General features: G+C 42.8%; 4 protein-coding genes across 5 annotated transcripts; 2 read left to right on the forward strand and 2 right to left on the reverse strand.

Annotated features, from left to right (window-relative positions):
• Nucleotides 1–365: 365 nt before the first annotated feature.
• On the forward strand, nt 366–44,460 carry slc4a3 (solute carrier family 4 member 3). 2 transcript variants are annotated; one of them, XM_076746209.1, is made up of 23 exons: nt 366–518; nt 7,283–7,696; nt 14,106–14,280; nt 15,311–15,561; nt 15,660–15,847; nt 17,764–17,990; nt 27,795–27,940; nt 28,389–28,569; nt 28,716–28,851; nt 33,642–33,825; nt 34,608–34,713; nt 35,232–35,416; nt 35,891–36,110; nt 36,850–37,065; nt 37,153–37,301; nt 37,415–37,609; nt 37,692–37,883; nt 38,239–38,328; nt 38,408–38,574; nt 38,671–38,924; nt 39,815–39,984; nt 41,486–41,659; nt 42,708–44,460. In XM_076746209.1, the coding sequence occupies exons 2-23, from the start codon at nt 7,643–7,645 to the stop codon at nt 42,783–42,785; spliced, it is 3,738 nt and encodes a 1,245-aa protein (XP_076602324.1). In that variant the 5' UTR covers nt 366–518; nt 7,283–7,642; the 3' UTR covers nt 42,786–44,460. The 2 variants fall into 2 exon arrangements, with proteins under 2 accessions (XP_076602324.1, XP_076602325.1); XM_076746210.1 differs by lacking the exons at nt 366–518; nt 7,283–7,696; nt 14,106–14,280; ... (1 more) ...; nt 15,660–15,847; nt 17,764–17,990 and adding an exon at nt 23,158–23,534.
• A 4,375-nt stretch (nt 44,461–48,835) lies between these two features.
• On the reverse strand, nt 48,836–53,054 carry LOC143330049 (receptor activity-modifying protein 1). Its single transcript, XM_076746211.1, has 4 exons — nt 52,936–53,054; nt 52,046–52,091; nt 51,459–51,597; nt 48,836–49,219 (listed from the first exon to the last, which is right to left on the reverse strand). The coding sequence occupies exons 2-4, from the start codon at nt 52,089–52,091 to the stop codon at nt 48,961–48,963; spliced, it is 444 nt and encodes a 147-aa protein (XP_076602326.1). The 5' UTR covers nt 52,936–53,054; the 3' UTR covers nt 48,836–48,960.
• Nucleotides 53,055–62,004: 8,950 nt separating this feature from the next.
• Nucleotides 62,005–79,669, forward strand: igfbp2b (insulin-like growth factor binding protein 2b). The gene is made up of 5 exons (XM_076747087.1): nt 62,005–62,365; nt 70,548–70,559; nt 71,186–71,337; nt 75,492–75,632; nt 79,511–79,669. Exons 1-5 carry the CDS (start codon nt 62,005–62,007, stop codon nt 79,667–79,669), a joined length of 825 nt encoding a protein of 274 aa, XP_076603202.1.
• Nucleotides 79,670–87,503: 7,834 nt separating this feature from the next.
• igfbp5b (insulin-like growth factor binding protein 5b) lies at nt 87,504–100,397 on the reverse strand. Its single transcript, XM_076747225.1, has 4 exons — nt 99,270–100,397; nt 90,684–90,892; nt 90,349–90,468; nt 87,504–89,851 (listed from the first exon to the last, which is right to left on the reverse strand). The coding sequence occupies exons 1-4, from the start codon at nt 99,601–99,603 to the stop codon at nt 89,717–89,719; spliced, it is 798 nt and encodes a 265-aa protein (XP_076603340.1). The 5' UTR covers nt 99,604–100,397; the 3' UTR covers nt 87,504–89,716.
• Between the last annotated feature and the right edge of the window lie 43,782 nt (nt 100,398–144,179).

Raw genomic sequence — 144,179 nt, forward strand, 5'->3', positions numbered from 1 at the left:
TTCATCATGATTCAACCTGCTTTACACACACACACACACACACACACACACACACACACACACACACACACACAGCATTGAATAGAGATGCATGCACCAGTAATCCTGTTTTGGTTTTCCTGTTGCAAATACTACTAAGACTTGTACACTTCTTGCATTACTAGTACTACTGGGCTACTACCACCACTACGACTGATACTATTACTAATAATAATCCTCATGATGATGATGATGATGAAGGCTGGTGGTTTAATACTGCACCCACCTTCCTTCCTGAGACAAAGCACCCCCTGTTTGGACAGCATGTTGTTGTTCATCCATCAGCGCCTTCAGAGAGGCAGGTTGTCCTCCACAGTCACGTGGTCATCGGAGCCGAGCATCCTTCGCAGATCCAGCAGGCTGCGCGGCGTGTCTTCACTACGTTACGGCATGGACCAGAATCGCTGCTGCTGCCGTGTATAGTCAGCAGTATCCTTTGCTCCTCGCTTTTCCACCTGGACTGCTCTCTGAAATCGCAGGTAAGGCGACGATCGCGGTGGTTAGACACGCAAACGTTGACGCGTTGACTTTTGAGTGGGCAACTACGCACTGGCATCAAAAGGATGCTGAGTCGCTGTTTGGGTACTTGCTGTGCAACAAAGAGCAGCATGTGCCTGAGCTGAGGGGTTGTAGCATTGACGCTGATGCTCAAACTGAGACATGCAGCCGTGTTAGGGGATGCTTTGGAGTGTGTCCCGGCAGGGACGGAGCTGTCTGTGGGTGCAGGGCTGCGGAGACGTCTTCATTGTGTGCAGGTGGAGCAGCACCGCTCCGGAGGCGGTGGCTCCTCGGTTGTAGTATATTAATAGTGCGCTGCGGTGTTTCTCCTCTACAACAGGACGAGCTTTGACTTCTTGCTCGGTGGAAAGATGAGAGGCTCTGTAGGTCATCTGTGAGCATGTGAGAGAGTGTGAGATTCAAGTTCAAACAGGAGCTGGAGGTGGATAAGGTCACATAGTAATGACTCAGCAACAATCGGCTGCTGGGGAGTAAAGTAATGGTGCTGCACGGGATTTCCACAAATTGAAGGCTTGAAGCAGCTGGTTGGCTGGCTGTGCACACCTGACACCTCTCAGCTTCACTGTTTTAGAAATAAGACGTTTCAGCATTGAGTGCAGGTACTGATTATTGTCCCACTTAATGTCTGAACAAGAAGAGGCAGAGAGTGGGAGGCTGTGCAAACTGAGGTATGTCCTCCTTTCCGGAGATTTGATCCCATCTCTATTTCCTATTTTCTATTGAACAATAACGTTGCTCATTTTACATAACACAAAATGAGTCACTTATCTTGAAGCTTAATGATTGAGTTAAAGGGTAAATTCACCCTAATTGCACAATATATTCTAAACACCTGTGTCTCATCATGCAGATGTAGCAGTTTTTAATTGTTCAGGTCTTCAGTTTGTCTACAGTCATGCTAGCAGCCGTGCTTTGAGCTAGATGCTAATGTCATGCTAACATGCTAACACAATGACAATGCTAACATACTGCTACTTTATATAAATACCTCAGTAGCAAACATAATTACTTAGATTACTTGTTATTTTCTTTTGTTAACCTATATTACAAATATTCTATGTTTAATTAACGCAGGTAGAGAAAGAAAAATAGATTTGGGTTTTTGTAGCCTCCAGTTTCAGGTGTAGTTTTGTGGACAAAGTTTGAAGTGTTGCTCTCTTTGTTCCGCCCCTCCTCCACTCTGATTGGACGGCTTGGTAAAATGACCACAGTTTTTTTTACCGAAAGTTGGAACATTTTTCATCTCAACCTGAAGAAAATGTCTAACGCCCAGCCCTCGTTTGGTGACTAGCTTACGAACTGCAGCCACTGCTACAAGCTAACATGTTCTGCACCAGCTGCTCTGCTGAACACGCTAACCTGATATCAGCCGTCCATCAAACTTCAGGAAGACAACGACCAAGCTGACCCGTGAATGTCAAAGTAACAGAGAATTACTGGGATTGGTAACTGTGACGTCATGATTGAATGTTTAGCATAGCGTAGCCCTGATCAAACCAAACTCCATTCAGAAAACAGACGTTTTAAAAGTTGTTTGCTTGTCATCTTGCCAGCAGACCTGACAAAGCATGAATTCATACTTTTAACAATTCAGCATCATGATGTAGTTATATCGGCATCCTTTTGATCTGTATTTTGCAATTATACATAAAAAAGTTTATCTTGGGTTCAGATTGCTGTCGTTGCTGTTGTTCCTGTGTGGGCCAAATCAACATCAGTACTGTACACACATTCAGGACCGTACATCCATACTTCAGCGTAACTAGGACGTATTTTTTGGAAAGACATTGCTTGTTGAATTTTTATAAATGTTATGTTTTTAGTGCTGTGAGCGCCTCTAATGGAGGTCCATTCACCTCGGTTGTACTGGTGTGCAGGCAGAAATCTGGAGACAGATAAATCAAAGCAAGGACAAAACTAGTACAAGGCTGAACAGCAAGTATGATTTAATGCTACAATAAAGGTGAGACTACATTTATCTTGTGTCTTCTATATTCTTGTGTATATTCTGTGTTTGCTTTAAAAAACATTGGACTGATTCCACTCCTTTGTTTACCTCTGTTGTCTTACAGTACTGAGTAGTGATAGTGAAACAAACATTTTTGCTTATTGCCTTCGTGCTTCGGCTGTGGCCTGCAACATCATAGCATTGAAGTTTCTTGCCTTTGTAGAACTGTTGGTCACTCTCTCTCTGAGTTTGCTGCCCACTTGTCTTTAAATATAGATCTGTACATCAGGAAATAGCTCATGGCTGCGTCTGGAGTGGCTTGATCTGGGCTGGAGTGTGGGGAGTGGTTGTCACTGGGCAAAGATCGGTGAATGATGACTCTGCTGGTGGCCTCGGACTCTCAGGCCAACAGGAGGGCAGAATACTCTGACTGCATGCTGTTTTTTAGGAGACAGCAAACATGGCCTGCACAGATGACGTTTTGGCACTGCTCCCTGTTGGTTGATTAAAGCGGTGCAGATATGTGAGGCTGCGTTTAGTGCTGAGTAACGTCGGTGGTGCCAGAGTATTATGTGTGGTTTAACAGGTTAACTGTGGTTTGCAGTAGCTCGTGATCTTACACTCTCCCTCTGCACTGTATGCGAAGTGTCCCTGTTCTTCAGCATGTACTGTGAAGCTCTGCAAGATGTCTCTGCACTGATGCCAAGGCTAATTCTTATTCAGTTTGTGATCAAAGTTAATCACTCCCTGGTTCCTTCACTGCCATATTAATTAAAATCTTGTAAGGATCAGGATGAAACATTGCATAATTGCAAACAGTTGAGAGGTGATGAGCCGCAGACTCATTAATTGGCACATTTAATGGTCATTTTGTACATAAAGATGATTCAAATTTAAGTTGAAATACTCGATATTTTTAATGCATCAGGTGCTTAACATGTTCTGTTTAATCATAGAAAATGTCCAGAGTAGACCATTATGCATTAGGATCAACATCGAAAATACAGGTTTAAAGCAGGAATACCAGTAAAGTCTACTGAGCTGAAGATTAATGCTGCTGCTCACTGATGCCTGTCATTCATTAATGCTTTTGACTCTTCCTCTCTGCTGATTGAATCCCTGCAGCCATCAGGAGACCGCAGGGCAGATCTGAGTTTGGCGTAGTCCAGTTTGTAAAGTGCTGCACCAAAGTGCGGTGCCAAAACAGGCTCAGCGATCGACTGTGGTTACCTTGATTGAATGATGTGCAACAAACAGAGGCTCAGAGCGCTCTCCTCGTCTCCTCTTTCCTCCGTCTCGCAGGAGTCTTTGCTCTCATTCCAAAGTGTCTGGCAGAAGCGGCATCCATTTAATTCTTAAAACGCATTTTGGCTTCTGATATGATGCAACAGAACTATGGCTGCGGTCATCTCTGTTCAGCTTCACTGAGTGAGTCAAGATGTTGATTTATCTTAACAAACTTTGCAAAGTTTGCTCCGAATAGTCACGTAAACAGGTTTATCATTGAGAATGGTGGACGCATTCATGTTAGTATATTAAGAAACTATTGTTCAGTGAGAGATGTAAACGTTTAAATCCAGTTAAATACAACCTTTTTAACCACTAAAGCAAACAAACCAAACAGATTTAAGTTGAATAGTCGACTAATTGTCCATTTATTTAAAATATTTCTTGGTTCCAGCTTCTCATTTATGAGGATTTGCTGATTTTGTTTCTCTTATTTGATAATAAACTACATTTATTTTGGTTTTTGACTGACGACAAAACAAGACCTTGGGTGATATTACCCTGGACTTCTCCTCACATTTTATAGACCAGTAATGAATGAATTGCATCAAAATAATCATTAATTGCAGCCCTAAAACTTCAGTTTGCGAGCAAAACTATAACAATATTTTATGCATTTCTTGTGCAGTAAATGGAAAGTCAAGTAGCAGTAAAGTACAAGTGTGTGAGTAAATGTACTTTTACTTTCTAGTCACATTCTTTAGCCATTAGTCATTCATGTCATCATATGTAGTGTTATTACTCACTCATTATTCGTATTTTATATTTTCATGACATAACCATTCTCTTATCAGTGACGTCTCTCTGAGTTGGTTGACATTGAGGGTCAGGTGATGAGCGTGTTTGCCCTCTCGTCCACACGGCCGATCATTCGGACTACTGTTTCTGTCCGGCCCTGAAACATGCGGTTGATTATTTGAAGGGGGTCTGTTCTCAGTCGTCCTCGTCGCTGTATCGCAGCACCGTCGTTCACCAGCTTTGCTTTCTTTTTTTTCGTGGGTCCCAGCACTATCGATGTCTGTCACTTCTGTGCCGTGTGTCAGCGCTGGCTTCACACATTCAAAGGCCGAGCCGTTCAGAGCTCTCTCATTACACAGCTGGGATGAAGGGGGTGGGACATTTGATAGTGCTGCCGCAGCGAGTTCGGTGGCGGTGGGCCGGGGCGGGAGCAGGGTCAGCTTTGGCCAGAGTGAAAACACACGCCACCGGTGGCCAATCAGGATGACACACCGGCCCTTCAGACACAGCTGAAGGTAGGAAGGAACATGTGCAGGGGGTTTATGTCCCCATAGCACATTTCAACAGCACAGATAATATTGATCGAGCTCTGTGGATCCACGGGCTCAGGCTCGTATGCATGCTGATTATTGATAATTACATATTATCCATCAAGCTATTAAGATCATTCTGCACAGTTCGAAACTACAAATGCTTATTTGTTTGATGCATTAATGGACTGAATAATAAGAAAACACTCTGCTTTCCTCTGCAACTTAATCAAGAATGCGCACACAGACGTGCTGTTGTTGCATGTCCAGCTGTCTCTTGGCTACAGTCGTGTTTATGCACTTAACAGAAATATCATGAAATCATGCACAACAGCTGGACTTTGACTCCCTGGATTTAAAAACCTGCTTTTCATAAAAAAAACCCTAAAAGATTTCAGGTGTTGATGATTGAAAAACACCCTTGCAGGTCGTTCTTGGAGACGCAGCACAGCATAATGAAAAGCTAAAAACTGCTCGAGAGATAACCCCAAACTGTTCTGTGTACTCACATCAACAGCATACTTGTATTTGTGCAGCGCCTTGTGCATAATGTGAGCCATGAGCCAGCTGTGAAAGTCTCAGAGGGAGCGAATGAGTCAGCTGAATAAAACTGTGACAGATGTAGAGCCTCTTATTGTGACAGTGGGGAAACAGCAGCTCCAAACTGGGTGGCTCACTGGGGAATCATCAGCAATATTCCCTCAATTCCCATGACTTCCTTTTGTCCACAGCGTCCAATTGTCACATAATGTGTGCTTAATTAGGTCTAATATTTTCTCATGGCATGCACTGTTCTGACTCAGTCATCAGCCTTATAAAAGCCTTACACACACACACACACACACACACACACACACAGTCATAATTCATGAAATAACACTGCTGTTCACTTCATACTGGTCGATTATTACTTGACCACAAGTGATACAGTTAACAGACAATACAACAGTATGAATAGTACAAAGAGTAGTGCCTGCGCCCGTCTGTGAGGAGCAGGCATTGCTGGCATTAATCCTTGCAAACTGACTGAATGCTGAGTGACGAGATCTTCACTGGAAGTTGTGGGAAATGGCGATTGTCTTGCTTGCCCTCTTCCACACTGCCCAGAATAATTACAGACCAACAATCCTCGGCATGTTTGCGTGAATGAGAGGAACCTGTTCTCCACCACGTTAAAACCAAAATAATCAGCGGCGTCTATTTTGGTGTCATCGGGATAACTGAGCGGACCCAAGGTGCCTTCTCTTGTTTGTTTACGTGCGTTTGTGCTACTGTGGTTCTCAAATCAGACTAAGTGAGAATTAAGAGTTCAGTAACGCCTGCAGCAGGATGTGTTGCTGGACAGTAAAGGTTGAGGTAAATGTTATGTGCTGTGTTTATGGTCTGGTTAGGTTTAGGCACCAAAAACCCTTGATTACAGTTAGCAAAGGTTTTGGCTTGAAATACCCGATGTTACCACAAACACGCCTCAAACAGTCGCCTGCTGCTCGCAGTCGTCTCGCCTAGCTGCCACCACCGACTCCTCCTGATGGGAAACTCAGCTCAGATCAGAACTACGTCGCCTTGATTCCTGTTGTAGAAACATGTGCATGATAGATATGAAATCTGTGGTTTGCAGAAACGGACGATGTTAACATTTTATTCTGGGAAAGCTCACTGATTTGCTGTCTGCTGAGCTCGGGAGTCAGTTCCCGTCACGATGACAGGGGTCACAAATAATACGCTTGAGAATGTAATGTGGCAAAATAAGAGTTATTCAGATGAGCTTTCACCTTTACTCCACTGACAGACGCACGGAGAGAGCGGGAGTGACATGGGTGTAACCACAGCGGCCTCACTTTGAGACGGGAGCTCTGTCACCATGGCAGCTCATAAAAACACCACAGGGATCATAAGAAATTAATTTTTAAAAAACACAATTACCATCATTTGGGTGGGAAGCAGCAATGAAATGCTGTGATTATATCAGGTTAGATGCTTGATTGGTGATATAAGGTCCGATAACGGCGACACGACGCGCTGATTAACGGTTTTTATTGCTGAAACTTCACGCAGAGCTGCTTAATGGGAACACAATCGTTCACTTTGAGTTTATTGGATGTGTTTCAAGCTGTGTGTGGCTGGGTGTGTGTTTCAGGGATCATTTACATATGGCAGCTGTGTATTGACAGTCGTCTGCGTGTTGCTAACATCAGACTTCCTCCTGTCCGCTCTCTTGCAGGTTATGCCACCCCAAAGGCTTCCTGGATCCCCAACCGTGAAAGAGAAAGGCTGATCCCCGTCCTCCCCCAGGTTCCTGCTGCTCTGCACCTCATCTATCCTCCTTCCCTCTCCTGCTTATTCCCCTCTCCCAACAGTGCTAACCCCACCCGACTCCCCCCGCCTGACCCTGCCACCCCGTCAGCCTTTACCTCTAGGACTGTTCGTCCGGTCACATCTTCCCTCATAAATCCTTCCCCACAGCAGCGTCAGACCCTCTCTCTCTGCTTAGTTTTATTCCAGCCACACTAGCCGTCTTTTCTGCAGGCCCTTGTCCTCGTCGTAGAGCTGCTCTTCACCTACTGGCTGCACGCCGGGCCCCATGGCTACAGGAGGTCATGCCCCAGAGATAGATGTGTTGATCAACCTACAACAGGTGAGGATTACTTTAAAAAGTCTTGTGTAGCTCTAATATCCACTTTTCTTGAACTAAATTTCTTTCAGCACTCAAAGCACAAACGTCTCTTTTGTTTAATCCGGAGCCTTTGCGCTCTGCGTGGGGGAGATCCTGTTGCCTTTTAGCCGTGCAGCCCGGTGCTGTGAATGGCATAACCCTGTGAAAAAGCCAGCAGCTTTCAGTTTGATTTGAATTGCTTTAATTAGACCCGAGAGCTCTTCCAAGCAGCCGAGTGATTAAGAACCGTCCTGGGGCTGGAAAGGTAGCGTGGACTCCTGCAGTTCGGCTCTCTGCATGTGTGTGTGTGTGTGTGTGGTGATTTTCTGGAGAAAATGCATTGAGGACTTCACAAAATGGGAATATAGTCTTGGTGTAGTTGTGTGTTCATGTGTGCATGTTTAAAAGGATAAATTGGCCTTTATTGGGAAGGCACTTGTTCTTTTTCTTGTTGAGAGTTCGGTGTGGAGATCTGTGTCAGATCTGTGTGTTAATTATATGGTGATTTGCTTAGTTTAACATAAAGACTGGAAACAGCAAAGAAAAATTCCTCCTCCCAACATCTCCAAATATGACTAATTAACGCTTTGGTTTCTCATTTGTTTGTGTTGGTTTTGCACTTTTTAGGGGAGTCAAGTGCTGCAGTGTTTTCTTGGCTTCTATCCTCTCAGGGTCTGTTCTCAGGAATGAAGTTTGCGGGTTGTTGTTTTCCATCAGGAACGCCTTGATGGAATTTCTTTAAATTGGGCACAAGGATCCACGTAAACTCAAGGATGAAAAAAATTGGTCATTGAATGTCAAAGCATGCGGTGTCGGTCAGCTTTAGAGATGCTGAGAAGAATGTTTCTGAACTGTGCAGAGAGCTAGGCTAGCGGTTGGCCCTGCTTCCATTCTTTATGCTAAGCTAAGCTAATCACCTTCAGCTCCATTCCTAACATACACACGAGAGTGTTATCAATCTTCTTGTCTCACTCTTTGTTAGAAAACAACTATTCCTTAAACAGAAATTCAAGAAAAATAGAAGGAAATGGTTATTCGGTCCCACCTCTGACAGAAAACAGATCGTACTTTTTGAGATTTGGACTGCATTCACTGCTGAATGCAAGAAAACAGATGAGGTCTGTCCTTTTCAAATGGCAGCGCTGGATTACACTGTGACACAGACTTAAATGAAGTGAAGGACGCTCAGTTTGGAAAGCGACGGCCGTCTCAAGGATGAACAAATGGAAATATTATGATCTATATGAAATAATGGACTGCTGAGGAGTGGAAGAGGTTCGACTGCGGGATAAAAACTGGTCTGTGCCAAATATCTGAAGAAAATCTGGACAGCGAGTGTGTAGGAGACGTTACTATGTCAGCCCGTGCAATGAAGTCATGCCCAGTGAGCCACTGAAGGAGTCCTTTGTAGCTGCAGCAGGGACAGCAATGCTGGCAGCGTGGCTGCAAGCTTGAAACCGAAAAGTGAGAAAAAAGGACTTCATAAGCTTGTTTGACAGAAAGCTATGAAAAATGCTTTGTGTCTCATTCCTTAGCTGCAAAATATCTTAACACCCATTTCACATTTTCATACCAATCAGCTGCCAAAGAGCTTGTTTATTATGGGCCAGTGAGCAGCACAGTGGATCTGGTAAAATGCGTATGCTGAAACACAAGATATGTTTCCCAAATCGTCCCAATCTTCTCAGCTGGATGTGCGACTTCAAAACGAAGCGTTTGGCTGTTTGCTCTCTCGCCCTCAGGCCAGTGCTGCCCTTTCAGACAGCTTGTGTATGATGAACGTCAAAAACAAAGGGCCCGTTTCACTTCTTTCAAATGGCACTTTTCATATTGTTGCAATTCTGTGAAAAAGACAGCTTGAACTCAAGCTCTGCTTAATTTGTGTGACCGCTGACATTTATTGACAGCGAGGAATTCAGATGTCCCAGATGTTGCAAAACAGTTTAATAAAAGGCTGAAATACGGCCACGGTTTGGCAGAGCAGGCTGAGCGGATTGTGCAACGCTGCTAATAAACTTAGCTTAGTTTATTTATTTTTTTGCACAAAACACAATAAACCCATAATGCATTAAATGAGCAAAAAGATCTTGATTGCTGCCAAGAGTTTAAAGAACAGAGTTTCCTCATACAATATTATGAGTATCTGGAGTGAAAGGAGCACTGAAATGTCTTCCCTCGAACGTCTCAACCCGGGGATGAGTCACACACGGCTCTGTGGAAAATACTCCCGTCCTTCATAACAGAATGTTTTCTAGCTGTTATTCAAGTGAAGCAGATTAGCCTGTGTTCTCAGGGAGAAGCAGCTCTGCCAGCTAAGTAGGTGATGTGTTAATATGCGCAGTGGGGACCAGATCCACAGTGTGCGGAGCATATTGTGACACTGATTTGAAGGAAATAATGGGCCGAGTGCTCGGCTACATATGTGGACCCTTCAATTCTCTACCCTCAATTACTTGTGCACTCTGTACTTAAAACACACACACACACACACACACACACACACACACACACACACACACACCATCCATAGAGACAGAGCTGCTTCTTTGCACCATTGCCTGCTTTAGTTGATTGATGGCACTCTGAACTGTAACTGACTTACCGTTTTTTTAAGGTGGTTTGGTGTGAGGGTATGTGTGTGTGTGTGTGTGTGTGTGTGTGTGTGTGTGTGTGTGTGTGTGTATACGGAGGATGTGAATGCAGCCTCCTCTGGCCCAGCTGAGTCTTGGTTGCCACAGAAACGTCACCAGCTGCTGTCGACTTGCGTCAGCTGCAGTTTTTGAAGAGATCCGCTCATGGGCGTTGCTGGTTTTGCTCGTCTGATTTGGTCGTTAAGACGGTTTTGACTTTAAATGATGGCGTTCAGTGGAGCTCAGTGCACTGCAGAGACCTTTTTGACCACTAGTAGTGCTGTGGAGCAATGTTGTTTTTTTTGCTTGATGGTGCACAGGGGCTACAGGTGGTTGTAATGCATCAAGAAACACAGTGTTTGTGTATTTGATGCATGTTTTATCTGCTTGCATGTTGCATGTATTTACAGATGCTCTCTATGTGTGGAATCAGGATGCATGACCTCTCAGTTCACACCTTCAAATATAAAGCAGGTACAGGGACTCAAATGACATCAAAAAAGCCAAATATGAGAGGACTGAATAAACAGTTAGTCTGATGAATTTGTTTAATAATGTGATTATTACATTGAAAGTTTAGCTTCAGGCCTCTGCTGAGTCTGACTTCTCTTTACTGCTGCTGCTGCTGCTTGATAGTGGCAGATTAGAAGGAGGCGACAGAAATAATTGTGTTAAATATTTTAGTGCATGTAAGTGATTGGACCATATCTATTGGAAAATCACTCTCAGTAATAAGGAAAGCGTTTTTGCTCTGTAACATCAGCTGCACAGTGAAAAGAAAAGCCAAACACTGATGCTGATATTTATGTTAGTTGTGATTTGTTTGTCTGGGACGCGTGCCAGCTCCTTCAATCAAAGAGGCCGAGATGAAGGGATGAAGGGAGTGGGAAGCGGCTTGAACGGTGCTAAATAAAAAGAGCAGGAAGCAGCAGAAAGCAGGATGATCTGCAGAGGAAAAACAAACTGATTGCACATTTTTATCTGCATGAATGTGAAAAAGTGAGGTGATCAGTGAAGAGTGTGTTTCATATCTTGAAGTGGTTTCCTGGTGCTGTTTGCCAACCTGAAGGTCCCGTTTACCTGCCTGAAGAACAACAAACATACAGCGCCGCTCACAGCATGGGCTGTAGCTCTGAACTGTGGCTCAGCATAAACACAGAGGCCGTGCTTTGATTTGAAGATATTCCAGCTGTTACATTCACTCATTCATCGTGGCAGCATGGCGTCCAGCTGTCCCAGGATGACACCTGGATTCAGCTGGTGTCCGTAACTTTCTCACCTTTATTAAAGGATGCTGATCCACTTTTCATGGCTGCACCTGCAGTTATGTTACTGCAGAGTAATAATAATACTAATGATAATAACTCACAGGCTGCTTCCCTCTACTTCTTTACATAAACTGCATGTTTAGTTAGCATCTTTTAAGTTGCTGATGTGTTAGCATGCAGACACCGAGCAACATTAGCATTGATTTGGGGTTGTGTTTCCGGCCATCTGATTGTTCCACTATCTGGTGTAAGCTACCTAAAGTCAGACCTAGACCTCGTAGCTGTTATCCTAACCCACCTTTGGCTCTTCACCTAATGTCTTGGACAGAAATAACTGGAGTGTGCCTTCACTCCAGAGGCTTTTCCTGAGCACTAATGTGAGGGTATTTGATCCTGACAAACAAAGGAAACACATCACACACACACACACACACACACACACACACACACACACAGCCTCCTGCGTATTAGTCAGCAGCTGATGAATATTTCAATGCTCCTCTCTGGCTCAGCATTCCATTAAATATGAAATATTAATGCCGCAGGAGAAGTTGGGCAGTTCATGAAAAAAGGTTAGCGTGTTTTTAAGTGAGCGGCGTCTTGGCTCACATGACCAGGCTGGTTTAATGGAAGCCCCCCCCCCCATACTTCATGTATCAGATATCATTGTGTTTGATGTGGATGGTAACCCACAGTGTTAACACTCACAGCAAACAGGCTGAGATGAGATGAGAGCTCTTACCCAGAATTCATTATAACAATATTAATATTTGGAGATTTCATCTCCGCGTTGGCAACACAGCCGACTGAAAAGGAGTGATTTCAGGGGTCCAGTGGGTTTACACGTCAGAGCATCCCCTCTGTTGATTTTTCCCAATTATTTGATTGATCAATAATGTCAGAAAATAGTGACAGTTTGCCATCAGAGTCCAAGGTGACATCCAGTGCCTTGTTTTATCCTACCAGTTGAAAAACCTAAAAAACACAGCTGATATTCATATTGGAGGAGCAGAAACAAGTGATTTTTGGCATTCGACAGATTCAGGTTACCTGACGCACATTCCTGCCAACGGGTTGGTGCTGTTCTGCTGATGATGTTGTTAATGTGCCAAGCGATACGCTAATAAACAGGGAAAACATTGTCAGTTTCGGTTCATTGGCTTTTCAATTGGTTTTCCATTACTGTGTCAACAAAATGAAAATGCACAGAGTGGCTTTAAAAACACAACACGATTCTGTCGCTGTGTAACAATGGATGCAGAGATCCAGTGTACCCAAACACTAATTACAGGGTCTGATTTTAACATTATTTCTCTTCTGTGTGCTGACCGTAATATCTCAGATTACCATTGGGGCCCACTGTTGGTAAAATGTACTGCATCTGAAATCACTGTACTCCATTGTCTGTCATCCAAATCCCATTCGCGTAGTGCCTCCACCACCTGGGCTGGGTTTGCCCTCCTCCTGTGGCCCTCCACCCTGACTGACTTCAAAGCTGACATGAAAGAGTTTTCAGTCATTGGCACCAATGGAGCTTGAGCAAAGCAAAATCAGGTTTAGAGAAAGTCGCTTTACTGTAATATCTGCCTCAGTGGAGAGTATTATTCCTCCTGCTTTACAAAAGGACTGTTAAATGATAAACAGTGCTTACCAGAGGAAGGTAAGGAGGGGTGGATGGTGGAGGAGAGGCTGAAATTAGACCAGATTGGTCCGCGGGAATCTAGAGCACTTTAAGTAATGAACAAAATTAAGCCGGCCGTCCAGTGAAAACAAGGCTTTTACAGCTCGCTCAATTTAAAATTCTCCTTTTATTCTCCGTCTGGCTTCGTCTGCCTCGGCCTTGTGTAGGTAGGTAGCTCGGATCATTAAACGTATCCTGTCCCTTCATCCCGCTGGTAATTAGGAAGTAATGGAGCCTTGGCCCAGAGAAATCTGAGACCACAGAACAGTAGCCAGAGCGCTCATGGTGCCAGCGCCAATCTGAGGCCCAGGAAGCGGCCTGTCCCGGTGATTTTGACCTATCAGAGGAACCAGCGGGCTCCGGCGGGACCCTCCCTCCGGCCTCCACTGTCTCCAGGGGTTGTCTTGTGCATTAGTTCTCTGCTGCTTAGCACTCTGTTGTATTGATTTGATGTCCTCTACATGTGAAGTGGAGGATGTACAGACACTATGAGCCTGTTGTGCTGAAACAGAATTATTTGAGGTTTCTCCTATCGTGAATACAAAGTAAAACACAGGGTTTGGGGTCAGCTGCGGTGTGCTGGCCGCATTGTTTTATTTCTAATCCACAAAGTACAGTGTTAACTTCTTTGTGCAGCAGAGTGCATGCAACACAGTCATATCACGGCGAATATGATTCATCCTGAACTGGAATGATCGCGACAGGACAGCGCATGTATGACGACATCAACGTCTTTCCGCCCTCTGCTTCATACTTTGTCCATGTTCAAGCTTTCAGGTGAAAGTCTCCTCTTTCCCTCCGTCCTGCTCCAGGTGAAGGTGGACGAGGAAGATGAGGAAGGATCAGCGGAGGAACAGGAGGAGGAAGAGGAGCAGGAGAGCTGGGAGAAAGCGCTGTCTGTGGAGCGCTTTGGAGACATCATCAGTGACTCTGCCTCCACCAGCGGAGACAGGATGGGCCGACACTACACCGAGAAAGACTTCGAATGTAAGCGAAGCCACCGTGTGCGGTGTACTAGTACTGTGTACACGTCATACCTGCAGTTACACGTGTCACTCATAAGCTGTTCAGATCAGTGGAGAGTATTGATCCACACAAAAAGCAAGCACTCATGTCAGGTCATGTTTTAATAACGTAATTATTCTATTGAATAGTCTTAATGTGTTCCTTATTTTAAAGCTTGTTCCGAGCTGAATTTTAGCTGTAACACACATTATTTTATAATACTGTAATCCAGTTAAACATAAACGAGCTTACGCGTATAAATACACATAGAAAATCTGATCCTGTCTATCATAGTTTGACTTTTGTTGTGTTATGAGATCAGATTCAGAGCAGGGCACCAGATTGCGTGCATGTGAGTATATCTGTGGATTAGTATTAGGGAGATTAGCAGATGCTCTGCTGGGAGATGATAGTGGCTGAGATTAGATAGAGCTGCTTTCTTTGGATGTTTATTAAACAGTGCATATCTCCATTATTGCATTCATTAAAACCTGAAGCTTTTGTTTGTGTTGTGTCTTTCAAGTGTTTAATAGGGAATTACTGGGAGAGAGAGAGCATCTCCTCTGAGAGCAGCGCCAGTTTTTCCCTTTGCATGTTTTATTTAATGCAATCAAAAGCCTGCAGCCAAGAAACAGTATTTGTTCCTATGAGATGGTTTGTAGTTAAAACTCTGTTTATTCTGTTTATTTATTGTGCTGTAGCTGTGCAAATTCTGTGATTTCAAAGTTAGTGTTAGTCTTTGATTTAATGCACACGGTGACACAAATACTTCTGTGTTGCAGCTCAGATTGCACAGATTAATTGCACAGTTTGGGGAAGTGTTGGTCATATTTTGAGAAGCATTTCAAACAAGCTGAAATGTGTAGAGTTAGCTCAGAATGCTAAACACCGCTGATGATGCTGCTCTCATCAGGAGAGCTCAAGACTGATCATTGTCGATTTAGTTTCATATCAAACCATCAAATCACACCGTGATGCACTTTGATTTTATCCCTCACTGTCTTTAACACAGATCACAGACACACGTTTCACCATACGCACCACCCCTTATCCACCCACCTGCCCCTGCCCCAGCGTTTACGCAAGAGGGTGCACAGCACGGACAGACGGCGCAAAAAGAAACGGAAGAAAAAAAAGACCTCCCTGCCGCCCTCTGACGTCACGCCCACCATCCACGAGGTAGACGAGGAAGAGGCGGAGTCGGAGACAGACGGACAGGGCGTGGCTGCCACACCCACAGACCCACCTGACATCCAACCACAGGTAAAATAAGATTGACCTCTGCAGCGTAAAGATAAGTGCATGCAGTGCTGAGCCATCTGAGGTTCCTCCCCTCTCACTGATCTTCCTCTTCCTCTCAGTTTAGTTTGGGGAGCCAAGAGGACTTGGAGGACCCTCTCCCGCTCACCACCTTCCACACGGAAAACGAAGAACACCCGTCGTCGAGGAAAGCCGCGTGCACTCTGACAAAGGGGGAGACTCATAATGGGGGAATTGCTGTTCTCGGACAGAACGAGGAGGCGGACGGAGAGGAAGCTGCTTGCAGCAGGTGGGCCATTACATTATGGGTTTATATCTGAGTAGTGGTATATGCAGGTACAGAAGAAAAGATGTTTTTTTGGTTCACAGCAATATTATTTTATCAGCATTTTTTATGTTAGCAAATCAAATTCCTGTATATAATATCAGCTGACTCTGCAGTTCGTCCCACCTCCGCTGAGCCTTCCTCGATGAAGCATCTTTCAGCTACTTCAGCTATTTCCGCTTGGATTCGGTGGAACTCAAACCGCAGCTAAAAGGAGAGTGAACACTGGACTTGGACGCCTGTCAGGTCACTCGAAACATGACTCGAGATGAATGTTAATGTTGCTGTGTGTCTGCTGGATGTATAAATAGACAACGATTTTCTCAGACGTTTGCCAAAAGAACTTTATAAGATGATTTGTCAGTGTGTTTACAGCTGCTGTCCTGGCGTGTGTAAAAAAAAAGGTTCATTTTATTATAAATGCCTGTGAAAAGGCCGCGTGCTGAAGCCTACACAGGACGCCTGCAAACATAACGTCAATATTTTATCTTCAGTCAATCAAATCAAATCGTGATGCTAACATGTTAGCTCACAGTTGCTCCACGCTCAGCGGACACGGAGTAACATCAGCATTCATTTGCAGTTGTCTCTCCAAATTCATCTCCTTTTAGCTCCGTTTTGGTTTCCACCAGCTCCGTCTGTCAGTCGTCTGTCTCTTCAGCTGCTGAATGCTCCGCTGTGCTCACCGGCTCGCCGTGCCTGTCTGCCGCGTGATGCAGGGTGGGCGGCGTACGGCAGGCTCATCACAGCTGCCCGTAAATGAGGTTCATTAGAGGGCTGAGATTTAAGTGAAGCTGTGGGTGATAAAATTAAACCAATCATCTTGAAGGGGAACTGCAGAGTTCGTTCTCTGTGCGTTCATCACTGTGAGCACATCACACGCTGCCTTTTGATCCGCTGTGGCTGATGACATAAAAATATTGATTTTACAGCTTTTACGGTTGTTTGTAGTCACTTTATACATCCGTCTCACTAGGGAGGCTTTACTGGTGATGTCAAATGAAAAGCAGTAGCACGCTGCTATGGTTACCTAAAGTTTAATATGCCTTGTGGGCTGGTTTACTGTAGACCGGTTTAACAGCGATTCAGCGGCCTCCTGGAAACGAGAGTTTTGTTGGCCCTGGTGTAAGAGAGGAACACAAAGCTGGGATGAAGATGAACTGATTCGTATTCAGAGCTTTATTTTGCATTCTAAATTTGGACCTGACCCCCCCCCCCGGCATCAAATATATCTATTTAACACTTTAAACAAAGCAGGCTCTTGTCTAAGCAGCGCTGATCAGAATAGAGCTGATATGAGCACAGAGATGTTTCTGCTCTAATTGCATGCAGACGCTCGGGTGTATGCCTCTGACCATCATACACATCAAGACTAATAACCCATATGTGCAGTTCTTAAGGCTGTGATGGTTCACTAAATATCACTGAAGATGACCCATCTGGGTCGCAAACGTGCAGAACAAAAATATGGTTCATTATTAATGTTGTTTTTTTTTTCATTATTATTAAATGACGTGCAGAGTTTTCACGTCAGCGGCCCTCTGGTGACTCTGCTGTTAGCATAAAAGCACATCATCACGTCTGTGCGAGGCGGGATTGTGTCGCTGCGTTTGAGCGACTGCGGCCGAGGATGACTCAGAGGGTTGCTGAGGAGGTCCTGGTGTGCTGCTGTGTTGTGAAGCCCTCTGCTGGTCAGGAGACGGCAGTGCAGCCAAGAGGCACAACACAGAGCATCTCAGTTTGAGCCTTTTATCTGTATTCTAACAATTTTAACATCTGAATTTCAGCACTTTGGCTGACTTTATTTCCTGGTGTCATATGATGTGGAGCTCATCATGCAAACGTTTGAAAATCTTTATGCTATCCTTCCTTTTTGTCAGCACTCCTCCAGGATCAGATCCCTCGAGTTCAACCACGACCCGCGGCTGGTTCCGCAGGAAGCCCGTCCACCATCGTCTGGCGGCCGCCCAGCGGAGCAACTACGACCTGCGGGAGCGCATCTGCATCGGCAGCATGACCGCCCTGGAGACGGCCGTCTACCAGCAGGTGCCCACCGACGAGGCGGAGGCCCAGATGCTGGCCAGCGCTGATCTGGACGACATGAAAAGTAAGTGAGATAGAACTGAAGGCTTTTGGGTGACGGCGGCTCTGATTGTGTTGTACAACGTAGTCACCAAACAGTATTTAAACAATATTGCTTGTTTCATTTTTGACCTATTAGGACAGCTCAGTGATCATTATTCTTGGTCTTCGTATGTTGTTTGGGAGATTTTGCCTTCACCAATCAGTAGTGAGTGATGTTAGTGTAAGCTAGGAGCAGTTATCTTACAAACACTTATACAGAGTTCAAAGTTGTTGTGTCTCTAAGTTGACGTGTCCAGCTGTGTCAATCTCAGCCACGCCACATTTTTAACAGCCATTTTTCTCCCACTGGTTTGGACTGGACACAAAAACGTTCTCGATCCCACCTACAAAGCTCTGATTGGCTCGGCCGTTTTTCCAACCAGGAAACAGCAGCCATTTTTTAAATGTTGAAAAAGATCTGCAGAAATGTGGGCAGTGGTCTGGAATCAGGTAGCCTCAAAGTCTCATTGGTCACCTCAGGTTCGCACACGCAGGTAGATGACTAGCTAACACACCAACACAAGTGTTCTTCGCAAGCTACAGTGGGCTCAACAAAGGTGTTATTTTCAGGCATGTACAGTAGTTTCTTCCTTCTGCAGGGCTGTAAATTTGAACCAGCTGCTCTCTTGTGGTGTATTTTGTCCCACTGAGTGATTAATAGGCTGAAAAGATGGAAAACTACCTTCATATTTTCTGTATCTACTGAGGAGTGAAATCCTCGCAGCAGGCGAATGGGAGATGACTTCCTCTGATGCTAAATGTGTCTTCTTAGATGACTCATGTTTACTTTTCACCCACAGCAGCATTGTGGGGGGAATCTTTGTGAGCGTGGTTGTTATATATGAACCAGTGACGGTGATCTACCAGATCTCCATCAGACCTCCATGGCAGCACCTGATGTGTTTATGATATAACCAGCAGCTCATGTTTTCAGCCTGTGTATGAAGGCTGGTGAGTATTCTCCCAGAAAGCCAAATATTAGTAAGGTTGAAGGTATTGGATAAAATTAGTAAATGCCTGTGAAGAAAGAGGATGATTGGATGATTTTTTAGCTGCACCAGCACTCTGATCTGAACATAAACGGACATGACTTCAGACTCTTGGCTCTGTGCATCTGGAGATACATCGTCAGCATTTGTTCCACCTGACGAAGAGACCTTTATACCATCCTGTTGATCTTATCTGACTGTTGTATTGTGGACGACACACTCAGCTGCTGCCTTGATTGCAGTGTACATGTTCAGTCAGAGGCCTGTTTTGCTCTCACAGCATGTCAGAATATCGATTTTAAGCAGTAAAATATGTCCAGAAATAACATGCTTTCATCCGAACGGATTTTCACCTGAATTTTGACTTCAAGGCTTCATAACTGCAGCACCCTCTAGTGGCAGTGAGGAGTACTGCTACACAGTCATCCAGTCAGCCCATAAAACACATTAGTAGTTCAAAGAGAGCATATGTGGACATTGTAACTTCTTCTTTGTCTTTCTGTCTGACCCTCCTCTGGGACATGTGTCCATAAAGTTTCAAACAGCATACATATCAAACGCCTCCTGCACACAAATGTTTCTAACCACAGAAAGCATATTTTTGCTGTTTACGCAGTATTTTACTAATTTTTATGTCTTTAAACTGGGAACAATCATTTTTGATGCGCATGATTTAAAAATCTTATTGTTATTGTTCCCACTTCTTTGAAAAACTGGTCTCCCTGGAAAGTCTATTAAACAGTTATTGACTCCGTTGCTGCGCTGGTGATGACCATTGACAGGTTTTCTTACTGCTGCCAATGACGTGGCTCCACTATGGGCGGCCCACACTTTCTGTCTGATGAAAACAACCCACACGGCTCCTGCCCCCCCACCCTCCACCCCCCCACTCACACACACAGTGTTGAAAAGACTGTAATCTTCTAACAGAATAGCACAAAGGATGGAGGGCAGAGAGATTACAGCATGTACTCAAATGCATCAAAACAATGACTTACCTCCCATTTCATTCTGAAACCCGCTGAAGTTCAGAATGTTTATGAGGAAATTAGGAACAATTAGGGGAGAAAATAACATTTAGCTCATATCCTCATCTCCTTTTCACAGAAACAGATTCTTCACATAAACTCCACTGCTGGCAGACTCCATCTTACCAAATGGCCGCCCTAAGTATTATTACAGGGTAGAGACCGTAACTGTTGATCTGCCGGGGGGAAACAAAAACAGATAAATGACCCCCCCACACCCCGTCCCCGCAGGCCAGAGTGAAACACAATGGAAATATTTGAACTTTTACAATCATTTTTAAAATAATTACCTCTCAGTTGCTTGTGGAAAATATGGTCAGTTTGAAGGATAAACGCAGAGGATACAGAATCTGCTTTTCTACTTCAGTATCCTCACATGACTCAAAGTTTAGAGGAGCTGCTGGACGTACCTGGCCACAGCAAATTAATAGCGCAGAAAATAACCTAAAATAGCATAGTTCACTTCACTTTAAATGGTCCAACACAACAAAAAAAAATGTGCTGTGTGGGAAAAAGGAACACAGTGTTCAGAAGTCAGAGTGAGGCTGCAGGTTTTCTGTGCGTCCACAGGCTCATGTGTGCAGGGTTCATGCTGTCCAGTGTGTTCTTAGATTCCTGATTCCCAAAGAACACAAATAAAAACAGAATGCAATCATCTGCAAACAAACTGTGTTACTGAATCAATATAGTAACATCATGTGTTCACAAAGTGGTGAAGACTGAGCCTTTCCAGGATGCCCCTTTCATACCCCCAACCATGATCCTCTCACCTGTTACCAATGAACCCGTTTACCTGTGGAATCTTCCAAACAGATGTTTTTGGAGCGTTCCACATCTTTCCCAGTCTTTGAAACATGTCGCTGCATCAGATTCAGAATAAGCAGATATTTACAAAAATCAATGAAGCTGATGAGCTCAAACATTAAATATGTTCCTTTATGTTTTATACAGCGTCCAAACTCTTTTGGAATCAGGCTTGTAACTAAATAAATGGAGTCTCTGTGACCTCCAGAGCAGCAGCCACTATCCTCTGTCGTTAGTTGCACTGAAAATACATTCCCAAGCACACAGTGGGAGATAAAAAGAGAAAAGAACAACAGGAGGAGAGAGAAATGGGGAAGCAAAGGCTCGTCTGGCCAGAGAAAAACTCTGTCACAGCATCTAGGGACATTAATTAACAAAGGCTGCAGTCGATTCCCCGTTAGCAGCGACCCTGCCTCTGGCCTTTCCTGCTTTAACAGAGCGGAGTGATCATTGACTGTTTAGGAGGCATCTGGAAACAGAAAACAGGGCGGCTCATCGGATTTGTGGGGAGCGATGCTCGACATTGACAGGCCATGTATATCTCCACCGTATGTCCCCCCGTTCTGTTCTGGTCATCTATCATCTGGTTGGTTTCATTGATTATTAATGTTGGCTGAAGAATTCATTCAAACAAGTTGACAGAAGAGTTTCAGCCTGTGACCGTCACCTTGTTCATCACTTTGCAGGTGGTCATATATTGGAGGAAGACCTTAATCAGTGCTGAGGGGTGGTCTGTGCTCAACTGTCAGTCTGTTAAGATTTTAAATATCATTATTTAAAGCTCAAAATCTGATTCAGAGCTGCACTGAATGGCTGTGAAGCTGACTGTGAAACTGAACGGTGTATTTGTGTAATGTAATGAGGTGTAATGCCGCAAACAGCACAATCAACCAACCTGTGACAGCTGTCTTATATGAGTGGCTCAGCAGACCAGCTGGGAGAGCTGGTGGCAATCACCCGGGCCGACAAACAGCTGCATCGTTTCATCAGATTGTTTTCATGTACAAACAAGACACATTTGAGGTTATGATCGGTAGAAATCAGCGTATGATATGTCGTACATAATTTGAATTTAAATCACAATTTGGGTCAGAAAAATCTCAGATTTTCTGCTGATTGTTAAACCTGATAATGAACTTTTTCAGCAGTTTATAAGCTGTCTTGAAGCAGGACAGGACATTTGTCTTGTCACCAATGAGTCGTGACACTTCCTGTCTGTGTAGAGAAAACATGGTCACACATTGCATTCAATCACTTTTATGCTACTTCATGAACTGAAAAAAATACAGTAAAAATGGAAGTACTACTTGATATCTGCCCTGTATGCATGCACAAACACACACATGGACACACATCCACACTAGTGAGACACGCACAGTGTTCTAGCATGCCGAGCACGTTTTACAGAAGGTCCTGCTTAGCTCACACCTGTTGTAGACGAGTCAGACCACGACACCTCAGGGGACGCATGGTTTCCATGGAGACCCAGGGACAGGAACGGTGCAGCTCGCTCTCATAATTAGCACCATGATATTTCACTGAGCAGAGTGCTGGAGCTGGTCCTTCCTAGGTGTTATTCTGTTTTTCTACTAGAACTGTTTCTCTACTCTGAGTTCTCAGCGTTTCTCTTGTGTGTGTGTCTTTTTGGTGAGTGTGTGTTTTTTCACTTCGATGCAATTCGGGTGGAGACGTCAACCTTTGGAACTTGACCTTTACCCTCCTGCACGTCAAATGGTTGGACAGTGATGGCGGCACTGCGGAAACGAAAGGCATCAACTTTTCAGCTCGGATCCACATTATGTCGGTTTTGCAACAGCCGTGAAGATCGATGGGCTGGGGGCGTTGTTAAAAAAGGGCGGCACTACCTTTCAGCTGACAGGCGGGTCTCACAGAGGAGACCATCCCTCATCAATACTTCCTTTTGGAGTTGTAGCTGAAGCTGCTACCATTTATACTTCTCTCTTCTCTCTCATTGTGGATCGGGCAGGGGGGCTTCTGCGTGAGGGTGTAGCTCCAACTTTGCATTGGATTTAAAGCAAAAGAAGGATTGAGGATCCTGAGTCTATACTTATGATTTGTATTTTTGCACAGAGAGGTGATGACTTTTCTGACTTCTTAGAAGATTTTCCTTTATTGTGTTTCTTGCTTCATACATCCTCTTTTTCAGAAGTTTGACTCTCTGAACACAGACTATTTTTTTTTCTTGATTGCCTGAGGCGAAAGACTCTTAAAACACTTGGTTTTGGAGCTGGTTTCCAGAGTTTACGCAGTGGTTCTGTTGCACATCCAGAGCAATACAGCAGACGTCGGCTAGCGGTCCCTGCAAAGACCCAGCCCCTTCAGAACTGTGACCCAGGGCGAGTAACGACGTTCAAGAGTTGGAAGCCCTGGATGAGCAGTGTGTCCAAGTGGAGAGAGGAGGATAGGAGGAGGTACCGACCGTGGAGATGACAGACATTGAGGAACAGGAGAACCAGGGGCAAGGGAGCTCTGAGAAGAAGCTTTGTGCTGACCACCACGGTCCTGACCGTCGGTCCAGTGTCCAACGAGGCTTTGGCACCCCAAAGCAACACCTACGTGAGCACCACAGCTCATTGTCCAATGTGGAGGGCTTTGAGGACTTTGAAGAGTTTGTTTTGGATTTTGATGACTATGACTTGCTTGAGTCAATCCACACTCAGCTGGGGTCTCCACTCGAGCCTGTCCGTAAGTTGTGTTTCTCTGGAGATTCGCCTATGCTCCTGTTGAGCAGCATTACACTTCTGTTCTGATGCAATCATAACACAGTGGGAAATTCACAGGGGACGAGCATTTTATTCTATTTTTACATGGATAATCAATGGATGGGAGCTCACTTGTTTCCACTCCCTGTGTAGCTCGCTGCTTGCACAGTTAATGGCAATATACAGCTCATTCATGGCCACTCACAGAGCAAAGTTGTGCATGGTATTGAGCGAATTGACATGGTGCTCGACTGCTGCTGTTTCCTGCTTTCCTATTGATCCAGTGGCACTCATTTGGTTTTGGGGTCAGCCACAGCTGGAGCGGAAAGATATTTCATTGACCAGCAGTGTTTGGTTCTGCTATTTTTATCCATGTTCAGACTTAGAAACATGGCAAATTAGTTCTGTGATGAAGACATGTACCTGCACATGTAGAAGGTGATCCGCCTGAAATAACATTTTTAAGTGCTAATTGATGGGTCCAGCTGTGGTTGACAACAGGCAGCACCAGCTGGGCTTAGGATTGTCCTGAAATTTGATTGGGGCATTACTGACTCCCAAACACTCCATCATAATGACTTTGATGATCTCTGACTTCTGCTTTAGTGCCATCATCAGGCTGACTTTTCTACTTGTTTCACCAGGGATAACCATGAAATACGTATAAAATAGAAATGGACCTTACGATCATCCTCTGCTGTACTTTGTGTTCACGACACACTACACTAAGATGGTGACTGTGGTAAATGTATCCTGCTAAACATCAGCATGCTAACATGGTTATTTTAAACATGTTAGCATGCTGATGTTAGCATTCCGCTTCACGGAGCCGCTAGCTTGACTGAGGACTCGTGCAGTGGGTCCACTCACTGTGATGTCAGCGCTGGTTTCACAGTGAAAACAATCTGTGGTTGTGGAGGAGTGAGCTCACCAGACCTCTGTGGCCCACTCCTCAACTCCAGGCTACATTAGCTGCTGCTAGCATAACACATCCAAATCTCCAACCAATCTCCACCTGCCAGTCCACCGTGGCAGCGTCACGTTTTAGGTCTGTTTCTAATGACGAGGGCAGCTGATCACAGCTGGATCGACTTCAGCAGCTGGAGAGACTTCTGATGAATTTATGTCTGCATGTGTGCTCTGTGTTAACAGTACACAGGGTTCAGTGTCAGAGCAGCAGGGTTTAGTCTTTATATCCTGTTACCTGGATAAAAACACCTGCACATGAAGAACTAGCTGCTCTCTGTATTTACACTGTGTCCTGCTCACAGGATCCATTTCTACTGGCACACTGTGTTTATATTATTTATTGTTTATTTGAATCTTTATTTAATGATATTCTGAATGTGAAATCATTATTTAATCACCCAGGAAATGACAATGGTGTCTTTTGTACACTGGAAATCATTTATTAGGGTAAACGTTTCAGGGAAATGATGTGACCCAAATCCCCAAAGCTCATCCGCCTCATGTGACTGAATGGAAATTGCTCTGACTTTAATTGTATCCATTATAAAAGCTAACGAGCCAAATAAGAGATCACGAAAAGAAAAATCTTTCTCACAAATGACGAAAGCTGTTTGTGGTCCTTTAGTTGTTCAGAGCTACAATTAACACAGATTTGGAACTCGACGGTGAATCAGAAAACAAATAAAATCTGAAACACTGGGAGTTCAACCTGTATGTACGTATGGGATCAGTTTGATCCGCTGCAGCATCCAATCAATAATTATATTATTATTATAATCTTCCATGAAGGCTCCTCTTGTGTATCCTCACTCATGGCTCCTCAGAGCAGGAATAAGAGCTTTGGGCCTGGCTGAAAGATGGCGGATCAGAGCTGCTTTCAGTGAGGGCTGAGGAGCAGCTGTCACGAAATGTCGAAAAATAATTATAAAAAACAGTTTTCCATAAACCAGTCATTGGTTTCATGTGGGAAATTGTTCTTTAAGCGTTCATCTTTTCCTCTTTCCTCTCGTCATTATCGCCCCCTGCTGGTACTGCACCTTCATACACGCGTGTGCTTTAAATGCCTCAGAGAGGCAAAATGGGACACTGACGCTGTCCTCTGGTGGATCGGCAGGTGTGTTCCACGCGTTTGTCGTGATGCTGGGCTGCTGTGTCACACTAAGAAATTTAATAAACACATTTAACATTCATAAGACATGAGGGGTGGCTTCATAATCATATTGACCTCTTATTTAGGAGCAAAGAATTTAGACAAGACATCCGTTCGATACTTAATGCACATGTTCAGAAATGATGCTTTCTGTTGAGATGTTTAGTTCAGAAATGCTCCTGATATACAAACAGCACTTACCCCTAAATTCAAAGGTTCATGGCATAATTTCTAAACCGGGTGTCTCTGTTTTTTATGAAGCCAGATCCTGTCTCGTGCACATGCTGAGTCCAGCTTTATGTATTTAACAGTTAATGTGGGCTTTAGGCTCTAAAAGGAAATGCCACTATATGTAAAAATAACGACTATAACTCAAGTGTATCTAGATTTGACATGATTTTGTTATAAATATGTTGCACATCAGATTTGTCCAACAATTGCATTTCAGCCGTGCCCCAGAGCACAAAGCAGCAGACGATCAGATACAGTACGAGGACAGCGTGGTGCCTGGTGAGCAGATCAATGGCCTAATGATTATTGATACTGAAGGATTTCATTTCTAAAATGCAGTATTATCAAAATGAGATGGTTGGTTACACAGGCATAGTTTAGCCGAGTTGTTTTGCTCGGAATAAATCTAATCTGGAACATGTGTGTCTTATCGGTGAACCGTGTGAACAATCAGGACCAGTCATGAGGCTGCTCATGTTGCCCACGTAAAGTCCCCGCGCAGAGAAAAGCCAAAGGGTTTGACTTCCAGCTCAAAAGAAGCGATAATCAAAGGTCTATGAGTGTGCCACCTGGCTCCACACTCAGAAATGTCTAATATTAAAGACAAATTGTGTGCGAGTCTGGGGAGACTTGACGTTGCCTTTTTAAGGCTGTATCTGTGATGCCTGTGATCATTCATCCGGATCAGCTGGAGCAGTTCATACAAGGGCAGCCGTCAGAGCTTTTCCCCTCAGAGACTCTGCAGAGTGAAATACAGCCTAACTTCATTTTGATTTCCATTTCTGTCCGTTTCCCCGAGGAAGGCATGACGCAGCAGAATGGAACACTTACTTTAGTCTGTGCACGCACACACACCCCACACACACGCTCTCCCTCTCACCTCCACTTTGGTTACCTCCGGCTGCTAATGCTAAAGATTAAACAAGACTGTTTATTTAGTAAGAAATGATATTCCGCCTTTGGCCAGCCTGACCGGTCAGCAGCAGGTCCAGGCTGAATGCAAATGTCAGTTTCTGAACTCAAGATCTTTACCCTTTATAACGTAAAATCTTCCATGCATGTGCAAGTAAATATTCAGACCTGGAAAGGGAAAATCCAACAGGTCCTGACACCCAAACAGCTGCTTGATGGCCAATGACTCCCACAACGCCAAATGATTTTTGGAGAGTACCAGCGACAAGCCTACCAGGCCTTCGCTGTAACAAAAGTTAGTCGTCATGTGATTAATGTTGTGAAAGGGTCACAGTTTGCTAACATTTGGATACCTTTGAAAAATACTAGACAGGAATGTACGTACACCTGATTTGCTTTTAAAATGTACAAAACTACCTTAAATGTCTTAAATGTATTTCTCAAGTTATACCTGAGTCCACACATTTCACCTTCTCCGCATAAACACACAAACTGGGCCTCAGAGTAACACATAAGTTCTGATTTTGCCAAATCATAATCATCACCTCGGATGACGTAAACACATTTCCACACAGGTGGTTTGCCTTTTCCTTTTCATTTCCCAGTTCCTTCATCCACATTAAGTGACTTCGCGCTCTTGTAGGTGGAGGGTGATGGGTGGGTCCTCGCTGAAAAGTAAAGACGGCTCATTATGCTGAACTCAATAAAATATGATTTGTGGGTCAAGGAAATTGGAAATGAAATTACATTTGAACTCAAGTGCACCTCCTCTCAAACAGTTTCCCATGGTGTACACTCACCTAAGGAAACTTAAATGCTTATATAAATTTGATTTCTCTTTTTCCAGCATGGAGCACATTCAGACAGGATGTTTTATTTGTTCAGTCCTAAAAAGAGCAGGCTGTCAGGCTGCTGCTTACAGAATGCAAGACATTGTGACTGAGCAGTGTTGACTGACGTGAAAAACTCGTGGCTGTTCAGGTCACAGATTTGAGGACAACCCCGGGGTGAGACGCCACCTGGTGAAGAAGTCGTCACGATGTCAGATGACCCGAGCGAGCAACAGTTCCACACCGCTGTGCAGCCTGAAGAAGAAGAAGAGGGCGGCAGATAAGAAGACTCATGAGGTGTGCAGCACACTCTAATCTGAATGTGGACCGCAGGGAGAATACGTTAACATGCAGGGAGTGTAAAAACACAAAGCCAGTGTCAGCATAATGATGAATTGACCACCTGGCTTCAGAAAAACAAACCCACAAATACGACATTTACATCTTATCGTATTGTTAAGTCATTATGGTCGACATGCTGTCGTACAGTTGTCTTTTTACACATTCAGCGACATTAGCATTCATTCAGTAGTGTTTCTGTCCACCTACAATTAAAGTGAGACGCAGCCTGTGCAGCCTCATCCAGAGCTAACAACTGCACCTTGATAGATGCACATTTCCCCGTTTTTCCCACTGAATGTTAACAATACTCTTCATCATATTCCAGCAGTGATAACCTGTGAAATGTTAAGCCGTGTATCCGGCGTTAGTTTTTGCTCATGTCTCTGCTCCACTTCATCTTCAGCTGTTTGTGGAGCTCAACGAGCTGATCGTGGAGAAGGACCATGAGATGCGTTGGAAGGAGCGCGCTCGCTGGATCAAGTTTGAAGAGGATGTGGAGGAGGAGACCGACCGCTGGGGCAAACCTCACGTGGCCTCGCTGTCCTTCCGCAGTTTGCTGGAGCTTCGCCGCACCATCACACAAGGTAAGCAGATCGGGCGTGCGTACAGCGAAGCAGAAGCTCCCTGCAAAGGTTCAGATACGATCCACAAGGATAAACATGACGCACAAAAAGACGCAGAGCTCATCGGCTCGTTTGGCTCCTTGTCTTCCTCCACCTCCCCTCCCTAGGTGCCATCCTTCTGGACCTCGAGCAGAACTCTCTGCCCGGCATCGCCCATCTGGTGGTGGAGACGATGATCATCTCTGATCAGATCAGAGCGGAGGACAGACCCAGTGTTCTCCGGGCTCTGCTTCTCAAACACAGGTCGGTCACCAGCCTCCTTCAAACACAACATTTTCTACAGTACAGAGTTACTTATCTAGTGTGGCATCCCAGGAGAGGCTTTAAGGGCCACATCTGTGTGTTATTTTAACAAATAATTATTTGGAATAGGCAGAAAATGAGCATTTTTTGCAGTTCTAATACAGCCAGAATTAAAAACACAGGCCTTTTTATTCCCGATTTCCAACATAAACCAAACCTTTCAGTCCCTAAAGCTGTCTGATCACCTCAGTCAGGCTCTCTTTGACTTAGCTTCACTAAAACTAGCATTAGCAAGTCTGATACCCAGTGTCATAGAGCAGACTATTCAGGAAGTATTGCAGCAGTATAAAGTGCATAAAGACGAAGTCTTGGAGAAAATGGATGAAGTGACTGAAGTTTTGCAGAAATCAAGTAGATTCTTCAGGGATCCAAGAGGCGAATGAACCGTCACGGTTAGCAAAGAATTTCAGGACAGTTAACATGTAACATGACGTTTTATTCATTACTAAATGGCAACTAGCTCCACGCTGTTTGCTAAAAAACCTGTTTTATAAAGTGTAAACATTTACTGTACATCCAGTACAATAAAGTAACGTGGAAAGTCTTTGTAAAATCATCACTCTGTGCTCTTAAAGCTGGAAAAAATCTGTGTTTTAGTCATTGTCAACAAATCTCATCTCAAAAATGTATCTTACTAACAGGCATTGTCAGTGTATCCAAAGGCTGGAATATTATTCCTCTGAGCTCCTCTGTTTTCCAAAAGCTATTAAAAATCCATCAATGAGCCACACTGCTGCTCTGGATGACGTGTGCCTTCGTTACCACGAACACACAAACATACCGTCGTTTATTTCGAGTCCATCCCACAAACACTGCTGCTGGAAATACTCACTACAGAACCAAATGTGTATTAATCCGCCGGTGGAAATAGTCCTCAGCTAATGCCCTGTGTCCACCTGTTTGAGTTACAGTCCCTAAAAACCTGCTGCTTGAGGAAACCATCCAGACTTTTTAAATACTCAAACTAAACGCAGTATTTTTGACGTACGGCTGATCGATGAGGACTTTAAGCTTTTATATGTTTGATCTGAAACCTGAACAAGATCTCCTACTGGCAGTTTTGGTGTGTGGTGTTAGTTACCATGGCAACAGATCTGGATTTAGTCTCAAACAGCCCAAATCCCATTTAATACCAAAGTTAGATGACGAACCCACCTGCTTGGTGAGACAGCGTTATCTCAGACTTAGTGGTGTATTAGCAGACCTGTCAGAGTGCGCCACTGTGGACGCTGCTTTGTGTGCCGTCTCCTCCTGATCGGGGGTTATGCGTATGGCAGCATGAAGGATAAAATCCTAGCCCTCTTCCTCTTCTCATTAATCATCATCCTGCAGTGAAGGTTACAAAAAGGCAAACTCAGGGGAACTGAAGAGGGAATTTCCAAATTGTGACATTTAACAGCACTTGGCTCATCGTCTGGTGGACTTCCCCGCGGTCGGCTCAGTTTCAGATGTCAAGACTGTGCTGGAGCTGCTCTGGGTCTGAAAGCCTCGACCGGCAGGTTGAAAGTTTGGTTCTTCTTGTGCGAGCCTTTCTTCTCTGACATATTCTGTGTCTCAATTTCTTCTGTTTTCTACACAAAAGAGTGTGCGTTTCAATCTGAGGCTCGTACCTACACACCGAGAATGAAAAGGAAAGTGTTAAAAACATAAACCTCCTCGCTTGAAACCGGCCCTTCTGACTGTTTTACTTTTCATAAAACCAGTTTCATTATGTTCCTAACATGTTTGCTTTGAGATGAGAGTGAGTTGAAACCCAGGATTTAACATGAAAGGAGACTGACTAACCACAGAGCTATTCGGGTGTCTTCCCTCCAAAGGTTTGCTGTTTCTCACCAGTTATTTTAGCCTTTGAGTTTGTGGTGCTCTGTGGTTTCTGCATGAGCAGGTTCTTTCCAGGCATTCCAGTCGATGGTGTTGATGGAAATTATTGGGTATGATGCTGCTAAACCAGCGGAAGTGTATGTGAGTAGATTTGGAGAGGGGATGGATATAATGGGACACCGCAGCTCCCTTTCAGGGGTCAGCATCTCCATTCAATAGGCATTAGCGAGCGGGACTCGCCCACTAGAAACCCTCAAAGACACAAACTGTCTCAGCTGCGTGTTCACAAAACACCAGAGGGGCCGGTTACATCAGATCCTGCACACTGCTAGCATGTGGACATAATGCATGTGACATGTCATCTCCTCTCTTCAGCACTCTCAAATGGCCCCCACCTATTGATCGGCACTTGCATTGACATGTCAGCCAAACTGACATGACACATGTGGTCAATGGAATAGGGCGCCACACATACCGGATTATGGATTTTTCACCGTTACATAATGAAAAAAAAACAAGCTAACTAAATGTCGGCTGTCACATTGAATTACCAAAAGGAAAGCAAGCCATGCCTGTCAAAATTCAGATGTTGTCATCATGCTCCAGTTTATGTATTTTTCAGGTTTTACATCAGAAATTGGATCGTTGTTCACTGAATCGTTACATCGAGCCAGATCCGTGGATCTTTACTGCCTGAACTGCCATTAAATTTGGTCTGTGAACATCAGGATGAATTGCAGCTTTTGTTGATCCAGCTTTTCATCTCATGCCCTCATGAGGTTAAATTGTCCAGCGCGTTATTTAGTGCCCAAAATACCTTAAAAACATAATAATAATTGGCAAATGTTAAACTAAGCTAATGAACGTGTAAACATCATATCTGCTAAACATCAGTCTAACATTGCCATTGTAAGTGTGTTAGCATGCTGACTTGCACCAGGGCTGCAGACTTTTAATCTCTGTTCTTTGAGCCGACATGCACACGAGTCGGTGTCAGTGCCCGCTTGCAAACACACATTGCATATACAGTCTGTCACTGAGAACAGGCCTGTTTATTAGCGGTTTTGATGCTTTTGATCGTGCCACACCTGCTTTGTTAGGAGATGGAGTTTGCCCAGATGTCACAGAATTGTCACATTATTGCGTGATGTGATCCAAACTTGCAGAACAGCTTCAAAATGGACTGCTGTTGAAAGACTTTCACTCATACCTGTTTTAGTGAACTCATCCTCATGTCTGTGGAAACAGACTCTCCAGAGCCGCTGGTCCAGCACTCTCTGTCTGGCTCCCGCTCTGTCGAGCCAGAATGGTACAGCCCGGGTTGGATAACAGTAATCTAGCCTGGATGCTCTGATCTGACACTTCTAAAGTTTGGATTAGCCCAGAAGATTATAGCAAATAATGAAAAATGCCAAACGTTGTGGTGACCGACTTCTCAGTTTTTTGCGCTCACAAAGCGACACAACAGATGAACACAAAGCCGGCCAGCGGACGTTCTTAGCAGCAGGCCGTCGTACGTTCATTCCATCTTTCACAGCCTTTCCACATAAATTCCCAGCATGTCACTGGCTGCTTCCACTGGGAAAAAACCCTCATGTCATTAGAGTCATCATCAATCTGAGATATCAGATTTACGACGTGGAAAGAAACACACTGAGGTGCTGCTAAAATTTAGCTCATCGCTTACTCAGACCACTTTAAAACTCCTCTGGAAACGTCTCGAGCACAATTCACTTCGGTGTCACACCTCGTTCTTTTGTCTCACGGCGCTGTCGTGTCCAATTTGGGCGCCGTCTTATTGGACCTCATGGGCCTAATGACTGAGGTGATGTCACCAGTGGACTGAGCAGTGATGTCATGAAGCAGTGCTAAAAACTTGGCTGGTGTGACACACTAAATAATTCTCTTTAAGAGGGGCAGAAACATGCTTACTCTCACATGCACAAAGGCGTAGCTAATAAGGCTGCACAGATTAGTCTTTGGCCCTTTCACTGATGTTCTAATGCAAATATCACATTCTGAAGACTTTCTCGGAAGAGCTTTCTAATCAGCATGAATTGAACTAGTGGTTTAGATTTGGAGGGACTTTGCTGGTGACTTTTCTAGATTCATGACCTTCGTCGCAGCTGCCTGAGGTAGAGCTCTTCGACGTGTCGATGAACAGAAGGTAGATGAGGCGAACGAGAATCACAGCTGGTCATTTCTGTCACCCAAATTATCCTGCAGCTCTCTTAATGAAAACACTTCAAAATGATGATTTTTGTGAAAGTGAAAACTGTACTGTCATCTCATCACAGTGATCGCTTAATTCACCCTCAGGCTGCAGAGGTAATAAGTAGATCCACATTCCTGTTGAGGTTTCTGATACTTGGGAGGAATATGTAGGACATAATAACCTTAAATACCTGCAATTGAAAGAAAGATTGAAACTGCCAGCATGCCAGCAGAGCGGCTTTATGGATGGTGTTCAAAATCAAATATCTAATCAATAGATTGTCGTGTAGATCATTAGTGATCCACAGTGGATATATCCTAAGGCCTCTTCATCTAGCATTTCTGTTTCAGAGTTAATTGTTGAGATATTTCTGTTCTCCTCAGGATTAATCATGTAATTTCCCTGACATTTCATCCACTGCCGTCATCACTTTAACATCTTAATTTGCACTAATCCTTAATGAGCTGCAAAGCTAATGACAGCAGACTCAGCTGTACTTTGTGCTTAGTGCTAGCTAGCAAATGTTAGCATGCTAACACGCTAAACTAAGATGTGGCCCTGGTAAACAGTTCTTGCTATTAGCATTGTCCCTGTGAGCATATTAGCACCCTGATGTTAGCATTTAGCTGCGTCCACAGACCAGCATGCCTGCAGACTGACTCATGCTTTCTTTCTTTGGCTCTTTTCTCCGCAGCCATCCGAGTGATCTGAAACATCGTTTTCACCGCCACCAGTCATCCAGCAGTCTTCACGGCACCTTCAATCACAACCACGTCCCGGACACCAATCTGCCACTGGTGGCCGAAGAGCATGACGAGCACCAGGATAACAAAGGGCCGGTGTACGACCCGAAACAAGACGTGTTCGTCAGCCTGTTTGTGAGCTTCCTTTGGCTTTTTTGTTTGTTCTTAACTCCTGATTCTTCACACTTCCTTTACTCTTTGTATCAACATGAGAAGGTGACAGAGACCTTTGACATGTGAGATCTTGGTGATGACAGACTGTTACGTAGTTGAAACAGTGCAGGCAGACAGCACAGTAAATACAATTTACCAAAGCCAAAGTAAGTGATTAACTAGTTTTGACAAGAATCCACGAGGATAATTGAACTCAGCTATCTAAATGGACCGAGATAAAAGCGACGTTGAGCTGTCTAGTTCTAGTTTATGGTTTGCATTAAGTTCTGAGAATCAGCAGTAAGCATAGATTTAAGCATGATTACACTAAATTCCTGATGTGAGGCCTGTGGCTCTCGCATTGTTCTTTGAAACGCCCCTCCATGAGGTCAGAAGTCGTGTAGGTAGTTGTTGAAGTCGGAGAAAGCAAGCCTCCCTGTGCCACATGTGTTGAATTATGCTCTTAGTCAGCTTACAGGTGCTTCTAGTTAAAGCTTCTTGATGCATTAACTGTGAAAACTTAATGTTCCCCATGGCTTAAAATGTTGGCAAATTTCAAACAGTCTATTAAAGAGATTGCGCTCAAACATAAAGAACCAGTCATCCAGTTTAAAACGAACTGCACCGGGATATTAGATTATTGTTCCTGTGCATCGCTATCCCCACAATATATGCACATTATTGGTCCCATGCTGTGTTATAGTGTCACATCACGTTGGTTGGAACAACAATGATGATATTTTTTGTTCTGTTGCTCGTCCAAGAAATCTCTCCACCCTCTGCCTCCTGAGAGCCATCCAGCTGCAGCCAGATCGATGAAACTCCTCGCCAAGATTCCCAAAGATGCTGAAGCTGTCATTGTTTTAGTTGGTAAGCTCTGGGAGTTTTGACAAAGTAGATTAGTTCGAGGACTTATGTCTTTTCTCCTGTTTTTATAGACTGCTGGGAGAGGAATCTGATTGTTATACATCCTCCATCAGGTCTTAAATACAAAAATAAAAGAATTAACTTGCATCTTGTAATGGTACCTACTTTTGAGTGTAGTCTGATCACCATGGGTCTTTATTATAGTTTGCAGTGTTAATGTAAAATCCCCCCCCCCCCCCCCCCCCCCCTCCCGTAGCTGCTCTGCTGTGACCCCTGAGGAGCTGGAAAGCTTTTACTGTAAAGCTGCATGATGTCTTGTTTTAGCAGCAAACAGCAAATTAACACCACAACTCCTGCAGATGAGAGTGAGGAGGAGATTCATTTCTGTTGAGTTGTGTGAGAGTAAACAGATGGGTGCTAATAGCTGAAGCGCAATGAAGGATTGTGTTTCCGACAGTGTCGCCTCTCATGCGGAGATGTGTAAAAGTCTAAACCTATTGTGGCTTGTTGCTTCCTGTCAGGCTGCGTCGAGTTCCTGGAGCAGCCAGCCATGGCCTTCGTCAGGCTGAGCGAGGCCGCCCTTCTGGAGTCGGTGCTGGAGGTCCCCGTCCCTGTTCGCTTTATTTTTGTCCTGCTTGGTCCCAGTCAGTCCAACGTGGACTATCACGAGATTGGGCGCTCCTTCTCCACTCTCATGTCTGACAAGGTAGATATAAACTGCCAAAGGCGTAAAACCACATTTCAGTCAGACGATTAAAGGACTGAGTCACAAAAAGCAATGAAAACAGATGAATAATGTTTGAAGAATTTGATGTAGAATTGATAGAAGTATAATATTTTGCACACAAACATTAAGAAGTGAGTATATTAAACCATACTGTTTGTTTGCTGCTGCTAATTTATGAAACAGCCCTTTTGGATGTCTTTGTGGTGCAGAAAACTTCGTGGTATTCTGCTGTTTTTGGCCATCAAAGACACCAGAGAAGATGAATAATTGATTGATTGGAGTAATTTTCTAATCACTAATTAGATGCAACTCACAGTGAAGCACCTCTAACGACTAACAGACACTCTGATACATGCGCACTTATTGCAGTCATAAATTGTAGACGACATCCTTTCAGCTTGAGTGGCCTTTCTTCAGCTTTCGGTGATGACATTCAATTGTGTTTTGTTGTAGAGTTTCCACGAGGTGGCCTATTTTGCTGACGACAGACAGGACCTCCTGAATGGTATCAATGAATTTTTGGACTGCAGCATCGTCATTCCCCCCTCAGATGTGGAGGGCAAAGACCTCCTGAAGACGGTGGCGGACTTCCAGAAGCAGATGCTGCGCAAGAGGAAGGAGAGAGAACTCAAGCGCCACCACTCCTCATCTGGAATGGAGCAGAACAACAAAGGTACTCTGTCAAGTCCCTAACGAGCTTCTCTTCCAAGACAAGTCTTCAAATGCCAGGTTTGAAGCCTCCAATTCTGCAAAACAACGTTAGTGCTGCAGCGCAAACACAGATCCCAAACGTCTGACTCCTTTTAAATCGCGGGCAGAACATTCTCTCCATTTGCATCGTTAAAAACATGCATGTGAAAAGTTTTTACAGCTACAGATTAGAAGAAAAAACAGCAAAATGTACTCTTTTTTTTTTTTTTTTTTTACATTATACTACAAAGTGTACGAAAAACTCATTGCCAAAACTTTTTTGATACAACAATTACAGATCTTACAGAGTGGTGATGAGCATGAGGATGGCATCATTCATCTCTCAGTGCTTTTTAATTATATGCATATTGTTTACAGTAGTTTCCTATAACAGCTGGGCATTGTAAACCCTGCATTTGTTGGAGACTATTTCACCATGTCAGCTGAGGATTGATACACATTTGTTGCTCTTGGGAGTATTTAAGGTGGCAGGACATTGAATGTAGGATCAACCCAATTGCGCTGCATGTGTTCATGGTGATGAAGGAACATGTCACCCAGTGTGGTTCAGGTCTTAGTTGGTTTTGCTCACAACAAGAAGATCATAGAATATTTTTGTCCTTCCTGTTTCCTTTTAGAATTTGGTGGTAGTGTTTACACAATATGTCTTTCATGTCACGAGTAGTTCCTTTATGTAATGGCGCTTGTAACAAACCCCCTAGAGGTGAGTCCGGAGGAGGAGGAGGAGGGAGACCAGGAGGTGGACCCTCTGAAGCGCTCAGGGATCCCTTTCGGAGGCCTGATCCACGACATCCGCCGCCGCTACCCACACTACGTCAGCGACTTAAAAGACGCCCTGGACATGCAGTGCATCGCCGCCGTCATCTTCATCTATTTTGCTGCGCTGTCGCCCACCATTACCTTCGGAGGCCTGCTGGGTAAACTGAAACTACAAGAAACAAGACCTTTGGAGTTGTGTTGTTTAGCTCATGCTCTGAAGATGTGTTGTTCGTTTTCACCCACAGGAGAAAAAACAGAGGGCATGATGGGAGTGACTGAGCTCATCGTGTCAACTGCAACTCTTGGAGTTATATTCTCGCTGCTTGCTGGTCAGCCGCTCCTCATCATAGGCTTCTCCGGACCTTTGCTGGTGTTTGAAGAAGCCTATTACAAGGTGCAAGAGTTTAAGTGTCACACAGTGCATCACACGCTCCAGCTCTTCTGTCACGTAATTCCCTTTCTGCTTCCCCTGAACATGTAACGACATGTCTTTGTCTTTCCTCGCAGTTCTGTCAGGCCCACAACTACGAGTACCTGACTGGTCGAGTGTGGATCGGTTTCTGGCTCATCTTCATTGTCCTGGTGATTGTGGCAGCGGAGGGCAGCTTCCTTGTTCGCTACATCTCACCTTTTACCCAGGAGATTTTTGCTTTCCTCATCTCGCTCATCTTCATCTATGAGACTTTCTCTAAGCTCATCAAGGTAACCCTTGCGATGCCTCGTGACATCAAGCCTCGACAGCCAATCAACAGGGGATAAATTGAGGCTCTCCTCTTGTTTCCAGGTGTTTCAGGAACATCCACTGATGGCAATGTACCCCAGTGACTCCACCCCAGCGACGGGGCTCCAAGATGTCTTAGACCCCATCTTCAACCAGCCCAACACTGCTCTTCTGTCTCTGGTCCTCATGATGGGCACTTTCTTTGTGGCTTTCTTCCTCAGGAAATTCAGAAACAGTCGGTTTTTAGGTGGCAAGGTACCCTGCTTTAGGACTTTTCTTTCAGCTGTGCAGCATTTAGCTCAGAGCCTGTCAACATGAGAATACTTCATTGTTTTCATGCTTTCATTCTAACCAAATCCCCTGCAGTTTCCTATTGCAAAGTGCTCTGTCTGTCTGTCCGTTCAGGACACATTTTGGACAATTAGCCGTAAAATAACACAGCAGTGTACACCTTATAAGCAGAGGCATCATTTATTCTGCCACAGTATGTGCTGATGAGTTCAGCCACACAAACATATTGCAGTAAATGAGCTGTATAAAGCTGTATTTTACAGTCAGGAAGCATGCTGAATGTTGACTTGATCTACGTTTGGTTTCTCAATATCCCCAGGCCAGAAGAATCATTGGTGACTTTGGCATCCCCATCTCAATTTTACTTTCAGTGCTTTTGGATTACCATATTACTGACACTTACACACAGGTATGTCGAATGTCACAGCAACTAAAGCTTTTATTACAGGCTCTTTGCTCAGAACTTGGTTATTTTCATTTACTTTCAGAAACTGGATGTGCCGTCGGGCTTCTCGGTCACCTCCCCTGACAAGAGAGGGTGGTTCATCAGCCCCTTTGGTGACAAGCAGCCCTTCCCCACCTGGATGATGGGAGCGTCCATTGTGCCTGCCCTTCTTGTCTTCATCCTCATTTTCATGGAAACTCAGATCACCTCGTACGTGCAGTGTGATTGTCTGCAGTGGTAATGCTCTGGGTGTAGAATCTGTGTAAGACGAAGCTTAAAAGAAGTCACACTTTTTCCTCCAATCAGATTGATAGTCAGCAAGAAGGAGCGGCGCCTGGTTAAAGGCTCGGGCTTCCACCTGGACCTCCTGCTCATCGTCGTCCTGGGCGCCATCTGTCCTCTCTTCGGCCTGCCGTGGCTCACCGCGGCCACCGTGCGCTCCGTCACTCATGTCAACGCCCTCACCGTCATGAGCAAAGCGACAGCGCCCGGCGAAAAGCCCATGATCCAGGAGGTGAAAGAGCAGAGGCTGACTGGGCTGCTCGTGGCTGTTCTTGTTGGTAAGAGGAAAGGGAAGGATGGGAGTGTGGGATGCCAGCTGATCGTTTGCTAAACCCCACCCACAAACAGTGACTATCCAATCGTAACTTGACAGGTGAAGCAACACTGATCAAGTGAGGATGGAGCTGAGTGAATAATCAATGTTTGCTTGAATGAGTATCATATAAAATCTGAATCATAATTATAAACTTAAACAAAATCATTCTCTTCAAAATAAAGAATCACATCAACGACAACGGTGCATCTGACTGAGCGAGAGAAAAGAAGGATCTGAGCTACGGACTAATTCCAGACTACTTATTCTATTTTATTATCTGACTGTTATATTTTCACAGCATAATTACGGGGCTGGAAAACATGAGCTCAAAGGTACAGAGTGGCAGAGTCTAGACATTCATGAAGAATGAATCAGCCAATGCAACATCTTAAAATAATTTCAGATTGTCCACAAATTGTCTTCAAAGTGAACCGAAAGAGTCGTATTTCCTAATGAAAATCGTTCAGCTCAGAATGCGACGTGTGACATTGTCTTCGCCCGCTGACTTGTGCTCCTCTGCCAGCAGAATCTCTTGTTTCAGTTAAGGCAGGGATCCCAAAGTCGTCTTAAGTGCGGTTTGATCCGGTTTGGGTACACGACCATAATGACTCATGGTGATTGTTGAGCTTTTGTTTGATTGAAATGCTGTTTGGATTAGGAATAAGACTTTTTGGATGAGTCCAGAGAGCGTTTCAACCAAGGCAGCCGAACAGTGAATGTCTTCCAAATAAATGGCATCGACGGTGTGTTCAGCAGGAGGGTTGTTCCCTTGTTGCATGAATAATTCTCTCCACAGTTCTTGTACATGAATATGTTTGAAAGCGTCACCTTTGACCCCTCTCTACCCATCAGGTATGTCCATAGTGATGACAGACGTGCTCCGCCTCATCCCTCTCGCTGTGCTCTTTGGCATCTTCCTGTACATGGGGGTCACCTCTCTGACAGGCATCCAACTGTACGAACGCATCACGCTCATGGTCACGCCCGCCAAGCACCACCCTGACCACATCTACGTCACCAAGGTAACACACGCAATAACACTGTTGACATGCCCTCGTCCGTTATTATTAGTGGTGAGGTGGAGAAGCCAAACCCAGCAGAGCGGCGGCTGCAGCAGAGTCCAGCCTGCAGTGTTGGTTTTCCTCTTGGTTCGATAGGGTAACCATCGTGTTCAGCATCATCCAGGTTTTTACAGCTATGTACGTCTTGGACTGCTCCGCATCCAGAAAGCTGTCATTTCTTTACCAACAGAGAGTTACAAGCAGAGGAGGGATTTCTGGCGCAATTTCATCGCCTTCCAAGATGCTTGGAGAAAGGAAAACATTGCTGGAGTTTTGACCCCAAACAGAGAGTTACCTCAACTGTTGAGGATAAACACAGTTTGGTTTCTGGCTGCTGAGTCGCTGCTGGGTTTAGCTTCTCCAGCTGATCATCAGTAATGGAAGAATACGCTTAATGTATTCTCTGATGTCAGACTTTGATTTCAATGTGTAGATCGTGTTGTTTATCGGCGTATTTTTTGTTTCACTGACCAACTGCTAAGCAACACCAGCTCAGGATGTGCCTGCACGCAAAACAGAGAATGATCAGAAATCAGGATAAGGTCTCTACATGCTGTGGTATTCACATTTCTGTTGGAGTACTTCAGCAAGTGCATTTGTGATGGATGAACTGTACTTTAAAGAAAAGCAAACACTGGGTTTTCTGTCATGCAAACAGCAAACAGTGCTTCCCCTTCAGGGTGGCTAAGGCTAACATAACACACTCAAATCTAGTAATTTTCATTTAATATTAGACAAAACCAATCTTTGACACATTAAATAGGAAAAAGAAACACTGCAGCACTCATCTAACTTTAAAACACAGGAGACAAATGAGAAGAAAGATGTAAAATGGCAGCTGATGTAGCCACAAGGAGACTAGCACAGCCAACGTGTTGGCAGATGTCACGTTAGCAATGAAGAACCAAAGAAAGAAACCTGGCCTTACACTGGAGCACAATGATCACAAACCAGGATGGAGTGCATCGATACCCAATGCATCACTACTTCAAGGATCTGGCTCGGTTGTGTTCATGCACGCAGCCATCGTTTCTCATTAAAGACAGTTTGCGTTGCGTTTGGTGAAGCAGAGAATATTCAAAAGAACATCTCTCATGATGAAATGTGTTCAGAAGCAGCCTGTTAATGATGCTTTCTTGACACTTGGCTCCTCCACACGGTTGTATAGCTGGATATTCACAGTATCTGTATCAGATTGGGTCATTCTGCTGCTGATAATACTTGTATTGAAAACACGTTCTGGGCACATGAGAAACGGGAAAGGTTTGCAGAAAGTTCACTCTCTCTTATGCTTATTTTACACAAATCATTAGATGCAGGATTTTCCACTAGATGGAGCCAAAACATCTGAGATTTTCTTGCTGTAGGGGAACAGTTTGGGATTCAGTGTTTATAATGTGTCTGCACTGTGGTCTCTGGTCTGTTGGTTTTCATCCCATTAACCACACGTGTGCTGCTTCAGGTGAAGACATGGCGTATGAACATGTTCACGCTGACGCAGCTGCTGTGCATCGTGGCTCTGTGGGTCGTGAAGTCCACCGTGGCCTCCCTGGCGTTCCCCTTCGTCCTCATCATGACGGTGCCGCTGCGCCGCCTCGTCCTCTCCAGGATTTTCGAGGAACGCGAGCTCCAGGCGGTACGTTGGGTAGCAGAGATATCCCAGGAATGCTTGAACCTTTGCCACAATTATTGTATCCCACATGGCCTCGGGATACTTATTTTACAGCAAATTTAACATTAAATGGATGTTGGCATGTTTTTATATCTGTCTAACACATGAACTACAAATGATTTCCTCTTCTGTGATCATGGACAGCTTTCTCATCCAAATATTTTCAAAACGATATGCAAATATTTCCTTTTGCTCCAGTTAAAGATTCAGGGTCCGTCCTGAAGCGGGCCTTCATGTTTTCTTGGTCAGATCCCCCAAACCCATACATGTCATCACTGTCAGATTAAAACCTCCCATTTCCAAAATGTCAACTTTTCAGGAGCTAGAATAAACCGCTTTGTTCGTAATTTGACCACCGCTGGAGTCGTGTTCATCCAAAGGTCTCATGAACCCGAGGTCCTGGAGAAACGCCTCCAAACGCTGAGTTAAATCTTGAAAATGACCTGAAGTGGAACTCCATCATGTCAGATCCTTCAGCCCTCAAACCGTCACGCTGAAATGAGCCAGATTCTGCTCTTAATATGCATTTTTTCCACATTTTCATTCTTTGCTTTATTAGCTCAAAGACTGGACAAAGACATATAACCTCTGGTATGATGGGATGCTGTTGATTTTACACTTTGGTGTTTGTATAGATTAAACAATTACGTGTTAATTAGTGATCTTGAGTTTTCTGTACTAAGCTAAGTTAGCTAGCTGCTGGCTATAGCTTTATACTTGGATCAATCTTCTCATAGAACTTTTTGGAATAGTCCTAAGCATAATATAATAAGCATATATCCCCAAAATGCCACTTCTTTTCATATTCATCAGATTTAACTGTAGTTTATCTGCTGAATTCATGTTAAAATCAAACATCTGGTACCATAGAATCCACCTTGAAGCAGACTGTGACCTTTCACTTGGTCTCATTCAACCGCACCAACCAGGTCACACGTTAAAGCGTCCTTAGTTGCCTTATTTTGACCTTTGATCAAACCTTAGATGAAAATGATTATTTGTCTTTTCACAGCTCGATTGCGACGAGGATTCTCCCAACTTCGACGAAGATGGACGAGATGAGTATAACGAGATCCACATGCTTGTGTAAATTTAAATGGGACCCAGCCGATGTGACTTCCTCCATCCTCCAGCTCTGACCAATCAGAGCAAGCCTCTTTGGAAACCCCAGTGTCTGTGGGTAGTGGTGACAAAGCGAGAGGAGCTACCGTAATGGTGTTTGTAAAATGTTCAAAGCTGTAGCTGGATAATCACTTCTTACCTTTGTTTATTCCAGTTTTTTAAAAGAGCACACCTAATCTTAGATCTCTGTGGTGGTGGTGGTGGTGTTGTGTTAAACTCCCTGAAGATGTCATTGTGTCAGACGATCAGAGAAAATAGCTCTGAGCACCCCTCCTGAAGTGGACAATGCAAATCTAGTAAAAGACTTTTTGTCCTATCTATCCCTTTAATTACTCTGCAGGTTCTGGGCATACGTGCAATGATGATGGCGACCTTAGGACAACAGTGGGCTGGGTGATTTCCATTTATTTGGGTCCTGAAAGCGGGGAAATAGGGTCAATTTACCTTCATTTCACTTCATTCAGGAAGCGGATTTTCATCAAAATGCATAACAGTCCAGGCGAATTGACCCTAAATCTCAAAGCCCTGAATTCCACTGCCGATGTAGTTTAGCTGCCGTTTTCCTTTATAGCACTGCCATCGCCTATAGGTTGCAATGATGTGCAAACAAGGAGTTAAGTAGTCCCTTTTCCTTTCTCCGCAGACTTTTAGTAATGAGCACTTTGACTGGGCAAAAGTTCACTTTTGTCGCTGCCAACCAAGCTCCCTGGCACGAGGCCCCCTCTCTAAATGTAGTCTCCCCTTGAAGCCAAAATCTCTGCAGAGACTGAGCAAGCCTCTTCAAGGGGTGTTACTGTACTTTGTTAGGTGTTTAATGCCCAACATACCAGTCCGCTGACCCCATTATTGTGACCTTGGATGTATAAGTAAATAGCTTACATGGTCTCAATCTTATTTTTCTACTTTGTTGTAACTATTTATTTTGTGAACTTTGGACTTAACGCCACGCCGGATTCCCAGCGACGTTTAGCCTCCAACTAGCTTAAACTGCTATGAGTTAGTGTAAAATAAAAAGAACAATGTGTAAATCAACACATTCAAAACAGAAAATAAGCCATTATTCGTCCGCTCTTTCATCTTCTCTGCAATATTTCCATTGCGTGGTGCATTTTTCACTGATGTCATGAATAATATAATAACACACTTGACTGGAAAAGCATAGAAACTAAGCAAACACACAAGAGCAGAAAACGCTGGGGAACAGTTGAGTGTTGGCAGAATGTATGAATGATGCATTGTACAGTAAGACTGTGAGCTTGGAATTATAATGCACCATCTGTGTTCAGAGTCGCTTTGAAATACTCAGAGATTTATTTTTCACCTCCTATATTTTCAGCCCGCTATAGAATTTTAATTACTGTTGAGCCGCGACACTTTTCAGAAACTTGTTGACACAAAAGTTCATAAGAGACTTAATTATTCAGTAACAGGTTTGAATGGCGCTCTTATTTAAGAAGAAGAGGAGGAAATCGATGGGATTTATCTACCAGGCCAGTGTGTTACTGACAAATAATCCACCCAAAATGCTTCATTTGGGGGCGTTTTATGAATGTCATGTAGACATCAGACTGAAGCCTGGTGGTTCTGAGGTGTTCTGTGTCAGCTTTCTCAAACATGATGGTTTTGTATGATAGAGTTTTGTAAAAAAAAAAAAAGAAAAAAGAAAGAAAAAAAGAAAAATTAGATATCAGCAGATGCGCTGTGACTTAATTGAAATATTTGGCATCTCTTAGGGGCAAAAAGCCCAACTGAACTCGTCCCTGATCACGTTCAAGGGCGATAGATACGTAAAGGATTCACCATTTCCTGCACTCTGACAGTTTCAGAGTAAATAGTATGCAGAATCCCTCCACCCTCTATCCCTCCACCTTTCATTGCTTCTGTGTATTTACCTCTACTGTGTATCTGCTGCAATGGATAAAGATGAGGGAATCAGTAAAGAGTATAGTCTTTATAGTTTGTTATGGCTGTTGCCATCTTAATTTTTTGGAGCCAGAAGTGACCGCGTATGGACGAGAGGGTGGAGCTGGGGAGGATACGCATTGCTACGCCTGACTAAGAACACGTCATGGTAGTGACTTGTCAGTCACAGGTAGCCTAAAGCATACCACTCTCTATGGCTTATTTTGCAGTAAATGGCACCATAAGTTACGAAATGAGCATCTTGCTGTGTTGAGGAAGACTTGAAACCAGCGATTGAGACCATAAACTCATATGGAAACTGTTTACTGAGGTAATAAATCAAGTGAGAAGAAGGGTCATTTTCTCATAAGCTGTCACACAATCCAACTTCTTTTTGCAACCGGTGGAGTCGCCCCCTCCTGGCAATTCGAGAGAATGCAGGCTTAGACCCAGAAGTGCCGTCCACTTACTATACCGTCCATGGTAAAGAGACACTGTGTGGCTGCTGAGGAGGTTTATGTAAATAGCTGTAAATAGCTTGTATTCACTGGATAATAAAGATTGCTGCTGCAGGCATATAATCAACTAAAAAAAACTCCAAATCCTAAAAAGTGAAGCACAGATCATGACAGTCTAACAGTACATAAATCTTTACTTTTTATGGTCAGCAGTATAGTTTTTGTATGCTAACCACAAGAATCAGTATATCTCGTTTCACATAGCCGTGCCCCACATTACGAGCCATGCAAGAATTCTGTCTCAGGGGAAACTGACCTTCGATCTGTAAATATTGCTTCCCAGCCTTTTAGTTTGTCGTCTCTTTTGTGTACATAAAGCGGTCAAGGCAATCCAACACTTGCAATGTAAAAATATATGGCTTACAGTCCAGGCTTTTGTGTTGTACAATGGAGAAAAGGAGGTCAAGAGAGGAGAATAATGCGTTCCGCACAGTGAAGTGACATGAAATTATAACTGTAAATTAATCCTCCATTGTTCTCTTTGCACTTGAAGCGGCAGTTTGTTGTGAGGCATACACCTGCTGTAATCTGTGTTTGATTCTGCAGCTCAAGTTAATGGCTTAGCTTTACACGAGCACTCAGTGTCATTCAAAACAGGCTGTGCTGTTAATGGACCTTTTCAGCCACATGTTTATGTTTCGGGGACTGGAAAACTGAGGGCAAACACACTGATAACTTCCTCCATTAAACTTGGCCCGACTGTGTTCATGACATTATTGAATGTAAATGTTTGGCTGACTGTGTTTTCAGGCACATTATTTTGTTTATCAGCTGATTCCAGTTTAAGGAGGTTCATTAACACCAAAGCTAGTGATAGATATTATAGGTTTAGCCGGCCCCCACAAGTAATGTTAAAGCAATAGGAAAAATCTTGTAAAATGTATTAGCATGGATACTTTCCCATGTTTAATTCAACAGCAGCTTTATTTACCTTATTTAATTTTGTTTCTATACATTCTTCTAAAAAATATATTTTGCAAAGTGTCCCTTCATGAATGTCCGAAAGCTGTTTTTCTACGAGCTTTTTCCTCCTGCTGGGAAGTTAATTCTAGTATTTTTTCATTTACATTTTTTCGTCATTTTTCTTGGCCTAAAATTTGTCAAATTTAAAAGAACCAGGTCTCAAACAAGTATTGTTATCATCCTTTAAAGTGTCCACAAAGTCCTGGACCGAGAATAAAGAGGACATGACCTCTTTGAAGCGAGCAGTCAGACTTCTTCTGCTCTCTGTCTTCAAAGTCCCACGCTCTGTGTTTTGGCAGTTTATATTCCGTTCATGTAAACTCCGGCTGAAAGCAGAACAGTCTGTTGAATTGACCAGGAGTATCATCTGATTACAAGATTTTAATTGCAACTGTCTTGTTGAAGCCCGTGAGCCAAAAATTGCTTGCGAGCTGTTTGACACTGTCAAGACCTCAGACTTCTCGACTGTCGGCTTTAATAAAGCTTGAGTTTGTTTTTTACACTTGATGAATAGTTTTGTCGCTCGTTAGCTTCCATACATAACCAGCACAGGCTAATATGCAGTTAATTATGGGAGGACACTTAGTGCAATGCTATGAGAACAAAGATTAGCTGGACACCAGATGAAGATGAAACTGGGAACAAAACATCTTAAATAAGTATTAGAATAATTGTGCATGTGTTAATTTTTTTGTTGTTGCTGAATCCAGTAGAAGTATGTATCTGCAGTGCTCGATGACCCTCGGTGGTAAAAGAGTCACATGGGTCAGCGTCCTTTGTTGTCTGAGAATACAAGTCTGCTCAACACATCCACGTGCTCCTGTTATGACAAGAACCGGTGTGTCTGAGTGTGCGTGAAGGCCGTGGCCAAGCGGGCCGGCGAGCCAGTACTTAGCATAACATCCTTTCGGTGTTTACACAAGAGAAAAAGTGGAATCAAGGGTATTATTTAAGATAATAAAAGGTGTGGTGCTGCCACTCGGTCCTGTCGGGGCGCGAAAAGTTGAAACACGCAAGATGAAAAGAAAAATAATTTTTTTGACCTTCAGAAAGTTCTGCCACGTCAATGTTCTGAGTCCACCACGGTTTGTCGCCTTATACCGCCGTGGTAGCAGGGCGGACCACCCACCCAAATCTGAGACACGGCTCTGTTATTTTTGAACCTCTTTTAATTCAACATCACTGCTTTGAGTAGAGACGTCTGGCAATCCTGGGGTTCCAGCATATGGAATTGTGTATTAGGTTTGACCATTATAGAACTATAAATCAGACGTGTGTGAAACTAGATCAACTGTAATACGGAAGGTTGTTCGCGCTGAAATTCCCTCGAGAGCAGCAGAGTTATAGTGGATAATACCTTTTGGATACTACTGTTTTTGCATACCAAAGGGTTAGCAGGATTAGTTTCCTGATTTTTTTCTTGTCGCCTATGTTGTTAATGAAATTATTTAAAATTTAATTAATCGGTTAAATAGAAATCTTTGTTGAGAGTCTTTTTCTTTTAATTCAGCGAGGTGCTCTCTTTCACATAAAATGACCTCTGATTCCTACAGCCATACCACCAGAGCGCTCATTCAAAGCCATGGTTTCCATAAAACTTCAGTATTTATCTCAAAGCGCTGTTGAAGCTGCATTAAGCAGCAACTTCAGAACAACTCACAGTAACGAGCCAAATCAATGTGTAAGGGTTAATGTGTTAATGTTACACGTCCAGCTGGAACAGAGCAACATGGGTAAACCACTGGAGTCCATTATTGTACAGTTTCTCTGTGTTGCAGAGAATCGTGGTGCACTGCTGTGTGCATTGCTGTTTGCTCGACTCTCTTCAATGCCCTCTTGTTTACTTCTTCTCTCTGCCATACCGGGCAGGTGGAGAGCTCTCAGCACAGCACAGAGCTGCAGATTTGGGTGTTGTAGCATCAATAGATCTGAAGTTGAAATTGAAAACATTGCTTAACGGAGCTTTACATCAGTCTTAATGACACACAGCCGGTATACACAACAGTCGTTCGATGTAATAATCTGAAGGCTAATGATGAATTGCAGTGTGTTTGCATTGGTAACACAGACTGACACTTAGGTCAGGAGTGGATACTTGAACAGAAGGTCCATTGCTATTGCTGTAAAGAGGTTTTCAAACAACTGTAAAACATTATTTTTTTGTCTGAAATAAATATTTATTATGTGTTTCAAATACAAACAGAATCGTTTTTTTTTGTCTTCTTAACTAATTACAATACAGATTATTCAAGTATCACATAGACCTCTGGAATGAAGTTTGAGAAACAGTGCAGTAAATTACTGTTAAGTTTTTTTTTTTTTCTCAACTCACTATAGGTGCCAGATGGGTGGGGATCACCATATATGACAAAATAATGAGTTCCAGAAAGCTGAGACATTCGCAGCAAAGAATTCAGACAGTCGAGTATAAATTTCTGTCTAGAGGATGTATGATATGCTTGATGCATGCTGATTTACAGAACCTCATGACACACCCAGCCATTGAGAGGTAGTATAGAACATTTAAAGGAAAAAATGACTACAACAATAAATGGCTTTATAGTTGTCTTGGAAGAAATATCAGTCACATGTTTCACCTTTGATATCATGCAATGTAATGTGTTCATATGAAAATGAAAAGATTTGAACATACTGAATATTACAAGAAAATATTGCCTATAACTGTAATTAATTATATCTGTGAGTACATGTATCCAATTTTCTATATATATACATATTATAAGAAAATTGCTCCTCACATCAGAGCCCCAAAGTGCTGGGCATCTCTATGTTGTAGGTGGTGAGTTTAGCACACAGAAGCGGCAGGAGGAGTGTGGCTATGATAACAGGTGCTATTAACATGATGAGAGTGGTGGGTGGGGGGTCATGGACCTGTCCACAGCCCGAAAAGTGCATGTCATGGACCTTCATGAAGACCTTGTCCACCAGAGATCCGTGACCCCGACACCAACAGGCTTTCGCCCAGTCGTCCACGCAGTGCTTCAGCTGGTTGTAGTTGCTGCAGAAGAAGAGAGCAAAGCAACAATTTGTATGAAAATGGTTCCAGAAGACCTGTGAAGTTTTGAGGTTTGACATTGATCTGTAGGCTGAGGATCAGATATGGCTAATTCTCACTTGACAGACGACTGAAGGAGGCAGTTTATGTAAAAATGGGGACACCATCCCTCAACAAAGGAGGAGGTCTACAACACCACTTATCCCTCACCGGTACTGATGACCCTGATAACAAGTTTCTACGACCAAGTCCAGCTGAGATTCAGTCCTCCTTGGATAACATTGAACAGGTTGTTGAAGTTCTATCTTCCTTGTGTAGGCAAGGTGAGACCACTGGCTGCACAGTACAAACGTTTAATTAGGGAAGGGACACCTCCTGTACCAACTTGATGTTGCAGTGGAAAGGTGATGTGGAATGGGACGCGTTGATTATTTAATCTTTGGTGATGTCAGGGCCACGTCCCAGGAACTCCCATGAGTTCCGGTGGGTCACGTCCAATGGGAAACCAGGATTCAAACTGAATCTTTTGCTTAGATTAAATTCACAAGACCTGATCATGGCGCTGTTTCATTGTTCATGCTTTCATTTTTACATGTCGGGCTCTCTTGGAACATGAAATATCAAAGCGAAAGCAGTAAGCGAGAAACATCAATATCACCATGTTAAAAATCTGAAACGGGCCACATGACAGGTCGAGGTTAATAGAAGTCATAGAAAAAAACGAAACACGTGTTTCTGCCCGAGTTTTCCAGTTGCCCAGCAGTCTCAAATAGCGTCTGTCAAAGCAAAATGATGGAATTAATAAAAAAATCTTTGGGACCCACAGAGTTAAATAAAGCACGGTTTGGAAAGTGGTGACTAATGTACTAATATGATTTAAAGTTAACTGGCTAAAAAAAGAAGAGGCTGGCATGGTCCTTTAAAGCTGCAATTTTAATATCTAAACTCAGCAGTTTTAGATGATGCAAAGTGAGCCAAAAACATCGAGCCCGAGCTTCATATAAATGGAGAAATCACCCACTGATGTTTAGGAGGCAGCTTACATTTCACTGTTAAGTTTGATATGACACGTCCTCCGGGTGGAGAAGCGACCAAAGCCTCACGAAACCGGTGTAAATCATGCCAACAGTTGTCACTACAAGATTTTAGTGTGGAAAAAATCCACTGAGATTGAATCAAGAGTGACGGCTGGAGGCTTGATCACCAAGCTGGGCTCCTTGTGATGATGGACACTCCACCCTAACACCATGTGAAGACTATGGAACCTCAGCTCCAAACCATGTTAACAGTAAAATATGGATTATTACAGCCATAATTAAAGTCTACTACAGTAGCACGGCAAGAGTGAAAGTCTCCACAAACAACTGCTGTCTGGAAATATGAACCCAGGAGCAAAAGTCTCGCACTTTTTCATCAACAGTTGAATAATTAGCTGAAACTTTGACCGGCACCAAATGTAGCCAGGAAACAGGAAAGTATCTGACTTTCCCATGACTAAAGGTCATATATCTTTACTCAAAAGACCATAAAAAAGTACGTAATGTGCCACTTTATACAGCCGTCCTCTGTTTTCACTCTCTGGACTCTTCGACGTTGAGCTCAGGGACGACTCCCTGCAACACAGGCACGCCAAGGCTCAACCAGCAACGACGTTAACACAGACTCATAGCTGGCTTATGCATTTGTAATAGCATATATTTGCTATCCAACACAAGTTATCATGTAAGTTTTTTGGCCCTGATTTTGAGACAAGCCCTCTAATATTGGCTCTCTCCCACTGGAGTCTGATCTACCTAAATGTTAGTTGAATATGTATCAGACACACTGACATAACAGCTGTGGGCTGCTTCATCACAACACGCTGAAAGGTGAGAGTTTCATCAGCTTTAAGCATTGTGGATTAATACGATTGATTTGTATCTGATACTAATTCATTAGCTGGGTTTCCACCCACTCCTTTGTCATTTTGTGCATTTCCGCTCGGCTGAGGTGGAAAAGTTGGTGCATTGATAAAAGCAAAGTACAATGGAAACAGACTTGTACCTCATAAATGATGACGTGTACGAAGCATGTGACAAACATGCACTGAAGCTTGTGGACAGTCAAATTAATACACCTAACAAACAGAGATGCCATGTTTCCATCTTATTTTCTACATTGTTTTGCACTGTTTGAGGTTTGACTCATATTACGGCTAACACTACATTTCCTAAATGATGATAAAAAGAAACATAAAATTCACCCTTTCACAGCCGGCCATGGGCACCCGTCCTGATAGCCGCTTGTCTCCAAGCTCTTGTTGAAGTCCGACAGGCAGTTATCAACATTGCTTTCAAACATGTGCCGGTCACATGGTGGAACAACAAAATTTTCAGCCTTTCCTGCAGAAAGCAGATACTTAAAATAAGTGAGAGTAACAGGCCAAATCCTCCTCAAGCCAACCAGCTAACATCACTGACGCAGACATTGTTGACTAAGGTCACCTATTTCTAACATCCTTTATGGTAATTACACCATAGAAAAGCACATGTACATACAGTATAGGTGTGCGCTGCACACCTATGTTTGGTAATTTAGAAGCGTTTTCACCAGACTGCAGAAGCTCACTGAACATGAGTGTCTTAGTGGAGATCTTGTCCACACTGTAACACCTGGAAAATCAATTCTTCTCTTTAAGAAGAAAAGAAAAACATCAGTTTCAAGGGAAGCTGATGGGTCCAACTTAATCCCACACCAGCATTACCAGTCTCTGGATGGAGTTAATTCAACTTCAAACCCACTCGATGGTTTGGTGTGTAAGTGCCTGTCTGTATTTAAATACTGGCTTACCTGTCCAGACGAAGGTAAGCACCAGCAAGTATGTAGTCAACACCATCTACTCAAAAAAGAAAAGAAGAGAAAGTGGTTTAAATGAATTAATTACTTATTATAATTCCATTATGAAGCCATTACAAACACAACACAGAGCAAAACTTAATTTTCAAAATGTTTGTGTCTCAATTTGTCATGTCTAGGCACACAGGGACACTTTCTCCAGCTGGAAAATCAATTTTCCACACTTCCTCCCCCACAGATAATGTGCAAGACAGTGCTTTGATTAAAAGCTTTCTTTCTACAGAGGTGATACAAAATCTTATAAAAATTTAGAGCAAGAAGAAGAAGAAAAGGCTCGCTCTGTGGTTCTGGATCTGCTACCTCTTAGATTTAACATCTACCCTTATATTTGCAAAGCTCTGTTAGCTTCCAGGCAGGATTTCAAACACGTCCAGCTTCACATTTTGAAAAGGAAAAACTAAGATCTGTACGGCGCAGACGTGACGGCCATCTGCTTCCTGGACATTCCCACAAATTAATGAATTTATCTCGTGGGAGGCAGACACTGAAAACAGATGTTATCAGGGAATGCAGCGAGAGGAAGGTTTTGTTTTCATTTTGTTTTTTTTTTAATATGCACACGTGTAATGTCCCTTGTATGAAACATATATACTGGAAATGCTGTGAATTCTCAAACTGGCCTGATACTGCAGTTACAGGTCCCTCTGGAAAATCAAAGACTGATAAAATTGCTTAACATAAATGGATTTTAATCTCTTTAATAACCTTAATGAAACAAAAGCATTCCCCTTAGCTGATAAATAAAATCTATGTCAACCTAAAAAAGCTTTAAAATCTTAAAATCCCAAGCTGATAAGCAAAGAGAAAACACTGTGAGCACATACCCCAGCCTTTCCTGTTTTTTTTTTTTTTTTTTTTTTTTTTTTCTCTTCCTTGTGGGTCCCTGGGAAAAGCCTTGAGTAGAACCTGTGCTGAAGATGCTTCAAATCGTTTACCAGCCAACTAGCAGATGCACAACTGGTCACAAAAAGCCTCTGTGTGATCTGGTCCAGTTTCTTATCGGTGCAACTCAGAGCTAATTGGATTGTGCAACAGCAATGGACAGCCTGCTTCCTTTCCCAGACTGGTCCCGGCTGTTCCCATGCTACCCAAAGACATTTTCCACACACAGCCCCCCAGAGACACTTGAACTGAGAGGCCTCAATGTCAGCGAGCCTGCATGGTTGTATGTCACAGATATATTTGATGTCAATGTTCATGTCTTGTGGTAATTCTTATTCGTCTTCAGGGTCAGAGGGCAGGGGTTGGTGATAAGGGGGTAGTGTGTTTTCTGCTAAGCCACTGAGCTAAAGGTGGAGAAATGCCTCGAACAGGCTGTTCTTGTGGAGCTGGCAGACACACAAACAGAAAGTCAAATATTCACAACCAGAAGCAGTTTCCAGTTCACCTGAGCCTCATGTCTGTGAGAGGCAGCCAGAACTCCGGGAGGTAACACAAACCTCAATGTTCCCCACCACGCTCACCACTACTGGCTAGAGATGCACACACTCAGATAAGAACATATACACATGCGCACAGACTTAGTTTTAATGTGTTTTGGGGAACTAAATTTCATTACATTAGCTCCTGGAGGCTAGTCTTAACATTGGCTGATACTAATCCTAAACCCTAATTAAATTAGAAACCACTGAACCGTGCTGAATGCAGCTGGAGTGAGATCAAACTGGGAGTATATGTCCCCGAACGTGGCAGAATGTGGACCCCTGGAGTGCAGAAACTCTCCCACACAGAAACCCAAACACTCTGATTGCATGACTTCTGTCAGTCGTAACACTAAAGCACAGTTTCTTGTAATAGTTGTTGCTGGAACGATAGAACTATAGACTGCATATTAACACATCCAGCAGAAACATTAGCATTCAGCTGAAGTCATCCTTCTGTCTGCAGTCCAATACTCACACTTCTCTTTGCTCTGTTTTGGTCTCCTCCTGAGGGAAATATCTGGCTCTTCATCTGCTGAATGCTCCAGTGTTGATGGCAGTTTCCCCATTGGATGCATTGTTAGGTAAAAATATCGATTAGCGCAGCCTTAAACAAAATCTGGATCAACACAACTGACTTCTGCTGTGCATGCAAGCTGACGTTTCAGAAGTAGACAAATTCTGCTCTAAAAAGTCGAATAGCTGGAGCACCACAGCGGCTGGAGCCAGGAACTCACAGACATGACTGTGGTGTCAAACCTCTTATCACACACTGACCACCGGTCAGTCCCTGCTCTGCGTGTGCAGCCACTGTGCGATAAAACAAGGCTGGACACTGCTCTCGCTGCAAGGCCGTTTGGTCCTCTGGAGTAATTACACGATAATCTGCTTCCACAGATCTGCTGCTGAGCCTGCTCCCCCGAGCACCCGACGAGTATTTCTGCGATCAAATCTACTAGAAAGGACAAATGTTCCCTCGTGTGGAAACTATTAATAAATACTGCTTTTGTTGTGTTTCGAGAGTTAGTTGGAAGAATTTTCTTTCATGAAAAACATCGTTTAACAGTCAGACCTTCACTTGGAAAAACATTTTATTTAATTGTGTGGTCTAAAAGCAGGTGATTCAACATACCTTCCATTTCCTCAACACTCAACCTCTCTCACTCATTGCATTCTTTCTTTCACACACACACACACACACACACACACACAGACACACACAGACACACACACACACACACACACACACACACACACACGCTACTGAAAACTATTTGCCCTTAAGTCAAATTGTACTTTTTTGCCAAAAAAAGGCAAGCAAGAGGAACCCTTTCTTGTACTAATCCTGCTATTTTATTAAAACTCATTCAGAGACCTTTTATTCATAATCCTACAACCTCATCAGTCTCTTGTTTGGTGCTGGATATCAGAAACCTCCCAAATATAGGCCTCCCTTTCACTCCTCTCCTTTGAATTATACTCACGACTGAGGAAAATGACTGACTGCGGAAAATGTGACCACCTTTCTGTGGTATTCCATTTGTCTCGACTAAATGACTCTTTGAAAGATGGATCTTTCAGGAGCCCCGTTAAAATATCTCTCAGCACTGCACTATCAGGTTGTTCTGCGTAATTGTAAAATTAAACGTTCCAGCATTATTGCCCATTCATTTGGAGTTGCTAAGCGACGGGTACACATAATACAACCCTAATGCATCTGTGAGTGGAGAAATACTGAGGAGTGGTCATAAGAAAACATTTCCACTTCCCTAAATTGAAGGCATAACAGTGTAAGTGACAGAGCAAACAGAGTACACAGCAGATAGACGCACGTGCTGTTTGGACAGTGCCTCTCATTTAAAGTAATGGAAAATATTTTCTCAGGTACAAACAAAGAGGCCATGCAGTGTGAACTTGATATTTGCCTTAGAGCGGAGGGCTAAAACTCAAATCCTTCTTTTGGTCTCTTTTTCCGCACAAAGCCACCAGCATTGTGCAGCATGAAGTTGTGTCATTAACAGCGTGCCTGGTTCTATGTCTGGATGATGCTCTACAGCTATAAATAAAGCAGAGGAGGACGTCTGCCATCAGGGATTAGGGTGGATCAGAAATGAATAGAACTCAAAGGGATCAATAACTCATTTTTAAACATATTCAACAAGTCTGTGGTGTGTTGATTGAACGCTCCATTCGAGAGCAAAGCAGAGCAAGGAGCTTAAGATGCTCAGTGCAATCTATGCTGTCTGCAAACCAGGAGGATGTGCAACGAGACCAACTGCTTGCGGTCACCCTCTCAGCCATCTCACCACATGCACGTATGGTGGCCTGTAATGGATAACGCAGAAAAGTAACATTGGCTAATTTAAACAGTGATCCAATAAATGCATCCAACGAACAGAACGGCTCACCAGCACGTAGGGACTGCAGAGAAATGTGTTGTGATATGCCAGTTGTTCAGTGGAACAACGTGCAGCTGCATACAGCACATGGGTGGGAAGGAAAAGTGCTTTAAAATGTCAGTTTTTCTCCAAAGACGAAAGGTTCGCAATGCAAAGTAATGCGTAAGTGTCTGCCACTAATTTGTTGCACTACCACTGGGAGGCGCCAAAGAGAGAACTCTTCATATTCTACATTTTGTTGTTTTAACCAAAACTATTTTATGACCAAAGATCTTAAGTTTCCTCCTAATAATTTACTGGCATAAACGTGTTCAACTCATTCAAGCAAGGCATTCATAGACGCTTAATGTTTCAGGGACTTAGAACATTAGAATTTAGTCTCGCTTGAAGGTTATTCACTACAAAAAAATTAAATTAACATTCAGAGCCTCTTTGATCCTCTTGCAAACCTCTCTTTTTTTCCAGTCCAGAAATGTTATGCAAGTGGCAGAACCAGGCAGAGTGTGGATAGATGAACCTGACAGACGTTACTTCATACCCAGACCAGCTAAGTCGAAGTGTGTTATGCAGTGAGCCGCGCTGACATCACGCTGGAGCTGCACTGCTAGGCTGGAAAGCCTAGCGTGCATCCTGGGGTCAGTCAAAGACGAGGAAATATCTTCCTCGTGTAATGGGCGAGAAGCTTCCTGTTAGCACACGGTCTCCAAGAGGTGCAACACACGCTTCATCATATGACTGTGTGTTAGTCCATCATTACATCATATGTCACTACGTAATCACCATTCATGCCCTTATGCTCCTCATTAGTACTGACAGTCAAATCCTATAATCCCAACTTTTCTGTTTCAATTAATAGAGCAAAGTTACACTTAAGTTATATTTAAAACACTTTTTATTCTGTGTTTCCTTGCAGATTCTTTGAGACTTTCATTGTGTACACACAGAAAAAGAAAGGGTCATGTGTGAGAGGTGTATGTTTTGTTTAACACAAAAGCACAGGAGCTGTGTTAGCAGTTACTGGGAGCTGTTAATGTTATATGGATGGGGGCAATGGTACCAGTTGTGATCAGACAAAAATGCTAACAACCAACAACAGGGACAACCATAGACTGGCACTACAGTCTGCTGCAAGACAAAGACAAGCTGGTAAACAGGTAGTGGACTACTGGGGCTATAAATACTGGGAACTGATTGGATGATTGAGAGCAGGTGCTACTTAAAAGTTGCGGGAAACAGAACAAAGGCAGGAAGTAAAATTACAGAAATGCATAAGGAGGCTACTAAAAAATAAGACAGGAAATGGGGTTAAGAAGAGTCCATGCATGCATTTCTTCATTGATTATCTTTAGTTCTCTGTTATTTCCCATCACTTCATGACTTAATAGGACATCAGTTCATTTCTACACCAACTAAAAATGATTGTTGTCAACTGTGAGCATTAACAGACCTGAATTCATCCATCACAGCATGAAATGATGTAAATCTACGTTCATGCAGGTAGAAAATGTTTCGACTTGAGCTTATCCCAGAGCTTAAATGTGCAGTGATCATTGTTAAGGATGGGTAAAAATCATGGGGTGGGATGGCATGAACATTTTTCAGCTTCTGAAGGGGGGCATGCCAGGAAAAGTTTGAGAAGCACTGAGTTAGAAGGTCTCAGACAGAGAGCCACATTCACATGTATGGGCAAATTAGAATCGCCATTTAACCAACTTGCATTAGACTATGGGACAAAACCGGAGCTAACATGCTAATATGCAAAACCCCAGAAAACACCCATTTGGATGATATTCCAAGTTCCTCAGTGCATTAAAATTTATACTTTGATGCGCGTATCAATCTACAGAAGATAACCAAGCGTGTCACAAATCGAAACTTCATATGAATTAAAGGTGATTTATGATTATTGAGTTCTGTGTGCGTGTGCATCTGCCAACAAAAGCCACCAACATTTCCCTGCATCTGCATTTGTGATAAGAGATGGTCTGAGCAGGTTTTAACACAAATGCAGTTTTGTGCCAAATGAGCTCCAGAAATACACTGTGCTGCTTAATCAGCATAAATGCAGCCTCAGCTCTTCCTCTCCTCCCACGTCAGTGCAGGAGCCAGGAAAATTCAGGATCTCTTCCTCAGAGACTTCAGCCTCTGGCAGGATTTCGAGGGCCCATAAGACAGTGAGGGAGTCCTTCTTGTCCCTTCAGCTCCTCCTTCAAGTGCAGTTCTTGTCTGGAGGGCCTCACTTATGGCTTCCTCAGCTTTGAACAAGCTCAAGGTTTGTTGAGGTCTGTGAACCTTATTTAAAGGTCCTCCGACTGCTGCTCCATCATTTGGAGTGCCTCCTTCATAGTCCTCAACTTGCTGATCAGCTCCTCGTCCTCAAACCCTTGAATGTAACCATGCTGAGTTGTGCCGAGTCACGCCTGTGATGGACCATCACAGCCGACCCATGATGAGCCCCCATCTCCACCTCAACCAAGCGTGTTTCGAGACTCAACTGATGTCTGTGGAAGAGACCAGAGAGAAATATGTTTTTGAGTCTTTGTGTGTTCAGCTGTCAGCACTTTGGAGCTTTTAACTGAATCTTTGTGGTTTGGAGTTTAGTTTCTCTCCTGTGTCCCTGTTTGAACTTCCATCTGCTTTATTTTATTGTTTCATGTTCACTTTCAGCCATGTTAGAGTCAAGTTACCGCTCATGAAAACCAAAACATCTCCTGATTTTGCTGCTTCATAACAAAAGCTTTGGAATAACAAAATGAAGGAGGACTTTTATTGTGAAGAATTCATGCGAATTGAAATGTGCAAACAGCCACAGTGAGAAGTTACATGAAGCAAACATCTCATCTGCAGCAGGTAAACAGCTTCGTTTACCTGCCGTGCTGTGTGATAAGGGACTTTTATTGTGAAGAATTCATGGAAATGAAACGGCTGTTCATTTTTTAGGGCACACAATTTACACCCGGTAAAAAAGTTGGGAAACAAAATATAGGGCACTATGTAGCAAATAGGGGGAACATTCAGAAACAGCTATAAATTTGAGGACAGGAGAAAGAAAAGGTCCAGAAGTGGGAAACAGCAGAATGACTGATGACACAGGACACAACTGTCATGGTATAAAAGATCAGCTTCTGTTTCCAAACAAGCTGTGCACACAGATGAAGTCAGGTCTGACATGGTCCAAGTGGAAGGCCTCAGACAGCAAGGGACCAATGGTTTCTGGTCTGAAAAGACATGCTGGTGTGGCTATTTCAAGTCAAGTGAAGTCAGGCTTTATTTATATAGCCCAGTATCACAAATGACAATTTGCCTCGAAGGGCTTTACAGTCTATAACAGCATATGACAACCATGATCCCTAGACCCTCGGCTTGGATAAGGAAAACCCCCCAAAAATCCCCTTTAATGGGAAAAAAATGGAAAAATCCCTCTCCCAGGACTGATAGACACGCAACAGATGTCATGTGTATAGAACAGTCCAGCAATAAAATCACAGTATATATAAATTATGATGACAAAAATGCATATTTATGTAGATCATAAAACATAAGTGGAGAGTATGGATCCAGGAGGACTTTGAGAAACTTCAGGTGTTGCCAGAAAGGTAGAAGCTGATCCACATGAGCTCGTCTCCACCACGGAGACCTGGAAAGAGGACAAGCCATGCTAACTCGGCAGAGTGGGAGAGAAGGGGGGGGGGGGCGATGATCCAGGTCCAAACGTCTGGATGAGTCACTGACAGCTGTGACAGAGAGCGAGAGATCCCAGGACCAATGATGGTCCAGCACAGAGAAGCCTGAGTGCAAAGAATATAACACAAACAGCCGTCTTTCACCTCCATAAAACAGCCCAAATACGCCCCTTTTCATCCAAATCAGAGGCTTAAATCCCTGTACGTGCCTTCATAACATCCACAATAGACTACTGTAATGCACTTTTCTCTGGCCTAATTAAGACAGCAACAAAAGGTCTCCAACTGGACCAGAACACCGCTCCCAGAGTCCTCACAAGATCTATGAGGCTGGATAACATAAAACTGAAACTGATGACTCTACTGATGTCAAAATCCTCCTTGCTGCCTGTAAGGCTTTAACTGCTCTGACTCCCTCATATATCTCCAGCCTTATTTTCCCATCAAGTCCTTAATGTTGCCTTGAAGCTGGTTATTTAACTATTCCTCTATTGAATCAGAACCTTTTTGGTGGTCAAGCCTTTGTCCACTGAGCTTCACCTCTCTGGAATAATCCGCCACTGCAGGTTGGTTCTTCTCTGGGTGAGGTGCACTTTAAACAAACTGAAGGTGAAAGATGCGTTTTAGCTGTGATTTAAAGGCTTCAGCAGCGATTGTCTGATGTCATCAGGGAGGTTATTCGAGAGAAAAGGACATGCTGGATGGGATATAAGGCAGAATGACGTCAGACCAATGCGAAGGGCAAATCCCTGCAGACCATCTCTTATTTCTTCTGTCAGATGCACAGCAGAACAGTATGCTCTTTCTACATTTAACAAATCGACCTGCTTTACATCTTTCATGGTTTCATTATGAGTTAAAGACCAAGAAAGTTGAGCAACACCCCTCTCCATAAGTAGTCCACCAGCAAACTGCTTTCACTTTGCCATGCAGTTTGCTTATGTAGTATATGTAATGTCTGTCAAAATGCAGCATTTAATGTGGTTAAGGCAGTGTGTGATTAATGGGTGGTGAATGATTGATGCACTTCATCTGCAGTCTCCAACCGAGCGGTGCGGTGCACATTTACGCACAGACCACACAGCACCAGTAATTATGATCTAATGGTCATTCACCTTTGGTTCTTTTTTACCTGTCAGACTGGTAAGATATTACACACACGTTTATAGCTACACTTAAATCAGCTCCTATAGAGTGCCCTCAGAAATCCTGTGATCCATTAGAGCTGCTGTGACATTTTTAATTCAAGAAAAAATGCCCAACAGTTTCCCCTGGTCATATCAAAAGGATTATTCATGAGAGCTTTCAGTTTTGCAGCTTAAGTGCAGTCATGATCACAGTACAGTGGCATTATTGTGCACATGCAATCATGACTTGCTGAATGCCAACATGCTAAATAATAACTGTAAGTGACTGTAATAACACATTTAATTGTGCTACAAACTGTTGCCTGAGTACACAGGTCTGTGTCTTTATACATGAACAGAAGACTTAAAGTATTTTCCGAAAGGCTAAAGGGACAATCTTTCACCACTACCTATATATGAATGCATTTTTGATCCTGTTGTGTAATGAATGAGAAAGTCAAACAACACCAAGGTGAACTGAAAAAATAAAGCGGAGGAAAGAAACACCACAATGGGGTCAGTCCAAAGTCACAACTGTCCCATCTCCACAGGCTACAAGTCAACAGAGGCTTGATGCTGAGGGACAGCCGGGCCATAATCGCTTCGGTTTCCAGATGCATTTGGTAACACGTTATATTGACTACTACCACGAGGCAAAATAATTGGGGTACATTGAAATGCAGAGTAATTTTGGCCCCCTGGCCTCACCTTTAACTGAGTGCCAGCTGACATGGAACAAATGAAGGGGCCACATCACAGACACTCAGCTTTAATATCCCCAGGAAAGCTCTGGTTTTCTATGGTTTGCTTTGAGTTTGCTTGGTGCTGACTCAGTCGTATTTGTGTTTGTCATTTGAGCTCGCAGTGAACAAAACTCTCCTCGTGCTCTATTAATTTTATATTGAGTTAGAATATAGGAATTGGAAGCATACATATGTGGGTGTAATAAACCCCTTTTGGGGGGTTTTTGGGACTCCACTGCACATCTTCCAATGTACTTTTCAAACTTGCCTGCCTGCATTTGTGTCTGCACAAATGAAACAAACCAAAATCAGTCATGTGTTCTTTGATGGTGAGAGTCATTGGCTTTCTTGTTTCTGGCATACAGTCAGGCGGTAATATGAGAGCAGATAGGACCCTGTCAGTGGCATCACGATGTTTACCCACACACAGCTGACTTTCAGGATCATGAGGTTCATACTGTTACCGTCCAAGGGTCGATTTAACTTTCAGTAGTCACTAATAAACCTAGAGAGCCTAAGAATGGTCATATATTTTACTTATGGGCTGCTGTTTGCATACTTCGCTTTACCTGGAATCTTACTTGGGGATTTGGCCTTCCGATGCCCAAGCTGTACCGCGGAGCGTCTTGCTGCGTGTCCCAAAGTCACGCCGTTATGTCCAGAAATAGTGAGGGAGCTGGGCTGCGGCTGCTGTCCAGTGTGTGCCAGGCAGGAAGGGGAGCTTTGCGGGGTCTACACGCCGAGGTGCTCCAGTGGCCTGAGGTGCTACCCGAGCATGGAGGCTGACTTACCTTTGCAACAGCTCATCCAGGGATTAGGACGATGTGGACAGAAAGTAGACTTGGATGTCACTACAAGTCTGGACCACCAGGCTACAAATGGTAGGTTAAAACTGCATAATTTAGTGACGTTTTATCCTCTTTCAGCTCATTGTTTTGGTTTTGTTGAAGTTAGCTGGTTAACATTGTCCTATTTAGCAGCTTAAGAGCCAAATATTTCCCAAATATATATATCCTACATCATACAGAATCTTGTATCATCACGGCTCCAGGCAGGAGCCGACAATGTGTGCATGTTACTCAGACAGACAGGAGCCGCTACACATAAAACATGGCAAGTGCGAAGGCATGAGGCCCCTCAGGTCAACTACATGTCAATGCATAAATTCAGACATTCTTATAAGACACCAATCCAAACATTCTTTTATAATAAAATCATAAATTAAATCTAGGCTAAAAACATGGCCTCAAATGAATGGATGTAATGCACATTAAAAGCTGGGTGTAGGAAAACTAAGGGTCACTCTGAATCACTCTGTTTGCTACAGTAAACATTTTAATTTTACTATGTACAGTTTGATTCACAGTGATGGGATGCAGTACTTAAACCACTGCTTTCACTCTTTCTGACTAACAGTAATGATTGTACATGGTTAGTTTGTCTCTCAGATATCTAAACATTTGGAAGAGTGCCACATTTAAAACCCTGGAAGTGGGACCCTGAAGGGAACTTTCTCTTTGGTGTGGCAGCTAACTGTTAGCATACTGCGAGTTAGCGCTGCAAGCGCCACAGCCTGTGACTCACTGACAGCAACAGCCTTGACAACAACACACTGACTGATTTACTGACACATACAGACAAATCAGATGAAAGTGTTGAATGGAGCAGAACATGATAAACATTGATGTAAGCACTGAAAACCAGTGTGATACTATAATTATAATTTAAACTGATGTGAAAACTGGGCCATTTTAGTGTTTTCCAGGTATTTGTCAGGACTTGGGATACCCAGTCTGAAAGCAGGACAATCCTTGACAAAGTGGACCATCTGGTCACTGTATGTCGGGGTCATAATGCAAAACCATCACTGTGCTTTTTCAAAGGATCTTTGGTCTTAATGGGTAATTACATACAGAGAGTAAACTGAACATTTAAGATGCAGCACAGAGATAAAATCCCTTCCAGTCTTCATCAGAAAGACTAATATGTTCATTCAGTGTGCCAGCATCACCCAGCGAGCTAGTCTTGACCCGTCACCGTACCTGGAGGTGATATAAAAGAACAGGCCTGAAGGAGTTTCACAGAGAATCTGAGTCAAAGCATTATTTTCACTGCGGGACACTTAAATGTCGGAAAAACCACATCTACATCAAACGAATTTGGTCACAACAAGCACCCAAAATATACAACCCCGAAATCTTGCGGGGACAGAGAAATGTCAGGCTTTTTCTTCCCATGTTACAGTTATTTGGGACAAAGGGTCACTATTGATTCCTGAAAATGAAGTTTGACATATGCAGTGTGTTTGGCAGGCAGTAGCAGGCCAACATCTGTGAGCGAAAACAAGCAGTATCCCTCCAGTGAACCCGTAGCATGTCTGTAACCCACATATCCTCAAAGCTTTCCTATTGAGAGCGCCTTAGTTTGACGCAGGCTGTTGTTTATGGTACATGACAGCGATTAAATACGCGTTTGAAAATTAAAAACTTACAAGCAGATTGAATTGAGGACCTTTAACGTGCTGTAAATATGGAAGAAGTCGCACAGACGCCCTTCAGAGTGCTGCTGGGAAAGGTGCAGACTCCATTGTAACAGGTGTAACCCAATTTCTCAATCAGGCTCTTTTTGTATGCAATTATGTATCTCAGGTGAAGTCTGAGGAGTTTGTTTAAGTTGTCTGAACATTTCTAGACATTAAAAGACTCAACAGAGGTGATTTTTTTTTTTTTTTTTTTGGTTTGGTTTGGTTGGGAGCGGGTAGTAAAAAGAAAACCAGTTCCAGACCCTGTAACTTTAGCTAAGCGTGATGGACTTGTCTGCGCTCTCTGCTGTGATTTACCGTCTTTGGTGTTGAAACCAGTTCGAACACATGAAGGAGAAGCTCAAAATGAGCATCAGATCAGACTGCGGTTTGCCCTCAGTTCACTGTGTTATGCTTGGCTTTTCAAGCATGAGCATTGCCGGCTATCAGATGTCAGCATCTGTTTCCTTTGTACACATTGAAATGTACATTTTGGGTTTGTTTCCTGTAGTTGGTTGACATGATGTTCTCACCCCTCAATAACCGCACAACAGAACATTTTGTTACGGTTGTTTCATGTGATCCTGAGTTCAAATGCTGTTATTCCCACTTGAGCTCACCTGAATTAACTTGAAATAAACAACATGACGGCCTGACTTACAGTCCAGAGTCCAAACCACTCCAGCTTTATCTGATGTGGGCACGCTTCAGGTCGCCTTATGATTTTGACATATTTTTGCTCTTCTATGCTGCTGATGTCATGATTGTGGCATGTCTCCGCTCCTCCTACTCTTCCACAGCAACAGCACTTCTGCAAATTTCCACATTGCAAAGGTGACAGAAAACAGCAACACTGATGTTTTAAATCCATGCTTTGAATCCTTCCAATCCGAAAAGGTTGTAATATTAGAAGCGGCACATCATCTTCACTGTTTCCACTTCAACTATTTTTGCAGTGGGTGTCGACTTGGAAATGTTCTCTCAGTCTGCTGATGAGTGTGTGTTTGAGCTTCAGTCTCCAAATGAATCAAAACTTTTCTCTTCGTGCGAATCCTGGACAAAGAAACTTAATTCACTGTCCCTCGTGAGGTGAATCCATGGCAGGGGGGAGTGTCTGTCAGTGACATGGATGCATCATTAAACAACAATATTTGTGTTAGCCATCAACATTTCAACATGAGCTGTATGTGTGCAGGGACGGTCCGTTGAGCAATGCATACTCTTTGTTCAGCGCAGCTTCATTTCACATACCTGGAAAGCTGAAATCCAATACTTCTGCTCCACAGCATTCCAGCAGCTTGGACATTTTATCCCAGCATCTGTGAGGGCGAGACTCGCTCTGGATGATTGCAGTGATTGGGTTAAACTTAACTGGGCAGAATCAAATCTAGCTGCTGCTTGAAAGAAGAAAAAACTCAATCACAAAATCCTAAAAGCATTTTAAATTTAGAAACTAATCAATAATTTCCATTCATACATACATAGCAGTCTGGACTCTATCTGCTGTCTGTCCCACTGGTTGCTACTTCAGATCACTGACAGAACTTCCTCAAAATGGAAACACAGATTTCTCTCACAGATTTCCTGTTTACTTCCTGTTTGTTCTTTATATGATAGTACAGTCTGCACCAGTCAGGGAGCGTGACATTAAACAGGGAACTGTAACGAAACATAACAGAAAGAGTACAATGATAACATTCATTGCAGTGTCCCAGTGAGTCCTGACAGTGTGACAGCGAGCAGGTGTGCCCGATACCAGGACCCTGAAAGTAAAGCAGCTAAATGGAAGTCATTCATCATTCATTCTATCATTTACCTGCGATTTTCCGAGTGTGACACGTCAAAATGCCTTCAGAGAAAAAGGCCTGCTGCTGCTGGGTAAGCATGAAGGCAGCTGGGTTATTATGTTGATCATGTGTGTTACCATGGAATCACAGTGTGATCACATGGAAAGGCACATAAATACATTTCACATGTCAATTTAACCCATCAGTCCGTCCCAGCCTCCTCCATGTGCAGATGGTCTCGCTCTTCGTCAGCAGCCATTGTTTCCCTTATGACATTCTCACCTAAATGACATGCGCAAAGCTTCACGCAGATGCCGTTAAATGTCACGCGCAAAGCAAAAAAAACGCTTTGTGAAAACATGGACAAAATGGCTTAAAAATGACTTAAGACCTTGGTGTGTTATTTGTAGGCCATTTGGTCAGACCAGGCTGGTAATCGAGGAATGGGAGCTGTTTTTCAGCAACTCTGACGAGTTCAAAAGTGCAAAGTGCACAGTCCCAAGCCTTTCTTTGCTTTCTATCTTATCTACAACTCAGCCCAGTATACGGAGGATTTACAAACCTATTGGACTAATCTGAACTTCAAGATTTATAGCCAGTGCCTTTATTCAGTGTAACAGTTTAACCACAATGTACAGACCGCCAATCCTCTTCTGATGAACCCACTTCTCTAGCCAATAGGAAATCCTTGGGCATCTCTCTGTCTCTTTCTCTCTCCTTTTTTCTTGTGCTGTCGGTGGTCCAAGACTGCCCTTGTTGCCCTGCAGGTGATCCCCTGCTGAGACATGTTCCCTCTTCTTCGCTCGCTCTCTCAGCTCTTTAATTACTCTACGTAGATATGTGCGCGCACTTTGTGTGTGTGCAGCACACATCCACAGGAAAAGGTGAAGATATAAGAGATCACTTTGGGTGAGAGCTGCATGTTGATGCCTGCAAATCTGAGAAAACTCACCCTGAGGTGTAAATGGGAAGCCTGACCTCCTTTGCGCTAATCTTAAAAAAGTTGAAAAGTTTCATGTTGCATAATATGAAAGAATTTACTATCACACCCAGTGAATTACATTTACAGGCACCGGCACTTTAATTAGTAGTTAAAAATGTTGTTTTATGGTATTTTGTAATTCATTCATTTCAGAAGGAAATATTTTACTTTCAACTCCAAAAAACATGATGTAGATTAAGTATTAAAATAGCATTAAAATTCTGCATCCATGCTGATGCATCATTATTAATAGTAACAATGTAATTCTCTAAAATAGATTATTGATTGACTTTGATATCTCTGCTTTGCATTTAATAAAAAAGTCTACAGCTGCAGCCTACTAAAGTGTGTCACAGTGTGGTTTTGCTACTGTTATTTAAGCCTGACTTTTGTGGGCATTTGTGTGGAGTCGTATTTTTGGCCACCTGGCAAATCTGAGTCCAATACCTCTCCTTTAGCTTTGTCTTGGTCTGCACCTACACCTACAAAATATATCTGTCTCTTCATCTGCTAAAAAAGTTCTCTGCACTACAGCACTGGAAAAGCATGAGCACTGTTTTGGTAAAAAGCACACGTTTAAGACAAAATCACCTTGACCTCAGAGCGCACTCACTGTCTTTTAAGTCTGACAAAGTCTGGAGGAGCAGCAATTGGCCACAGTTTTCCCTTTAAACTACAAAGGCACCATCTTCTGGTTAGGATGACACACATGGCCACATGGAAGCACAGCAACATCAAGAGTTGAAAGACCGAGCTAACCGTAAAAGGTTCGATGGGACCTCTGGCTCAGCAAAGCCCTCTTCATTATTCAGTTTCTTTTTGTCTGTTTTCCAGCTGTAAAGTGTTTGAAGTGGCTGAGCCTTGAGAGGAACCATTTACACTGACAATGGTTTGAAGTACTGTAAGGCCACTTTCTTGGCAGTGGAAGCACAGCGAAGCTTTTGAGACACGGCTTCACTCTGTGTACGATAACAGGGCAAATACATGAATGCTAAGCAACTCTGGAAAGACATTACTCATTCTGTGCTGTGAGAGAATTGTGAAAGCATTGCTCAAAGGCAATACCTAAAGCCAACACTCGGAACAACTCGAGACAGGTAGTTTCTATGGCACTGAGTACAGAATCAACAACACAGTATTCAAATGACAGCTGTTGGCTGAAGACATGCTGTTTTTTTTTCTTCCTGGAACATGCTGTCATGAATTCCTATACAGTAAGTGTCTATACATTAAGTGCCTCTAGAAAACAAATAGAGAAATAAACTGGGATTTTTACACCTTTACCTCCTTGTAGTTGCACTTCAATTAGCTTTTTAACATTTCTGCTCCGCTGAGTGTCACCTTTGGAAACCTATGTGCAGTGTCAGAGCAGTTTTCTTTTACAGCAACTTAAATTCAAAATGTCAAGCTCTCTTTTAAACATGCTTAATGTGTTCTGCAGAAGAGGTGAGACAGTCTCCCACTGCTGGTGAACAGAATTTAACTTCTTAAAAGAGTCTTTTTTGTGGCCACAAAGTTTTAACCGTTTGCATTGCTTCTCTAACTGGATTATCAGATTGGAGAGATTTCCTTGTGTGGTTAGAGTCAGAGAAAAATATACAAAGGAACAAGGGCATCATATAATCTACAGTCAACTTGAAGCGCAGAGGATGAACCCTACTGACTTTGCAGATTCCCTAACTTTTCGTCCAGCACTGCTATGAAGTTGACATTTTCAGCTTTTAGTGAAATGTCCAGACAACTGTTGGATGGATGCCCATGACCTTGGTACAGATATTGAAGTGTCCCAGAGGATGAACAACTTTGGAGATCCCCTGTCTATACATACAGTGCCAACAGCAGGTCAAAGTTTCCATTTATCTGGTGAAATCACTAACCTTGATAACTCTGGTGATTCCCTGACTTTCGATCTCATGCAACCAGCTGGTTGATGTCTTTGATCCAGAATGAAACTGTTCAACTGGTCATTATCATGAAATTTGCTTCAAATGTTTCCCTCTGGAGGACCCCCTGACCTTTTATTCAGCAGCATCATCAGGTCAATACAGTAATGCACAAAAGTGATGACATTCCCATCAGCACCAGCTGCTTTTCATGTTTAGTGCTAATTACCAAATGTTAGCATGCTAACATGCTAAACTATGACGGTCATCGTGCAGTTCATACCCCGGCGACTTTGAGATTTCACAGTACATAACTTTGTGTTTTCTTCAAGATGAAACATGCATTACTTGTTTTAAATCTGTGGTGCTGGAGTTCAGAGGTTTTTTCAGTTTGAGGTGGCCTTTGGCAGTATCTGTTTGCGGGATATAAAACCAGTTCAAAAATAATTAAGAGGCTGGCAACTCTAAACAACTGAGTCACTCGCTGGATTCTTATTGCACCAAGTCACTCATGGGGATGTTTGGCTCTTCTTCACGCCGCCTAAAAGCACCTAGCTTCAAGGGACCTCTGCTGCTTGATTTTAATAAAATCTTTATCATGGAGTGCTAAAATTGTATTTTCTTTAAACTGAATCGACATCTTCTAAGAATTTTACATTTGCAAGTGAAAGGATGAGCAAATCAAATTTGACAAAAGTGAATAGAAAATAAACATTTAAGGCTGAATGTGACTCGTAAGACAAGTGTCTGTGGTGAGGTCGATTTTACACTTGGCACATTGTTCACTGAAATTCATGTGCGCAGACACACATGAACACGCACAGAAACATTTCAGACGGTGTCATAGCATGTGTTCGCAGCTCGAGAGGATTCACTGGGGGGGCCTTCCCTTCTCAGGAGTGATTTACAACCTGCTCCTGTTTTTACAGCACTAATTACAGACACACGCACACACACACACACACACACACACGCACACACATACACACACAGCCCCTGGCAGGTAGGTTAGGTACCCAAAAAAAGTCCTTAGTCAGCGTGAAAAGCCTTCATCAGAGGTGCTTCCTCGCGAGTCTGGACTCACCACCAGTGACTAGCAGTCGAGCTCAGCTCTTTAATTCAGTCACCGCTTTAGTCTCAATTCTCCTGTTGAAATGTGTCAGACGATCTCGGATCATTATGTCTGTGATGACTACGTTGATTAATGACTATACAGCGTTAACCCCTCCGACGATCCGTGTTTGACGCTCGTTAGCGGCACAGAGCAGGTCTCATGTTTAGGACTGACGTTCTGTATTAATTTGCCGTCATACTTTGTCTGCCTGCTCTGAATTAACTTGTTAGCTTGTTGTTTGTGTTTTGTCTCTCCTGCCTCCAACAAATGCTGAACATACTTTGGCATAACAAGCAGCAGGAAACACACTCGGAGTGACCCCACTGCTCAAAGGAGACCTGTGCAAACTGCGTCATGAGCCCAGAATTATAAACCTCAGCGGGCTGAATGTAGCACTTTGCTATTCCGCAGAAAAGATCTTCACGGGTCTGTTCACAGTGTCACCATAGTAATTACATTAATTGCAACGCCTCAGTAACATGAGGTATGAGGGACACAGGATGCCTGGAGGACACAGAATGACTTTGTCTTCTAATTCCAGGATTACGATGACTTGTAAAAGGAAAAATGTTGGCTTTTAATAGCAGTTTGTGATTAAAGAATAGATAAATATAGAGAGATGTGTGTGAGTGTTTTCGTAAGCAGCAGAGATGGACTGGCCGTGTGTTACTCATGTTGTGGGGACATGAATGTGTTTACACAGTCACACTGCGGGGACTCGCCCTTCTTATGGGGACAAAACGTAAGTTCCCGTAATGTAAATCATTACATTTCAGGGCGAATCTTGGGTTAAGATTAGTGTAAGGTAAGGTTCATGCATGTGTGTGTGTGTGTGTTTATGTGTGTTTGTTTGCGTACTTGTATTTACTACATAGGATAGACTTTGGTTTAGGTTAGGACTAAACATGTGGCTGTGATGTTAAGGTCCTCACAGAGATACACGTACAAGTGTGTGTGTGTGTGTGTGTGTGTGTGTGTGTGTGCCCATGTATTACATAAATTGTGGGGACATAAATCTCGCCTTACTTGTGGGGACAAAATGCAGGTCCCCATAATGTAAATCCTTAAATTTTAGGGTGAAGACTTGGGTTAAGATTAGGGTTAGATTAGGTTTAGGTTAAAGTTTTCAGGAAATATAAGTCCTTAAAGGTGTGTGTGTGTAACATCTGTCCATTAACTACAGTACATACGTAAGAGACTGGACACAGATTAGTAGATGCAGTTCAGAGAACCTCTAAAATATTGAAAGTTGCTCTGGGATTAAAACCAGAAAGGGTAGAAAAGGGGTGAATTAGCTTTGAAACATGAAATCTGTTTTCAAGAAGGCTGCGACAGTTTTTTTGTACAGATGCTGCAGATTAAGTGTATTTCTAAGAAGGTTTGTGTGTTTGTTTGTTTGTTTGTTTGTTTGTAGAGGTTCATGGGACTGAGAATCCACTCACCAAAAGACCTGCCATCGACACTCGCCACTGGCAGGAGTCCGCCTTGAAACAACACCTGAATGAACGCAGAGCCAAGATGAAGACGAATGAACTAGAGGACTCTCGAACCCAAAAAGTGCCTCAGGTCAGAGCTGAACCTTCTTACCTCAACAGACACAAAAAGCTCTCATTTCATTAAATGCTCTTTTCACCATAATCTGGGCTGTTTTAAAGCATTTCAAGGGCAAAAGCAGAGGTGGAAGCCAGTGAATTTGCGTGAAAAGACTAATACACTGGATCAAAAAATAAATATATTTACAACACAAGGATTTGTTTGTATGTGTGTATGATGCCCATTCATGAGCTGAAAGTTTAAAATAGTTGAATATGTTACTTATTATGAATCTTACAAGCAAAGCTGCATAAACATTATGTTGTAAAATCTCCCTTTTTTGCTTGTTATGCAGGCAGAGTAGAAGAAATCTACTAAATTCCAACAATAGAAAATCTTACTGCGGTGTAATTCTGCATGAATGAAGGACCTTATATGCTCCCTAAAAATGGCTATTTTTTCTCACCGCAGTATCCCGACTTATGTTCTCTGTGGGGTCTTCCAGTTGTTGTGTATGGTGGTGAAATGTCTGCCTATCAAAAGCGAGCAGTGACGAAAGGTCAACAAGCTGCTGCGTGCTGTGGTACAGTAGTGCCCTCCACTGGGCGCTCATTCATTCAAACAAACGCACGTGCATAGACACATACATCCACTCATACAGATGCACACTTTGTATCACTGATATCTCATGGACTTATGTTCACTCCCTGGGGATTTAATCATAACTACCACATGCCTAATCCCAACTCTTAGCCTCACTAAACCCTCATTTCAACCAAAACCACGTTTCAACTCTAAACTTTTAGGGCTTTCCCGGTGTGGACCAGGTTTTTGTCTCCACATACTGTAGGAGATGAGTCCTTATAATGTGAGCTTTTTGTCCCCTCAGTAGAACTGTTATGTGAAAATAAAGTTGTTGATAATTTCAGTTGTTGTCCAAGAATGTGATATTTCCAACAAAATGCAACAAGATGGCAATAAGGAATTCACGTTTTTGGAAAATCCTAAACAAAAGCTGAACTGGTGTTTGAAACTCTTGATTTTATGCTGTTTTTAGACCAGTATGGTGAAGTCTTTCCAATTTTTGAATATTTTATGCGTTACCTCTGCGGATTTATTGATACATTTCCAATTATGCGTGACTGAAGCAACATGGGCTTCATTAAGACAGATGTCTTAGCTTCAATAATTGCTCATAATGAACAGTGATGTGATGGGATGCATGTTGGCACTTTAATGCAGTCTATAGATTACAACCCCCACCGCATTCTTTAACACTCAGAGTCTCAAATGGAGTGGCAATGCTATAAAAACAGTTCCTGGAAAATCCTTAATGGGGTGGCGTACAAACAGATATATTGTTTCTGCTTCATGCAAATGAGCTTGCCCTGGGGGCTAAGCATGTAGAGGCCTGTATATGTCTCAACATGGCAAACAATTATGCGCATTTGCTCATTTTCTCCCTCACTTAACTCACTCGCTTGCAGCAAAACAAAACAAAATACAACAAAAAAATCATAAGCGGGAGGTACAAAACAATTGTCAAGATCATTAGACGGAACAAAAGAGAGAATGCAGTAAAACGAGTGGTGCAGCTGGGCAGGGGGAGGAACTTCAGCCAGCTGGTGTCAAGCATGGATGCACTGCGTTGTGGGTGGTCATATGAGGTCAAGTACTGTACACAAAACGCATGCTTCGCTGTCAGCGCTGGGTCGTGTCAGATTTATTACCTTTTTGCCTCGAATATATAGACTTTTGTTTTAGATAATTGAAAGTCTCTTTTGCGTCATACTCATATTATTGATTTCACAGAGTAATTCCATTTGTCTTGATGTTGCCTTCATTTTACTTTTTTTTTTTTTTTTTTTTTGGTAAATTTAAAGATCTATGTATGCATGGTAATCAAGCTAAACCCAGACCTTTTACTCTCAAAATGGTCCACTGAACGCAGATTGTGGAGACAAAATATATTTTCAAACTATTTTCATAGTAATAAAATGAAAGTAAATTAATATTTTAATGTCATTGAAACAGAAAACCTTAAGAAGAACTGGTTTTACACACCAAAGTCTGTTTCTAGGTCTTAGGTAGAGGCCTACAACTGCAAAGAAGTTGTATGAAGCCTTTTGTGGCTGCAGAGGGAGCTGCATGAAATCTGATGAATGGCCTCAAGTGATGTCACATGAGTCAACATCACTTGAGGTATGAAGAAGTGAGTTTATCAGACCTCTGCAGGCTGCTCCCCATCTCTGCTTGAGGCTAGCGGTACTAATGACACATGCCCCCCATCCTTGTTTATGCATGGCAGAATAACACAATATACATGCAAGCAGCAGAGAATAATGAAGGTGTAACTGCAGTGAGAGCAGGTCAATGATACTGATTGATAACAATACTGTAAAGTGTTCAAGAGGTGAAACGGTGTTGTTAGCCCTCCGGCTGTGCTAGCTCCTGCAGTTTATGTTCACAACTCAATCCATGCTATTTCTTGTCCCACCTGTGTTTTGCCACAGCATGTAACATGACAAAAAGCACGGCTACACACTGAAGGTGCCGTCAGACCGGATTTCAGCAGACAAAATGTACTCATAGTGCAGCAAACAGGGCGTTTTAATGTAAACTGTGGGAGCTGTCAGGGTTAGTGGGCCAAAAGCTGTCTGCTCATCTCTGTCACTGTCCCTGCACTCGCTACAGCCAAGCAGCATCTGCTGCTTGCATTATTTCACCATAAACTTATGAAACAAGAAAACAAATAAACAGTATTCCCTGAGGGTCAATCTCAAACTGTCTGTTCGCTGGGGAGGCTTGCGAGTTTGTGTGTCAAAGTTCAATCAGACTGAACAGAGAGAGGCGTCGTCAATTTGCGACCAGAAGCAAACACGTCTCACCCAGTTTGTCGTGGCAATAAATGACTGCAACGTAAGAAACTGGGAAAAAAATCCACAGTTCCCACTGTGTGCAAAAATGTATTTTAAAGTTGAAATGAAATGAGGCTTCAGCAAATCTATATTTGCATGCGGCTTCCACTCAGCAAGGAAACGCCGTGTCTGGACACAAAAATCAAACTAAAAGGACTGCAGCCTCAAAAGATTCCCACTTGATCTGACTAATTCAGACTGCTGACACCTCATATGAGCACGAACCTTTTTGTTTGGAATGAGGACTGCAGATTTTGTTCCCTGTGTCTCACAGTGCAGGCGCATAATGAAGGCCAGTATGGAAAGAAGAAATAATTACAGCAACCTACTCTTTAAATGCACAAATGGCATGCGAGTATTGGATGACATAAAATGGCCTAAGCATATGCCTGTCCTTTAATACATGTGAGCGGGAGGCAGCAGTGAAAGTGGAGGGTGGGTGCGCTGCGCTGAGGTGTGGGTTTGTGTGTGTCTCCATTATGAGTGAGCGAGAGAGAAGGAGTCAAAGACTGTAAGAGCAAATGTGAAGGAGAGAGCCAGAGAGAAAGAAAGTACTTTTCATCCATATGTTCAGATGTCTGATAAGGTTTGTGGCAGACTGTGCCTCCTCCTGCCCCTCTCTCTCATCCTCAGCCAACTAATCATAAGACTGGACCCCTTTGATCCCACTGGCAGCCTGATGCCCTCACTGCATGTGTGTGTGTGTATGTGTGTGTGTGTGTGTGTGTATTGCAATAAAGTGTGTGTGTCTGCATGTGTAGGTGGATATATGGTAAGCGTGTGTCTGCACATCCCTCCATAGTGTGCACAGTATTTATGGAGGTGTATGAACATGCGTCTGCACAGGTTGCGTGTGTGTGTGTGTGTCTGTGTGTGTGTGTGTGTGTGTGTGTGTGTGTGTGGCCATGGCCACCTGCTGAGTTAAGCAGTCTAGCCACTCGTGTTCCACTCCACCAGACGCACATCAATAATATTGGCTGAACTTTCTGCTTGCCTAACTACACCCCATAAAATTGTTAGCTATAAATGTGTATATTTGTGACATTTTTACAAGACACACAGAAGTATTTTATTTCTCCATTCTTTTTCTTGGACAGAGCTCGTTTCTTGGCCACAAACTTAAGTCAAACTTATCCTTTTTTTATCTAATTGACTTGAAGTATTTTTTTTTCTTCCTACATATTTATGCATCTGCTCTGATAACTGCTGAATAGTCATCGTCATTATTAACATCGGTGTTAATAATCTTCTCCCTCCTCGTCCTTTCAGAGCGCCTGTCAGCAGGAGCTGGACAAGGTCTTGGAGGAGATCTCCAAAATGACCTCTGAGGATAATAGAGGCCCACTGGAAAACCTGTACGGGCTCAAATTTCCAAACTGTGACAGACATGGACTGTACAACCTCAAACAGGTGAGGCATGGGCAGAGCTCGCGTCGCACCCTTTCACCTGAACACACACTCCGTTTGTCGAGTAAGAGCTCTGCGGCTGCTTGGATTTATCGTGACCACATCCATGACACACCTACACATTAATCTCCACTTTTGAAAAAATTTAATTAGGCTGAAAATGACAAACATGGCGAAGAACGAGGTGTATATACACAGAACTAATGACTTCCTGCCATGAGCAAATCAAGCTACACGTTTAAATCAGCTACTGAAGATTCATAGATGTCATGATTAAAACACTATATTTAAATACGTTTTAAGTACGGGGGCTATACAAGGATCAAGAGACCACACTGACTCAAGGGTGATCATATAAAGAGGAAATGTAACCAGTGCAGCCAGACGAGACTGGAAACTATCCCAACAAATAAAAACATCCAAAATACAGTAAATAGCAAAACAATTTATGCCTCGTAGGAAAATGAGTTACAAGAGGAGAGGTTTACGAGAATGGCTTCATGTCAAAGCCCATACTGAGAATATCAGCAGACCGCTGCGGTCTTGAGGAAATAAATCCAGAAAGTTTGGAGAAACCAGTTCACACAGTCCTCACATCATTTAACTCCTCTACCTTCTCAGTACCAGTGTGTCCGAGCGCTCTCACATTATGCCAAAGTTTTTACACTGAGCAGCTGCAGGACTGGCACGCTCCAAGTATGCCATCAATTTTGTGCTTATACTGTACATATCTATACATGCCAGGCCTGTAGCCAGTTTTCTGATGAAAACCTACGTGCAAAGTAGGCAACTTGCCTGAGGACCCAGAACTCCAGGAGTCCCAAAAGCTCCAAGCTGAGAAAGGTCTGAAGGTCGCGTTTTCTCACCACATCTTAAAGCCCTTATCTTGAAGAGGGTCCCTAGTTTTAAGGCAGGAACAGGGACTAATAGGGGCCCAGCAGCTCGCTTTTGCCCCAGGGGCCGTCTACTTGGTTTATCGGCCATGCCCATTTGGGTCAAAATGTTGCCTGTTCATTTATCTAATACGTCTTAAGAGTCTGTGGATCCTCTGTTTTTTTTTTCCTTTACTCAAGCTGCCCTCCAAGCTGGCCCACATATGGAGCTATTCTATAACCAACTAAAATAAATTACACATCAGACATGTTTTTTTTTCTTATGGCTCATGTTTTAGAGAATATATCAGGCAATGTGTGAATATTTGTGTTATGAGCTTAGAAATAATGAAAAAAAGTTAATTCAATGTCTGCTTATCAGCTTTTCCCAGTGCATTTAACCACATTTCACAGTCTTCATCAGCAGGTGGGATCAATCTTCATCAGTGGTGGAGTTAATAATAAGGAGAACTGGGTTTAAAAAAAAAAAATGAACTCACTTCATCTCTGGCTGAAAGGTTATCTGTAAGACCAATACCAAAATGATTTCCTCGAATGCATGTTGTTGATAGAAGCATCAGTCAAACCGACAGATATTTATTTTAAATGCTTGTCAAGGAGTTACCAGAGACACCAGGTACACTATGTCAGGCAGAATTTTGGGAAAGTGTCTCTAGAATTACACCAATCTAAACATCTGTCAGCAAAGTCTCAGTGATAGGGTGAGAGAGAGTTGCTGAATTTGGCACCTGATGCTGTTTTCTGTGCTCCTCATCCCTCATTCAAATTCCATTATTCAGATCAGATGATGGCTCTTTCAATATCAACCCTTCTGTGAACTCATTCATCTGATTTTAAACGTTAAATTAACACTCAAATGCACGGCAGGAAACAGCTGACAAACTGTCAGATTGTCACAAAGCTGGCCACACCCCCCGCCCCTGATGATCAGCGATGAGCGCAGCAGGTGTTTTCTATCTGCTGTCAGGGGTAAAATACCTGCTGTGACGTCACTCACTGGGGTTTTTGGCCAGCATTGAGACATGAGACTGAGCACATAGAGAGCAGTGCAGCAGCAGCAGCGTGGTGACTCACTGCTTCATGGTGAACTCCAGAGGTTGCATCAGGGTTAAAATAGCTCTTTCTATGAGTTTCTATGAGTGAACGCAGCTTTAGGTCAGTTCAAACGAACATTTTGGAAAACTCATTCCAGGATGAAGACGTTCAGAGACTCTCTTTGCAGTGTTGACAGACAGACGGGGAAAATGACGACAGAATCTGCACAGTTATGTGTTGATTACAGGCAAATATGCGACGTGGAGCTGGCACTGACGATGCTTTTTATATGTTTTTACATGTTTATACTCAGATGTACAGTTAGACTTCCCTTTTTATGGAGAACAGAGGCGCTTCAAAGGTCGCTGCTACATAATCCAACACTCCTACACAGACACCGCTGCCAGGCTGGTTTTGGACAAGCCCCGGTCGGACCGTAGCCTGCTAGCTAACAGCTTCTTTCAGGCTCCTGATTGGCCCACATAGCTTTAGGGTTAGGGTTATAGCTCCTCCTGTTGGCTTGGCATGTTCTCGTCAGCGTTTCAACTGTGTTTTTCTGTTTTCATGTGGACGGAGATTTTTTTTTTTTGAGCGCGCAGCAGGAAAAACCCTGTTTTTAAAAAGTACCCCTCTGCGTGCCGATGAGGAATTTGTTTGGTCCAACTTTTCCATCCGTTTTTCTTCCACGGTTTTCCCCCCTTTAACTTTTTAAAATCTGCATCTCTAACACACAGTCCTGCACACTGTATCATTTGGTTTAGTTCTCCCTTGGATTTCCTGTCTTTTCTCCAAATTCACTCACTCACACACACACACACACACACACACACACACACACACACACACACACACACACACACAAACTCCCCCTCACTCCCACCTGCTACCACTCTCCACACAACTACCCCCTCACCCTTTTTTATAAACTCACACACACCCTCCTCTTCCTTAACACTCTGCTCTTACACACACACACACACACACACACGCACACACACACAAATGCGCGTGGAGATGTTGTCATCATGAATGAGGCAACAGCTTCTGAGCTCAAGGTTACAAGGCAATAAAACTGTTTGGCGTACTTCATGGGAAGACTTTTGTTAAGCCGAGGAACGAACTGTGCTTCCGACCGGGGGCTTGAATTTGAATTCTGCTCATCCATAGAAATCAGACAGAGGAGGACAAACAAGGTCACATATCCAGTGTTTTCTTACGAGGATAGTAGAGCAGAAAAGAAGATTTGAATAGGCGCCACAGTTTCCTAAAGCAGGGCTCTCAACCACTCAGCCAATTTTCATCACTGGTCACAAACAACAGCATTGTTTCGGACTGGAGTCCTTGGTTCCCAGGGAGGAACACTGTACCTCCTCAACACTCAGCTCCCTTTTGGAGTTGTCCCTCCTTGTCGCGGGGTAATTACTGTAACTGTCACTTTTTTTGTTCTTTCTCATCGAAGGAAGAAAATGGAAAGTCTTTTCTTTCCCTCCAGCTCTTCATTCTTTTCGCCGTCCCCTCCACTGCCGCCCCGCGTGCGCGGCGTAAACTGTGTCCACTTCAATTACGACCTCATTTCTGAGTAGAGGGGGGCTCTGCGGGGGGGCTGGTCTACTGGCATGCCTCTATGTGTGTGTGTGTGTTTGTTATGGCATGTGTGGCTGTGGATGGGTTGTGGGTAGGGGGCATGACCTGAGGATGGGTTGTTATTGGGTGAGTGTTGTCCCACCCGAACCATGGCCCTCGCTCTCATCCAATGGCCCCACGCCACCAGAAGATCCACCAGTACCCATACACACACATGCACACACACACACACACACACACATCTCAAGCCACCGTACGTCATGCTTCATTAACGCACCCCCTACTTCCCACTGTGCATCTTTACCCCTCCCTCTTTTTTCTAGTGTTTTCCAACTTGTCTAGTTTGTGTTTTTTCTTCCCTCTTTGCAGTGCAACATGTCCACCCACGGCCAGCGGGGCGAGTGCTGGTGCGTTAACCCCTTAACCGGGGTTCAGATTCCAGCGACACCTAAAGTCAGAGGGGATCCCAACTGTAACCAGTTCCAGGAGGAGCTCAGAGCGATGCCCACTGCAGCAGCGTCTCACTAGTTTTTCTCCAAATACAAAACATGGGAGGATTTTTCCCTTATTAGTTCTCATTAGATTAGACGTCTGTATATTTGAAGGCTTTGTATCTTTTTTAATTTACAATTAAATATATATATACTGTTGGCAGCCTTATCTTTTTGAGCTGCATTCATTGATTTGTTTGGCCACTTGGGGGCAGCAGAACAAACTATAAACACAACAAAAATCTGACATATTATTTCCTTGCGGCGAACTGTCCATTCCAGCAGACACGGAGCAACATCAGCATTCATTTGTTTTTTTGACCCTCTGTCAACAATAAGTCCAATAATCACTCTCCAACAGCTCCTGGGTCTTCAGCTGCTAAATGTTCATCAGCAAGTCACTAACTTTGTCTCTCTGCTGTGTGGTACGCTGCAGCAAGCGTACAGTTGGTTTATCAGAGCTGAAAACTGATGCCTGCTGCAGCTGGAAGAAAGGTTAATGGTGGTGAGGCTGCATCAAAACAGTGCAGTTACACGCTGCCACTGTTAGGTAAACCAATAGATACAGATAGAAAAATAACACTTAATGTACTCTGTCATATTATATTCACACGTGACATCAATTTCAGACCTAATTTTATGTATTTTAATGATGAACTGCAGCTGCAGGCCTACTGGATCCCGATCAGCCTTGGTCACCACATTTGATGCTACGCTAACGATGCCACTAAACTTCAGGCATGCGAGCCTCAGGATTTCTTCAGCTGAGATGAAAGACTTACAGATGCCTCTGGAAATTGTCCTACTGTACATATCAAAGACATGTACGCTCAATCTAAGTCATTTCAGTGCCAGCACATTGTATAGCCTTGTTTTCATGAGTGAATACTTGAAAGCACATAATTAAGTTTTATCACTGTCATACTGTTCACTGATTATATCTTGTAAAAAAATTCCTAACTTTGCTTCCTACATTCTTAGCTGTAAATTAATTAAATTCTATTTTGCTCTGACACTGACTGAAAAAGAGTCAGAAGTTGTTTATTCTTTTTCACTACCATTTTTATGACACTTCACAGTCAGTGTCATGTCAATTTCGGTCTAAAAGTAAAATCTGACACCATCCAAGCGTTGCTCTGAATCCACGCCCATCGGTTCGGCAGGCTGCAGAGGGCTGCTGTTGCTTGTCAGCAGTTTTTCTATTAACACTTGTCAACTCCAAATAAGCGTCACTAAAGAAGAATTGCACTTGCGGTAATAATGCTGGAAACTGCTGTGTGGCATCATTGTTCCTATCTCTGCTGCGTCTGCAGGCATGCATGTGTGTGTTAGCATGTGTGTGTGCATTACTCATGTTATGGGGACATAGATGTGTTTACACAGTCACATTATGGGGACTGGTCTTTCTTATGGGGGACAGATGCAGCATAATCAGAAAGTTTTGTCCCCTATAAGGAAGACCGGTCCCCAGACTGTAAATCATTAAAATTCAGAGAGAAGACTTGGGTTAAGGTTAGGGTAAGTTAGGTTTAGGTTAAGGTTAGGGTAAAGTTAGGCAAGTGGTGGTTATGGTTATAGTTAGGGTAAGTCTCCAGAAAATGTATTTAAGTCTACATAATGTCTCCAAAAGTGATGGAAACATGACCCTGTGTATGAGAGAGTGTGTGTGTGCGTGTGTGTGTGAGAGTGTGTTTGTGTGTACCCCATAGTGTAAATCATTACATTTCAGGGTTAAGGTTAGGGTAAGGGTAGGTTTGTAGTGGATATGGTTGTGGTTCGGTAAGTCTCTGTGAAATTTAGTATATGTAATGTTCCCAAAAGTGGTGGAAACACAACTCTGTGTGTGTGCGTGTGTGTGTGAGTGTGTGTTGCTGGGGTTACTAATGAAGTGTTGACATGAGGAGGGATTAGGATGGGGGGCTGACATTGACAAATGTGATACTAAGTGGGTAAAGGTGTCTATGAATAAACCAACCCAAGTACGCAAATGCACGCAGAGGCACACACACTCACGCACACACATACTTGAGCTGCAGATCATGGTCTAAAGAGAGGTGACCAACGTGAAGTCTTAACAGAGGGCTGCTATTCATGCTAATGAATGCCCCTGACAAAACTGGATATGAGGACCATCATTGAAATGTGTCTTTGTACAGTATTGTCTCACTTTTCGAGGCTGTGCTGGAACAATTCTGCCATCTGTGGGCTGTAAGTAATCCACTGTTGTTGTCCCTCAGACAGCCAAGCCCATCATCATGAGTGATGGATGACATGGAATGTTTTTATCATACTTCAGAAATGTATCTGTAATCCATTGCAGTCTATGTAAAAGCACACGGTAAGTTGATTATTCAGCAGATGCAGCATAATCAGAAAGTTGTGTTATGTTTTTTTTTTGCTACAATTATGGAAATATTTGGGATGGCTTGCATGTGACTGAGAACACTATTGCGTAACCTTCTGGCAGGTCAACATGTCCTTTTTGAGTTAAAGTGATGGTGGCATTCTGCAAAATCCCCTTGATTGAAGATGATTCTTCAGATTTTTTGAGTTGTGCATTGTGATGATTCTCTAAAGGGATTTTTGAATCTGAGTCATTTCAAAACTAAAGTTGCGTAATTTTTTCAATTTGTTTTTTGTTTGTGTAAATCAAAGATAAAATGTTGAAAGTTTGACACAAGCTGCAGAAATGAGCCCGTAGGAGACATGAAACAAATAAATGTGCAGGTCATAGCATCTTTCAGGTCAAAGTGGCTGATTTATAAGACAGTTTGGGATTTTCTGAGGTCAAGTTTAATGCCGTACTCACGTGCCATGTAAAAGAGTTACTGGTCCCTTGAGTCACTGATCCTATCCAAAACTGTTAAGTTCCCCAGATCATGTGGATACGCTCCAAATGTAACGGCTTCTTGGTACCAAATGCCCTCTGTGTTTCCACGGACTGTGTTTGCTTTGCTTCCTGAGCTGTGACACATCAGTCACATGTAGGTTTGTTGCGAGGAAACAACGCCAACAATAAACCTGGCAGACGCACCGGCAGATCAAAGATACCTACTCGATTTAGCCACCAAAACGTAGCCTTAAAGTAGCTTCAGCTGATGTTTGAAATGCATTTCTGCACAGAATAGGGTCTCTGGATGTTGTCCTCCATCTTTTATTGTGGTGTATTTATGCCCCATACATAACTCCGTAAATGTACATGTGACACACAAGCAATACAGAAGAGCCTATTTCCAATACTTTGCACTGATAAATTGAGATTTTTGATTATGCAGGCAACAGTCAGGACATGCATAAAGTGTTTATATGTCATACAGCCTAAGTACATTTTGTGTGCGGCTGATATTGCAAAAGTCCCCAAACAAAAGTCACCATTGATTTGCAATCAAAATGATTCAAAACTGGGGTGTAAAGTAAGACTTCTTTGAAGTTCTTGCCAAAAGTGTATCATATGAGACCACTCCTGACTGGCTTTGGCCTTGTAACCTTATACATGTGCCAGTGTGCCAGTTAGCTGAGCACTGGTCCCAGAACCGCTCTTTCAACTGCAGCTTTACAGCTTTGTTCAGTTTTTGTGACATGCTGTTTTTTTTCTAATTTTCTTTTTATTTTGTCTTATTAATGCTGGGCCTTTGGCAGGGAGCTCGCTTTAAAAATTTGACAGCTTGGCTTGGTGTCTCACATGGATCTCGGGCGTCCTCGGATTGTTCAGCACATTTAATGGTAGTTTGAAGCTGGCCTTTTCTGAAAACAAATCAAAACAAGTGTCTTTTGTTTTGGGTTTGATAGATCAGGCACAATGGGCTGAGGAGGGTAGTTTAGCAGTGGGAATAAGAGTGGGGGTGAGTATGTGTGTGCTTGCGTGATTGTCTGTGTGTGTGTGCGTGTGTGTGTGTGTGTGCATGTGCAAAAGCACATGTGCGTGTATTGGCCTAGGGAGCCGAAGATCTGCCCTACTTTCAGCTATTTCTTTTGTTAGCATTCAACAACTTCCCTTGATATGTTGATGGTGGGTCTGTGTCTAAGACTCACGGAAGCTGTACTTGTTGAATGTTAACAAAATAATTGTTGTTTTATCTTCGTTAAAATGACAAGGTGCTCCGATGTTCGCAGGAAGCACATTTATCTTTGAATATGGACAAAGCAGCCAAGTATTACGCTCAGCTTCGCAGAAAGGCTGATTAAGACAAACCTATTCAAGGATATATTGCGTAGCGGAGGCTTGTGGAGAAACCCAGAGAACGGGGAAAACTTCAGCTCTCAGCAGCAGACAGTAACAGAGCTGCGAATCTGCACAGATATGGTCATGCACTTGCATATTTGCATTGTGCAAAAAGGCATGAATTGAAGATCATACTGAATAAGCTAATATCTTCAAGCCATTATGTGTTTATCTAGCCTACGTCCATGGCATGCTAGAATCTAACTTGAAGCTAACAACATCAACTGAAAGGCAAACTTCAGCTTTATTATTAGCTCTGGCCATCGGTTCTCTCAGGTTACACGGCATCATCTCTGAGCGCAGCCGAATCGCTAAAAAATAAGTGAAATGGGACAAGAACCATCACAACTACAGCAAGAATGGTGGCTTGACACTGAACCAGGAGGTCACTCTGTGTCTGTGATGGATGTTTACCACGGTTTGTAATTTTACCGCTTGCCTTGGTTTTCTCTTCCAAATAATTGCTCTAACCTGAGGGATTGTTTGCAACCTGTCTGACCACTTGTGTTTTTAGCCCAGACTTATTTCAGGTTTTTTTTTCGATTAGACCATTGGTGGAATACAGGACTACACAGTGCGCCTTTGCCTGGGAGACCGCAATGTATCGCAGCCAGAACGGGAGCATTATAACTAGGCCTTAAAATGCTCCCTAAAATGCTCCTTTTATGGTTTGTAGGATGTCAAATCTTAATCTCGAAGTTGGTTTACTTAACATGCAGTTGTGGTTCTCACAGTCACATCCGATCCACGCTGAAGAACCCTCCATTTGGGATTCCGGGTCTAAGTCCGCCTTTGATGAAAGGGCTTGGATGAAAACTAGCAGACACTTGTCTGCCGTTGTCTACCACCAGCATTGGAGGATTCTGCCACTAAGTCATGTGATTTACTCCCAACCGCTGTACATTCTTTCAAATCTCCTTTCATCTCCATCCCGGTGATGAAAAGAACCACCATTACCTCTTTAAGAGATAGCATTATACAAGAGCACAAGCAGTGATTTGCAAAGATCCCAATTATGCAGTGTAAACATCTGCATGCCATTTGTACGCTTATGTCTTTAAATGCCCCATCATCGTTTCTAAAAGTCACGTTTAATGATATGAGCCACAGGCAAATCGATGCACAAGCAAGTGAAAGCATCCCCAAAGCTTTTGCATGTGATTTTACAGCAATCGTCATTTGTTTAATCACGTTGCTGCGCACACAGACGACATAGAGTATGCAACCGTTGTGCAAAACTCTGGGGTTTGAGTGGCGCAGAAGTGCTCGGCACAGCAGTTTGACTGGGTTTGGGATGCAGTGAGGTGCGTGAGCTGATGTTAGGTGTAGCCATCCAATGTTGTTGGCCTAATCATGTAATAAAAGGGGCATAAATGCTTTGAAGTCCTAAATGCAGTTGTCAGTTTCTTTGAAGGCAAATAGTAATTGTCATGTTCACTGCCTCACAAATCAAATCTTCTACACATGTTTCCTCCTCCCTGAAGTCAAAGTCTGTGCCCTCCCTGTTACATGCACGCACGCACTCACACATGCATGCACAACCACACACACACACACACACACACACACACACGCGCACACACACACACACACACACACACACACACACACACACACACACACACACGCACACACACACACACACACACACACACCACAACAACCTTTACGGCTGCCTTGATCTGCTCGCTATACAGGAACTGCTGGGCCCTCCACCCTTTCATGCACTGCTTCAGTCACCCACATCTGGAGTTGGTCAAAGTCGTGAGGTCCCCAGGGAAAGATTTTGGTGGCCCCCCAAAAGAAAAGTCCAATTCTGTCACTTCCTGGAGTCCATGAGGGAGTAAAAATGACCAGACACCTCTCTGCAGAGATGCACAGATCCTTTGAACCCTTCCATACTGTGTCCTTATGAGTGTCCATGCATGCTGCACAAATGGAAACTGCTGATCAAGAGCTAATATCATTGTCCTTGATTTGTGTATAAGATCTTCACAGGTGATCCAATTGTGCTTCATAATGTATTTCAGAAGAGCATTGTGACAAACATGAGGCTGTGAATATCAAAATTGCTTCACATTAGAGTTGCTGTGGTATCAACAGTCAGTCCTTGTTACATTTACCAGACCCTCTATAGTTTTTTCTGCCTTTTATATTCTGTCCACACCTTGTGTCTGTGTATGCACTTACACTTAGCTGCATGTGTGTGTCCTTTGGAATGGGTGTGTCTCAGGGGAGTCCATTCTGGCTCCAAGTCGTAATAAAGGTAGGTTTTCCATAACATGATGAAGCCTCCTCCAGGCTACAAATCCCTTCTTCCCAGTCATTTGAATAGTGAGCTGGTCCCACTAGATGTTATCCCCCCCTTGAAGTTCAAACTCATGTTAAATGACTTCCTTGTTCCTGTGCAATCTTTTTGACTATGGTGTTGAAAACCAGGTGACTCGCCCTCGGGCGAGGCTTTATAAAGTCACATCCTGCATGCTGCATGAGATCCTTGTGGGCTAGCCTTGTCTCAGACTTATGTCTAAGAGGTTTATCAGCTCGTGCCTCGGAGATTAGTCAGTGCTTACTATCAGGATGATTGCGCTTCAAACTGTACTTTTCGAGCCAATTTAGTGGCTACTTACGCCTCTTAAAAATGCAAGACTAGAAATGAAAACCTCACCAGGGTGCTTAAATGAATACATAACTTTATTTAAATAAATGCTTTGTCATAACAAAAAAAGACAAAGGTTAAAAGAGTACATAAATTACAAGTTGAATAAATATTACACAGTGATATTCACTTTAATAATTTGAGATTTTTTGTCTTTTTTACTTATTTGCCTTATGTAGTTCCAAATACTGACCATTTTATTTCCCACTGTCCTCCTGCCACCGATGGGTCTATTTCACAAGCCAGTGAACACCAAATTATGAAAACCAATTGTGTTGTCTCATTACATCCAGAAAGTGTTATGTACTCAGAAAAAAAGATGTACTGTAGTTACTGTACTACTGAAGTATGACATGTGAATATGAGTTTTAAACCAAGTAGGAGGTGTGAAACCTGAGGAAGCAAACAGGTGAGGGGAACAGGAAGCCATTGACGCTGACTTTTTTAAGCCTGAACCTCAACCTGCAATCCAACCCGAACACTGAAGTGTTCACACACTTGATTGATCCAGACAGTGAACGTCCCACATATCAGATATTTCATTGTTTTTTACTTAAAAGTATAAAAGCAAAGTGAAACCTGATATGTCTGCTTCCAGTATTGCATCCCCCAGATTTCCATGACTCCTGGTAACTGTCTTGCTAACTGTATCTAATGTCATGCAATTGGTGACCCCATATCGGGGAAGTGGCTAGGCCCTGATTATGACCACTGCCCATGGCGCTCGCTCTTCCTCCTTCCATTCTCCGCCGTCTCTTTTTCCCCTCTCTATCTCTGTGCAATTGGCCATGAGAACATCTCTAGCTGTGTGTTACTTTCAATCTATTTTTCCCTAAAAGATGTTGCTGTATTGGAGGTCCCGGGCATGGGCTGCACAGCCCCTGTCAACATATATTACCTCAAAGCACCACCTTTAAAAGGTAAGCACAAGATAACACAACATTTAGCTTTTGTGGCAGTTTTTTTTTTCTTGTTTTTTGTTTTTTTGTTCCACTAACTTCATGATACCACATCTTAGGACGTCGTTGTGTGTCAATATCAATAGTGAGTAACTGAAATAAGTGCAAGCTGCTTTTTTTCGAAAGTGGTAGTGAGGGATTTGGTGTTGGAAGTGGGACAAGGAGCCTTGATAATATATTCACAACTGGAAGCCATTCAGGATGCACATATCATTTCTCTTTTGTTGCAGTGAAGGAAATGGTATATTTACCTCCAAACATCCTTGGGCTTCCCCTCTCTGGCAATCATATACATTGGCATTCACATGAAAAAGCAAGAATCTTAGCTTATTGGTTGTCAAAGAAAGAGAAGAGGGAGGCGTAACTGACTGCAGTTACACAGCAGTTCCTCGCACATCGTTCTCGTCCAGAATTGCCCCGAGGTACAGGTGGAGATTACAAATGGATGTCTGACACCATTTACAGGACCTACCATTCATTGTTCTTCTCTTAATATGAACTAAACCTAGACCTCTTGATTGTTGTATCAAGTATCAGCCCCAGCTGGGGGGTGTCTGAAAAAGGAAATTGCCCCCCTGTGATATCCATGTCACTTTCACGTCACTATTTAAATGTATTTGCATGTAGGAAGGCACTGTGACTTGCACACCGAGAGAGAACTAAATGACCCTGTTATGATCTGCAACCTTTTTGTTTCCATCATGCTCCCCTCAGATGAAGGTGTGTAACCTTTGTATGGAGGCATGTACGCAGAAGGGTTCCAGAGGGTTAGCTTCTTTGACTGCCCTGTCGTCAAATGACTCCTGACAGGCTACAAGGACCTATTCAAATTCTTTACAGGCTAAAATCTTTTTTTTTTTTCCCAAGCACAATTACAATGTTGTCATACTATGTTTCTACAGGAAGAACAACATTCAGTAACTATATTTAAAAGTAATGTAATACACCATGGTTACACTGTAGTAGCAGTACTGAGGGGAAACCACTTGCTAAAGGAACATGGCTCAAAAGTGGGCGGTCTTTACTTCACTGAAGGCAAAGAAAACAGCACAAACAAAACCATACAAAACTACACTTCACACAACTGAATCAGAGAAGCAACTGGCCTGACTGGCAAGTTTGATTATGCACTCAACTCCAAAGATCGAAGTCAAACTTGAGTCCCATCATTTAAGCTGAAAACACTTATCTTTATTTCACCGGTAGAGTCAGTGCTCTCTAAGCTCTGTGTCGCCCTGCATGGCAGTGTCTGTTTAAATAGGCACAGTTGGCATATCAGGCTAGCTTCATTGTCGAAGAGCCACTTACATAGGTTCATCTGTGACGATCTGCTTACTCTTTTGTTTCCAAACGCTATAGCGTGTCCCGAGACATACATCGGTTATAGAGAAGGCCAGCCCCAAGACCACTTCAAGCGCTAGCAATACTTGTTGTGACAAAATCAAACAAAAGAGACAGAAAAAAAGGACATTCTTTTTTTGTAATAGGCTCACTCCATCATACACCAACACAGGCTGATACATACCACACACTCGCACTGTACACATACACACATTCATACACGCATCATTTTGTGAAGTTACACATATCAAAGCAGGTTCCCCTATTCATAAGTGCTCTGACAGAACCACATACCCAGATAGAGTCAACTGTTACAGCATATCCCTATCTATTGTTTCTTTTTTTTTCTTTTGGAAAACAGACAAAAAAAACCAAATTACTCTGCCAATCCTCAGTTCCACAGCGGCATCATGTTCCACAGCCTAAAACTGATCTGTTTTCAATCAATGTGCCTGATACTTTTTGCTTCTTCACAATGATTTCGTGTTAATTTTACATCATACAAAGTGTTGTATTGAAACCCCAAGCTTCTATAAAAATATATCCATTGAGTGCATATATTTTCATGGATCTGCAGCCAGCGGACCTGCCTCATACGAGGGGTCTCATGAGCGACAGTCAAGGGATCTAGTGAATCTTCTGGGACTTTTCCCCTCATTCGGAGATGAGTGCTTGGTCAACAACAGAAAAGAAAAGAAAAAAAATACAGGTGTCTTTTTTTCAGCCTGTTCTTTCGTTTGGATTTTTTTCTTCCATTTTTTTTTTTTTCAATTTGAAAAAACAAAATTCTTGAAGTGAACGGAGGGCGGAGCATACAGGTGTGATTCAGAAAGGAGGCGTGGGCCCTGGGTCACGTGGTGGTTAGGGGTGGGGGGGTGGGGGTCGAGGATGGTCCGCCCCTTTTCACTCATTGTTGTTGCTGCTTTCCAGGTCTTTACATTGAATGTCCCCTCCGCTGTAGTCCGTGCCAGGGAGCTGAACGCCATACTTGTCCACACACCAGCAGATGCCTCGTTTGCGTCCGCGAGATGGCTTGCACTGCGGGCCAGAAGACAAGGTTATAGTTTTGATGAGAACAGGTAGAAAAGGTGTGGAAGGTAAAGGTCTGCTCACACCAGAAAGTGCCAACATTTATTGCCACGCCTTTGCGAATAGGCAATTAGTTTGGTGATACAGTGACTACTCAAAGCGCTAGTTGGTCAACGGTTGTAGCTGCCAAGCTAATACCTAATATGTTAGCCAGACAGGAACATGCTAGTGCTAGTACACAAAGGCTCTTCAAACCACTTTGCTTGGCAACTGTCAGTTAACAGTTCTCTTTTGTGAAGCTATTTATTCTGCAGCAAAGAAGTTTAAACAAAAGTGAACTTGAAATTGAACTCAACATGAAAGACACTCGCAGGTTTCTAATCCGCTGACGTTAGCGATTCATTTGAAATTAACTGATGTCGGCACAAAATACTGCCATTTTAATTGCTGGTTTAACTAAACCTTGCATGGTGGGGTGTGTTAAGACTTTGCTGAAAAAAACTTACCTGCTTGCGCTTGAAGAATCCTTTTCTGTCACAGTTGGGGAGGTACAAAGACAGAGCCATTACACGAGAAGTGTCCTTCATTCCTTGAATGATTTCATCCAGTTTCCTCCTGCATGCACCCTTTGGGTAAAAACAACAGCACAGGATTAGGATCAAGCAGCACAGTCACTGGAGGTCATTCTGTTTGAGGCTGTTCAAAGACCATTCAAAAGAACTGAAATACAGCCAGTTTGTACTGCTGTCTTTTAGATACAACCACTCGGAGTCACCAAAGTCAGAAAAACACATGATGGCTTTAAGAATGAGACGTGATCAAAGTGACATTGAATACTCACTAACTCAGGCTCATGCTTGTCGATGGGCAGAGGGGAGTAGTCCATGGTGGAGCCCATTGAGCGCAGCTTGCCGAGCTTCCTCTTTGCCTCCTTGCGTAGTGCGTGGACCTTTTTACTGTTCACGATGTCTTTGGGAAGCAGTGGCACTTTAGCTGGCTGCAGCTCCTCTGTAATCTCTGTGGTTATGGCGTCCTCATGAGACTCACGATCTGCACCGGAGAAAATAAAATATGGCTGATCAGCGTCAAATATTCAGCTTTGTTTAAGCTCTGTTTTGGTCTCCACCAACTCTTGAGAGAAATAACTGTATCTTTAGTTGCTAAAAACTTTGTTAGGTATGCCGTTTGGTGCTGGAGGCGAGACTGATGAGAACCATGTGCCAGAAACAAAACAGTTGGCACAAACCAGAACAGTGAGCTGAAAGGTTGCCATTAGACTGAGAGGAAGTAGTTATTTCATAGTTATTTCATCGGTTGTTAATATCAAACTTGGCTAATACAGTGTATTGGATCATAAATGGCAATCAGAATGGCGTTGATGCATAGATTTATTGTAGTTAACAGCAAGATAGAGTCCTGGAAAGGTGATTTGAGGACAGTTCAATGTTTAAGTCAGATATATGGTTATATTTTTGGAAAAAGGGTAATCTGTAATTCAAAGTCTCAAAAGTCCAGCGTCATTTCATGATGACATTTTTGGGAACTAGAATGCACAATTCAGGGCTGTATCATAGACCCAGAATCAAGTATTAATGGTGAACCAGTAAAATGTAGAGACATGGCAAGGCAACAGGCAACAATTTAGTATTCAGTATCTTTATTATAATGCTGATTATTATATGTATCTGCACAAATCCTAAATGTTCTGCAGCTTGTTGCTCCTTCCCACATAAGTACAATACCAGGTGCTTTTCCCGGGGTTTGTGCCACCAACTGTTGCTTCCCATTTGTTTATAAAGGAGGGGAGACTAGGGCTCTGATCAACAGCTGATGAACTCCTACAGCTAACTCAGGGGCTTAAATGGAACTTTCTCACCCAACCCCACCTTCCAGAAAAGTAAAACGTCCATCATGAGGGATGTTAGAGCTGATCTGCCTCCATGAAAACAAGAGACAACCATCTATGAACGACAACTCCTCATTGTCTTCTAATGTTCATTGAAGTCAGACAGCACATATTTGTGAGCATACAGACGTCTACAAGTTGGGAAAACTTCATCACTCGTTGCATGGCTGCCTACACTGTGCCTGGAAAATTTGCTAACACGTTATCTGGACTGCTAAACTTTAACAGGGACTAAGGCCCCTGAGTGTCGTAACTTTACGGCGACGTGTCCCACATTAAAACTGATTCAAATGTCAAGCTAAGGAAAATCCAGTTGCTCTGTGGACTCATATAAATGCTTGTACATTTCTGTCACATTTTATGCACTTCTTCGACGCAGTTCACCTCCCCAAGGGGGCACTGCAGTCTCAGAGATCAGAAAGTCCTTCTTGATAGGATGTTCACAGGTTGAGGTCCCTTATCCTTAACCTAGACCCCCACCCCCACATCCTCCTATCTTTGGGGCTCAGCCTCTTAAGCCTGGACCCCCAGCCAGAGGTTCTTTGAGGCCACAGAAAGAAGCCCTCAGCTCCCCCCTTGGCTTAGCTGTACCATAAGTACAGAGTTATTGTGGGGACTTCGCCAGGCCCCAACCGGCCAAAGCGATGGTGCCAGTGGATGACCCTGGTTATATTTATCTGACAAGGAAACCCGCCGTGGTGCACAGGGCCAGACGCACTGAACCAGGGAGGAATGTTGGCTGCAGACTGTAGGCCAACTGCTGCTGAAAGACAAATCAACTTCCATACTTGTGTTGGGCATGAGAAAATAAGTTGGAAAATATGATTTAACAAGTTGCCATAACTTGGCTGACTGGCCTGTTAGTACACAGCCACCGTAGCGAAAGGCACTGGGATGCAACAAGGACACGAGCTCTGAGAAACTGATGTTCAAAGAGCCTGACACAGCATGAGCGTCTGGAGTCTCTGGGAGGGGAGGGGGGGGCAGGGTGATTACCAGAATTGGGTCTTTGGCTTCTGCGCTGCACTGCCGTCTCTTTGAAATTAATCTCACAACTCATGACTTGGCAGGCCTTGGTTTGTGTTTAGATATGTCCTTGTGTCTCCCAGCTCAGACTACGAGGCTATTACTTGCTATAAATAAATACATCAAACAAGCATTCCTATGTACACCATGCATGTGACCACGGTGGAAAAACTCTTTATTTCTGTTGTACAGTCCAATAATTTCTCAGGGCGCTTGATTAAAATGCCACATATTTGGCAAAGAAATATGCTGTCGAAAATTAGGACTGTTTTCTTTTAACGTGCATTCTTGTTTCGTGTGTAATCTCATTTGAGCATATAAATGGCCAGACTAAGAAAGGTCTGAGCCATGGCACATCAATTATATTCACCTTACAAGTCAGTCACTTTGAGAAAAAAGTCTCTTTAGAGTGTGATGTTAGAAACACGGGACAGGAAAAGTTTTTCATGCCCGTTCTAAAAAATGATGTAGCTTTTGTAAAGACAATGGTGTCTGGCTTATTTTCTCCTACACTCACAAAATCACCAAATTCATCTTTTCTGAAGTGGGCTCTTCAGCGCAGCCACAAAAACTCAGTTTTTCCATGCTCAGGGTACCCAGCTTGTAAAGGAGGCTTAGAGGGTCTGTGTTTAACTCCTGAAACTCAGCCAAGACGCTGGACCGGAGCCAAGTGAGCCAAGTCATGTGCAGCTCTTCCATTCAGCAGAGCCTAAAGCTGTGTTGCTATCTCTCTCTCTCAGCTCGAGCTAAAGATTTCATTAGGACGAGAGGAGCGGAGTAGCCAAAGGAGGTGCACCTGATACTTCTCTGTTTAAAAATTAACATCTGCGCACAATTATGCTTCATGAATATCCCAAGTTTCTTACAGGCAACAGTCCAAGCATGAAAGATAAGCTACCTCTTCTTTGGAGTTTTCTCTCCACTGGATCTTTAAGACTATAATAATACCATTTAGATAGCAAAAAAGCCAGGACAATAGATTATCTCATCTTTCATTGGATTTCCCAGCATTACACCACTTCTGTTATGTCCTGCCTTTGATTAAGCCAGTCTCTGCACTGCATCTGAAATTACATCTTTACAAGATGTAAGAGAGGAGTGAATAAAGGTGCTGTTTAATCTCAACAGGGGGTAGGACAAGATAATGTGGGGATAAATGAGCCTGAGGGCCTGCGTCATATAAAACACCAGGTTAGTAAACCATCCTTCAGCCTCAGACTGCCTCCGCTACTTAATATTTGAAAGCAAGGTCATGGCCTGATAACCCTGCAGTTTCTGGAGCAGAAAGGGAGGTGTGAACAAACCAATGGAGTCGTGCAGCAGCACAAAAGTTAGGTCCTGATGACCAAATGTGCATTGGTTACAGAGGTTTTCCAACCTTACAGCAAATTGCTTTTATGTAGCAAAACAATAAGCAGATAAAATGAAAACATTATTTTCACCAGAGTAAAACATTATGGCATGGATGGCCAGTTACATTTTCATGAAGTGGCGGTTTTGATCCATCAAATCCAATAAGATACACCCTCTGCACATGACTTGACAGCAGTGCAAAACGCCCAGTTACATGTGAAGACTGAGAGATTGACGACTGAAAAAGGCTCCATTCCAAACCAGTCGGTCAGGAAGAAAATATGCACTTCTGTCCATGATTTTGTTTGACCACCCCCAAGAGTAAAGGAATTATGTTTGGACCCTTATGTCCTGTTGTTTCGATGGAATTTCTGTTGTTCGCCCTTGTTCATGGTCTCAGTCAGCTTCTGAAAATGCAGGAAATAACTCTTCCCATGGTATTGTGCACACAGAAAATGTTCATTGCAATCAAAAAGTTTCCTGCTTTTCTGAATGCATGGTATAAATAGCAACAAGAACAATTCAAGGATTATAAATCACAAAACAGGACTTATGAGAGGATGCAAAATCTTTCCAAGGGGGAAATGCTGCTGTAGGTAAGCAAACTGCCTGGCCTGTTTACAGCTTCCGCAGAGCAAAGAAATGCTCAATCCATGCTGCAAGCAGGCCTGTGAAAAGTGAATTATCAGAGCAAGGCACCCGGCTCCTCTACTGTACATTCCTAATTTTGGTCTGAGGTCTCATCTTACATCTGGGTTTGGGTTTTCAACAAGCCACACGGACGGACGCAACCTCTTTTTGGGTCACCATCACCGCAACACAATTGCTGGGTGTGACGATGTTCAAACTCCCCAGTGGCAGAAGCAGCTATTTTGGCGAGAGTCGAGCGCTCCTGGACGGACAGAGCTGGTCCCCAAGCGGCATGAAAAGAAACTTCACAGTGGGCGAAGAAGTAACTTCATGATTAATTTGGGATCAACACTTTTCTTTGTGGGGTTTGCAGCATGATGGTGTGAATCATAGCACACCCAAGAATGAGCAAACTGCCTGTTTATGTAACGTGATACTGTATGCACAGAACGCCATTTGAAGTAAAATATTTTTGATATTGAATGTTTTTTCTTAAGTGTTTTGGAGTAAGCACGATTCAATGCCAAAGATGAGCTTACCTACCATGACAGGTAACAGTAGAAGGTTCATTTGTCTCACATTCTTGGAAACACAAACATTTCAGAGAAGTCACTGGAGCCTCTATTGTTTTCTGAGAAAGGCTGAGAGGCCCATTTTTCACTCTGCTCACGACTGGAAATTAAAAAAAAAACTCCTCTGTAGACATAGTGAGGCGATTCCGGCCCTTTCTCGCGCCACGCCAGCATGTAACCAAGTATTGGAGGTGAGATTACAGTACACAGGTCAGGTGTGCTAATCTAAACATATGTGACATCATTTTAAAGCCCAGCATGTGGTCATCCCTGCCTTTTTTGAATCACATGCTGCTGGTATAGAAAGACTATAGTGAGTGCTGATTTGTTTCACAGCTGTTGCCACCAACAGGCTAGGTGTCAGTGACCAATAAGCTGTACAAATACCACTGTAAAGTTTTACAGGGCGAAATCAGGCAAGTGTGCCAAAGCGGTTATGAGTTTGCCAGCGACAGCTCCACTGTTGTAGAGTGTGATCACGCGGTACCTCAAAAAGCTATGGCAAAACCAGTTCTACATCAACGGTATCACTGTCATATCCAAGAAACTGGGTTCTCCACATTTTCTTGGCGTCACATTTTCTATGAATTGCATGCTTTTCTTCAAGTCCTGACAAAATGACCTTTCAAATAATTCTCCCTAGCACCTGCAACAGATCAGTTGCAGCATGCTAAGCTTTCACTGCACTGTCTCAGATGTTCAAGGTGAGACGGATGGGGAGCCAAATGCTGTCTTTCCTTTCGCATGAGTCCATCATGAAGCTGCCGGGCAGCTGGGACCACACGTGACCAGAGCTATATCTAACGTGGCATGTCTGTATGAGCACACAACGTCCACAGCAGACAGAATATGGTGGCTGGTTGTCATTAGTCTAAGTGAACAGTCAGAGGGAATCAGACTTTTACCACTCGCTTGAGTTTCCCCACTACGAACCAACAACCAGCTGTGTCAGTGAAGTTGCGGACATGGAAAAAGCAGATGGCAATTCTCAAAGTCGGGTAGCTTTTAAAAAGTATGTGATGACAAGTGATTCTGTACGGCGCTTAGAAATGAGAAGGCAACACTGTGACCATACATAAGTGAAGTTCTCTGGCAAACATTCAGCATCAGAAGTCTGCAGTCGCTTGACTTAAGATTGTAAATATCGATGACAAAGACATGTGACATGAGAAAAACCACTAACAATTCAAAGTGTCGCTGTGGCTGAAATAACTGTGCATCTGCACACATGCAAAGAGCCAAGACAAATGTAAAGTATTAAAGTTGTCAGTAAAGGCACCAGGTTTCCTGTTGCTATGCTAATAAGGGGGGGTATGGTATTTCTGTCCTCTGTGTGTGTGTCTATATGTGTGTGTGTGTGTGTGTGTGTGTGTGTGTGTGTGTGTGTGGAGTATTCTGGATTTGGAACCACTCCCTAATCATCTTTTGTTTCTTGGCAAAGAGCAATCTGTTAAAACATAAGGCCCTTTCAGAAGCTTGAAGGACGAGGGGCCTGCTGCTATGAAGTCATATCTGTTGGCAAGCTTTCCAGGGTCTGATTCACTCGTAGGGGGGCTAACAAAGTCTGAGTGCCCCCAAAGCACATACCACCTCCTGTGCCTTACAATCCAAACAACTCCTGGGATCACTGTGCAGGAGCAAAATGTGAATTAATGCACCGCTGGGACCTGAACCCAGACACAGAGTGATGGCCAGGACATGAGCAGTATAGAAGGGGAGTGGGGGTCTGAAGGATAGCAAAGATTCCTCTCTCCCATTGTTTGGCTGCCCCAGTCAATATTTAGTAGGCTGCAGCTCTCATGGCCTGCCGAGTGTCGCGGACACTTGAGCTCCTCCTCCCTGTGTTTGCCTTGCTCAGCTGGTGCAGCACGCAGACAGCTGCAACCCCACACCACAGGAAACCAGAAGCTCACCTCACCAGCGCCCATCCGAAGAGCTGTTTGACAGAAGGCCCTTCAGAGCAAAGAGAGAGCCAGAGGCATTCTGCTGAATCACTGCGTTGTGACTGAGCGCTCATGCAATGAATGCACCGCCAGAGGCAGGAAAAGATGCTCTGATTACCTCTGTGGGCCAACAAAGAAGTCAGGTTCTGTGCATGTGTGTGCACGCGTGCGTGTGTGTGCGCGCGTTCAAAGACATAACTGCCCGAGGTGCCATCACTCACAACAATCACACAATACACACCCAGACACCCACACAGCCCCGCCCAAGTATACATGTGAGCAAACACCCTCTCTCTCTCTCTCTCTCTCTCTCTCTCTCTCTCTCTCTCTCTCTCTCTCTGTCACACACACACACACACACACACACTGAAAACACACACGCAACCGATCGCCCACCTTTGCTTCATTTCAGTTCGCGATCAACGCTTTGCAAAACAGAAGGTCTGCTGGGTATTTTTGGAACAATGGCATTCATGGACAAACCGCGTTGTGTCATTAAGAGGAGAGGTGAGGGCTGCTCACTGGGTGCAAACAGCCTAATGACTCTGTCAACAGCCAAAATGAGCCCAGTGGTAGTCCATTTTATAGAATGAGGCGTGTAGCCAAAACCTTTGTGGTTACCACAGTCTACTTATCTAGTTGATGACAAGCTGCTAAAACTCTGAGTGACAGTGAACCTCTCACCAAGAAATGTCTTAAATCATTCACGGCTAATTGGCTCAACTCTGTCTGTCTCCCTATGTCTGTCTCTCTTTCCTCCGTCTCTCTCTCACGCATGCAGGTTTAGTGGTAATTCGACTCTGAACGCCACACAAGGGGTAGCCAGAAGACCCAAATCTGTGTGAAACACCGCTCAACCAGGACCCGAAGTTTCTGGAGCGGCACCTCTCTCCTTCTCATATAATCTATGAAGTGCTTTTCCCTCCTGTCCGGACAGATTTCATGTCTCAAGCAGTCTGGTGCGAATGATATTGGAAAGGCGCAAAACAGAGAAAATGGCACGAACGCGTAATGCGCGCTGGTGTGGGGATGGAAAATAGTGTGGTTGACAGACACTTGTTACAGCAGGATATTAAAAGCAGCAATTTTAAGAATAAGCTCCACTTTATGGCGTCCAACAGTTTTCCTCTCATATCCCTAAGGTAAATAGTCGGTCATCTGGTGCGCAGACCGCTTTTCATAAAGTTTGTCACTTGGTGAAACCACCGAAGAGAAACGCGCTCAACAAGCCGCGCTGCTTTGAAATGTAAATAGTCAAGAAAGGGGACTGCCTGGATCCCTATCAGCCTCTCCTGGCTCTTGCCGCGCCGCACTGTGACAGCCACTGTCCCGCACTTATATGATCAAATCAGCCGGGACACGGCATGTGCGTATGCACCTCAGCGGAGCGCCGAGCCGCCCGCAACAGATGAACCGGCACCAAGGACAGTGTTGCTTCGCCCCGTGTTATGAATATGAAGATTCATAATGAGCCGCCTAACACAGCAGTGTCATCTCAGCCAGCTGGATGAGGAGACATTCCGAGGCGCATTTCTGTCCCTACAAAGACCCGAGGGCAGAAGAGGAATAAGCTCCTGCAGCCAGTTTAATCAAGGCAGTGGATAAAAGTTAATCAGATGGCACCTCAAACCATCTGTCAAACAAACGGTCCGTCAGAGAGCACTGGTGCCGGCTACTCACGCTCTACGGTGGCTCCTTAGGTGAGGAAAGGGAACCACCTGGGGTCCCAGGACGAGGAGGCAGCAGGAGGAATGTGATCGATAATCAAATTATTTTATCATCTATCATGAAAGAGACTCAGCTGGGCTTTTATCTGTCCCCGCTATTCACTATTCAACACACAGTGGATCCCCACATGGGACAAGATCTCAAACCCTGGTCCTCAGAGGAGAGGGGAGACCCTGCCGTCCTTGATGCGTTTAGACCCGCAGGCACATTTTCAACTCATCGTTTGGTCCCAAGCATGCATTCAGTCAGCCAGCCGGTGCGCGTCTTACCTATGGGCGGGTGAGCAGGTTTGTATCCTTTCTCGTTGGTGCACACTCCCCTGCCGTGGAGAAGGGCGTGCAGGGGTTTCTCCTCCCCGCTCCTCGGCAGGCAGCGGAGGCCCTGGGTGCACGTCCCGGTGTAAACGCCGCACGCCTGTCCCTCAGACAGGGCGCACGTTAGGCAGCAGCCGCAGCCCGGCTCCTTGACCAGCTGGCAGCCGACCGGGACCGGAGGGCACATGGACAGCGCCTTCTGGTCACAAGGCTCGCACGGCACGTATGAGCCTAAGCACCCCGACAGCCCCAAGATAAATGTCACCAAGAGGCAAAAACTCAGAAACATTGTTGGTGTTCTCTTCAGTTATAGCATAAACCTCAAATGCGAAGAGGAGGGGAAAAAGTAGACTGGTCTAATGAGCACAATGCCTCAGTCAGATAATCCGATTTTTAAAGCTAAAGCCAAGAGTCTTTATCCAAGAGTGTTGCTATCTATTTAAAAAAAACATTCATTACAGGCTTTGCGCCGTGCACCGCGCAAAAGCGTTCAAATGAACTATTTCAAATATATGTGCTATTTCTCCCGAGATATTGTCCTCTGCAGCAGCAAGGCAGTCCCTTGCACAAAATCTCAATTTCTCTCCCCTTCAGTTTGGACTCCGGTACTTTCTCCACCACAAGTTTTCTGAGCAGACTGATCAGCTTGAGGGCTGCCTTGCCTTTTTAAAAACAGCCGAGCCCAAACCCCTGACTATGAATACGCTAAACAGCAGGGAAGGGAGGCGCACTTGTTCCACGGCTTGGCAGGCGGCCAAACATTTTTTTTTTTTTTCAGCAGCAGGAGGATCGCTCTTTCACCCTGAAGGCTGAGCTGATGCCGAGGTGCAAGAGGCAACGGCAGACAGCAACGCACCCCTCATCAGAACAGTCCAGCAGAGCGCTCCTCAAAAGCTGCAGGCTTTCACTGCGCAGAGATCCGCAGCTTCAAACTCCCCAAAACATCTTTGAACTGCTGCGCAGAACATGGCACATTTAGCAACATCACCAGCATGTCAGGCAAGCTCTCTTTTTGGGATAAGATACATCTCCAGGAGATTCACAGAAACAAATTGTCCAAGATTAGAAAGCCTCTTCACAAATGGCGCTTAATCCAAGAAAAGTCTTGAAATCGTGCGCATTGTCTCCCGCCCTGACAGCTCACTGGCTCCCTGAGCGAACGTAGTTCCTGAACAGAAACCAATGTGCGAATTTCAGATTAATGGATTTGAAAACATCTGAAGCTTTGATTCGAGTCTCAAGGAAAAATCATTTTTCTTACATCATGATTCTTCCGCGGCCATAAAAAATAAATCATCGGTAACCCCCCACCCCCCCACCCCCCCGCTTGAGTCATAAGTGCCTCATTGTCACGGGTTCAATGGAATATCCTTAGTAAGGAGAAGCAGGACGGAGAAAAGCTGCGCTGCATTCATGACTAAAACAGAAAAAAAAAAGTTTAAACGCACCGGAACCACCACGTGTGATCATTACTGAATCACTCATTTTTGTAAAGGTGGGGGCAGGAAATGTAATTATGTTTCTAATTTGCAGCATTTCCACGTTTTTTTTTTTTCTAGCATGGCTAAGACAGAGATACCTGCTCCGGTCTGTAAGACACCTTTACAACCTGCACCTGTTGCTTCCATTGGACACCATTTGTGTTACAAATGGAGCCTGAAGCAAAATCCAGCAACATGCCCCCTTTCTGTCTTTCTCTCTCCCTGTCACACACACACACACACACACACACACACACACATAAAGAGAGAGACAGTCATGTGCAGAGAAGAGAAAGACACAGAGAGAAAGGGGGGAAGGATGTCACGAACTCTGAGTTTCGAGGCAGCAGCCTGACAACTTAAGTGCAACTGGGCTCTATTATTTTATAGCCTGTATGCAGAATAACGCCTGATTGCTTCAACGTGTGCTCTGCTTGCACCACATATGCACTCTAAATCAGCCCAGCCGGGGCTGTTATTTCCATCCCTGCAGCTTTCAGGGGCAGATTTTTCTTCTTTAAGTAATAGCGTAGTGTCAGGAAGTTATATCTGTTGTCTTTCCCATATCCACTCACAGCTTGATAAACAGTCACTGTCATTCCCTAAATGTGGCTCTTTCACCTAACCCTGCATTTGCAGGCTGAGGATCCATAGAGAAGTGATTTACTCACGTTAGTCTAGCAGTTGGCCACTAGAAGGCACTGTTAACAATGATAAGCTCTGTGGAGGAGCTCGCTCACATGTCCTCTGTATATATTAAAGTCATCAGAGAAATGACCACACTAATTGATAGATTCATGCCATCGTAGCCATAATAGCATAATATAGGACTAGAGTGTACGTTGCCATTGTAATGAACACATGAATCCAGATACAGAGCTACTGAAGTATTTATTTTCTACCAAAAAATGTTCTCCATGGAATTAGTGAGTGGATAATTACATAATCTCACTTATATGAAATTGAATTCACATGGGCATTTCTAATTTCTTTGGAATATCTCTCATAAATGGGGTTTGTTTTCACCTCAACATTAGTGTGGCACATGTTTAGTGTTTCCTTTACTTCAATTCAGCCATGATTCTATAAAACTTGGTTTACAGAGGATGTCGAAGGGTTCCATAACCACTGTTTACATATCTGGACTGTTTTTTTTCCATGGCTTTCCCTCTGGTTTCCCTGACATGCCTCCATCCATGCTATCACTTCCCATCTCTTGCATTCAAGGGTAAACATCTGGAGCGGACGGAGATTTTTTTCAGAGTTTGACACAAAGGGACAGGGCCTGAAAAAAAAAAAAAGGTTGTCACAAATTAATCCAGTAGCCGCAGAAACTGCACAGGGTGAGCTGTGATGGTTAAACTTCTCACCAGCCAGCACCAGAGCGAAGGACTGTGGTGAGTCTAGTGTTCCCTCCAAAACCAACAGGAGCGGCAAAACCCAGCAAGAGCAAACTAAGACATAAATCTGAGCTCCTTTGGCCAAACCCGAGCAGCGATAATGAACAAGGATTAAGACAGTAAAGCAGTGTGGATTAATGCTGCATCAACCAAATGTCAGCTGGGCATGAGACGACGGTGCAGAGAGAGGATGACAAATTATGAGGAAAGTATGTTCCCAACATGAGTTCCAGTTAAGGATGTAAAATATTATACATGCTATCATCACAGAGGGGACACAGTGTTCCTGTTCTGTTCTCGTTTTTTGCTCAATGCAAATCTCAATTCCCCAAAGATCAGTTCATGCATCAATCCACCCGCTCCTCCCTCTGTCCCACCCTCCTTCTAGCTGTGCACTTAAAGGAACAATAACTAAATTTGCAGCATCAAAGTGCAAATTCCTGGTGACTAAATGGTGTTTTTGGGTGGTGGCAAAAACACAGAAAACTTCTTGTAAAAGCCCAAACACTCGTCACCTGGCGCTGCAATTTCCCAGCCTCCTCCTACTCAAATGCTGCCGTTTTCAGCAATGCAGCTGAAGTCCAAGTCGTGTCATGAGTCAAGCTCTACCACTGCTGGCACATTTCAAGTAGAGATCAGCAAAGGTCAAAGATTAATTTGAATGGTGAAAGACAAGCCTGCATTTGCTGCCATCTAGCGTGGTGTTTGACCTCTTCACAACACAAACGTTGTTCTATGCTGCAAGTTGGCTTCAGTGATGCCGTGGTTTTACGAACAGATGCATCAATCCACTTTTTGTCAGTTCTGATACTTGAATTTGGATTCCTACCGATGCAGAGCACTGATCCATTGGGAAGTTGAATGCTTCACTGTGTGGAAAAGGCTGAGATCATTCTTTCATGTGTAAGGCAACATAAGGCTCCACTTCCTAACTCTGCAAAACACAAGGTGACAAATGAACACATAGATATACATTTACTCAACGGTTATTTATCATTAAAAGAATAATCAATGGTGCACCAGCAACTTGTAAAAACAGGTATTACAGTTCAAGTGGAAACCTCCTACATGCAGCAACAAAACCGATGAAAAACTGCTTCAAATGAGGACAAAATGTGAACGTTAAATTGCAATGAAGTCACAAACACAAGCAGTATAAACAAGTAACAAACAATTTAATGAAAAGAAGGACGAAAGTCTTTGCATCTAAGCAGCAAAGAAGTGAAATTAATAGATCAGCCCTGTTGTCAAGATATCTGATCTAGCTATTCAAGTCAGTACTGGACTAATATCTGATATCAGCATCGGATTGGTTTTAAGAGCATCAAAGTTGAGCTTACCTCTGGAAGCAGGTGGTTTCACTGCTCTCCACAGTCGACTGAGGACAACTTCGGCAGCAGAGAGTGATGCCAGACTTCTAACTGTAACAAATTGATTTGCTGCGCTTATAAACATGATCGTCCTGCAGTCACCTCCCCAAAATCAACACTGAACCCGCTATGATCCAAAATTACAATGGTAGCTGAGGGGAAAAGTGACAAGCATGCTGGATCATTAGCCCTGGTTAAAAAATACCCCAAAATACAAGAATGTGATATTTCGGTGTAGAGTTTCGGTCAACTTGCAGAGCAACTAGCCACAACTGGATTAATCTGAATCCCTGCACCGTGTATATCTTGTCATTTTATTCTTGCAATTCGGAAACTTGTGGGCACTTGTTTCCTACTGCTCCTCCAGCTCGAACACACGCTACACGGAAAGCTATCCAAAGCCTCGCACATGCAAACAAACGATGTGCAAGATGCCCCAGAAGTAGCGGCTTCTTTCTGTGTTTACTTTCAGTCCGACTTGGAGACAAGCGTTTGGAACATTTCATGTAAGAGACAGTGATTTGGAAAGCTGCAGGAGGCTCATGCAACTTGCCCCGATATGCATTGTTTTGCGAGTCTTTGAGTCTCAGAATCTTAACAGCGGAGCCACAATAGCCACATTTATGGGAAATACTCCATGAATTGACATAAACAGGAACTATCCTTTAAGGTACATGAGCATACATCGAGAGTTGTTGGAGCTCTGCTTGTGTTTAACTGAATACCAGCAGTCATGGTTTGCGCATTGCTTACTGAACACATAAACCACTGATTTTATTTTGACAGTGTCAGCAATGTCTGCCAAACATGCTAAACTGTCATGTGTGCCATGAGAAGAAACTTGTGCACATATGATGCACAGGGCTGCAGTTGTTGTGTGAGTGTGTGTTTAACTGCACGTTAAAGAGACGACACTTTAGTGTTTAACTCTTGAAATTCATTGTAAATTGAGTGTGCGTGTGTGTATTTGTGTTTTATGTGCTTGCTCTCCCCGTAGATGGAAAATAATGGACAACAGAGAATGCAGCTTGTAATTTTTCTTGTTCCACTTTGTCAAGTCATCACTCCACATATACACAAGAGGAGTGCGTGATACACAAACACTCCTGGGCACACAAACAGTCCCATTTCCAAGGGCATACAGAAAGGTGTTGTTGTGTATATCTGTTGAGACGAGACAGCGCGGCTCCAGGAACGAACCGGTTAGCCGTCTGCATTCTGTCATTTAAACTGTGGAATAAAACTGTCCTCTGCCCGGTCCATGATGTGCATGAAAGTGCACGAAACACAAGCACGTGCAAATGTGAGTGTGCGGGAGAGAACGTAAGGAAGGAAGGAAGGAAGGAAGGAAGGAAGAGATTTGATCAATACTCTCACGAAATGCAGAATAATACAGAAATATGGACAAGGCTGGTTTTAGTCTTTGTGAAAGCAGCGGATGTTTCTGCTGCAAGACGACACTGAACCTGAAATGACTTCATTTGTCTGGGTTTCACTGGAGCACTTTAGTGTCTTATTATGCATAAATGCTGTCAAGAATAAAAATATTGACTTTTTGGGGGCCTGACTATGGTCAAATCTGAACGAACTGTATTGAATATCAGTGCAAAATATGAGCTATTGACAGCTCCAATAGGAAAACATCGATATCAGTATCAGCCTTGAAACACAAAAACTCGGTTTGTAAATGACGAGGAAGAAAGGTCAGCGGTTTAGCTGCATATGTGCGTTGGCTCAGTGAAAGCAAATCCCAACTCACATCTGAAAGGGGAAAAAAATAAATCTCACAAATGCGTTTTGCTTTTCTGAAACAGCACATCGCTCCTGCTCATTTGGAAGCGTGCACAAAGCTTTTAATTCACTAAATAGTGAGAAGTATTCAGCTTGCTCCCGCTTGGATTGCATCTCGCTGCAGTTGACAGTGTTGCTATAGAGGCATTGTCAACAGCGTGGTGAACTTTGTGGCGATGAGCGGCCTGCGGGTTTCCATTAACGTCGAGTCGCCGCGATGTGACCATGAGAAGACCTGCATGATCTCGTAACGTGAGACGGTGCGAAGGCTTATCTGAGCGCTGTGATGGAAACTCTGCAGATCGAGATAAGCTGGCTGTTAAGTGTAAAACCTTACACAAGTGGTAGTCTTTTTATAGTCTATTAACGTATGGTTGGCCTAAAGCATTTCCAAAACAAAGCCCATTCAAACATGAGCACGGAGCCAAAGAGAGACTGAGATGTGGAGTGTGTGAGCAGCATGGGATGGTTTTGCTTTGTGGCCTGGTCCCGGGCCAAACCTTTAGGTTGAAATGGCTAACACTGGGTTTTGTTAAAAGGTGATGTATTTGTGGTTTCTCCTCCCTGCTGCTTCGCTCCTTCAACCTCAAGGATGATTTACTTAATGCCACATTTCTCTTTTCCTCCACCATATTCCCCTATCTTATTCCTCATGCTTGTAATTGACAGGCCACCTTATGCAATCAGCCCAACAAAGGACATTTCTTTTTGTTAATGTGTGGATATGTGGATATGTGTGTGCCTGGAGGCGGCAGACCGGGTCAAAAGTGACTAATCATACTTACAAATATTTGAATTTTTACATCAAGTACTCCTCAAGTATTCTTTAAACACTTCCAAACAATGTCTTCAATTTGTCAGTTTAGGTATTTAGCTAATGCTCTTATCCATAATGTCTTACACTAAGATCAACACTAGAATTCCTCGGCTATAAATTAAACTAAATTCCTCCGCTGGCAACATTTCAAGAAAGCATGGAGTGCAAAACAGCTACGTAGACAGCAAAGCAAAAAATGCTCATTTATCATCAGTATTTGAGAAGTGCTGAGCTGAACTCATATCAAAACTGTGCGAACACGACTTTTAGTTCATTCTACTCTGTAACAGAGTGGTTTTATTAGAATAGCTAGCAGCAAATGTCAGAGTGGACATTGAGAACAAGCAGTCAATTGCATTTATGCATTTATATAAAAATGTCAGTCTAATGAATGTCATAAAATGAAAGGTCTTGGGAAAAAGAAAACATTCCCAAGCAAACTGGGTTCCTGTCATTCCTTTTTGGGGCTAGAGCAAGGCCTGCTGCTTCCATGCCAGCATGCCTGCTCAGTGCCAGCTACTGCGTGGTACAGTAACAGCTCCAGGCAAAAGACTGATAGCGGGCAGCCCAGGTATGTGCCAACCTCTGGGTATTAATGGCATTTTGGACGGCAGGAGACAAGCTGGCTGAACCTCAGTACCAGGACTCTACTGGAGAGCAGATCAAACACATTAACATACTAGCATGATATGCCAGGCTCTGTTTGTGTGTGTGTGTGTGTGTGTGTGTGTGTGCGTGTGTGTGTTGTGAGTTTAAGCCGGCCACAGGGAGACATTATGACAGATGAACATTGAATGGAAATATCATTAAGGAACAGCTATTTAGACAAAACATGATTGAGAGTCTACAGCCATGCTGGCAGCTCTGTGAGGTCGCACTGCGCCACAGAGCTGTGCTGGGAGCTAAATGCTAATGCTAGCATGGCAGCAGCTCACAATGCTATGATGTTTACTACGTTCGCCATGTTTGGACAACACGCGAGCATGCTAACATTTGCTGTACAGACAGGCTGACGTTACCATCCAAAGAGCTGCAAAACTGCTTATTTCATGCTGCATTGTGTGTCCTCTGCAACAGCTGTCCAAACGACAACAAGATGTCCTAAACACGCAATTATGCACAAATGAAAACATGGACTAAACTGCAGCTCTGCTGTAAACATTTCTTCAGATTAGAAACATATTTGACGAACTTTCCCATTAAATTTGTCATTACGTATTTCTCATTTGAAGGACTGGGTGTCATGTTTGTAGCCTCTAACATCATTCAAATCCACTATCATAACATTTCACTGGCCATTTTAAGTGATGAATACAGAGATACAATGGCATCACTTGAGAGTTACTGGAGCAATCACATGGCCAGTCACACAGGTCTTCACCCCTTCACATCTAGTTTTGCCCTTTTGACTTCTGCAGTGCCCTTTTCCCAAGCTTTAGCCAAGCTGCCCTGGCACATCTTCAGCCTGCAGACTGCAGCAGCGAGGCTCTTAACTCAGCCTGGCTGTAGCTCTCACATCACTCCGTTTTCCATTCATTCATTTTCATTCGTTTTAGCTTCGCCACACCGCCTGCCAGTTCAGGATTGATTTTAAGATTCTTTTAATCACTCAGAAGGCACTACATGGCTTAGCTCCTGCCTACATTTCCGAGCTACTAAATGCACCGCTGAGCAGCCTCTTAGGTCGGCCAACCAAAACCTGTTGGCTGCACCACATAAAACCAAAGACGACTGCTCTTCTGCTGTCCGAGCACCCACACTTTGGCACAATCTCCCCTCTCCCATTAGATCAGCTGAGTCTGTTTGCCTTTCTAAAACACATCTAAAAGCCCATTTCTTTGAGTCAGCTTCTCTATCATTTCCATGGTTTCTCCGGGTGCTGACTGGTCACTGTGTGTTTTCTGTGTTCATTTGTTCTCTTATACGTGCTTTGTGGTTGGTAATTGTGTTTTTTTTTCTCTTCCTTCTACTGTCTTGCTGTAAAGTTTTTTAACCTGCTCTTAAAAAGGTGCTAGATAAACTTTTATTTACTCACTAACACTGTCTGACAGTGACATATATATTCTGCATCAGCTCATAGTTTAAGCTATCTACGTTGTACATTACATATTTCACATTGTGCATCAAATGGAAAGATTCTAGATGTGTTCTGCATCGATGTATTCGTACTACATAATTTGGGATCTCCACTAGAGCTTAAAATTAAGTTCTGTGGGTTTGAACAAAGTTTGGCTGCACAGCATAATCTTGCAATGATTGACCCACCAGCAGGTCATTGGGTTTAAGATGATACAACTGCCCAGTTTTATCTAAACCTCCTACTGTATCTGCAGCAGAAAATTGAGGTAAATGTATAACTGTAATGTCCTTTATCCCTTGTAACTCTGTGTGCTCACAACCATGGCAAGTGTTACACAGTCGGTCAAAGTAGAGTCAGTAAATAGCTGTGTAAAATTCAACCGTTTGGTTAATACTTTTAGCACGCACTGTCCTTAGCTCGCAGGAGGAGGGGTTAGACCTGGGAGCTGCAGGCCGGGTGCAGCTCCAGTGAAGCAGCACATACAGTATGGTGGCTCAGTGCTTTGCTCAGGAGGGAAGGGGGACGGGGTCACTAGGCTAATTACTACTAAATGGTAACTGTCTTGTCTGTCTGACCTCTAGGAAACAGCACAGAAGGCCTGTTTTATCCATATCCGGCTGCAAAAGCTTAGTTTTCCTCCATATACATTCCTTATTGCTATCTATTTCCCACATTGTTGTATTTTCTTACCTTTAACAGCTTCTCTGTGATGATTACCAGTTGCAATGTGTCATGTGGGATGCTCAGTAAAATACACAGTTTGCAGAGAAATAAAAATATGTGCCAGAGACAATGCACACACCAGTAGACAAGTGTCCTCCAGGGGTGGCCAAGATGACAACGTCTGGCTCTCATCTGATATCACGTTATACCAGGCCCAGAATCACGGATATTAGATTTATGCACTATGAGTTTAATACATCACCAAAAGGCTTCTGAATACATATTCAGTAGCACTGCACAAGCACTGTATTTTATAATGGGTAACTTGATCAGTTCACACAGGTTTACACAGTTTCCTGGCAAAACACTGACCCAATTTTCAAAAGGCGAGTGATTTAAAGAGTGAAACTCTTTCATCTACCAGCACGTTATATTAAAAAAAAAAGAACAGCAACACCAGCCCACATGTGCTAATCAACAGCAGTAACTGCTATGTTTGTGATTTATAAAATACATGTGCATCAGTGATGGTGTGATTCAAACAAGCTGTGTTTTAATGAAGTATTACAGACCTCTCATTTTGGCGAGCGCTCACCACATTCTTGACCCTCGACAGCCATGTCAGTCTCTGAAAGATCTCTGCCGTCTCTCGAACAATAATCATTATTTTTGTAAGTCCTTGGTCTCAACAGTCGTGTATAAACATGTGTGACAATGACCATATTGTTGGGAGCAGTTTTCCCCTGTTTTTTCCTAAATTAGCGGGTGCTTCCCATCAGCCACAGTGATAACTTTGCTGCAGCATTTGTCATTTTTCTCAGCGAACCTCTGCCAACTGTAATGACGGGACATGTTTTGCAAAAGCACTGCACAGACTGCAGCGTCTCAGCCAAGTGCTGTTTTGCAGTGGCTCAAATGAAAAAAAAAAAAAAGTTGGCTAAGCTGCAAATCAGAAATTACACCCCAATTGTTGGTGTAAGGGTATTTAGCAAACTGCAGACATGAAACTTTGCCTCTGGATGTGAGCTTTCCAGTTTTTTGATTACAGAGTGGGTTTGAGTTTTGATTTGGTCAAGGCTCTGGTTGTGACTGCAATGCAACAGAGAATCCCAAATGGGCCCGAGTGGACACAGAGGCTTTTGCAGAGTATGTAATTACATAGTAAATTATTCAGTGGGTCCAAACCAAAACATAAAGGCATTCATTTTCAAAACCAGCTTACAAGGAAGCCTCTGGCAGCGCAGAGACTCACTGTTCAAAAAAAAAAAAAAAGAGACTTTCGACGTATGCTGGAACCACGTACCTGGAAGTGGTTTAATGTTTTTGTACAGACGGATGAAGTTTTGTGTTTCTTTTATTTATTTATTTATTTATTTATTTATTTTTGCTGTGGCCTCGGTGAAATATTGTCAATGAATATGAAGTAAACACATCATATCTGCAGGAGGGAGCAGTGAGTTTTCTCTTGGCTTTGAGAGTCAAAATGAGGGTGTAAAATAGCGAGATGCACGCCATAAAAGTGACGGCAGAAAGTCAGTGATGACAGAAAGCCAGAGAGAGGAAGAGGGAGATATATTATGTGAGTGTGATGGGATTGGCCACGACTTTGATTCTGTGTAAGCAAATCCAACCACTGTGTTTGTACAGGCAGAACACGTCCATTGGATCCTGTGTCCTAAGGATTTAGTCTGAAGCACAATTGACTTCTGCAATGAGTTCAGCATTCCTCATCATGTGGAACATCCTCTTCCTCACGCAATTATTGAGGCATGATGAAGATTCTTGGTTTCAACACACAGTGCCGCAATATGATGTTTTAGGATTTTATTCAGAGCCAGCAAAATAAACTTCACTCATATCACATTAGAGACTTCAGGGTATGTGGTCTGACTTCTAATTACTGACCTCTGAGATGCCCTCTGCTGCTCCACTCGATTATTCCTCTTGTCCAGCATCGGTTTTCTTTCATTAATTAAACATACATCATCCATTCAATCCATTATCCAGCAGCTCAGCATGACTCTCAAACTAATAAATTTAACTTGGAAGTACCTTTTGTGCCTGTGCCGCGTCCACTGCTGTTCTCGTTCCACGGCCAAGTCGGCTAGAATAGATAGGGAACATCTGGTTGGACTTTCAAAATAAAGCTTGCTGAGAAACATTTCAGGTGATGGTCACGGTTTGGTTTAAAAAAAGATTATGGTTTGGGTTTAATAACTACTTCCTTAAAACAATAAGAGTTGAGTTTGGTTTCAGATAGGAATCAGGCCCCAGTCTCCTGTGTGAAAGTCCTGTGTTTGATCCCCCCCAGGCATCCACCCTTTGTCGACTATGCTGCTCTTTGTGCTACATTTGTCCTTATTAGTTTGAAAGTCATGCAGTATCATGACAAAACGGAGCATGTGTGTTCATGTATGTGAATCCATAGATTAAATTTGATGACTATGGCTGGTTGCTGTTTGCAGAAGCTCCACTCAGTATTGTTTTAACATGTGGTAGAAAGCCTGCTGGTTTTGACTGATGACGCATGGATTTCTTTCCTAATAACTAAATCGAATTAGCGTATTTTTCTTTGACTGATGGGTTTTTCTTTTATGGATCAACAGGCCATGCTGTCACACCCAGTGATGGTGAGACGGAGCAGATAGCGGGTTTACCCAAGAGTGAAGGAGTTTGGGTTTATGTGCCTCGCTCAGAGGTGGAAGATCGAGAGTTATGCCAGTGGGCCGGTACTGCACCGCCTCCAGTCACACACCTGCACTCTTTAATCCACAGTAGGGAAATAAACGAGTGCCGCCTCCCCCAAAAAAACATTGTCCCACCTTGACCTGCGGTGTGGACAGTCGGTGTCCTGCTCAAGTTCAGCAGTCTTCCCCACACCGTTGATATTTCTCAGTTTTCTGAACTGTTTTTCTCAATTATGTAGACAAATGTACAAAGTGATGGACTTTGACACCAGAGATGAGGACTGGAAGCCAGAGTCCTGTCTGTGCTTCGATTTATGCGACAAAAGCACTTTGGTTAAGGTTCAGGACAGATTGTGGTTTGAGTTAAATGTTAACCAACACGTTGCATCTCAGGTCACTGTGGACTTTTTCTCTTTCACTCTGATCTTTCTCTGACCTTGACTCTTGCCAAAATGCTAACCTAACTGTCAAGATTGTGCCAGATTTCAAATACAAGCTTTTTCATTTTTTATTTTATTACAATCATCAAAAGTAAAGGAGAGCGCTGAACAAGGTTGCGGAGACCATGCGATCATGATTACTGCAGTAACTCATGGTTTACATAGCAGAGTTTCTGTTTGACAGGATTGTCTTGAGGCTGCAGACTGTGTGACTTCAGAGTCCCACTGAAAATTGAAGTATTTTTTTCAAGACCTGTTTTTTCGCTTTAGTTTATTTTCAATTGTCAGTCGGATATGTTTGTTGGTTTGGACTGGTGTCAAATAAAAGGCTCTGCTGTTTAGTTGTTTGTGGTTCCATCGTAACTGCCCATTTTTTTTTTTTGCTCCAAGTTTCCAAAAAACCTGATATAAACCATATACAGTATTTAAATAATAATAAAAAAGAAATCAATTTCTTTGTCCATAGAGGCTCCTCTAGCTGTTTGTGCTGATGCAACAGGTTGGTCCTGCCAATAGTAACCAAAGTCCTCCTCCTGACCACCTCACATCGACGGGCCACGCTACATTTCCTTCATGAGTCCCACTCTTCCTGTAGCCATGCATGGTATCACACTCTCACTCTCTTTATGGCTGACCTGAGCATGTCTGTGGTCTGTATCTGGATCAGCTTGGATTGATCTTTAGTTTGACAGAAAACTGACAATAAAATCTCTCAGATCTGTCAAATGTGTGGACCATAGCCTGCACACCTGCCTGCACATGTGGCACAATGTAAAAGTACTCCATCACAAGTAAAAGTACAGAAGTATTTGCAGCAAAATGTAATAAAAGTATAAAAATATTTTACATCCCTTTTTATGTCTATTTGTTCTTCTTCTATGTTTCCTTTTCATTCTTGTTACTGCTGCTGTCTTTAACATCTTAATTTCCTTGGCGTGGGATCAGTAAAGTTATATCTTATCTTATCTTAAAGTAAAAGTACTTGCCCCCTGCGATTGATGAATGTTGTATATTAGATTTTTAGATTGTTGACATTAATACATCAATGCATAAGTAGCTGTTAACTCCTGAAGCTGGCCAGGTGGAGCTAGTTGTAGCTACTTAATATGCAGTTAGCTAGTTTAGTGGTTCTCAACTTAGGGGTCGGCCCTTCGAAAAGGGTTCACCAGATAAATCTGAGGGGTCGTGAGATGATTGATGGGAAGGAGGAAATGGAAAATGTCTCTTTGGTTTAACTGCTAAGACATCTGTAACGTGGCATGAGGCTGAAAATAGACACTGCTTTTCTTTTTAAAGAGGTTTTGTGTTGTTTTTTCAAAGCTTGTATGTTTTTAAGGCTTTATCTTAATTTGAAAAGTAACTAGTACCTACAGCTGTCACATAAATGTCAAGAAGTAAAGTATAAAGGAGCATAAAATGAAAATAGTCCAAAACTGAAATACAAGTACCTCAAATTTTTTCTTCAGCACAGAATTTAACTAAATGTATTCAGTTACTTTCCACCACTGGTTTTGAGAAAAAGGGTGAAATTTAAGATATGAAAATGAAAAAAAGAAGGACTATAGTGTATAACTTGCATTCTTGGTGAAACATGTCAGCCCCTCCGTGATACTTCTTTAAGTCCCTCGTTCACGTGTTTCCACTCAGAGAAACAAAGAGAGAGAGAGAGAAGTGGCCTCATATGTTGAAATTTATGCAGTGTTCTCTGATGTTGTTATCATGCATTTATGTGCTTTGTTACACAGAACCAGGGTTGCCACGGGTTTTAAAAGCACTTCATAAATTACAACATTGACTGAACCAGACATCTCTCCCTTCTTGCTCTCTCCGCCATGTGAGCGGCTGGAGATAAACTTGAGTAGGTGCAATCAGTCCAACAAATAAAGTGGCTCCATCTGGTTTTGTGAGGGCTCTGGTGTTGACATTATTAAGTCAGAAAAGCCTCCAGTGTGGTGGGGCTATTTTGGACTCTCCACAGTGCATCTGCTCTTCTTTAGCTTTAAACCAACGCAATAGATTTGTCACAAGACACCAAACATTTATCATATGTCATCTTGGAGTCCCCAAATTGTGGTGAATATCATTCCACCTTAATGAAGGCACATGACAAGGGAGGTTTTGTACTCTTAACCAAACAACCATAGGAATTGGGATTGGCCAAAACTCAAATAATGAGTAATTCATAATTCAAACATTACAGCAATTTTAATACAGTGGAAGCCAAATAGATGTCTCGAAAGAAAAGTTATTGGGTATGGTCAGAAACCAGACCAGGTCCTGTATGAAATTATGCACAAATCCATGTTTCTTTGTTTGCAAAACAGTGGTTGCAGAGCTAAATTGCTCCTTGTATTCATTGGTTGTCAAATTACAGCAATGAAATGAAATATGGATTGGTGCTTGGAGCTGGTAAAGTATTTATCCTCCATCATTAAAAGTAAAACTAAAGCATGCCTATTCCCATTGCAGGGCAAACTCAAGACAAGAAGTCCCTGCTCAAGACTAGTCTCCTTACAATCCTCATTCCAGGTCAGACCCCAAGCTTGCATGATTGGGTCCCCTAATTACCCAGAAGCCTCAGGGGGTTGTTAACCCAGCAGAGACTCAGTCGCCACACGTCATGGCTAGGGCTGGGGTTGTGTGGAGGCGGCTGGGGTCAGAGGGTCTTTGTCAACATGTGGGCCTGCTTTCAGCATGTGACTGCTGACCCATGCATTGTATCACATTGCACTCATTTAAAAGGTCAAGACTTGTGGAAGCTGGTGCCTTTTGCCTAACCCGACCCACGACCTGGTGCGGACACTTGCTCCGTTTTAATCCCCAACAATAGCTTCCATTCAGAGCGGGGCAACCTGTAGAACATCTGTTTCTGTGGTGTGGAGGAGCACATGCATCAGCAGTGAGGGAAGGAGTCCAATGCATGGGCTGCTTTATCAGAATCATTTACCTTCTGCTTAGAGGGGTGATAGAGAGCAGAAGATTTTATTTATTTCCTAAAAAGTTTCTTAGAACTGCTTGAGCTTTTACCTGTTGAGTACAGAAATCTAAGTGAGTTTCCATGTTACCAGCTTATCAGTTTTCTTCAACTATTGATATTTTTTGTATTTTCACATCTTCTTTTAACGGAGCAGTAAATGGTTTAGTCTAAACTTGGTACACTACAATGCATCACATGTCATTTAATGAAAATATTGAATCAGTTTTCCCTTTTCATATAGAAAATCAATTAATATTGAGCTTTAAATGCCAGTCCAGTAAAAACGAGCCTAAAACACCAGTCCAAGGCATACCCTACATAAATTACGAGCAGTTCTTGAACCATTTGGAGTACATGCATGGTCGCTTCAAAGAACACTCTGAACTTTTATTCCCAGCAGTCAGAATGAGTCAAGAATCAAGTGCTACTGGCATTCAGTAATAGAAGTTTGAACACACTGAAGTAGAAGGTTTTTATTTCTGCCTGAATATTTTTCGCAAATAGATTCTTGCAGATGTCTATATCTGGCACTTATTAGCTGGAAAATACAATGGGACCACAGCATGAAGCCTTACCCGAGTCCAACTTCAATAAAAACTGATAACAATACCACAGAAAATGAATATTTTCATGTTTTCTCTAATCTTATATCTTGGCATTCTCCAAAAACAGGCAATTTATATTTATCTACATAAATGTTTATATTAATATCAATCTACATTTGGCCATCTATATTTATATTTAAGGTAGCCCTGTATATGTTTTGGCTGTATATTTTTGTATTGAGGTCATTTACTCTATTTTTGACTTCAAACTGTGTGTAATATCCCTATTTGCACTAAAATCTTTGATTGTAGGTAAGCAGAGTTGCAAATAATCCACTGAAGTAGCATGTTAACATTTCATTGGCTATTTGTAGCGTCAGTCATCTTCAAAATCAGTTGTGATTGATGAGTTTCAAACGGAAGAGGGAGGCCCTTCTGTTCAAATCACACTGTCATTGGCTTCTCTGGTCCCCAGACTACACATGCCAGTTCGTGATTGGTCAAGTGAGGTGTCATTTGAAGCCTGAGACTCCATTTTCCCGGAAGTTACAACTGGGAAAACACAGCAAACAAGTGGAAGACGAGCACATACCCGGCTAATTTAAAAGGGAAAAAACTTCTTTCTGTGGATTATTTTCATGTTTTGGACTAAATATTTTGACTGCAGTGGATCTTCTGGACCTTTGTGGATGTTTCCAGGCCGTTTTTGTCTGAGTGTTATCGATCTGTGGATCACTGGGAGACAAAACTGGTGAGTTGCCTCAATTTAAAAAGCAATTGTTTGTCAGCTGTTGGCATTTATGGTATCTCCTTTTGTGATTGTATCTTGAAATGCTTTGCAGTAATCATTTCAGGAGAATCTTAGCTTTATAGAGGTGTAAAATATGAGTATGAATGCAATGTTGGATTTTTGTCAATAGACAGGAAGAACAGTAAATTGTCCAACAGTCCTCTGTCGGGCTGTCTGAACACTAAGAGCTCAGGGAAGACAAGCCTTGTTTATAAAGTCCATTATATATTCACTTTACATAAAGATTATGAAGATGAACAGTGAACACAGATCTAGTAAATCCTGATGTATCATGTGCCTCTGTGCCAGGGCTCAACAAACTATTCAAATACACACAGTTATACTCGTTTATACTCACTGAAGCACCAAATGTGTGTTAATCCACAATTGAAAATAGTCTCTAACAAATGCAGCATTTAATCCTGAGTGTAGATTAATGCATTGTTGTTTTTGGTCTTTTCATGGGATGCACTGACAGTAACAAACATATAGAATAATGCCAGCTTTATCCTTTTATAGTATAGTAGTACCCTCTATGTCCCCCCTGGTGAGCATGCACCAAAGATCTATAAGGGGCTCTTTGAAAATGCACTTGGGACAATAACATCAACTGTGTTCAGAAACAGCAGAATGCCACCATGCCTCACCCCAAGCAGGGAAAGCTAAATCAAATCTTGTAAACATGTCATTTTCAGTGTGTTGAGCTGATTTCATTATGGCAGCACATGAATGTTTTTCTTCTAAGGACAAACATACTTATCTCATTATGAGAAGAAACATTTGTCTTTATAATGAGATAAGTCAGTATGTAATAATGACAAGACAACTATGTCTTGCTCACATACAAGTATCTCATGATAATGAGAAAAAGATTTGTTGTGACATGAAAATTAAAAACTGAAAAGCTTTTTTCTCCCAGTGGCAGCAACACCCTGCTAAATTTTCTGTAAATGTTCATTGTAAAATCTTGTGTAGCACCATGAGGGCCAGATTACCAATCAAGCAATCAGCCAACTGCTCACGAGCTCCAGAAGTTAATGCCCAAAGGTGTCAATAGTGTTCCACAGCTAACCCTTCGCTAAGGGGTCAATCCGGCCTCATGCATCAAGCTTTTATGTTTACCTGGTGACTGACAGGTTTTTGAAGAATGAAAGGAAAAGATGCATTATAAGGGAAGCAAAGGCACGTGATTAACTAAAAGAAATTTGGTTTAACAATATATAACAGATGACACTGCCAGGGAAACATACTGCCACGCTAACTAAGATAATTCAGTAAATTAGACAGAAAACCAAAAACTCCAGCGTAACACAAGGTGGTGCCAGTTGAGAGGGACCCTCCAGACGACCAGGCCAGGGCAGGTCTTATATTAGCTGGAGACAGGGGCCAGGAGCCTTCAGTTCCTTAATGGCCTCCAGCTCCAACCAACCAGGGAACCTGCCCCACTGAAGGACAGCACACACATAGCATAACAAGCCCTGGGGTCCACAATGTAATGTTACTTATGCATAAATTGTCCTGTATCATGTGGGATCCATATGCGCAGTGTGGCTCTTTATTGGCATCTTTGATAACTGGACAGTTGAATTTGTCGTGATTTGAACATGACTGGAGAGCATTTGAATGTGGATTACTTCTGTATTACTTCTTGATGTTGTGCAGCATGCAGTAGCAAGAGAAACAGAAACAAGCAGAGGTTTGTGAGTTTGATGAGTAGAGTCAAAGGTCAGCAGGTGGAGTGGGTGGAGATAGAGATAGGGACTATTTGCATATTCATAGATCCACATATACTAAATGAAGAAAAAGGTGTTGAGTAAATTTGATGAACAGAGGTGTGTTTTTCGGGGTTAAATCAATGCATGTAGAGAAGATTTAACCATTTTATTTTCTACTGAGTTTGATTTTGGACTACATGTAGTTTTTTAGAAATCTGTATTCACGTCCCATTAAACGGCAGCCTGCTTTAAAGGCTGTGACATACAAATGTGTACCTTCAAATGAATGAAGGATTGTGGGATAAATCAGCGTATCTGAACTTAAAGGTTCCCTGTGGAGTTTTTGACCTCTATTATTTCTATGGAGTTGTTTTTCTATGAGTTCGTTAATCCCATGCACGTGCCACATGCATGCTTGAGCACGGATGACAAGATACCCGTTCCTGCCAATGGCTTCACACTATTCCACTGATCAACAGGTGACGATAACATGCCAAGATATGCAGCCATGTGCCAGCAGAGATTAGGCTAACAAGCAATCATGGATTTAAAATACTTAAAAAATTGGCTTTGCAAATGTTTTATGAGGAACAAAAAGCATTTGTCACGTTTTTTAGACCTCAAGGATACGCATAATGAGTTTTGGTGAGTAACACTGAATGCAAAATTAGCTTTTGTTCATTTAAAAGAAAACTCCACAGGGCACCTTTAATTAGAGGATTTACAAGTGTGTCATCCTGAGCCAAGAACAAGTCAGCATCTGATGGTGCGTTCAGGAGGTCCTTGTCAACCAATGAAGTGTCGTTCCAGCTTACTGGGAGTGCGCTCAAAACAGCTGGTAAAAGTGTTAAATACCAGTAGTAACTGAAGACAACTTGTGTGATACTAGAGTTTGACAGACAACTGTCAATGCTTCAGGTTAATGTGTTTAACAGCATATGCAGGCTGCTGTTACAGGTTTGTCTCACATTATTTATCTCTTGCAGTGGCATTTTAATTGATCCGGTTAATGTGATGTATTTACCAGTGACCGATGACCACCTAGACGCAAACCTCTGCTAAACGTTGTCATGTGATGTTTTCTTAACTTTATGAGTCGGCGAGGACTGCCGGAATGCACCATTAAACCACCGTTTTGGGAAATGGAGGGCCGGAAGATATACAGCAGCTATGTCCTGCAAAGTCAAAGATGCTGCATTTTTCTGCCAGCATGGTTGAGAAAAGTGAGGGTTTCTTTTTCTTTGCTCCACTTTTATCCCTCATCCAACCAACATGCTGTATTTAACATACGAGGACCAGCTGCTGGAGACCCAAAGGATAAACTGCTGTAAGAAACACCCATCACAGCAAAATGTTAACTCAAAACATTATTAGTTATGGAATTAATGTAATCTGAAAAAAAGGATATATATGACCTTTATTTAAAAGATTAAAACCTCTTTTACAACAAATAGCAGCATCAAATGCATAACGGGACAACAACATCAAAACACAATAACAACAGTAAGTACAACAAAAATACAGTGCCTGGTTGAAACAGCTGACGGTGACAACTTCCATTATTCTGAGTTTAAAATCATTTCAGGGTCCAGAGTTTGAGTTTGGTCTGACAGAAGGCACTTTAAACTAAACTAGAATGAAAACTTCTGGCTTAAGTGAGTGGGAAATTTGCCTGAGATCTTCTAAGTGAAGATGTTCTGGTGATGTAGAATACGCAAAGTGAGGGATGACCGTGCCACCGTGCTGTTTAAGGTACAGTGAAGGATCCTGAAGCTAGAATTAGTGACATACCTGAGTGCTCAGTCATACAGGGAGTCAAATGTGGACAAGGGTGGATGGTGAGGCAAACCTGTAAAGACTAACACCACAACTGACCAATCGATTGAGTCAGAAAGAGGCCAGCAACGTAAATACATATATTTCTGACTGATCATCTTATCTTTTAAAAATCAGTCACTGAGACAGAAACAGAAAATGATGATATCAAGTCATAAGGAACAAACTGATTGACAAAGACATGAAAAACTGGAATAATGGTGAGAATAAAGCATCTTTAAACCAGTCCTGAAAGTGAACAAATGAAGATTTACCATTTTTTTTAAAAAACATGGAACAGATGTTTCTACGTGCTATACTTAAGCGGACACAGAGCTCAAGTCTACAAATCTAAAGTGTCATCATATTTTACTAGATACTGACATATAATTACCCCTCATATAACATCAAACTGGGCTGAGTTTACTGGTATAAGACTCAACAGATGCATATAGAAACTTTGTCCATTCACGCATGCTTAGAAAAAAACCTCAGTGTCATCCTGTATACATAATTCACACATGCAAACACATGTTCAGGCTAAAATTAATTACACATTTATCATGATTAGCACGTAAGAGTCGGTTTCATGGTATTTTAGGCTTCGCGTTGACCTGTTGAACCTGTTTAAACTTTCCTCGGTCTTCGCGAACATGCTGTTGCAGATGCATGTTTTTACCCAGCAGCAGCAGCACTTGCAGACTCTGTGCCATGCAGATCCAGTTACACATGTGAGCCACTATCTGCTCCTCTCGTGACAGGCCCACAGCACCTCAGGCGCTGCGATGTTGGCAAGCCACAACAAGATGTGATGAGCCACTCTAACAAAAAGTGCTGACACGCCGACTTCTCTCTGCCTTTGTCAGTCAGGATGAAACGGCCTTTTTCTACAGAGTTACTTTGTTGTGTTTTTAGTAATCCCCAAATAGTCATATTTTAGCGGGTGCTGGATTTCTTTTGAGAGGATTTCTTCTTTTTAAAATGGTCCAGTAATGGTTGGGGAGTTGGCTGCTTCATGCAAAGGGCATGAAAAACAGGAATATATGTATTCCTCCTCAGCAGTTATAATAGAAATAACAAGAAAACCTTCAACCAGTTTTACTTTCCCTTTCCACGCATTCAGGACCATGGCAAATCAAGCCACATGGAGCCTAATCAAATGTCACAAATGATTTTAAGCATGGAGTTTCCTGTCAAACTTCATAAACATCCCATAGTTGCGTGTTTCCATCAGTTTCATTAGGTCTTTTTCAGCAGTCCGGTGAAACAGCAATGTGGCACGAACATATAAAACAAGTCAAACCAATGATAAATCAATGGTTTAAGTTAAGTTTATTTCATTGACAGCTTCTCTTAGACAATATGTTCTCCACAGGAAGCGAATATGTACAAATGACAATGAAAGGAAACAGTTAAAATTTGTGGATTTCTGTACTGTGTGTGTCTGTGTGAGAGACTATGCATTTGTAATGTGTGTTTTTCTTTGCGTGTGAGAAAACCAGCATGAGGTAATATCATTTTTGCATGCTTGCTAAGTATAAGCATATCCCACTGTCTTTGCTATGGGCGTCTGTATGGTAAAATGTTCCATGTGTTGGAGTTTCATAGAGGATTTCATCGAGTGTAATGATGCACAGGTACTCTGAGGTAATGACACAGTGATGCTAATCTGATTAGCCATAATGATAGCACCAAGAGGGGAGACATATCGCGATGACGTGCTAATGATACTTGCAGAGATTGCCTCATGAATAATCTGACTGGTTTTCCCTCAGGCTGGGATCGAGTTTTGATCAACAATAATTCTAAAATGCGCACAGAGGGAGGGGTGTGTAGTTTATTTCTCCTTCCCTTTTCACAGTAACCAAAACCTTCATGGCTCTCTGGACCTAGTCCACATTCTTACTGGGTCGTTTTTGGATGATGTGATGCATGCAGTTAAAGTTTTACAAGGCTGATCCAAATTCTCCTGATTTAATTTGTTAAAAAGAATCGAGATGTAATGGCTTGCTGAGCATGCATGATGCTTTCCAACAACATCCTGCTTTATTCACACTGATACAAGTATATGCATTCACACCTGGGAGTCGCGCAGTAAAACTGCAGTGTGCAAACACTTAACACTGAGCAGTTGCAATGCCGCATCTGGAGGTTAAATCCTTTTAACAAACCTCACCAGAGGTTATTAAATGGAGGAGTGTGTTATCCATTACTTAACTGCTATTATTCTTATGTGGTCCTCTCCTTCTTTTAAATTCCACTATTGTTCTCTTATTTCTCCCCATCTGGCTGGTGCCACCATTGACTGTCAGTGTACCTAATATCATGTGAAACACGTTCATCTGGTTAACAGCATCCATCTCAGAGCAGGTTAAACCACAAACTAAGGTTCTTCATCTCATGGAAAACCAAACAGTGATGCTTCTAATAAGTTTTCTCAAGGTCACCATCAAGATGGAGCCTGATAGCACGAGTGCACATGTATGACCTGAGGGTCTGTGGGGTCACGCTAGCTAGCAGGCAGCAGGACTATATTAGCAGCTAAAAGCCCCCCTCTAAGCTAACTTTTTTTTTTCTTTGTTTGACAATGGGACAGATACTGAGGGCGCTGGACAAATGAAAATAAATAACCATGAGCAGTCATTCCTTGAATCACATTTTCTATGACTTAACATGCCCTTTTCTCTCATTTCTAGTAAAATGTACAGAACAGGCTAAAACACGCTCTGGATACAATCTTTTCTCCATGCTGTTAGGATAGACTGATAAAGCCACGATGATAAGCCAACACATCGCTGAAAACATTGGACCTTTCTGCCTCTCCGTTAAGGGGAAGCACAGAAAGGAATGGGATGGTTGATGGCAGTGAAGTTGATAGTGGAGGTGGGGGGATGTAGGGGCCAGTGTGAAAGGGAACGGCTGGGGATGGATGGTAATCTCAATCTGATAATGCTCATGTACCATTTCACCATGAAAAGTTAAAACATGATGCCACAGACCCCACTCCCTTTTTCCATATGGGTTTCATTGCTCTCCCTCACACTGCATGCTTCACCGAGATGCCAACTACAGTTACACATGACTCTACTCAGAAAAGGAAATCACGTCTGTTGACACATTTGTTTGCTGAATTAGACAAGTACTGCAGGTTTGGGGAAAAATGTTTTGTTAATAACAGAACTATCAGTTAAATACCATACGTTGGCACATTTTCTGTCTGTTGTTCCCTTCAGCAGGTCAGACATTCCAGGATTTGGTTTCTGCGTCTGAGAGCAGATGTGTCTGTGCAGAGCAGTCTTTCATTGTGTGGAGCTAAATGTCACAATGATGCCACAAAAGGAGAGAACATGATACACATTGCATTCAGATAGGGGGAATACAACCATCCAGAATATAAGACAAAGGTTTTCTTTTTTCTCTCGGTTTTGTTTTTAATATAATGAGCGTCAGACACCTTGACAGATTCATGGACTCGGTTGGTACTTTCAAAATCACTGCTAAAATTTATTACCAAAAGGTATGGATAAATCAAATAGATAAGGAAATGATGAGCATAGATATATTTAAGTTAGACTGTGTTGAATATTTTTGCTCCTGTGTTCCATCAGAACAGCCATGCATTAATGCATTAATGCGGAAACAATGAATTGTCATTATTTTTATCAAACAAAGCAATCGTCAAGAAAATGGGTTTCCACAGCAATCATTTTCACAATTAGGTCGGAAAACATGGAAAATGGCGTACAAACAACCAATGGGAGTCCAAATTACACAATAACAGAATTGTGATCCTTCACTGGTTTCCCATTCACAAATACTTTGCTGTTTCTGTGAATGGGAAGCCGGTGATCCTTCACCAGCTTCCCATTGCTTGATGAAGCAAAGCCAGAAGCACTGCAGCAGAGTTCCCTTTTGACACCCAAGTGTACAACTTTACTTTAATTACTTGTGATGACATATGTCACTGTTTGAGAGTACCAGCGACAGGTGTGCTGCATCTTCGTCGTCACATGGTCAGCGTTGTGAAGTGGTTGCAGTTTGCTTAAGTTTAAACCTAACCTTTGTTACGTTTACGAAAAGATAATGGTTTGGGTTAAACGAAGTATGTTACTGTTACCTATGTGACATAACTTCAGTACATCATGTAAGTTAAAATCAGTCTGCATTGACCTCCGGTTTCACACAGGGTATGAGCAGTGGTTTCCTGAGCCTCATTAGCTGGAAAATACAATGGGATCACAGCATGAAGTGATACTGTAGACCGAGGCCAATCGCTAACCATAGAAAATTAATATTTTCCTTATTTTTCTAACAGTATGTCCATTTCAGACTCTATGTAGTGCCCCCATTTGCACTGAATTCATTGATTTGGCGCTAAATTACCAACTGAAGCAGCATATCCTCATTTTTGGAGTATCCTCATCTATATGAAGCGCCAGTAAATGGTTGTTGGTGTTGATTCAACCTAATTTTGTGATTGTATCTTGAAATGGTTTGCATCAATCAAATCCAAAATATCTGAGCTTTCCAGCTGCGTTTTTCTTTTCTTTTTTTCTTTTCTTTTCTTTTTTTTTTATCTTCGCCAACAGACTGTTCAGGGACTCATTGTGCTGTGACAAACCACAGACCACACACAAGTGAGACAGCAGAGATGCATCATGGGCCGTGGCCTTGCTGCCCTACTGACCTGAAATGATAAGACTGGCGCTATTCTTGATTTATGTTTTTGTACACAAATCCCACAGAAAGATCAAATCCATGTTTATACAACTAAAAACGAAATGCACCTTAATTATGCAACACAAGTACGACAGCAGGACATCGTGTGAAGGAATAAACCGCAAAGCACATGTTCATAGAAACAAAGAATGATGTCACCCAGTGCATCGTGGAGCTCATTGTTGTGTTTTTAATGAAAACTGGATTAAATCAATGTAATAGTTTAGTTTAAAACCTTCGTTTAAACACTGCAAGTGTAACAAACCTGCTGCTATCTGTTTGACTTTTGTTTTGAACAGACAGTAGTTCTGCAAACTGAAAGGTTCTGGATAGAGTTTTCAAAGCATTATGTTCACATCGGCTTTTGGAATAGGGTTAGAGAGTTAGTTAACAAGGCAGGCATGAATGATGAAACTGTAACATCTAAGTGACAGCTGAATGGTTTCTAAATCAAATAAAGTTGAAAACTCAGAGGATGGTTACAATTTCTGGGCTGTGGGTCAATGCAGAGAAAACAGTGCCGTCAACTCATTCTGCTGCGATCTAAGGGCTCACTTTACAGCAACAGTCCTCCTAATGGCCCTTTTGTTTATGTCTCTAACACTTTTGTTTCCTACTGACGGAAGCAGGATTCTCTTGGTTCAGGGAGAAGTTACACCTCAATGAGGTTAGAAGTCTGATACTCCCTGTGGGTACGATGACGAGCGCAGACACTGCATAGGAGATGAGGAAGGGGGAACTAACACGAAAACATCACGATAGAGTGAAAAACAAAAAAGATGTCGGCAGTCAGGAATGGATATTTGGACAAGGCAGAGACAAAGCAGCGTGGCGATAAGGCCCCGTCTTTGCCAAACAGATGACAACACTGACACCCATGAACCACTGTTAGTCATCAGAGCTAGTAATGGAAACACTGAGTGGAAATATGTACTACAACATTCTCTGAAGAATACTCACCAACCAGAGCTTAAGAGAAAAAGCCATGTTTTTCTTCATCACGGTTAATGAAGCTGGCTGCCTCTCGGTATTGTTTTAGGAGAGCATGCATCTGCATCCCGTCGAAGCGGGCCTAGAAATCTTGTTGTCTTGCCTGGAAGTCAAGTTGGGCATTCTCCCATCTCCTCCCTTGGGGGAAACTGCCTCAAAGAAATGTAGCCAAGTACCATCATTTCCTTTTGGGATTTATAAATTAAATGTGTTTTAGTTCATTCTGCAGCAATCACACACACAAAAACAACTATTAGACAAATAGATCTTGGCAATAAAGAAAAGAAGAGCCGTCAAAGCATGTCATTTTAGCCATTACTTCTCGAATACTGGCAGGCGCTTGAAATAGTTTCTGCGTAGGTCTGTGTTTGAACTCAGGCACAGCAGACTGCGCCCAAGCATAAATATGAAAATTTGTGAGTGGACTGGATGAGAATCATAGTGTGTCCACTTGAATCAATACTTTAGAAATGTATAAGCATGGGAGCTACACATAAAAAAGCTTCCTACATTATGCTTATTGAGATTCCAGGCCACAACATGGGCCACAAGTGCCAACATTTCTGCTACAGTCTCCTTCTGTGGCCTTGCTCCAGCTCTCTTTGATCACGGTTCTGGATATTCTCTGCGGCAAACTTTGGTTCACAGGCCTATTTTGTAGACATGTGGGTTCACCACTATTCCGTTCAGTCTGAAGGGTAGCTTCTGTGCACTTATCTATAATGGTATCAATGTATTCTTGGTAGGATGGAACTTAAGTAGAGCCAAACATGTGAGACGCAGATGCATATTTTATATGACTGTCGTCTTATTTGGGCGACTTTATATGTCGTCTGCATGCTAATAAGTGTATGTATGATCCACTGTGTTACACTCAGCCCCAAGTACAGTAAATCGTCGTAACTGTCATAATCACCATAAATCTTTCCAATCCTGTAAAATTCGCCTATCATGCCTATCCGAGGCATATCCAAAATTAATAGAAAGCTGCTTTTAAAACATCTGGAGTGCATGCATGTTTTGGACTCTTTTGGTTTTGGTCTTTTTGTCCCCAGCAGTCAGAATCCCTGCATAAAAAGAGAATAAGGCACTTACTTTCAGCACACACTCATGTTGATTCTTGTAGGCGGTGACAAGAATGTGACATGACATCCTAATTGGTCGAGTGAGGTGTCAGTCAAAAGGTCAGAATATGGTGGCCATCTTGAGACCAACATACCACCTATGTGCACCTGCTCACTGGATTTATAATGGAGACAAAATGGAAGATGAGCTCCTTTGCCAACCTAACCAGGCAGTTTTTGTTTTATCAATTGTTGGATTACAATGAGACTTCACCAGTGAGTTGTTTGGTGTTGGTGTTGATTGTACCTGCTGTTGTGATTGTGTGTTGAAATGGTTTGTATCAGTCGATTTACAAGAATCTCAGCTTTCCAACAATGTATGGCATGAGTACAAACTTAACGTAGTTAGACGGGTAGACCATTAACACTCCTGCTTTTCATGTTAAAACAGGTTAGAAAAATATAATTCCATTTTTAAAACAGAGTCATTATTCTCCAAAAGTCTATTCTCTATTCTACAGTATTCTCTATTTTTAGCTGGCTTGTTGGTATCTATGGCATTAGAACAGTATGTGATACTGACACTGTTACTCATTGATGTGTTTGGACAGTAATGGAGCTCTGTGGTATCGAGGAATACGTTTGATCAGACTTTTGATACACAGACAAGACTTCTTGGTTTGATTTGTTATTAGCTTCTGTGCAGTCTGTAATGGTGTCAGTGTATTTTTGGTAAGTTGCAACTTCATTTGAGCCAGAACATGTGAAACACATATGGACATCTGAAATGACTGTAGTATTCGTTTGGATAATTTATCTGCAGGCTGCATGCTAGTACATCTATGTGTGACCAAGTCATTTCTTCATTTCAGAGTGGACTGCATATACATACTGCAAGTCCTTGAAAACAAGCCAAAAAGGCATGGCCATGTGTCATTAGAATAACAAGCAGCAAATAAGATTTAGTGCTGACATCTTTGAGTGTGAATTGGTCTTGGCATCTGTTGGATAGAAGCTGTGTCCCAATTGCCTGGCTTGCTTGCTGTGTGCACAACGACGCACTGTGCATACCAGACTGAAAGCAAATCAAGTGATGGAGCAAAGATAAACAGGTGGAGACAAGATTCCCATTATCAAGCAGTGACGAGGGTTCGGGTGTGCGTTGGAAGGGTAGCATTGTGATGAGCACAAATGGTAATGCAGACCTAATCTGAAGCGTCAGCTTTTGTTAAAAAATGAACTGCCAAGGCCTGAATTCCTTGTACCCAAACAACGCCTCGAAGAACAAGAAAAAGCCACAGTGATTCATAGGTTTACAGTTCTGGGGATGTGACTCAAAAAGGGCTATTGTTTGACATTTATGCCCACCACAATGTGGCAACGGAGCCTGACAAAGCACCTGGCAAACGCCATGACTACAGTTTGGTCATTAAGGCAACGTCAGAGCGTCGCTTTTCTTTATAAACTACAATATAAAAGACAAATGAGCGCTATGTGCCTTGCTTGTAAAAAGTTGCTGATAATTTGTAAATGTTTTAAAAAAGAGAGGGTACCAGGCTGAGTTAGCTGACTAGCCCACACACAGACGTCCAAAATGTCCCTTCGATCGAACAATGCCTGACTGTTTTTGTGTTAGATTGATGGTGTGGCAATGTGGAACCAGCCTGCAAGAATTAACAAGCTCTCATTGAGGGAGGAGTTGCAGGGACAAAGCTCAGGGACAGCAGGGGAGCAACAAAGTCAAATATTCTGCATGTCATCAACCACTGTTAACTGGGGACCAAGACTCACTGGACTCTTAAGGCTTTTCCCCCATTAGACTTCAGTGAAACATTGATGTGTTGTTACACTTAAAGTCTGAATTGCTATGTGGTGAGAGCATGGCTATGTAGGCCTTCTGATCCACCCTTCTGTGTTAATATAAAGCTTCCCACTCATTTGGAATAAGACTTAGACACACATGGGAAGCTTTTGAACATTGCCAGCTCAAGAAAAGCAGGAAAAGTTCCTTGAATTCCTCTGATGAAGCATTCCTGTCTGGCACAAACCAACCAGGAAACAGTCACTGCCACCACTAGTTTATAATCGGCACCAACAGAAGCTGAACCGGGGTCAAATGTTCCATTTTATTAAAAAAACCTATATTAAATGAGTGGTGACAGATTTCCACGCAAATGTAGATAATGTTCAAAATGTGACTTTCTTAGCTGAAATGTTTGTCTTTGAAAAAGACAATTCATTTTAATCTCTGGACTTGCTGGTTTGTTTTCATTTTTCCCCCAGATGTTCATGTAACACAACGCTGTCATAACAAAAAATACAGATGTGGTTCAGTTTATTGTGTTTTTTTGCTTTTTTCTGAGAACGAAGAACCCAAACGATATTTCCCAGACCACTCGTAAAGTGTAATCTGCGTAGCATCAATCTCCACTGTGATTTTTCCCATTTTTTGCGTATGTGTCAACCTGTCAACTTTGGAGTCCAAGACACTTCCTTCCATAGGTGTCACAAGATTGATTGCTGGTTTTTGTGTGTTGAGTCACTTGACAAAACATCAATGAGGGAGAGGACACGCTCATAAAACTTTTACTGGAAACAGACTGTAGCATGAGGCATTTTTGTCCATTTGTGCTGTTTGCTCCCATCCATCATCAGATCCTTCAGAAAGGCCTGTTGAATGTGACAGAACACGAAGAAAGCAATTGACAGCTTATTGGCAACGGATAACAACAAATGATTTTAGGTCTGTAAAAGCTTTGTCCCAAGTAGATGAGAGAGTAAATCAGAGTAAATGAGACAGTTTATCTTTTCTAATCTCTCTAAAACCAACGAAAGATTCCCCCTCATATGAACCGCTGCAGAAGTTTACCACCCTATCTGTGTTCCTGCACAAGTTTGGTGCAGCAGCGTCTTAGCAGTGTCATGAGTACGCCTCTGTGACCAGCTGCAAAGCAGATTAATTACGAGGAGATGTTTGTTAGGAGTCACAGTACAAATTTAAACTCCTAAAACTAAATTCCATCCATCTTGTTAAGTGCAGCAGGAGGACTGGGCTCCAAAGATACAAATAGAACCAATTATATAATCTGTTCTTCAGGCCAAGTGTTTGACATTTTTCAGCCCACAGTTTGAGGTCCTTAATGATCCAAATTACTTTATGCATCTATTTGTATTTATTCTAATTGCTATGTTACAGTGTTATCTAAAAGTCAAAGTTGCACAAGTAAGAACTGGTATTCCTCCTCTAGCTATTGAGGTTGGCAGGAGCAAAATAGCATGTGTGAGTGGTGCGATTTGGCAGAGTGGGAAGTGAATCCCATTTTGTGTTTTGTCTTGTACAAACTATGGTAACTTAAGCATGGCTGCATTAACTCGCGAGGCTCCCCGGGGCAATAATGAGCTGCTGGGTCCCTACATTAAATAGGCTCCAGATTTGCTGTGTGATAATTTGATTGAACACAAATGAATTGAATTTGTGAATATGCGCCATGTGTACATGGGATAAGATGAAATAATGAAGATCTTAAAACTACATTTTGGCACAAGGTCACAAGATCATATAATAAAACAGCCACCTGAAGGCCATTATCATATGAGCTGATTGTGCTTTAATAGTACATATTCCCAAAGATGTTACTATTAATCCAATTACTACAAAGTAACTGTTTAACTGAAACTGAAGCTTTCTGTGACCCTGGAGGTCTGGGCCTGTGGGGCAGGCACCTCCTGTGCCTTTGACCTAAGAGCATCAATTTTCATACAAACCCCTAAAAAGTTGTGGTGTGCAGAAACTGTAATGGTTGTAGAAGAAGATTTACCACTCTTGGATTTATAAGTAGCCAGAACAAAATCATCCTTCCAGCACCTCTAAAGCTCTACAATGTGGACTTTGGACAGAGCCATGCTAGCTTTTCCCCTGTTTGTGCTAAACCAAGCTAACTAGCTGCTAGCTGTAGATTCACAGGCCTGAGAGTGATATTGATCTGTTCATCTAAGTGTTTTAAGAATGTGGAAAAGGAGGTAATATTGATCGTACTTTGTCTCCAGGTTACAATTAAATATTGTTTACCAGTAACCAGAAAATCTGTTTCATGTAAGTTCTGGGAATTTTATTTAGACTTGAAAATATTTTTCATATTACTTTCTCATTTTGTAAGCCTATGTGGGCTGGGCATACTTATATACATGACACAATAATCAATCAAACCTCATCAAGACCTTCATCATCCTATTATGTGTAACCTTTTTATGGTACAATTAGTCAATGCAGCACTGGTCTCCAGGCATGTCTACACTTTATGCAGAACGATGCAGATGATCATTCATCAAAAGCTGCAAAATTGTGGTTTTAAAGTTAACAATCAGTGCATGCTCTCCTCTCCTCTTGTGCAATGAGTGTGATTTTGCTGCCTTTGTGTGTCAAAACTCTGCACATATCTATTTATTATTCTTACTGTGATTTTTAAAGAGAGCACCTGGTGTATGTATTAAAACCCAGATTTGACTTTCTCATATTGTTCACATTAGGGAGGTGGTGTGTGTGCGCCAAGTCACTTTTAAATGGATGCTGTTTTTATGATGTTATGTCTTTGGCAAAATCAGCAGCAATTACTTATCTGGACGAGCCACATTTTAACAGGCTTTTCAGCCCTCCCTTCGCTGCCTTGTAAACCACGTCCTATCCTTTTCCCAATATCAGGAGGTTTTGGTGTGATTAATAAATTACTTCCGTTAGCTTATTTATGTAATGATGTCAGTGTCATTAACAGCGTTGATTGTTGGAGGTTTAAGAAAGTAGAGATCACACAAGCTTTTATTTAGACCTCCAACACAGTGTATTATATAATGATTCCTAACAACATATATTTTTTGTTGGTCTATTAGTGAGTCATGAGCTCACACTGAGGAAATGCAGCGCTCTCTTTAAATATGTCATCAAATGTTTCACAATTAGGTTGTTAAGAAAAATACTGATACAATAATAAACAGCCATGTAAAGAAAGTAGAAGAAAAGCAGCAAAGATCTTCAGCTGCACTGACAAGTTGCACTATATTAGCATACTCTACAACATGAATCATGCATCTATCAAAACAGCCAGACTGACCTGCCTTTTTGTTTCATGTTCAGGTCAGCTGGTGCCTGTTTAGTTTCCCAGAGCAAAGCGACATATTTGTCTCAGTGTCATTTTCAGTTGTCAAGCCTCGGATGCGTTTGCTAGCTAATGAGCGTAACACCCATGGTCACAATGGTAGCTATCTTGCTATGTAGGAAGATAACGCCCCCATTGTTAATCCTGTCTAGTCTGATTGGAGCTCTGATTGGTCCACAGTATCTCCAATGAGGGAAACGGCTCACAACAAATCACTGGAGGATCTGTACCTGCAACCGTGCTATCATCAGGGTAACCATGTTCAGATGCTTGACACCTACAGGCACAGGTAAGAAATCTCTCAGCTGTAGAAACGGTTCCATTTTGTTATCGCACCTGTGCAGGTTTTTGTTTATTGTCAATGACTGAAAGTGATGGAAACTTCCTGTTTTCATTCTGAATTTCCATGTTTGAGTGTTGAAACAAGATCTCCGCGGTCGCTAGTTTTAATATTTAGAGTGTTGTTTTTAAAGCCTGATTTGTGATTTTTATGGTCAAAGTTTCTTTGGCAGAATGTGCAGAGAGAAAGGTATTTGCTTTTGAAATCAGAAATTTGCCAAGAACACAGCGCACCTTCTCCATGATCCTCTTGTGAGCTCTTAGCTGCATTGTATACACATCATTACTTGACATGTCGTGAAATATTGCTAGATTGCTCAAATATTTTCCAAGAAGGAACCAATGCTATGCTTGAGAAGAACCTGTTACTTCCACCTCTACTCCACTTGGTTTGCAGGAATGTCGTATTTACAGCATTATAGATTTGGGTGTGGTTATGAGTCCCATTTGGAGCAGGCAGCAATGAAAATGGACCTTGGAATTCGCATACATGCATTCCCACGTGAACTTTTTATCGAGTATGTCAGAAGGTTGTTGGAAGATTACACGGGGGAGGCAGGGTCATGAAATTTTAGTGCAAACACATGAGGACAGGACTTTTGCACTCACTTATGCACTCATCAGAGACACAAAATACTTTATTGGCAGGCTGGTGTTACACAAGCAGACAATTAATTCCCTGTCCGGTTTGTTGAAGTTCCTGGAGTATCTGAATGTGTGTAATATTTATTGAGCTGACCTCCAGATATGAATGTGGTTCGTAAGACAAAACAAAAGGCCCTTGAACAGTTGAAGTCAACCAGTTCATGTTGTCGGGGTCAGTTTATATGCATGCTCCACTTGAAAAATGACCAGGCAAACCTCAACAATAATCCAAAGTGGTCAAATCAAGTTAAAAAAAAGCAAACATCATCATTCACATCTTTTGAGTACGCAGTTAAGCACACAATGCAGAGGGTTGCTTGGGTTTTGCTCTGACCCCTTAGTGGCTGTAGTAAACCCAGAATCAGACGCTACATGCGGACAGACAGATGTAGAATATTCCAAGAAATTGTCAGTTGGACATTGAGATTGGTTTGAAAAAACAAACACAACAGAATTACATATTGTGTTACGTGCAGTGGTAAGAAATTGAGTAACAACAGCTCAGATTGTTGTTTCATCAGTCAAGTCAATTGGTCTGCCAGTCAGTGGTCGCTGAGGGGATTTCTACTGGTGTTACGGAGTTGGGGATAATGGCTGAATTCATGCTTGTTTTTGATTTATGTCGATCAGGAGCATCGGTCATGTAGTGGTTCATGAACTCTGGTCCTTGCATTTGGAATATTGGTACCTAAACCCTAATGGTATTTTGGTTAATCTGAGTGTACATTCTGCAAAGGTAGTGTGGCAAGGCAACATGTAGGCCCTTTTTACAGAATTAATTTCTAGCCAGGCAGACTGCAGCTTTAGACACATGGACATCACATGAACTTCCTGATAACGTGTTTTTTAAAGCTGCACTAATCAGTAATATAACAGCAGTAAATCAAATAAAAACATTGAATCACCATTGAAGCTGCAGTTCCCCTCAGCTCTTTGTAGTGTTTTAGCAACTCTCAGCTCACTGTTCTGGTTCAGTGGCCTCTAACTTATTTTGGTTCAGCCTCACTGCTCCTATCAACCCCACATCCGGCATCTGAAGACAACTGTTAGCGAAAAAGCTCTGATAAACCCACTGTACACAACCATGGATGCAAAATCGTCTCACAGCCCAGCACCAGTCCTGTGAACCTGTTCAATTTCTGAGCAGCACCAAATGGCATACATACAAGACATACAAAGTTAGCAACTAGCTGTTGAACATCGTGGAGTATTTAGCAGCAAAAGAGCTCGATATGGAGTTGGTGGAGACCAAAAAGAGCTAAAATTACAAATGAAGGCTGATGTATCATTGTGACTGCTGGTTGTGTAAATAGGGAACTGTTGAACATTTTAGTCCTAATGGCTTCCTCGATGATATGTCAATGTTGTGTTTACAACTTGTTCCGCTGCCCCCAAGTGGGCAAAACAAACGTCCAGTAAGTGCTGCTTTCATCCAGTTGTGAATTATGCGTTTAAGCATGTATCGTGGAATTGCAACATGCAGGTCGTTGGCCTTGTTCATTATTAACCCAAACACACATTTTAAAAAAAAAATTATGTTGTGGCTTGGTAGGTAGCAGCTATAGACACATGAACTTCCTGCCAATTTTAACCACAGGCTGGAAATGTTAAAAGCCAGAATGAAATTATGGTGTCCTTGAAGTCTATAATATTTCTAAAATCCTGGCCACAGCTTAAGAATCGTTCCGTTAAAAGAACCAGATCTGTTTACAGTGTTTTTTACCCACCCATCCAAATGCGGGCCCGATTCCTGCTGCAAAAACACTGTTCACTGCAGTCAACAGTAAACAGCTCAGGACGTGGTTTCAATAATGGAAAGAGTGAAGAGAAACATGTAGAGTAAATGAAAATGAGCTGCTGATTACGAGCCAGAGTCGGTCACAGTATTCAAAAATAAAGAATAAATGATTAAACTTTTGACTGTTTGTATTGGAAATGCTGTTTCAACCTTGTATTTTGTATTGTAAATGATTTTTTTTAGTAATTCACACCACATGCCTTTTGTGTCATATCTTTACAAGGCCGTAGTATCGCACAGGGTTACCGGGCAGTTACCTTGTCCCTGATGTGGAGGCTTGATTTACAATACTGTTCTGTGCTCAAAAGGGCTTGAGTCATCATTGCAGAAATGATATCTCTTGCTCACACTATAATCACCCCAAAGAACCCTTTTTTCTCCACATAGCTTCAAGATGCCTAGATAAAATCCTCCACCAGAGATCTGAAGAACATGGCCCACTTGCTTCAAACAGCCATGAAATTGTAGCAGAGCCAGATAAGACCTGATTAGACTTGTCAGGTTTGCTGCTTACCAGCACGTTCAGCAGCACCACCTGCATCTTCTAACTCTCAAACTGTCTAACCACTCATCCCCCTCCCTGGGAAAAGCTGAATGTGCACTTTCTCTCCTCACATCTGTGACCTCTTGTGCCTCGGTGAATGATGTCTGCTCGCTCTATCTCCATCTCGAACAGACACGAACATGCGCACACATGCAGACACACACTTCCTTCTGCGTTCGCTTTCCCTGTCCCGTCGCACACACACAAGCATAGCTGCACATGCACACTCCTCTCCTCAACCTCAAATCTCGGTCCCTTCCCCCGCTCTACCACTCTGCGGTTTCAACTTGAACCTGTTACATATGAGTCTCAAGGGCTGCGTTCCAGCTCAAGAGCCATTTTCCAAATCCAGCGGCAACAGCCTGGAAGACAAGTCGTCCTGTTCCTGCCTGGAATTAAACATGACGATCATTTGTTAATGAAGTTAGATTTGGAAGCGAAGTTCATCATCTGCCATGTGTTAGGCTTCAATTTTGAATTTATGTGAGTTCTTATGTGTTTGGTCAGGCACAGCATACATGCAATTACAATTCCAGAATTCTCCTCCCTTGTTTGGAAGAGGTTCATAGCCACAATGTGTTTTCCACAACATAGATTAATCCAGAATTGACCAAATATAAATCCTTAAATATACTGGAGCATATCAAATAAATGGTTATAAATAGCACCCGTATGCAAACAAATGCAGATGTTTTAGCCACAAGTATTGAGGTTTGACTTGGCTCCTTTGAGTTTTGCACTATTGCACTTCTCGGAATGCAAGTGCCGCTTTAATTAGATCCAACATTAAACCTTCATTTCCTAAAGCGCCTTTCGGATTTTGATAGCAAATTGATTTTTGATTAATGCTGCTTTGTATCCTCATTCTTTTGACATGTGCAGAATTCATGAATAATTACAACCACTGCTAGAAATTCTGTATTCATTGGGATCTGCATAATGCTGCATCTAATTATTAGGTTTTGGACATCGAGCTGATTTTTAATCAACTCTGTCAGAAAATCAAAACCAAAAAATAACAAATAAGCACAGAAATATAATCAAAATATTCTATGAAATTGGCTCATGGCTGCTGTTCATGAGCCAAATGTCAAGTCTTGGATGTTGAAGGAACCACAACGCTGCCAGAGCAGCTCGGGAGCAGCCTGCAGCAGACATTTTCAGCCTGATCACATCGCACAGTGGCGGTAACAGGCGGATTAGGCCAGCGAAACAAAGCAACCTGCAAACAAAAGGAGATTCAAACCTGAGGACACGCTAGTTGCTTCAGCTGCGCTTTCCATCAGACTTACATCCAGAACAGGTGACCAAACACCACCTCCTGTTGCAACCCCCACAGGTCACTTCCACCATGCGCCATTTGCAGTCATTCTGGGTAACATAATGACACCATCATTTTCACAGGCATTTTATCACCCTTTTTGGTATATTAAGCCCTAAAAATGTCTTGGACTCTGTGTCTTGGTGTTTTTCTGCACCGCTGTCTGAGCACACAGCTGCAGACTGGGTGTAGGATTAGCAATACTAGCAGCTATTTTCAGTTTATTATCTGGGCAGCACGTTCTCATTCACGACTGAATAGGTCGACTGCCAGTGACTCCCAAACCGACATATATGACTTCTGGAGAGTACCGGCGGCAGGCGGACCTTCGTCCTATTGGACCTTTGTTGTCACATGGTTAAAGTCGGTTTCACATGGGACATGAACAGTTTCCTGGGTGAAAAGCTCTGTGTTTGTTTGACCCATCCATCCACCCCACCTCCTTCATATGTTGACTTTCTTGCTCTTTATTCTACGTCATCTGGCTTCCTCCTTCGCTCCCATCATAATTGGTACAACTAGAGGTCGCCGCATAACACCAAATGTCAATATGGGTCGTAATCGCTGTGAAAGAATAATTCTTTCACTTTTTATGTTATTTTCCAAGACTCTCAACTCACATATCTCGATGTACATGCAACTCTTTGTGGGTGCACATTTTTTACCCTCAGCTAAATGAGATTTTATGGTGCATTACTGACAATCTTAATAATGAGTCCAATTATTAAGATTTTCTGGTGCTACTGCTACTGTTTCCTGTGGTGTGTAATGCCCACAAAACACAAAAGGATTTGATTAGAAACAGTGGAACTTAATGAGAGACCTCACTGACGTGTTTCTGCTCACCAGGATAAAGCAATTATTTCAGGAAAAGGCTTGAAATTCCTTCATTCAGGAAATAATCAGCCACCTATTAGAGTTTTTAGGCCACTGGGGAGAGTCATTTAAGGAGGGTGTGTTTTTAAGATGCAGTGTAACGTGTCAAAATGCAGCATTAAGGATTAGTTCACATTTCTGGGGTCACTATGAAAAACCTACCCACAGCTTAGAGGCAGCACAAAGTGCTGATGAAACTCTGCAATGATGTCATCTACCCATAGCTCAAACTCTTGACTCAGTACCATCTGCAGGTTGAAAGTTCATTTCACAAGGGAGCGTTATCTCATTAGCTACTTCGTGCAACACTAACACTGAAACACACAAAGCTTTGCACAACTGGATTTCACTAACGGCTTAAAACTAATCCTGCAATTGCAGATAGCCTGATTTTGCTCTTCCTCTGATAATATCCACAAGCTCCCTGAAGTGGGAAACCAGAAGTCAGTAGATCTCGTTGGCTGTTAAGTGGCCAACAGTACAATGATGTATTTGTCCGGGACTCACAGGTGTGAACGTAAAGTAGGACACTGACTTATATGGAACAGTGACCAAATTCCATGTCTCCCATTTTTTTCTGCTTGTACAGGCCACAAAAACGAATACTGTACCTGTAATATTTTAACTCTTTGTGAAAGCTGTGGCTCTCCAAACAAGACTAAGTGCTTGTTTAATTCAGGTTTTGTAACAGCCGTCTTTAAGCTGTCAACTTTGAGTATCATCTCAAAAGTCCTTGAATGAAACGCTAATGTTAGAACTAATCCTCTGGAAAACGAGTAATCCGGGTATATATCCAAATTGTCACTACTGTGAATCATGATTCATTATGATTCATTAGGAAAACATCAGGAAACATCTTTAGTTTCAGACGAAAAGCCTTTTGGGGTAAATAAATTAATATGCTTTTACAACCTGCTGGCCAGTCCGCCTGTGCTGTGGGCCCAAAGGAAAATTTGAGAGGTGGCATTCTCTGTTCCAGACTGATATTGTTTGTGGACTGCATGTATCCTGCCAGAGCTCCCCCTTGTCCAAGGGCAGCACAATGCTACATAGCAGGGCAAAGCCCCAGAAAATGATGTCATCCACTAAGAACCTAATCCATGACCAGGATGTTAAAGGATCTTCCCCTCCTCCTTCCTTTGCAATAGAATAAAACGAACAAGGCCCATCACCGAAACCAACTTGAAGAAAAAGAGAGATTAAGATTTTCTTCCGAACAGGATGAACTGAGATGAACTGCTTTAAGAATCCCTGACTCAAACAAGGGTCCTTCCAAGGACAAGGAAGGACTGCATTCCATGCATACAAAAAGAGCCATACCACTGAGCCACCTCACTCAAGGTTTGTTCAAACAATACGAGGTTATAGCTCGCAAAACATTCCCTTCATCTCCACTGCCATGAGAAATAGTTGAAGCAATATTTCATGTGCTGATATGGTGGCACGAAGTCAAATAACACACGTGTTGTGGATGAAGACGTGAGATCGTAGTGTAAACTATGCATAACTGAGGAGCTCGTACTCATCTGACACAAGAGACTGTTTTTATGGATGAACGGGATTAAAACGTCACTGCTTTTACATTTCAAGTGAGATTTAGAGCTTGTTTTAACTTGATAGATGGGTTTATTCCGTGTGCACACTGTGACACTGTGGCTCTACAGATGGCAATATTGTTTGATCGGTTGTTTCGCCGCTTTTGTGCAGAGGGACATTTCTCAACAATTGTTGGATGGATTGCAAAAAAAGTCTGTACATACAGAGACATGTATGGGGAGCTGAAATGAAACTTGGATTTCTGGGCTCTGTTCCAGAAAGAAAACCTCTTTCAAAATCCCACTGACATTTGTAACTGCGCCAGTGACTGAAAGTCCAGCCTTGGAACAAAGCCTCTCTCAACAGTATGTCGCATGTCGACCTTCGTATGTCTGATACTGATCAGTGATCTTTTCATCATCAGATCAAAATTTTGACTTTTTTTATAACCAAATATCTGCAAAATTAATCATTTTCCCAACAGCCTCAGCTGTACTTTGTAAACTAACATGTTTTTCTGAGTGGTCCCTGAATGCATCACACGAGTATCATGTCAGTGTGTCATGGCGACCGTCAACAAAACAGGAGTAGATGTGGAGCAATTTCCCAGAGAAGTGGACAAACTATTATTATTATTATCTTATTTCTGTTGAAGTAAAAGTCAAGCCAGCGTGGTTATGGTTTAGAAAAAGAAGACTGTTAATAATACTGTCACAAGTTTCTGCATACACGCTGGACATGCTAGATTTCCATTCACCCCCAACGTCAATACTCTTAATTTCCGACTTGTTTTGAAAAGGACACACTATTTCCTGCATTGCATTGATCACTGGACGTAAATGGTGAGGCAGAATCGTGTAGTGTGGGTGTTATTCCTGGGGATACTGAGCTGTGCATATGTTTTAGAGCAGATATATTCATCTTTCATGCTTGAGTATCATACTTTAAACCCCGGAAGCTGGCATATTTACCTTAGTTCATGACATTCCTCACAAGTGATTGGTGCATATTATTGTTTAGAGTATCAGTAAAGTGGTTACCTGAGACATCATAACTATCACAACATGAAAGGTTCTGTTGTCTTTGCTGCAGTATGAAAGCAACAGCGTATTGACAGTTACATATTTCAGCTTTAATCATTAAATCACCGAAGACCCAATCCAGTTTTTGACCCTGACCTCTGCAGGAACACAATCCGGTAGCTCGCCTCTGTCCTCACAGCACACTTGACACATGTTAATGTTAATTTCAGATGCTTTGTATGCAGAGATGGGGTATTGTCCAGCAGTTTCCTGGCTGGGAGCGATAGGGCTAAAAATGCAGGAAGGTGAAACTAAGATAACAAAGCTATTAGGAATGATTAATGTGTGATGTGAGCGTGAGGAGTCTGAGGAGGAAACCCACATGCAAAAGCTCAACACAGTCAGAAGACGCTTCATAAGTCTGCGTCTCATTTCTGAATCTGTTGCTGGGCTGGAAGCTCTTTCATTATAATTGCTTGGTAAATCTGGCGTATGCTCGTATGAAAACAGGAGCATCATCCCTGCGAGGTATTATTTTCAGCATGACATATTCCAAAACTTTTTTATTAGATGGCTTGGTGTACTGAAATCTACTTATAGAACATATGACATCTACTTATAGGACATGTTTACCCGCTTTCTTTTTTGGGGAGTACTTCCAGCGCGTGTCTGTGTTTGAGGCTTCAGTGTCTCACTCTGTTTGTGTGTGTGTGCGCGCATGTGTGTGTTTGTGCATGTAGAGAGAGAGAAGGTACGTAAATTAGAGATTATGCACGAGTTTTGTGGGGTTGTGGGGTTAACCTCTGATTAATTGCACAGCTCCACTCGGTTGCGGTGAGGGCACGCTACTGTAATTTTGCAGCTGCTTGATTTCAGCATATGACACATGCAGTCCAATTGGCCTTCCGACCGCATACCAAAGCACTTAAAATAGTGTTCGTTTCTCAGGGCTCTTTGCTGTCAACAAAACAATATGGTGAGTTATTAATAATGTGTTTTCCTCTCAATTGGTAGCCTGTACTAACAATAGAAAAGGGCTCTCTGCTCTGGAGGTTGTTCATGTTTTGCTTTTTTGTCTGCTGTTGTGTCTTTTCAAATTGTTTTTCCCTGCTGCGTGTTAAGACTTGCTCTTAATCTTATCATTTTTAAGAGAGCGTGTGTGTGTGTTTGAGAGTCGAGGAGTGAGTGGAGAGGATTATTTTCTAATGGCACGGCAAAGTATTGATGACTTAGTAAATAATAGGCCTTAATCCTGAGTCAACACAAGGTCTTGTGGATTTACCCCCTTTAATTTCTCTTATTTTCACTCTGTCAGTATTTCAGTAGAGTCGCCAAAACACTTTGCCTCTCCTCTGACATCAAAGCTGCATTCGAGACATCTCTCCTCATGGAATCAATCCTGTACCCAAGGATTTATTTTGTCACCAAGATTGAAGCCATAAACACATAAAAACACACAAAGACCACTTAGAGTTGCTCCTTCGTAGCGGCATCCGCATAACTTTGCCCCAAGTCAGACTCGTTTGCCCTCATACGAGATGTTTTTAATCACCTACAGATTCGACGAAGTTGGAGCTTGCGCGGGTACATAAAGCACAACAGATGGAGTTGTCTGGGTGACGTAGTTTGATAGTAGACAGATATAGAGGAGTGTCGCAAGCCTGACTGACTGAACTGAATTTGTTGCCTAATGACCATGGCGCCCTGACAGTAGCGCTGCGGTAAAAACGTCAAGTTACACATCACATCGTAAATCAAAATAAGTTTTACTCCAACATTCTTCTTTAAGAGCCACATAATGTCCGTTCAACCAGAGGGAGCTGAGAGAGTCTTGTATTGCAATCTGAAAAATGGAAACTTTAGGAAAACGTTTTAAAATGTGAAACAAAGCAGTCTCATAATCCCGATCTTTAAGCAGGGCAGGATGTCATGAAGACAGCTTTGTGCGATCCATTCAAGGTGACCAAAGAAGAGGGTTAAGGGATAAAACCTCCAGAAGGTTTTGATACTGTGCTCCTGGACTTCCTCACGCTGAGTTTGACTTAAGAGATAATTAAAAGTGAACAGGTGGGCAGGGAGCCACTGCAGGCATAGAGACAGGCTGTCAGGAGGCCGGTGACGGGCCAAGGATCCTGAGCCGCCACACGGCAACGGCTCCATGATGTGGCGAGGCCCCTCCGTGCTAAGAGGTGCACAGTAATGGAAACCTCAGGCTGGTCTCTTCCCTCTCCTCCCTCACTTGACCTCTCCATCTATTTCTCTCCCACGTAGAGATTCACACAGATGTTGATGCATGTCCACGCCTGAGTTAAATCACACATCTTCCATCATGAGTGACTGCAGTGACTTGCAGGTGAGCTTGGATGCTGAGGGAGGACCGAGTTTTGAAAAGTTAGAAAAGTACAAAACAGAAATATGGTCTTTAGAAGGCAAAACTCAAGTGTAGGATTCAGTCTCATTTCAATTCAACCTTTATTTTAAGCAAATTTAGACAGCCAAAAATCAATGAATGAGAAGCTTTTTTTCCTACTTCATCTTGTGCGGCTTTGATTGCGACTCATTTGTAAGTTGCTTTGGACAAAGTGTCAGATGTAAAAAAGGTGCATGCTGAGTCTTGCAGTGCATTTTGAAAAGCATGTTTCTCCAGAAATCCTTCATTGTTAGGAAACTGGAACAGGCTCCAATTCAGCTCTTGATCCTTAACCCTACTTAATGTGGATTATGTCTTGGTTAGACTTGAAGGCTTTCTTAACACACTTTGCATCTGCATTTAATGTAGATGTCGAAGTTAATTTGCTGGAGATGTGCACAGGGATGGAAACTTCAGGTCTGTCTCTTCCTTCTCATTCCTCACTTCATCTCTCCACCGACTTCTCTGCTTCATAAAGACTCACACAAAGTTGCTCTGGGACGAGTCTCGATGTTCACAGACACACCTGGATTAAATCACAGGTCCTCCCTCATGTGGCTGTATTTTATTTGAATCTTGCAGTCTGGATTCAGAGAAAGGTGTCAAGAAGTTATAAATTTTACATACATGTCAAACTCAATTTACTAAGCACAGATAGTGACTGCTAAGTGCAAACAGTTGGGTAAAACGTGGCTCTGCTGGGAGCTCAGAGGAGATTTATCAAGTGACATCATTCAGGTAATCTTGGTCAGGGAAGCAAAAACTGGACTTTGAGGTGCATTATGGGAAATGTCAGATCCCATCTTTTTATGTACTTGGGATTAAAGTTAAGGATATCGTGGCCTCTGCTGAACTGATTTTTAATTTTTTCTTACAATCATTTCTTTTACAAGAAGTCCCACATTAAATTATTTTTTAGATAAAACCAATGAATTCAGAAAGATGTGTGAACAATGAATGAAATGGCTGGTTTTACCAAGCGTTGTTGTTTGAGATCATTCGTTATCAATCAGCCAAGGGTGAATGTTAAATCTATTTTTATATCATACGTTACGTAAGTGTTGAGGGAATGAGCTCTGTTCTGAGAATTGTACATTTTATTTTATTTTCCTGCTGCGATACTTGAACATCCCACAGCGTTCAGAGGTCACAGGTGAAGGAATTGATTTCACGGTATCTCATGTGACGATAACAAGCATTCAGAGATTAGCACATCTGAAAAGGGGGCCATGCCACAACTTGTCTTCAGTGAGACATCGTGGATCTGTTTTACAAATTCATCAAGGAGGACGAGGAAGGGACAGGGCTCCTTTTCGCAACAGCCCCCTCTCCTCTTACTCCCATTTTGGTATTCTCCTGTGGAGATTCTCGCCACCCGGAGCAGGGAACAGTAAATGAGGTTCCCCCTGACATTTCCAAAGCATCGGGGTGTGCCGAATGGTAGTGGCATGCGAAGTGAGTCTAAAGCAGTGGCTGAACTTTTGAACCTGTCACCTCGTCTTTCTTCCTTGCAACTGCATGTGGACTCTGCCTGTCTTTGTGTTACAAGCTGAAGATGGAATCAGTGAGGTTGGACTTTGTGTGAACTTTTCTCATTAACCTAAATCCCCCCTTAATACACACACACGTGCACACACATACATGCTAGTGCCTCCTTTATCCAACACATGGCATGCACCTAATTCCAGATGGAATGTGTTATATAGTTTTAATTAGCAATTCATGCTCTGGAATGAATCCACCTGCTTGAATTAACGTATTCCTTTGCATTAATCAGTTAGGAAGGGTTACCTCGTGGCTGGCAGCTGTGTTTTACCTCACAGATGTCTTCAAATTAATGGATTAGATGCAGCTTTTAATGCTGTTTGAGCACAATACTT

Source organism: Chaetodon auriga, chromosome 13 (genome assembly GCF_051107435.1).
Source record: "Chaetodon auriga isolate fChaAug3 chromosome 13, fChaAug3.hap1, whole genome shotgun sequence".
Classification (NCBI taxonomy): domain Eukaryota; kingdom Metazoa; phylum Chordata; class Actinopteri; order Chaetodontiformes; family Chaetodontidae; genus Chaetodon; species Chaetodon auriga.

Coding starts and splice junctions, on each gene's coding strand:
- LOC143330049 (XM_076746211.1), bottom strand. CDS start 52,091: ATGGTGTTGACTACATACTTGCTGGTGCTTACCTTCGTCTGGACAG. Junction 51,598..52,045: donor GCTTACCTTCGTCTGGACAG/GTAAGCCAGTAT, acceptor TGCTTTCTGCAG/GAAAGGCTGAAAATTTTGTT. Junction 49,220..51,458: donor CCATGGCCGGCTGTGAAAGG/GTGAATTTTATG, acceptor CTTCTTCTGCAG/CAACTACAACCAGCTGAAGC.
- igfbp5b (XM_076747225.1), bottom strand. CDS start 99,603: ATGTTTCTGAGTTTTTGCCTCTTGGTGACATTTATCTTGGGGCTGTCG. Junction 90,893..99,269: donor ACCTGCTCACCCGCCCATAG/GTAAGACGCGCA, acceptor TCTCCGGTGCAG/ATCGTGAGTCTCATGAGGAC. Junction 89,852..90,348: donor GATTCTTCAAGCGCAAGCAG/GTAAGTTTTTTT, acceptor TCTGGCCCGCAG/TGCAAGCCATCTCGCGGACG.
- slc4a3 (XM_076746209.1), top strand. CDS start 7,643: ATGGCTACAGGAGGTCATGCCCCAGAGATAGATGTGTTGATCAACCTA. Junction 28,570..28,715: donor TCGCCGCACCATCACACAAG/GTAAGCAGATCG, acceptor TCCCCTCCCTAG/GTGCCATCCTTCTGGACCTC. Junction 41,660..42,707: donor AGGAACGCGAGCTCCAGGCG/GTACGTTGGGTA, acceptor GTCTTTTCACAG/CTCGATTGCGACGAGGATTC.
- igfbp2b (XM_076747087.1), top strand. CDS start 62,005: ATGGTCATATATTTTACTTATGGGCTGCTGTTTGCATACTTCGCTTTA. Junction 71,338..75,491: donor GAACCCAAAAAGTGCCTCAG/GTCAGAGCTGAA, acceptor TCGTCCTTTCAG/AGCGCCTGTCAGCAGGAGCT. Junction 75,633..79,510: donor GACTGTACAACCTCAAACAG/GTGAGGCATGGG, acceptor CCCTCTTTGCAG/TGCAACATGTCCACCCACGG.